This window comes from Prionailurus bengalensis, chromosome B3, assembly GCF_016509475.1.
Source record: "Prionailurus bengalensis isolate Pbe53 chromosome B3, Fcat_Pben_1.1_paternal_pri, whole genome shotgun sequence".
Taxonomy (NCBI): Eukaryota; Metazoa; Chordata; class Mammalia; order Carnivora; family Felidae; genus Prionailurus; species Prionailurus bengalensis.
Genome location: NC_057355.1, coordinates 135694508 through 135802507, shown reverse-complemented (window position 1 = coordinate 135802507; position 108000 = coordinate 135694508). Strand labels below are relative to the sequence as shown.

Genomic DNA, 108000 nt, shown 5'->3' with positions numbered 1-108000 from the left:
CCTTATCCATTCATCAGTTGATGGACATTTGGGCTTTTTCCATACTTCGGCTATTGTCGATAGTGTTGCTGTAACCATCGGGGTGCATGTGCCCCTTCAAATCAGCACTTCTGTATCCTTTGGATAAATTCCTAGTAGTGCTATTGCAGGGTCGTAGGGTATTTCTGTTTTTAATATTTTGAGGAGCCTCCATACTTTTTTCCAGAGTGGCTGCACCAGTTTGCATTCCCACCAGCGGCACAAAAGTGTTCCCCTTGTTCCGCATCCTTGCCAACATCTGTTGTTGCCTGAGTTGTTAATGGTAGCCATTCTGACAGGGGTGAGGTGGTATCTCAGTGTGGTTTTGATTTGCATTTCCCTGATGATGAGTGACGTTGAGCATCTTTTCGTGTGTCTGTTAGCCATCTGGATGTCTTCTTTGGAAAAGTGTCTATTCATGTCTTTAAGGAGCATGGCTTTTAAAGTTGAGAGATGAAGTACTGATTTTGATTGACCCTTTCTTTGCGACCTTTAACAAAATTGCCTTGGCTATGAGATTGATTTTTTTTTCATCTCTCAAATAACACCCACATAGTAAATGATCAAATGACACATTCATTCACAATATTAAATGAATACATGTACCACTTGTGGAAATGCTTTACAAAATCTATAGTTCTACACAGATGTTAGAAGTTGTGATTATTACTGCCCCAAAGTGGCTAAGAATATCAGGAGTGGGGTATTACTGAAGCCTAGGGTTGTTTCAAGAAGGTAGGGAGAGATCAAAAGTATGAAGTGCTTGCTGCACTGGGAAGATAAGTTTTAAGAATCCATTGGATTTAGGGACCTGGAAGTTGTTGGCTTTGAGTTTGAGCAGTGTTAGTGGAGTGGCAGAAAGAAAACCCATATTGTCAAGTGAGTTGAGTAGGTGATGAGCAAATGGAGATGTGTTTGTAGGCAACTCTTCGGAGAAGTCAGACTTTGAAGGGGAAAGAGGACATGAGTAGGCGAGGAGTGGGGTGGAGGGAGAGTTGTGTTAAGCTCAGAGGCTGAAGACAGTGTGGAGAGTTCCTGAGAAGGGGGAGCTGATAGAATCAGAACTCTGAGGGTTGGGAGAGAGGAAAGATGCCTTTATTGGGACAGGAGTGATGAAAGAGCAGAGGCAGATGGCAGGTGCATCAGGGTGGAGGGAAGTTGTGGGAATTAGGTGAGGTTGGCAAGGAGTTTATCTGCTGAAAATGATGGGGTGGGGAGGGTCTGAGGCATGAGAAATCCAGTCAACTGGTAGAGACAGACGCGTGTCCAGATCACTGGAGAAGTGGGAGAGTACCAAGTGCTTGGGGGCTTCACGGGCAGGCAGACAGGAGCAGGGGGAATGGTGTTTAAGCACGTGTTAGAGCAAGAGTTGAACTCTAGAAGAAAGCAAGCTGGCAAATTAAATGTCAGATAAAAGTCAAATATTTCTTCCCCTAACCAGTTCTCATGGGATATAAAATGTTACTAACCTGACCCTTGTTTTCCTGTCCTTGGGACTTAGGTCATGTGAACACGTGATATATCTGAGGGTTTTACAGCATGCCTTTGCCATAATTTAATACATCCAGTAAGTTAATAATCCATTATAATTACAACAGTATTTGTTTTGGAGATAAAGGAAAATTGAAGAATGTTAAATAAATAAAACTTAAGGCAAATATTTGAACCTTAGTTGGTTTTCAAATATTTGAACCAATAACTTGGTTATTACTGTGCATTGGTCTTTTAGCCCTCCTGGGGTTAAGAAATGGATAATTTGCTCTATCATGATATTATAACTTTGATAATTTTCGTCTGTGACTGTTTTTACAAGAGTACTCTCAGCGTTAACTATTTCCAACACTCAAAAATTAAACGTCAATTGAAAATATTGTGAACATCATGTAAGAGTTTGGTAAAGTTGCTTCCTGGATATCTTCGGTCTGTTAAAAATGTAGGTAAGCAACAACACTTTTTTCTAAAATACACGGCATTTAGGGGCGCCTGGCTGGCTCAGTTGGTGGAGTGTGCAACTCTTGATCTCAGAGTCTTGAGTTTGAGGCCCATGTTGGGTGTAGAGATGACTTAAAAAATAAAATCTTAGGGGTGCCTGGGTGGCTCAGTCGGTTAAGTGTCCGACTTCAGCTCAGGTCATGATCTCAGAGTTCATGGGCTTGAACCCTGTATCGGGCTCTGTGCTGATGGCTCAGAGCCTGGATTCCTGCTTCGGATTCTGTGTCTCCCTCTCTGACCCTCCCCCACTTGCTCTGTCTCTCTCTCTCTCTCTCTATTTCTCTTGTCTCTCAAAAATAAACATTAAAATTTTTTTTTAATATAAAACCTTAAAAAAAATTATATGGTATGTAGATGCTGGACATTATATTGTGAGACACTTTGCTCTAGCAATGGGGAATCAACCCAGGGCAAATGGAAACACTTCCTAGAGGACAAGGTCCATCCCAGGTGGTGAAGGGAAACAGCATCTCCTTTAAAGAAAAGGCTTGGAAACAACGTAACTTAAATTTGCCTCGCAGCTCCTTCCACGGAAGTGTATTTAAAGAACAGCGGTGTGATCGTGAGTTAACACGTTAATCCCTTTTATAAAAGGGATTTTCAGGCACTGGCCCTGAATAAAAAGAGGGTGATGGTGATGGAGTTCTAGACTAATGAGGTAGTTTTTTATTTTTGAAAACTTACATGGAATGTGCAGTCTTTGGAAATGTTTGGAATCATTTCAAAGTCATTTCCCTGAAGTATTTACCATACCACGTGCAGACTTAACTAGAGGTAGTCTAGATACGTGTGTTCAACCACACCACTCTCCCTGCAATTGCCCTTGCCAACTGTAGCCCCCGTGTTGAAAAATATCGATGATGGTAAAAAATCAATGCTCCACAGAGCTACTTGAGAAATGAAGACTTCTGTTTTTGGAAGTCTTTTCACTTGTATTTTTTTTCCCTTTGGACATTAGTTTTACTTGGTGAAAAATAATTTTTTACTGTCATCTTTTAGTGTGTGTGTGTGTGCCAAATATTTCAAACACTTAAGAATAGACAATAAGGATATTTAGAGACATCTGGCTATGGCAGTGTGATGAGGTCAGCCAATAATTCCTCTCTGCAAAAAAAAAAAAAAAAAAAAAGGAAACAAAAATGATCAAAAAATAACCATTTTGGGGCCCTGGTAATTGACCAAAGGCAGGCAAGAAACTGAAAATTGTTGATTTTTGAAAAACATCTAGAGCTTCAGATGAGAACCCCTGGAGTCTCTAGCCTTCCTGCCTGGGAAGGAAGGTTTGGCTCTCCAACCCCCCTCCCCCCGCTTCTCCCCAGTTTTCCCAACACCAAGCCAATCATGCAAACCAGCAGCCTTCTTGCCTGAGGGGAGGGACTCATGGTGGGAGGTGTAGGCTGTGCAAAAACTGTGACTTGGAAACTGGAGAAAACTCAGCTTTGCTAGTCTTGAGATTGCAACTCCAGATAGGGCGAGGAGCCGACCACTGGACATTTAGCAGGGAGACTCTAGAACTGAGAAAGCCGTGGAGGACCTGGTCTTAGAGCGTTTTTCACTCCACACAGGTCCGTTGGCCATGGATGGGAGCCACATGGGTTCAACGTGTTTAATGAGCGAAGTCTCTGCTGACCATTAAGCCGTGTAGGGGCAACCTCTGGAAAGCAGAGCACGGGACAGAAATAAGAATATAAAAACAGCAGAGACATCACAGCTGCACTCTCCCATGGGGGAGACAGATTTCCTCAGTTTCAATCGAATCAAGTTTTAAATATCCGAAAAAATACAAAAGAATACTGTAGTGGCTACAATACAATCCAAATTGTCCAGAGTTCAATTAAAAGAAAATGTGAGTAATACAAAGAAGAAAGCATGACCCGTGCTCAGGAAAAAAGCAGTCAGAAGAAACTGACCAACTGTTAAAAGTTCAAATGTTGGATTTAGCCCACAAAATCTTGCAAGCAGTGATTGCAAGTACAAACATTAAAGTATGGAAACAAAAAACTAAAGCATGTTCAAAGGATACAGAATAAACATTTGCATACTCATAACCCAGCCTTATCAAATCTTACCGTTATGTCATATATATATATATATATTTTTTTTTAATTTCGTTTTGAATGACGGAGCATGAGCAGGGGAGGGACAGAGAGAGAGGGAGACACAGAATCGGAAGCAGGCTCCAGGCTCTGAGCTGTCAGCACAGAGCCTGACGCAGGGCTTGAACCCAGGAACTGTGAGATCATGACCTGAGCTGAAGTCAGATGCTCAACCAACTGAGCCACCCTGGCACCCCAACATTACATCATAATATTTTCTAAGGAATTAAACTTTTTATTAGAGAAGATTTTGAACATACCCACGAAAGCAGAGGAGGCAGCAAAACGAGCCCATGTACCCAGTACCAGCTTCCATGATTATCAACTTGGGTCTGTCACTTCCGGCTTCATCTTGTGCCACTTTGTTCCTTGTTTTTATTTTGAAAGCGTTCTCGCACAGCATGTCTTAAAACTGTTACAAGTAAGGAGCCAATTTTGTTACTTTGTGTGGGACAATGGAGATGATCGAATAATGTATGCTGCTTCTGTTCCTGAATTCTCCCACAGCATGTTGTTAAAATTTGACATCCCATCTGGATACATAGGCTTGCAAAGGCTACATTTGGTGTTACAAGTCCTTTCTTTCATGCAGTATGATGACATATGTGACAGTCATGTGTGTTTTTTATTTTTTTCTGGCAAAATTCAAAGTTGACCGGTAATATCGTTCTCTCTTTGAGGGTGTTGATTTTACTGGTCTGGTAAATTGAAGAATTTGGGAACTGATAATCTTATGTGGATTATAAATAGGAAATGAGGTCATTTGAACATCATGCCATCATAAAATTATATTATGTCTGCCCCTAAACTCAAGTCACTTTAAGTGTCAGGAAACAAATAGACAAAAACGAAATAGAGATGGCAAATAGCAGATTGCCATTAGCCATTTTTCGTGAGCATGACTCTGGGACTCCGTGGCAAAGGGTGTGCCTGCCTAAAGTCTTTTTTATGGTAGATATCCCATATTTTTCACATGGTTACATGTTTAAACCATAGCCAGTTAAAATAATCCACGAGAAAAGCCCAGGTGTTTTCACAATTTGCTGAATTTCCTGAGAATCCCAAGCATGTACAGAAAATTCTGACATCCTTTAACAAGTTCATTACCTTAAAGTACAGTTAGAGACCCCATGTGATAGGAGAAGAAACCCTGAAAATCTGGGTTCCAATTTCTGTTCTGCCTCTAATGCTACGATCTTCATTAAATTAGTCTCTCTTGGGGGCGCCTGGGTGGCGCAGTCGGTTAAGCGTCTGACTTCAGCCAGGTCATGATCTCGTGGTCCGTGAGTTTGAGCCCCGCGTCGGGCTCTGGGCTGATGGCTCAGAGCCTGGAGCCTGTTTCCGATTCTGTGTCTCCCTCTCTCTCTGCCCCTCCCCCATTCATGCTCTGTCTCTCTCTGTCCCAAAAATAAATAAACGTTGAAAAAAAAAAATTTAAAAAAAATTAGTCTCTCTTGGCTTTTGTTTTTCCATTTGTAAAATTAGGGGGTTACAGTAAATGATTTATAAGTTTCAGGACTCGGTCACCCCCTCCAGGCAACGTCCTTTTTAACATTCTTAAGACTGGTGGGGACTCTTCCTCGTGCCCTCCCTTGGCCAATGCAAACTTACTTCCACTATAGAGAAATGGGGCGGGAGGGGGGGCGGGGGAGTTCCAAAACTTCTATTGAGGGCCTGCTGTGCGTTGGCACCTGCTGGGTACTTTTGAACGTATCTTCATTACAGCTACTATGTTGTGATTTTTGCCCCATTTTTTACAGCTGAAACCTGAAGGTCTCAGCAAAGTTAAAAATTTTACTTAGGGTCCTGTATTGGTCAGGGTTCTCCAGAGAAACAGAACCAATATTTTATTTTTATTTACTTGTTTTTTAAATGTTTTACTTATTTTTGAGCGAGAGAGACACGGAGCGTGAGTGGGGCAGGGGCAGAGAGAGGAAGACACAGAATCCGAAGCAGGCTCCAGGCTCTGAGCTGTCAGCACAGAGCCCGACGCGGGGCTCGAACTCACACACCGCGAGATCATGACCTGAGCCGAAGTCAGACGCCTGACTGAGCCACCCAGGCGCCCGCAGAACCAATATTTTAAAAGCTCACTATATGCTTAACATGAACATGACACAGGGCAGAAACCATGAAGGATGGCATTGAGACATCCATATTTTTTTTACATAAATATGTAAAATTTATGGGTTTAAAAAATGTCATTAGATTAGGGGCACCTGGGTGGCTCTGTTGGTTAAGCGTCCAACCCTTGATTTTGGCTCGGGTCATGATCTCACGGTTTGCAGGTTCAAGCTCTGCATCGGGTTCTGCACTGACGGCAGGGAGCCTGCTCCATTCTGTCTCTCTCTCTCTGCCCCTCCCTTGCTTGCTCTCTCACACAAAATAAACATTAAGACAACTTCATTAGATTAAAAGGCAAAAGACAAACTGAGGGAAGTATTTGTAACATAGATGACAATGGAGAACTACCTTTACTTTAGAAATAGAAATAGGCAAAGAAAGTAGAGAGAGCAAGTGATGCCCCTTAGGGTTTCTGGCAGAGGCTGCTGCTTGCCTTCTGATGTCTGTTCTCTGCTTTCACAGTGAGAGAACTCCAGATTTTTTAGGTGAATTGGTTGGTGATCTCTCAGGACACAGGCTACACCAGCCAGTGTCCCTTGTGGTTAGGTGCTTCTCTCAACTTCTATCCTGCTTCCTGAAATGTGAGTGTGATGGTGGTGTGCCATTTGGGACCCAGTAGAGGGAGGTCAACACTCTAGAGATTGCCAAGCACAAGGTAGTTGGAGCCTGAATCTCTGGTGCTTTAAAGGAATATTTTAAAGTTATTATTATTATTATTATTACCATTATTATTTTAGAGAGACACACACACAGAGTATGAGTGGGGGAAGGGCAGGGAGAGAGGGAGACACAGAATCTGAAGCAGGCTCCAGGCTCTGTGCTGACAGCTCAGAGCCTGATGTGGGGCTCAAACCCACGATCCATGAGATCATGACCTGAGCCAAAGTTGGACTCTCAACCAACTGAACCACCCAGGCACCCCCCCCACCAAGGTATTTCTATCTAAAAAAAAAAAAATCAACACAAATCCCCACCACCAACAACCCCAAACCAAAAACAACCACTAGGATGGAGTCCTTTTGACTCATTTATTTATTAGTTCACAGAGAGTGAACTAATTACCTTGATATGATGCCTGATAAGTCAGGAGAGGAAATGGTTTTGGAGAAAGAGCCCATAAGGAGTTGAACATTTGGGTCTGCAGAGCAAGAGAGATGCTAGGTTGTGAGAGGGCTTTATTCAAGAGTCATCTGCATAATGCTGACAGTTTATGGGACCTGTGTCTGAGACCAGTGACTATTCCCAGGACGGAAGTGGGAAAGAGTTGAGCAGCAGGATCTAACTTTGGGGGACTCTTTGGTTAGGGAGGAGGAGAAAGAGAGGGGGCCGGAGAAAATGCAGACTCATAGTGGGCAAGCCAGGATAACTTAAAGTCTTCAAGACAGGAGAGGAGAAGATAGGTCATTATGCTCAAATCCTTCAGAGGGTCAAAGGAACCGTCAGGAATGGAGAAAAGGTCATTGCATTTGCCATGAGATCACTGGAAAACTCAGGAAGTACCATTTTGAGTGAATGGTGGGGCATGGCGGGAAGTCGGAGGGCTAAGGTGGGACTAGGTGGTGAGGGGGCGGCTGACACACAGAGGAGGCTGAGAAAGAGAGGAGGAGGAGATCAGGACTCAGGGGCATCAGGACAATAGAAATTCCCCCTCCACCATTTGGGAAGACCTGTGCCTTCCTTGGGCACTGGTGGTTATTCTAGTTTTCTGACTGTTTGGGGCCAAGTTTGGATAATGTAAGAAGTGAGAGCCTTTACGAATGCTAAGAAAAGAAGAAAAGGTAATGATGGGAGGGACCATGGAGTTCTAAGCATTTGTGGGCAGCTAGGAGGGAAGCAGCCATGTAAGGAGCAAGTCAGAGAAAGCAAATCTCAGTAACTGGAAAGAATGAGGGCCCTGGAGCCAAATAGGCTTGGTGTGGGCTGGAATTTGGACTGCTCATTGTCTACAGGGCCCTAATCTCCCTGGGTCTTTTCTTCATCTGCATAATGCAGGGTTTCCTATTTTACAGGGTTATTAAGGGGGTCAAAGGAGAGGGTTTGTGTGGAGTCTAGACATTCAATAACATCCTCTTCCCTGTTTTGCTTTTGCTTCCAGAAAGGCATTGTGATGTGATTATTTGGGGCAGTAAAACGTTAAACAATTTAATATTAATAGTCAAAATATATCGTTAAATGTATAATTTTGTGAATTTCCCCCCTAATTTTAATATCGTCTTTTTTTTTTTTAAGAAAAATAGCCCATCTGTCTTCCAATTTATGGCACAGTGAAGATATTGACCCTCATTGGAGCCAGGAAGGTCCCACTCAGTAGATGATAAACTCTCATATGTTCACTGCAATGTACATTTTGTGAGGTTGTTTCATCGTTGCGATTGTACCTGATTTTGATGATGGCAGGAGGGGCAGATATTGGGATTTCTATGCAGCAACGAAGAAAAGGAAAACCACTTAGGGAAGTGGTGATCTCTAGGAGCCAACAAGGGTCCCAGGGACAGGTAAGCTGGTGGCCTTCCACCCGTGGAGTGGCCCCAAAATGTTGAAGAAAGAGAAGCGGGTCGGTGCCAACCTGGACAGAGCACATCACTCCAGCACCTGTCTTGGTCAATTACTTATTCATAACTCTGATAAAGTCAAGTAAGTCACAGTCAGCAGATAACATAGTTGTCAAAGCTGGGGTGATACTTAATAATTTACATAGTAAAATTCATGTTGAAAAAGATCTTGAGGGGCGCCTGGGTGGCTCAGTCGGTTAAGCATCCGACTTCGGCTCAGGTCACGATCTCGCAGTTTGTGAAGTTCGAGCCCCGCGTCGGGCTCTGTGCTGACAGCCCAGAGCCTGGAGCCTGCTTCGGAATCGGTGTCTCCCTCTCTCTCTGCCCCTCCCCTGCTCACGCTCTGTGTCTCTCTGCCTCTCAATAATGAATAAACGTTAAAAAAATTTTTTTAAAGAAAAAGATCTTGAACAGTGGATGAAAATTTAAGAGGGGCCCATGAAAAACCTTGTTCTCTGTTAAGGAGGACTGGCAGTCCAAGGACAGGATGAAAGCGAAGGTGGTAAGCAGCCTGTGTATCACGGATTGTTTCTGTTGATGTCAGTTCAGTACGAGCCAGAAGGCTGATGCAGCCACTGGAGGAGAAGCTGGAGTAGGCAGCAGCAGGGTCATGTGACCTGTGAGGAGCTGCTGAAAGAACTGGGGGGTGCTCAGCCCCCAGGAAGGGGACACCAGCACTGGCAAGAGGTGGAGCTGTTTTCATGAAAAGAAGATGGTAGAAGGTGAGTAGCCCATGTGGAGGGGAGAATTAGGACCCATGGAGGCAGTTGCATATAGGGAAGCAGATTTGAGTTCAACTCAAGACAGAACTTTCTAACAATCTGAGCTGTTCAACAGATACCTGGGCTGTTTTATGAGGTTATGATTCTCTTTGTCCGTGGAAGCTGATAATTTGCTGGTTACTAAAGATATTTTGGGGGGGATTGTATAGGGTAAGGAATTGGGCACAGTGACACTCATGAGGATAACTCACTTCTATTTTATTCTCACATCAACCCTGAGAGGTAACTGTTATCTCCATTTTGCAGATAAGGAAACCAAGATGCAGAGAGGTGAAGTGATTCACCCAAGGTCACCCAACAGGTAGGTGGCAAAACCAAGACAAAGACCCAAGCCTTTCATTGCAACCCTAACTCTCTTCCCTCTTCCAAACTTAGAGTTTTAAATGGAAACAATCTCTGGTCCAAGATGGATGCCTGGAAAGTTTTGTTTTCAAGATCCTCAATTTGCTCATGTAGACAACAGGCATATTGATTTTGTCTCCCTCCTTTTCCTTCCAGAAGGTTGATAGTATGGGCACCCGGGTGGCTCAGTCGGTTAAGCGTCTGACTCTTGGTTTTGGCTCAGGTCATGATCTCATAGTTCGTGAGTTTGAGTCCCACATCAGTCTCCTCACTGACAGTGCGGAGCCTGCTTGGGATTCTCTCTCTCTGCCTCTCTCTCTCTCCATCTCTGTCAAAATAAATAAATAAACTTAAAAAAAAAAAAGAAGGTTGATAGAATAAGTGAGGCATATGAACTAAGTCATTTAAAACTCTCCTACCCCCCAAATAGCTCTACATAAATAGAATATATGTGTATATTAAAGTAACCTCATATTTTGGATACGTAATACATGCTTGTGGTCCAAAATTCAAATTTTACCCAAAGGTGAGCAGGGGAGAGTGAATTTTCCTTTTAATTCTTTTCCCTAGCTGCCTACCAAACGTCCTTCCTAGAAGACAAAAAATGCTAACAGTTTCTCACGTTATCATTCAGGAAACGTCTTTTCTCTATATATACAAGCAAGAACTTGTGGATATATATATTTTTCTCAAATGGTGGCACGCTCTATACAGTTCTACAACTTGCTTTTCTACGTACTGCTACATTAGATGAAGCTATGTGAAATCACTAACATTCTGCCAGTTTGACTCTACTGGAAACCCTTCAATGTTAGCATGCAAGGAGCTGGTTTAGTCCTTTAAAAAAAATGGGTAACATACATAAGACCCTCCAAGTCCTAAGCGTATACTGTGTACCCAGTTACCCAGATTGATAATTCGAATGTTATCAGCAGAAATGCCCTTCCCGATCACTACCTCACTCAGAATTCTATATAAAAGGAGTCATTCAGTATGTATGCTTATTTACCTAGCTTTTATTGTCGGTTGCATAATTGTCCAGTTTGGGAAGTCCCTTACTTTATTTAACCCTGTTGGTACCCAACTGAAGGATGTTAAGGCTCTTTATAAACTTTCACAAGTGGGATCAGTGAACAACCTTGGAAATCTCTACACCCAATGTGGGGCTCAAACCCACGACCCCGAATCCAGAGTCTCGTGCTCCTCCCTCCGAGCCAGCCAGGTGGTCCAATAAAATGTATTTTTAAAAAATGTTTTATTGGGGTTCCTGGTGGCTCAGTTGGTTAAGCGTGTGACTCTTGGTTTCAGCTCAGGTAGTGATCTCACGGTTCATGAGTTCTAGCTCCGCATCGGGCTCTGTGCTAACAGTGGGGAACCTGCTTGGGGTTCTCTCTCTCTGCCTCTCTCTGTGCCCCTCCCCACTTCTCTCTCTCTCTCTCAAAATAAATAAATAAACTTAAAAAAAGAAGTAAACAATGTTTTGTCATGGGAAATTTTCAACATACACAAAGTAAATAGGAGAGCGTAATGGACACAGTTTCAAGGACTATTAGTATTCTGCTATTTGTTGTTGAATGCACTCTTACTTTTATTACTTTTTGAAGTTTTTGGCACACCTGGGTGGCTCAGTTACACGTCCAACTTCAGCTCAGGTCATGATCTTGCAGTTCCTGGGTTCGAGCCCTGCGTCGGGTCTGTGCTGACAGCTCAGAGCCTGGAGCCTGCTTTGCATTCTGTGTCTCCCCCTCTCTCTGCTCCTCCCCCACTCACGCTCTGTCTCTCTCTCTCTTTCTCTCTCTAAAAAAAACAAATAAAAACATTTAAAAAAATTAACGTTTTTATTTTTATTTAAGCAATCTCTAGACCCAACCTGGGGCCCACACTCATGACCCCCAAGTCGAGGGTAGCATGCCCTTCTGCCTGAGCCAGCCAGGCTTCCCCGAATGCATGTTTTGAGTAGGATTCCATTTATTCACTAAAAAGATTGGCCTCTGGGAAGGCTAACTATGTAGGCTTTGGAGTCTCAGCTGTCTCAGTGAATAGCCGTGTGACCATGGGGGAGTTAAGGAACCTCTCTTCATCTCACTCTACTGCAACGGAGATACTAATCCCTACCGCACGGAGTTAAGGTGAGGAGAAAGGACTTCATCAGTGCCTTCCCAGCTGTAAGTAGGGCTTTGTTGAGGGGCCCATGGGGAGATGCAGGGAGGAGAGGAGCAATCTGGACTACTGCCGATCCAACCATCCTCTTTCATAGACTAGTGTCTTTGAGAAGACTTCATTCCACAGAAAGATTCCAATGCTTAAAACCAGAAAGGAAGGAAGGAATAGTTCGCAACCACCGATACAACGAATGTAAAACACTTAACATCATGCCTCTTGTTCTTATCCATCATTCTGCTTTCCCTGTCCTTTTTTGTCTTCTCAAATCTCTATTTCACTCGTTAAAATCATTTTCGAGTCGAGGATTTTTTTTCTTTTTAATTAAAAAAATTCCCAGCTGGATTGAGATGTCACATTGAGGACGTGTAAGGTGCACGGTCTCTGGATATTTTCACTGCAGTCAGAACATGCCCCTCCAGAATCAGGGGGTGAGGGCGGGGCGGGGCGAGCGTCCTCGCGAAGGTTTGCATTTTGCACAAGCTCCTTGTCTCCCGTTAGCATCGGCCAGATCCCATCCTCCTCTTCTTCCCCACCCCGTCGTGCTCTCCACCCCTTCTTCTGGAAAACCGTGAGTCTCCTGTCGCTGCGCCCAGGCCTCCGCTTCCCTGGGTCTGGCTTCCCAATACTTGATAAGATTCTGGTCCCCGTCGCCGTGCTTGTCGTGAGTTCAAGGCATCCGTCTCCCGGAGGAGGGGCGTCCCCAGGCCACCGCCCCCAGCCCCCCACCCCCACCCGCCACCCGCCACCCGCCACCCGCCACCGCCTCGGCCTGACCGGCCCAGCCCGGCAGGGACGTCCTCGCGGGGTGGGAAGTAAAGGGTCAACAGGCCCTCCCAGCCGCCCCCGCCCCCCCCTGCACTTGCCCGCCAATCGCCTCCGGTAGAGATGCGGGGAGCCCGAGTGCGGCTGCTCCGGCGGGGCGCGGGACAGGGCTCTCCTCCCAGCGCTGGGTCCTGGCAGACGCCCCAAGATTGTTGTGAGGAGTCTAGCCAGTTGGTGAGCGCTGTAATCTGAACCAGCTGTGTCCAGACTGAGGCCCCATTTGCATTGTTTAACATACTTAGAAAATGAAGTGTTCATTTTTAAAATTCCTCCTCCAATTGGTTTAATGCTGAATTACTGAAAAGGGCTAAGCAAAACCAGGTGCTTTCTCTGTGGGCTCTCCAGTGGCTCGGAGCACCCAGGCTCTCCCCTCGTCCTCCCCACGACTGGCTCGTCCCCCTGGAATAAACACACCGGCCAGCCCCACGCTCGCTCGCTCGCTCGGGCCCAGAGGGAGCTGAAGTTCAGGGCCGGCTCCGAGGTCCGGCGCTGCCAGCTTTCTAGTTTCCCCTTTGCCGCTCCCGCTCCCGCATCTTGGACATGCCAGGATTAAAAAGGTAGGTCCCCCCCCCCCGCCCCCTCCCCGCTCAGGACTTTTTCCTCCAGGGTCTGGAAAGCTTACTGAAAAACCCGAGGGGTGGAAAATGGCTATGGCTGGGATTCAGGCTGTGTCAGGATGTTGGAAAAGGCATTAGCTAGTGATGCAATGATATTGTTAATTATAAAAAGCTGCGCCTTTGTAATTTCCATCTTGAAGCCTTCTTTCGGGGGTGGGTATTTTATAACACGGTTTCAGAAGTCCGCGACCCGGAGAGAGCTGCAGAACCCTCGGAGCCCGACTCTCCTTTCTTTTCCCAACGGGCAGCCGTTTTAGGATATAGATCTGTTTCTGAAGTTGGGGGGCCAATTGCTAGTTCGCTAGCAATTACTAGCAGTTACTTTGTCGCATTGGCTGTTGGACGAGCCGCCGGGCTAGCTGGACATCCCCAACTTGGGTTTGCTCTATGTCTGTGTGGGATTCACAAAGGGCATGCGACCCAGAAGTTTCAAGCCAATGAGAAGCGGGGACTACAGACAGAAATACATGTAAGCAAATGTTTTGCTGTTCTTTAAGGAAATTGCAATTCCGGTCAAGTAAGCCTTCAACCTTGAACAACTTTAGATTATATCTGCACAGTCTTTTATCTATGGAACTCTTGAAAATGTGGCTTGCTTTAGACACATGAACTCTGTGTGTGTGTGTGTGTGTGTGTGTGTGTGTGTGTGTGTGTGTGATGCCTGTCCTGGCCACCAGCACTTCTGTGACAGACAGCCCTGAGATACCGTTGGTCGCTCTGGCTTTCCTTGCAGTTTAGGCTGGTGCACAAAATGGGTGGACCCACCTGATGTTGAAAGTTCCGGGGACCAGTTGGGAACCTCAGAGGCTCCCCTAGAACGCCTATAGTTTTTCGAGTGTTCTGGAGTTCTTCGTGACAAGGTGTAACTATTTGAGAGACCGTGGGAGCAGAAGGGCGTGGGTTCTTTCATTTTCGGAAAACCCTCTCGATCAGCCGGGAACTGACTTGGCCCTCAGGACCTGGCGGTGGCTCTCCCAGGAGGCTGGGCTGCAGGCTGGACCTCTCAGAGGAGCCCTGTCCCAGAGCTGCCCTCCGGCCAAAGGGAACAGGCAGGCGGGAGTAGGGGGAGAAATGGGGTTAGCATGGCTTTTCCACTCGCTCTTGGAGCCCACTGCATTCAGTCAGGCTGTCCTGTCTCCAACATAAACGAGACAGGGTTTTATAACCAAGCGAAAGGAAACTTCATGTGAAGAAACAGGAAAACATTGAAATTCATAACATACAGCTTGGAAAATAAATTTGTTATTGTTCTTTCATTCCTTCCAGATATAAATCTGGCCGTCGCAAATATCAAAAAACCCTTGGATTTGGCTCTGCACTTTATAAGGTCAGAGCTGTCTCCGGCGTTCTAGAACCTGGCTCACACAGGCACTTACACGAAATGAAAGCGTGTGGACTCTCAGGGTCTTTATTCTTTGGATCAGGGACCAGAGGAAGGAAGCGGGCCTGCGTCTTCTAGCACCACATCAGGGTTTTGCTCCCTCTGGATGTCACCTCAATCCTGGGACCCTCCAAGTACCCAGTGTTGCTGATCGAGATGGGCCTTGTGTCATGGATTGAGTGAGCTTTATAATGTATCGAACATTCTTTTCATGAAGGGAGCGATTTTAAACAGGAGGTGTATATGGATAGGAGCAGGTCTTCAAGATCACCTCCTCCAGGAAGCCTTCTCTGACCTTCCTGTCTCTGCTTCGAGCCTGGCTGTTATGGTGCTCGCTGGGTGTTTCTCCCAGTGTCCTTCTATACAAAGCGTAGAGATGTTATCGAGTGCCTCTACAACCAGCTCCCCACGGCAGCAACTGAGTCATAGTTTTGGGAGCTCTTCCGTCTAGGGTCTGTGTTGGCAAGTGGTGGTTGCCCAGAGAAATCACTATTGAACTAAACGCTAATAGCACTAATAGCAATAAATAAAGCCCTTCACATACACAGATTTTTTTTTAAAAGCCATTGTAACCATTTTTAAGCATACATTCAGTAGCGTTAAGTACATTTCACGTTGTGCAGTCAATCTCTAGAACCATCTTGCAACACTGAAACTCTGTCCTCAAGAAACGCTACCTCCCCGTTCCTTCTTCTCCTCAGCCCCTGGCACCCGCCATTCTGCTCCTTGTTTATATGATTTTTAAGTTTTTTTAATGTTTATTTATTATTTTTAAGAGAGGGAGAGAGAGAGAGACATACAGAATCTGAAGCAGGCTCCAGGCTCCGAGCTGACAGCGCAGAGCCCAATGGGGGGCTAGAACTCACAAACTGGGAGATCGTGACCTGAACTGAAGTCAGAATGCTTAGCCGACTGAGCCACCCAGGTGCCCCTGTCTCTAGGATTTTGACTGTTCTACGTCAAAATGGAATCATACCGAATTTATCCTTTTGTGACTGGCTTATTTCACTTAGTATACCGCCCTCAAGGTTTATCCATGTGGCAGCAGGTGTGAGAATTTCCTTCCTTTTAAAGTCTGGATAATATCCTGATGTGCATGTTGTTTATTCATTCATCTGTCGACGGACTCGTGGGTTGTTTTCCCCTTTGGGCTGTCGTGAATTACCTGCTATGAACATGAGTGTACATATATCTCTTCAGGTCCCTACTTTCACTTCTTTTGGGTGTTTCCCCAGGAGTGGAATTGCTGGATCATATGGTAAAACCATTTCTAATATTCTGGGGCGCTGCTCCCACGGCTACAGATTGCATCATCTCCCCACCAACAGTACCCAAGGGCCCCAATTTCTTCACGTCCTTGCTAACACATGTTTTCTGCTCTTTCGATTACAGCTGTCCTGATGGATGTGAGGTGGTATCTATTTTGTATATGTTTTAAATGTTTGTTGGTTTTTGAGGCGGGGAGGGGCAGAGAGAGAGGGAGACAGAGAATCCTAAGCAGGCTCTGCGCTGACAGCAGAGAGCCCGATGCGGGGCTCGAACTCACAAACCGTGAGATCATGACCTGAGCCGGAGTCGGATGCTTCACTGACTGAGCCCCCCGGGCACCCCACTATTTTGTGTTTTGAAAGCATATTGGTGACCATGATTTTATTGGACAGAAGCTTGTGGCTGGTGAAGGGTAGAACTCGCAAGCTCAGAGAGGTTTGCTGGCTTGTGAATGGAGAGCCAGCCTGACCCGGGGCTTCCAGACTCCTCCTCCCAAGCGTTGCCTCTGTGTTCATTCTTCCCCCAGCTGCCCGGGTGCCCCAGCCCCTCTTCGCCATCGGGGCCCGTGGGACGCACGCCCTGGGATTGGGCGACTTTCGCGAGACCCCTCTCTTCCATAGAAACTCAGGTGCTTCACATTTGCAGCTTCCTTGCATCCTTTGAGGCTTGTTCTCTCTGTAACCATTTCGGAATAAAGACGTTCAAGACTCAGGCAGATCTCCTCGTGTCAGAAGTGAAGACCAGGCCGCTGGTCAGGACTTAGTGTGTGCCACAGCGGTGGGTTTTAGAGTTTTGTCTTTGAAGCAGCGAAACCTTTTACTAAAAAAAAAAAAAAAGTCATCGAACACATTATCCCAACATATGAAGCCAGTAGAAGAAGAAAGGTTCTGTCTGGGGTGCTTGGGGGCATCTGGAGTCCACTTTGACCTCTGGAGCACCATATGTAAGCCCCCGGTGGGGTCACCGTTGCAAATGCATGGGCAACATGAGACCCATGTTTATCCCCAGACCTTGATTCTGGAAGTGTCTTGGGCATTGACATACCGGCTTTTTGCTCTGCAGGATACTCACCGTTACCATTCTGGCTCTCTGTCTTCCGAGTCCCGGGAATGCACAGGTATGATTTTTATTTTGTGTATTATCTAGCAGCGTGCTAAAAATCAGGGTGAGGGTGTCCAGCCACGCATTTCAGAATCCTAGGATTGTGGGGCTGGGAGGGGCTTTGCAGTTCACCCAAGCCGAGCTCTGGGTCGTACAGAGATCAAAGCCGGGCTCAGAGAAGTTGACGCTTGCCCCAGGTCGTACTTTATAGATGGCAGGGCTGGGACCTCAGTGTCCTGATTCCCAATCCAGGACTTCTGATCGGATCTGCTGCCTTATTTGTGTCCCTTGGGTCTCGATTTATGGTAAATGTTAAAAAGTCAAAGGTGCTGTAGTCCTTGAGGGCGGTGGTGCCCACGTGAGTCTCTGTGTCTCCACAGACCCATTTCTGGCTGGAGGAGGTGGGCAGAGGACCCACCTCTGGGCGGAGCCCCCTGGCGGGAGTATGGAGGGTGGCGGAGTCAGGCCGTGGAGGGTGGCGGAGTCAGGCCCCGGAGGCCTGTAGCGCCCAGACTTTATTAAGCCACATTTGTGTCAGCCTTTGAGAATGTGGGCACATCCTTCCTGAAAACCCAGAGCAGCCTCTTTGTCTCTGGCTCAAGGCCTCACTGAGCAGGGCTGAGGGCCCACAGGCAGGTGGGGGAATGTTCTTTCCCTTCCTGTTAAGAATTTCGAAATGGATTCAGGCTATTGGGGATGGAAAGGATCTAAGGAAGAGTCACAGAGACTTAGATCTTGGGAGGACCTTGGAGTCCTCTGACCCAGCCTCATGGTGACAGGTGGTGACATTCAAGCCCAGGGAGGGTGATGGTCCCAGTACTGTGTTTACTGGGCTTTGGGCACCTGGCATACATCAACACCTCCGGTCGTTACAAACACCCCGAAGTGAGTACTGTTGCCCCCAATTTAAAGGTGAGGATGTGGAGGCATCGAAAGTTGTCTGGTGAGTGAGTAGCGGCTGGAGTAGGAAGTTGAAGCCAGGCGGGCTGGCGGAATCGAACCCCCCACTGGTGCTTAGTTGATGATCCAGAGCTGGACTTGGGTCCCCTGGTTTCCCAAGCTGGACGGCATAGCCTCCTGGCTCATTTGCTCCTTTTCTTTTGCCCCAGGGACCTAATACTCCTGAGCCCACTCCCATGAATGCCAGCCAAATCCATCATCTCCACAAACCAGCCCAGAGCTCAGAGAAGCCAAACCCCTGAAAGCTCAGGGACGGCCAGGGACGGGGTTCCTGTAGCCGGAAACATTCCTTTTCCCTGTACTCCTATAAAATGTCTGTCTCCAGGGTCTTCCCCAGAGACCTACTGACGGCCCCCGTGACACTTTCCGAAGTTCATAAAGTTGTAACTCAAGTTGCCCGTGAAAACCGCACCCTGTGGGGACTGTTGAGATCTATTTCTAGAAGCATCTTTGTGTAATTGTCTTGCTGAGATTGAAGTGGAGAGAATTCCCCAATTCTAGTTTTCGTAGAAAACTGACTGCCTCACTGTGTAGCGTTTAGGTTAGAGGATTAGGTTAGGGCATCTCACAGGGGGCAGGGCACCCACAGCGGGCCTGGAGGAGAGGAGGTCAGATGGCACCCAGAGGGAGAGAGTGATTGCCCTTAAAAGCAGTCCTATCCATTCCCAGAAAGATGCAAACACGGAATGTGGCTCATCATCAGGCAGATTAGGTGTGATTATCACTGCTCTTCATAGCTAGGGCAGGAAATGGTCCCAGATCTGCTAAAATTGGGAGTTTTGAGGCAATGGCGTGTGTGTGTTGGGGGGGTGGGGTGGCGGTTAAAGGGGAATGCTAAGTGTAAAATGATTATAAGAAAATATTCCAACGAAGAGCAGGCAAATAGGTATTATAATACAGGTGTTGGTATTATGGATGCTTTTTTTTTCTTTACTTCATTTCCTGAACTTTCTGTGATGTCCTTGTAATACTTTTATAGTTAAAAAAAAAAAAACAGCCAAGAAATTGGCCTTACCTCTTTCTCCTCTCTCCTTTCCTGCAGCAACAATGCACTAACGGTTTCGATCTGGACCGCTCGTCAGGACAGTGTTTAGGTATGAGGCCACTGAGGATCCTGTGCCGGGTGGGGCGTTCAGGGACAGACTGACTGCCGGGTTGTTTCCTACCCAGCTGTTGCTCGATGTTATCAAATCTGTACTGGCCTGGATTATGGAAGAAAACAGGGCCACAGAATGCTTGAAGTCAATAATGCCCTTTTATCCATCCTTTTCTGTGTGCCCAGCCCGGGGCTGAGGCCTGTGGGGGGCGAAGATGAGCAAGAACTGGGCCACGTCCCCGAGGGGCTCTCCATCTGTATTCGTCCGCTGTGGCTGCCGTAACAGATTGCTACAAATAGAGTGGCTTGAACCACAGAAAGTGATCTTACAGCTCATCTGTAGATCGTTATCTATATTATTTGTAGGTCAGAAGTGCTACAGGGGTAGCACTTGGTAGATCCTGCCAACATCGAGGGGCCAGGAAAGCTTTTCCCCTTTCTGGAAGCTCTAGGGGAGAATCCTTGCCTTTGTTCATGTGTGTTGTTGGCAGAATTCAGTTTCTTTCTTCCTTTTGATTTTTTTAATGTTTATTTATCTCAGAGAGAGAGAGAGAGAGAGAGAGAGAGAGAGAGCATGAGTGGGGGAGGGGCAGAGAGAGAGGGAGACACAGAATCCGAGGCAGCTCCAGGCTCTGAGCTGTCAGCACAGAGCCCGATGTAGGGCTCAAACCCATGAACCGCAAGATCATGACCTGAGCCGAAGTCGGATGCTTAAGTGACTGAGCCACCCAGGCGCCCCAGTTCCCCTTTTTTTTTTAAATTGAGATATGGTTGACACCTAACGTTGTATGAGTTTAAGGTGCACAACTTGATTTGATATGCTTCTGTATCACAATATGATTACCACCACAGCATTTGCTAACGCCTCCGTCACAGCACGTAATGACGTTTCTTTTCTTATGATGAGAACATTTAAGATCTGCTCCCTCAGCAGTTTGCAGGCATGCAGTTCAGTATTGTCCACAGTCCTCCCAGTGCTGCACGTGACTGTACGGGGGCACTTACCCATCTTCTTTGTTTGTCCCTTTCCCGGCCTTCTCCAGCCCCCAGCCCTCGTCAGCCCCCATTCTACTCACTACTTTTATGGGTTTAGCTCTGTTTGATGCCACATGTAAGTGAGATCATGCAATGTTTGTCTTTCTCTGCCTGACTTAATCTCACTTAGCATAGCGCTCTCCAGGGCCATCCACGTTGCCGGAAATGGCATGATCTCCTTCTTTCTCGTGGCTGAATAATATTCCATTGAATGTGTGTATAAATATGTGTGTGTGTGTGTGTGTGTGTGTGTGTGTGTGAAGCTATGTATCTGGTTATAAACCCACCCTTGTCCATTCATTGCTGACAGACACTTAGCTCGTTTCCAGGCCTTGGCTGTTGTGAATAGTGCTGCGGTGAGCACAGGAGTGCAGACATCTCTTTGAGATTCTGTTTTCATTTCCTTTGGATAAATACCCAGAATTGGGATTGCTGGGTCATATGGTAGTTCTGTTGCTAATTTTTTGTAATGTTTATTTATTTATTTTGAGAGAGAGAGAGAGAGCACGCACAAGCGGGGCAGAGGGGCAGAGAGAGAGAGAGGGAGAGAGAAGATCCTAAGCAGAATCCTTTGACATGGGGCTCAACCCCATGAACTGTGAGATCATGACCTGAGCCGAGATCAAGAGTCAGATGCCCAACCGACCAAGCCACCCAGGCTCCCCTATGTTTTAATTTTTTAAAATATTTTTGTAAATGTTTATTTAGTTTTGAGAGACAGGCAGATTGCAAGGGGGGGAGGGGCAGGGAGACAGGGAGAGACAGAATCGAAAGCCGGCTCCAAGCTCTGACGTGTCAGCACAGAGCCGCACGTGGAGCTCGAACCCACGAACTGTGCGCGTTCATGACCTGAGCTGAAGTCGGGCGCTTAACCGACCGAGCCGCACAGGTGCCCCTGTTTTTAATTTTCTGAGGAGCTTCCATGCTGTTTTGTGTAGTGGCCGCACCAGTTTACAGCCCCACAGAATTAAGCTTCTGGTGGTTGTGGGACTGAAGCCCCTGTGTCCTTGCTGGCCGTCAGCAGAGGACCTTTCCCGGTTTCAAGAGGCCTCCTCAGTCCCAGCCTCTCGCCCTCTTCAGAGTCACCACCGTGAGTTAAGTCCCTCACGGGCTCTAGGATCTCTTCTTTTCCCATCGTCACATCTCCACATCATCAACCCTTCTCGCCTCCTCTTCTTCCGCTTTTAAGGATTTAGGTGATTACACTGCGCTCACCCACGTAATCCCTCCGTCTGAAGGTCAGCCCAGCTGGTTAGCAGCTTTAATTCCACCTGCTGCCTCATTCGCCTTTGCCAGGTAACCTGATACAGTCACAGGTTCCGAGGATTAGGATCGACATTCGGGGGCTATCCTCCCAGTACGTCATCTAGTGGGAGAGGCAGACCCAGACGGGAGTGAACTCTGTACACGGTGGAATAAAGCCATTGCAAAGTTAAGGTGACAGCAATGGGCCCTGCAAAAGTAGGGGAGGGAGTGAGGTCTTATGTCAGGGGTCAGTAAAGAAAGCCTTCACGGAGGCCACACTTGAATTGGGCACTGACGGACGAATAGGATCCCGAGAAACCGCATTCCAGGTGAAGGAACGGCAGAAGCAAAGACCAGGGGTGGAAAGGACGTTGAGTATAGCATAGTTTGTTGTGGGTGGAGCATAGCATATGTCAAAAGATAATAAGGCAGCCCCACCTGTCCCCACCTCTGGGATGAATTTAGCTTTTTAATTACATTTGACTGAAGCCAGATCATTTGTCTTCCCTGAGCTCACATCAGCTGAGAACCGGAGGGGCGATAGATGGTTCCAAAAAATGACGAGTGGTGAGAACCCTGGAAAATCTAGGCTTGCACTTTGAGTCCAGGTGCTGGGGGACAAGGATGGGCCAAGGCGTGAGAGGGGGCAGCGGCCATTTTTTTCTGTCCCTTCAGACTTACGGAGGGTCTCAGGCCTACAGCTAGAGAATGGGGCAGCTGAGCCTCCACATTACCCTTTCCTGAGCTGAGAGTTGGGGTGCATTTCTCGGATGAGCCGGCTGGGGTGAGCCGTTGGGACCCAGGCGTCTTTCCCCCAGCCTCTGTTCCCCCATGGAACGACCTCAAGGATGGTGAGAGGGCCCAGCGTGCGGGTTCAGGCAGTGGGCTGCCCGTGCTGGAGCCAGAGGCCAGGCGTCCCCCGTGCCAGCCTAGCGTGGCTGATTTTCTAGGGAACCTACCTCCTGCTCCGGGTGGGACACCAGCCTGGGCTGGAAACAGGCCCGTCTGGTGGCCCAGTGTGAGCTGACTTCCAAGTAAGCCTCCACTTTCTTAACAAGTGACTAGCTCTCAGCCAAGCCTTGTCTTCCTTGATGCAAGGGACTCTCTCCCCTGTCCAGCTGTCACTTGGAGTTGAAGTGGGAACAATGATTAGGTCCATCGTGGTGTTTGCCGAGCGTCCTATGGGCACATGGGAGCACCAGAGATGGTTTTAGATGGTACACTCACAGATAAAACACTCTTTATTTTAGTAGTTATATATTCATTGCTACTGTCACCTTCTATTTATGTTAATTGATAGTGTTTGCTTGGGTTTTGTGGATGTGGTCCAGCTTGTGATGTGGTCTCTGGGTGACACTGGCCAACTTGATTCAATTTAGCCAACATTTGGGAATGCCTGCGGTGATGAGCCATGGTCTGCCCTCACTGTTTGGGAGCAGGTGATTTGGGAATGCCTGCGGTGATGAGCCATGGTCTGCCCTCACTGTTGGGGAGCAGGTGCTGGGGTAAAGAGTGTTTTGGGGTCCTTTGCTTCAATATGCACCATGCACGGTGTGGCCAGGGAGCCACTAACTCTCATCCTCTTCTGTGGCCCTTCCAGACATTGATGAATGCCGGACCATCCCTGAGGCCTGCCGAGGAGACATGATGTGTGTTAACCAAAATGGCGGGTATTTATGCATCCCCCGAACAAACCCAGTGTACCGAGGGCCCTACTCGAACCCCTACTCGAACCCCTACTCAGGTCCGTACCCAGCAGCGGCCCCACCGCTATCAGCTCCAAACTACCCCACGATTTCGAGGCCTCTCATATGCCGCTTTGGATACCAGATGGATGAAAGCAACCAGTGTGTGGGTGAGTATCCCAGCATCTCAGGCTCCCTGTGCCCTGTGCTCCGGTGAAGTCCTAATCTGGCAACGATGAAGTCCTAACCCATCAAACAATGACTTACCTTCTACAAAGTTCCTTCACTCTTAGTGGCCTGTGTCTCTGGGAACCCTTCCAACCCTAGTCACGTGACAGTTCTCCAGAAAGCCAATTTGTTTTTCTTTATTTTCGTCTATCATCTGTCTAAAGACCAAGCTTATGTTTTCTGTGTCCAATAGTAAATGCATCTGGTCTAATTCAGTGAATCCCAGAGAGAAGATCTAGAAAGACCATCACTTTCTCTTCAAACACCCCTCACCCTTGAATGGAATGTATGCTCTTGAAATAAAAGAAGTCTCGAAGGCCATGGCCAACTGTTCTGGAAAGAGAGTGGGTTCCTTGGGTGGGCGCCCGTGTTCTTTTGGCTAAAATGAGCCTCAGTTATGGGAACTCACAGCAAGAGTAGACCTCTGTGGGGAAGGCAACACCACATGCCAGGAGGCCCCAAGGGGGTTGGCAGGTGGTTGGACCCATGCCCTCTTTGGTGTCTGTGGCCAGTGTGGTCTTGGTGGAGGGTTACCTGGATGGTAGCTTTGATGGTTGGACCAAAACCTTTGTAACTGCTTTGTAACTGCTTCCAGCTTTGGTGGATGGTCTAGAGGGATGATGGCTCCAGCCTTTTCTGATCATGGACCCCATATATAAGATCTTTTTGAGCCTGGAGCCCCATGATATGCGTATTACATATCCTAGTATACTAATATGGTTTGAAGAGTATAAAGCATACATTAAAACAGAACATTTTAGAGGATGTGATAAAAATAGGTGTGCATTGAAGTTCTAGTACTTTCTTCCTATACCCCAAAGCCTCCGGAGACCACTGGTGTACCTAGTGAGACTTTTATTGGTCCCATTTCAGGGCTCAGAAGTATATTGAGCTGTCAGAGAAGTTGTGCTGGTTATTTGTAACGTCTTCTATACGTTCATGGAAATGAGCATCCATGTCCATCTGGATGCATGGAAATAGTATGCAAATGAGTGTCTTCAGAGCTGCAAGGGGAAATTGGATACACCTGGACCCAGACTTCTCCGTTCTTACTGGTCTCAAGGGACGTGTGTGTGTGTGTGTGTGTGTGTGTGTGTGTGTCAGAGAAAGAGAGAGGGAGGGAAGGAAAGAGAGAGAGAGATGGGGGAGAGGGAGGGGAGAGCTGGTTGATGGTCACTCTGAATATAGATGAGTGGGCAAAGGCAAAGAGTATGGGTCCCAGTCGAGCCACGGGCACGGTTTGGTGGAGGGAGTGGCACGCACTTCCTTAAAACAAGCAGAACCGTTGTAACTGGAAAGGACTTCAACAATTAACTGCAGCCTCCTCATCTTACAGGAAAGGGAACAGGGACTCCAAAAAGTTAGTAATGACACAGGTAGGCTGGGAGTCCGCTGGCCTGACTGCCAGCATACAGTTTCCTAACTTGGCCGCACGAACTCTCTGGTAGAAAAGAAATGGTTCCAAAAGGAAATGTGCAGAAGGAGAGGTTGGGGGGCGGTGCTCCTCTTCCAGGATGTCCTGTGGGGCCCGATGCGCCAAGTGCCTGGCTTTGACTTGTAGTGAGGACGGGGGCACAGTAACCCACCAAGGTGCTCCAGGATTTCGGGAGGCGGCCTCGGGTGGCTGGGATATAGGGTGCTCTGCCTGACGTCTGGGGCAGGGGGGCGGGGGGCCGTGGAGGCCCCTCTGTGGAGCAGCTGGGACTGGTGCACGGCCCCCTGAAGTGGCCCCCTCCCTCCCACGGACCTCTTTCCAGGATCCCAGTGCCCTTGAGAATAAGGACATGGCTGGGAAACCTATTCATCGCCTGGTCCCTGTGACGTCATGCAGTTTTATGGCTCCCAACCTGTCACACGGGAGATGCAGAGCCTTCATAATGGCCCTTTTGTAAAAAGAATAGAATCAAGGAGCCCTGGCGAGGACTGGCACTGGGCCCATCCATTTCCAAAAAGTTCAGCATTTATGCATTCATAAGTTCTGAGTTCTTTCTAACTTCCCCTCCCTCCACCCCACCGTTTCCTGATCTACAGAGGTCCTTCTGGGCATTGTAAGAGGTGGCGTCCCAGGGGAGAGGGCGAGAGAAGGGGTGGGGAAGGGAGGCTGCTTCCGCCCACTGTACCCTCCAGGAACAAGAATGCGAGAGGTGGGCTTGAAAACGGGCCAAGGGGAGACGCACCAAGAGGGGACATTGTCAGTAAAAGTGGAGGAAGTGAGGACACAATTCTCACCTCCTAGAAGAGGAGAATGTAGGTCTGAGCTTGTGGAGGAAGCGTCATCAGGAAGAGCTGGGAAACATTTCTGGACCTTTGGTGTCCTAGGAGGGAGGACAGCCTCTCCAAAAGAGTCTTCTCTTCCCCGTCGAGATGAAAATAATAAGAGTGATCACCGGTAGCATCAGTAGTAACAGCAAACACTTCCACCGTGCTGCATGCGCTGTGAATATTTATATGTGAATTAACACGTTTACTCCTCACCTCCACCCTGCGTGGTAGGACTGTCATCATTCCTGTCATACTGGTAAGGACCCGGAGCACAGACAGGTTAGGAAATCGGGTCAAGGCAAATGGGGATGAGCCAGGATTTGAAGCCATTCAGGCTCTGGATGAGGCTCCGCAAGGTTAAGGTTGTTTAAAGCCTCCCAGAGAGTCTATGTTGGAGCCCTGATTAAACATGAGGGCTTTCTCTTGCCTTTTTTTTTCTGTAACTAAAAGTTTTGTCTTATAAAATCCTGAACCTAGACAAAAGCACAGAGAACATAATGAACACTTACCTACTTATCACTCAGTTGCTGTAATTCTCAGCACAGACCAGCCTTGCTGGTGTTTATTCTCCCCCAGTGGATTAATTAAAGCAAATGTCAGGCATCGTATAACTCCATCCTTAAATACTTCAGAATGTATCTCTAAGAGATAAAGATTCTTTATTTTTACTTTTTTACTATTTATTTATTTATTTATTTATTTATTTTGAGAGCAAGAGAGAGAGAGAGGGAGGGGAGGGGAAGAGCAGAAAGAGAGGGAGAGAGAGAATCCCAAGCAGGCTCCACACAGTGTAGAGCCCCACACGGGGCTCGGTCTCATGACCGTGAGATCCTGCCCTGAGCCAAAGTCAAGAGTTGGATGCTCAACTGGCTGAGCCATGTAGGCACCCCTTGAGACAAAAGATTCTTAAAAAAAAAAAAAATAGCCACAAGGCCATTATCAAACCTACAAAAATCAACTTTAATTCCTGTTTATCATTAAGTATCCAGGTGGTCGGATTTCCTGGGCCGTGGCATAAATGTCTTCTTTTCTGTTGGTTTGTTTGAATCAGACCCAAGTAAGGTCTACAAATTGCATTGGGTGGGTAATAGCTCTTAATCTTTTTTGTTTGTCTTGCTGCTTAGTTGAAGAGGTGGTTTGTCCTGTAGAATTCCTTACATTTGACATTTGGCTCACCACGTTTTTATAACATGTTCCTTCATCCGTTCTATTTTTCTGTAAACTGTTAATAGATCTGGAGCCCTGATCCAGTTCAAATTAAATTTTTTTGGCAAACCACTTTATAGGCAACACTCTGATCTTTTGTCCCCTTTATGCCCTGGTTGCTCCTCATAAACTATAAGACAATCTGCTTGAAACACAAGTGGACAGTTTCACCATGGCTTCCCTTTTCCTGAGTTTTGGAGCCATTTTCAAAGAAGTGGGTTCCTCCCTTGTGCCCAGATTGGACCGTGACCTGTTTCTGCAGGCCAGACAGGGCCAGGCTCAGTGTACAGGTCTCCTGTGCCCTTGAGTTTCCTTCTTGACTTCTCTCTTTTGGGTTCTGCTTTGGAGGTGACTAGACCTTGCTTCTTCTGGAACAAACTTTGGCCGCAGATTTGAGTCCCCCAACCCCTAGCTGTGAATTTGGATCACCCGGGACACTTGTAGACTGAACGGTGACCCATGAATTGCAGCCCATGCGACAAGAAAGTGTTTTGTGTCATCCAGAAAGCTGGCATCTTGGCTTGGGGGTGCTCGGCCCTGGAGCCACCTCCACGAGGGTGGTGGGACTCATGGCTGGTTAGGATGTGTCCTCCAGATCCTGGACCCTTGGGAGATCGGTGGCCTGCTTCTCTAGCGATGGAGAGCCACATGGACATGGTTAGTCGGCCAGGAGACCCCCGTGCTGCTGCGGGGAAGTTATACCTACCTGGGTGCACCCCAGACGCGGACAAAAGGTAAAATCAAACACTAGCAACGGTTCTGAGCTGGCCAAAGGACCTCGTAGAAGCAGACTGGGATGGGGTTGACAGCGTGGGTGCCGAGGCCTTAGGAAGAGGGGAGCTGGGCTGTGGAGCCGGAGCACCCAGGATTTGAACCCTGACTCAGCAACCTTCCTATCATAGTGCACTGCCTCAGACCTTTGACCAAGGTCCCTGAATGTGGATGTCACTTGTTTATGTGTCCCCACTGGGGCTCGACGTGTCACCTCTCTGGGTGGACATTCTTGGTTCTCGCTTTGCCAGTTAACTTGGCTTAGTGGCAAATTTAGGGACTTCGTCAGTGACTTCACCATGCTCACGAAATGTTCTGCGACTGAGCTAGCAGCCTTTTCCTGGAGCCGTGCTACCCAGGGACTGCAGGAGATCTTCTGGTCATTTGTGAAATTAGGAGTAATGCCTTTATTCTCCCTCCTGGCCCCGGGGATTTCTCATTGATCAAAGCGCACGAGCAGGCAGGTAGGGACACATATGGATCCTTCTGGAAGATGGATGGTGCTAGCCTGAGGCTTTCTCTTGAAGGCCAGCCAGTTTTTATTCAGCCAGTGTTGAATGTAACCATTGTAAACAGAGCATCTATTGGTGCCAGGCTCTGGTCTGGGCACCAAGGGGACAGGGTGTCTGGGCACGGCCCTGGGGCTGTCTCCAGGGCTTACCGTCAAGGAAGAGAGATTAGACGCAAAAGAAGTGGCTGAAATACTAGGTGTCCTGTGATAGGTCTCCGAGATGTGTAAGAGAAGGCAGAGATGGGAAGGCTGTGCATTCTGGAATGGACAGGGCTGGAACTTGGACATCAGATAGGCCTTGATTCCCACCCTAGTTTGGCTGCTTCCTGGCTGTGAGACTTGGGTCTCAGTTTCCTCATCTGTAAAATGGGCATAACAAGGTCTAACTTGCAGAGAACATACAAAAATACCTTGTCCCGTGTCTGCACGGAGTATCACATGGTCCGTGTTAATCAGGAAAGATTCTAGGGTCTCGAGATGATAACCTATAGGAAGATTCACAGAGTCTGAATTCTTTAAAGAGCCTAATTCCTGAAAACCTTTAAAATGACCTAAAACCGAGCTTTGTACATATCCACCTTGCAGACCTTTCGGGACTTTGCCCGGTTCGGCCCCTTATGAGACTTCAGTCAGATTCTGCTTCGAGATGCCAGCGAATAAACCTAGTTATTTAAACTGTGAAACAAAACAATGAGAAGTCATTCCAACATGATGGTTATTACCAGCAGATAAGACAAGGACAAGAGCACACAGAAACTTCACTTAGCTCCCAATGCAGGGGCTCCTGCAGGCTATTCTTCCTATTTTTTTTAATGTTTATTTATTTATTTTGAGAGAGAGAGGGAGAGCATGAACAGGGGAGGGGCAGAGCAAGAGGGAGAGAGAGAATCCCAAGCAGGCCCTATACTGTCAGCACGGAGCCCGACACGGGGCTCCAACTCACGAACCGTGAGATCGTGACCTGAGTCAAAATCAAGTTGGACGTTTAACCGACTGAGCCACCCAGGTGCCCCATTCTTCCTCTTTTTTATATAGGCTTTTATGTAGGGCTGTAACGTGAAACCAAGTCCTCAGGGATCAAACCAGAAGGAAAATGCAGGAAGCACAGGGCACTCGGTTCTTCAGCTGCTGAGGGCACTGACATTAGGCTGGCCCGGGAAGAAGGGGGACCAGGATTGAGGCAGGGGCTCCACAGTTGGGTTTGCTCAGCCGTCCTTGTGAAGCAGGCTTCAGCAAGTTTGTTCCCCTGACTCAGGCTGTCCCTTCTCGCTTCGGGTCTTTCCCGGTCATTGGCGGGGACAGTGAGCAAGCAGCAGAGCCTCTCTGAACCTCAGTTTTTCCGTCTGTAAACAGGGGATGACAGTACCAACTTCGGTAGGATATTTGTGAGAATTAAGTGAGATACGCATATAAATGGTCTAGCGTGGAGGCTGGTGTGTGGTGAGGGCTAGTAACACTTACTACGATGATTGTTTTCATGATTTCAGATCTAATCATTCCATTATGAATTCTCCTGCTTCAAATCCCTAATCCTGTTATTCTGTTAGCGTTTGTTATTTCCCCTGGGAACTAGGTTTAATAGTGCGTGACTTTCGGAGGGTTGAGGGTTGGATTCTAGCTACTTTTTGGCATGAGAGGCCTCCGAGGAGACCTAAGCAGAGAAGGGACTCTGGGAAGTATCAGGACAGCTCTTTTCCTGGGAAATGCAGGTCTGCCGTGGGGCCTGAGGTTCCAGATTCCTCATAAGCCCTTGGGAGACGCTGCTGGTCCCAGAACCACACTTTTTTTTTTTTTTTTTTTTTTTTGCAAAGGCTTCCTTCCATCTGTCTATTCTTAGCTAGGACTGCATTTAAAGAAATCTTAAAACTTAATTTTTTCAATATAATTCCCATATTGTTTGAATTTCTGTTTAAAAACAACCCTTCCCCCCACCCCCTAAATTTTTTTAAAGCCTATAAAGACCATGTGGTAAAGGGACATTTATAAAGGACATTGATAAGAACTAAATAGGGGTGCCTGGGTGGCTCAGTCAGTTGAGCGTCCAACTCTGGTTCAGGTGATGATCTCACAGTTTGTGAGTTCAAGCCTGCGTCGGGCTCACTGCTGTCAGCATAGAGCACAGAGCTGATTCAGATCCTCTGTCCCCCACTCTCTCTGCCCCTCCCCCACTCATGCCCCCCTCTCAAAAAATAAAACATTAAAAAAAAAGAAACACGGTATTTATACATCACATCAAAGCTGTAGCAGTTATTCTGACGCGTGTTGAAATATTTGGCATATCTTGAAATTTTGTTCTCACTTATTGCTACTTCAAAATTGTACAGGGTATTAGAGCTGCTGTCCAATCTTATTCAATGCACTGATAAGGAAGCGTATATATTACTATCTTACACATCCATTTAAAAAATATTTTGATAAGCCTTTCAAGGTAATTGGTCTCTTTTGTAATCCTGTGAATTTCATTGCATGCAATTCAAAGCATTCTTCTGAGCAGGGGTCCGTGGGCTTCATCAGTCTGTAAAATGGGTTCATGAGATACACACAAAAGGCTTAAATTCCTTGGATGAGATGATCTCTCAGGGTTCCTCCAATTTGAGGATGTTCTGCTTTTCCACATCTTCCCAGTCCTTAGGAAGATAGTCTGGATTTTCCGTTAACTTGTTCTCGTCCAGATTGCTCAGTGATGTGGCCCCCTTCTCTATGTCGTGTTTCAACCAGCACACGTGCTCGATGACATCTGGCAGGACTGTGTCTCTTCTCCATTTGTGAGGGAGTCCCTCCCACCTACAGCTGTCACCGCCTTTGGGAACCGGCCCTAGTCCGCGGCGAGGTCCAGCGCACTGACCGGCCTCAGTGCTGGGTGGGCACCCACAGTGGGATACGCCCAGCCCTCGGTGCCTTCGTGTGGTAGGCACTTCCCCAGTGCCCGGCATAGCAAATTTCTCAATGACCTACAAATTTGTCTTGGCTCTCACCTTATGTTCCTTGGTCTGGTCCTATTTCTTTCAATTATGTTCCATGCTGGAATTAGCCAGTTGTGTGTGAAAAGCAAGCGGTATTGCAAGAGGATGAAGAAGTATGAACTTTCAATGGTCGGATGATTCAGCTTTGCTCTTGATGGTTCTGGCCAAGGTGGGTGCACAACCGGGTCTCCAGACAGTGCCTGCTGGAGGGCAGGAGGGCGCAGTTACCTGTCAGGGCCAGGGCTGAGCAGACCATCGAGCCGTGTGTGTTTTAAGTTAGGGGGAGGTGCGTGTTATGGTGCTGCTATAGAGGAGTGATGTGTCCAAATGTGTTGCAGTGGAAGAAGGTGATTATATCTTTTGTCATCAAGGCTAGATGTAGATTTCTTTTTTTTTTAAGGTTTATTTTGAGAGAGAGAGAGAGCGCACAAGTGGGGGAGGAACAGCAGGAGAGGGAGACAGAGAGAATCCCAAGTAGGCTCTACACTGCACACAGCCTGATTCAGGGCTCAGACTCAAGAACTGTGAGATCATGACCTGAGCTGAAATTAAGAGTCGGATGCCTAACCGACTGAGCCACCCAGGCGCCTCTAGGCTAGTTGTAGATTTCTTTTCAAATATCCTTTAAAAAAAAAAAAGTTTATTATTTTGAGAGAGAGGGAGAGGGAAAGGGAGAGGGGGAGGGGGGTTGGGTCAAAGAGAGAGGGAGAGAGAGAGAGAATCCCAAGCAGGCTCCATGCTGTCAGCGCACAGCCTAATGTGGGGCTCACACCCATGAACTGTGAGATCATGATTCAAGCCGAAATCAAGAGTCAGACGCTTAGCCAATTGAGCCACCCAGGTGCCTCTCAAATATCCTTTTGATGGAAGTGGATTGAACACCACTGGCCAACTCTAGAACAGAATCACTCGTATAGGTTCTGTATACACTGGCGGCTTCTGTTGATGTTCTTTTACCTGCTTGTGTGCATGGTGTCAAAAGGGCATCTGTGGCTCCTGTCCCTACCCCAGCATGAGGCAAGAAACAGAGTGATTTGGGAGCTCTTTGTGCTATCAGAAATGGATTAAATGACACAAAGAAACAAAAATATCATATGGATGCAAAACGTTAGTTTTATAGAGAGCATGTGCACGAGTATAATGAAACTGATTAAAACAATACGTTAGCAATCACATTTAATGTTATTGACCACAGCCTCATGTAAATATCCTCTGAAAGGCTCAAGTTGTAATATCTGCTATTGGGGAAAGAAAGGAGATGTTTAGTTTCTCGAAGGACCTGGAGGGAGAGGTTCGTTAGGCCAAAGAGCAGTGGGAGATAGTCCGATGGGGGGGCAAGAGCATAGGCTGTAGATTCAGATATTTGGGGTTCAAATCCCCTCCTTGCGCTGTTGTCCAGCTCAGGGTGTTAAACCCTTTGCATGTCCCGTCTACGAGATGGGGTAATAATACTTCCCTTGTGGGGTTGTTTTGAAGCTTATTAGCAGAGGATATGCCGAGTGTCTCATGGTCAGGTGTGCTCCCTAAACAGTCCCAGCTGTCACTGCCCGGACCCCCACCCTCCCTGTAGGAACAGCACCTCTGGGTGCTTCACATCTTACCAATCCTCGCCCAGGCACCGGGTGAGACAGCGGGCTGCTTGTCCCAGGTGGGGAAGTTTGAGGAGGGAGCATTGAGGGGGAGGGAGGAGAGGGGCTGCCTTTTAGATTATGACCACTGATACCTCCCCCCTTCTCCACCCTGACTCCACTGAACCAGGGAAGCTGCTTCCTTTTTTTTTTTTTTTTTAAGTTTATTTATTTTGAGATGGGGGAGGGGCAGAGAGAGGAAGAGAGAGAATCCCAAGCAGCCTCCGCACTGTCAGTGCAGAGCCTGATGCTGGGCTCGAACTCATGAACCGTGAGATCGTGACTGGAGCCCAAGTCAAGAGTTGGACCGAGCCTCCAGAGAGGCTGCCTTTGATCCCTTCTCTGGGGCCCTCTCAGCTCTGGAAGTGCCAAGGAGTGACATGGGTACATCTGTTCTCTGCTGTCTGGCTGCCAGCTTCTCTGGACACGTGGACATGTAGACAGAGGCGGACTCCAGACCACATGGCTGGCAGGCTGTGACCGGGGCAGTGCTGGTGGGCCGGGCTGGCCCCTCATCGGACAACCTTCCCCAGCAGGCCAGCTGCCCTCCTTCTTGGAGGCAGAATGTTCACGGGCTCCCAGCAGCCCCCAGGTGTGTGACAGAGGGCGGGCAGGTGCCTACGTGCCCTCATCGGGACGTGGGTGGGGGAGGGGATTGGGGGCAGTGGATGCAGTAACTGGGGGGGTGGTGCTGGAAGGTTTCCTCAGCTGCAGGCATCACACCAGGAGCCACTGTTTATCCACAGCATCTGGCAGGGTGGGCGCTCAACAAGTGATTGTCGAATGAATGAATGAATGAATGAGCGAAGGACGAGAGTGTGAGCACTGTTAAACCCAAGCAGTGAGAGGGGAGCCTTCACTCATTTCCTAACTCAACCTCTCATCACTCACTCGGGGCACACCCCTGAGCCTGAGGCTCCTGTTTGTCTTGGAGGCAGAGAAGCATGCCTGGGGAGGGGTCTTGGGGCCATCTCCTTGGGGGCTGGCAGGGAGAGGACATTCACAGGATTCCTTCCCTCCAGAGGGCCTCAGACATCAGACTGGATGTCAAGGACTGACCTCCCATTCCCCTCCGGCTTGTCGGAGCTGGGCCAGAGGGGAGATGGGGACAGCCAGTGCTGAGCCCTGCCCCAGGCAGCCAGCATCCACAGACTCCAGGGGACGGTGGGCGGGTCAGGGCCGGGGGGACTTGTCAGTGCCGTCTGACTTTCCTTCAAGCTCAGACATTTGCAGAACCCCAGCCAGAGTTGATTTATGAGCTTCACATATTTCACAGGTCTTAACACATCCCCCAGGAATCAATGAGGTCAGACAGAACAGACTTTGCATCCGGAATCAGTATGAACTTGGCATTGTCAACAGTTCCCATGGGAAGCAGGGGATAATAATTGGGGGGGGGGGTATATTAAGCAATGCAAAGACACAAAAACTCAGACTCTGCTTCATTCCCATTGGGGAGGAAGACAAATCATCTGTTTTCTGCATCTGAGCTGGGTGAGGGGTGGCCATCTCTGCTGTGGTCACTGTGACCACAGTGAAGCATGATAAGACAGGGCCACCAGTGCAAGTGATGAACTCAGGGTGAACTTAGCAATGACTATAGCGTCCTGTACTGTGTACCCTGGCTCATTCTCCATAACTACGATAAATAGACGTTTGTGATTATTTATTTAGCAACCCTGTATCCAGCAGGAACTTGTTGTGATTTTAGCACCTGATAAATATTTGTTGAACAAGCAGGAAAGCTTACGCGGTGAATCGTATGTGTAGGATTCAAATGAGCAAGGGAAATTGGTTATGTCTCAGTTGTCCAAATAGGTTCGCCTGTCACTCATGGACTTTATTCATTTGTCATTTATGTTCTGGGGTCTGTGCTGGGCAGCCAAAAGATCAATCAGGTACCATCACCGCCCTGGGGAGTGCACACGGTGGCCGGAAGTTGGGGTGGGATGGTTGTGGGGTAGGAAATGGGGAACCCAACACATACTAGTCAATTATCGCCTGATGTCATGGGACAGCATCCAAAGCAGGTTAGCAGTGCTGTGTTGTCCTGGCTGGTGGTCATAGAAGTCTTCCATAAGGACAGGTGCAACATAGCTGTGCATTCATTTGATTGAATGGACGCTCACTGAGCACTTCTGTGTGCCAGGCGCCAAGTGCTCAGAGGGTTTGCAAAGATGAATGAGCCTTGGTCCCTGCCCTCAGGATCTCGCAGCTGAGTGGAGGTGAGTAGGGGTTGGGGAGCGTGGCTGTACGTAAATCATCCGAGTCTTTACACGAGCCAGAGTGTGAGAAGCGGCGAAAGCAGTGTTGCCAGGTGCTGGAGGGGGAACAGGATTTCCTCTCTGGGAATGGAAGTGATGCCATTAAGAGCATCTTTGGAGGATGGAGTGGGGCTTTCGTGTGGAAGATGGGAAAGGGCTTTCTGGGTTGAGGAAACAGCACACGTGCAGACGTGGTGGCGGGAATACCACGCCACCACGCCGAGGGGCCAGCCTCGGTCATGAGCCCGTCGGTCACCTGCCCATTCTTGATACCCAGTGTGGCCGCAGCGTGGATGTGGGTTGGGGGGGGGGCAGGCATGGAGTGAGGGATAAAGCTAAGAAAGTTGGCAGGAATTAGACGTGGGGGCCTTGAATGCCTGGCCAAGGGCTTGGGCTTTATTCCGTGAACGCTGGTTTCTGAATATGTGTGTGTGTGTGACTTCTGTTTGAAGAAGCTTCCTGGTTTGGGCACCCAGTGAGCTGGGGTCTATGACCTTAGTCCTACAACAAGTTCGGTGGGTGGTGGTGGTTCCAGTCCCTTCCCTTTCTGGGCTCCACTTCCCCATCTGTACGAGAAGGCCTGGAACCCAGTCTCTAGGGCTGTCTCTGGCCCTGACCACTCAGGAAAGTGCTTACAACAACCAGGTGAAGGGTGGCTTCTGGAAGCAGGTAGATGCTGAAGATAGCATCTTTTCCATCCGAGGCAGTGATTTTTTTTTTTTTTTTTTTGTATTTCGTCCAAGCTCCAGAGACTGCTTACTGGGCCGTCTCATAATGATGTCACCTCCACATTCTCAGAGTCCTGGTTGGAGCTTTCCTGTAAGTTTGAGGCAGAGACGAGCCTTTTTCCGAGTCCCTCCAGAAAAAGGGCATCCACGGACGGCGACGAAATCAGCTTTGACCGTGATGAAAGCACGTGGCCTGGTTCCGTAAGAAATCTGGCAGTGCCTTTGTAACACCTGGGGGGAGTTTGCAAGCAGCTGGGGTCCAGCACAAGCTCCTCATGAGGCCAAGCGTCCTCTTAGACTGACCAGTGGGATGGAAATGTGAGAGTTTCACAATCAGGCCTTTCTGGGAAATCCCCCACCTCAGCCCTCCGAAACAGACCCTTTTTAGAGAATCATCTCAATCTTACTTAGCTCCGGAGAGCAGGCGTTGGCCAGGGACCAGGTGGCGCTGGCTTGTGGTCTGTTGGCTTCTCACTGTGGGAGGCTGGATTCTGAGGTTATATCCTTAATCGACTCCCTTAAATGTGATAATTCCCACTTGAACACCGCCTCTTGCTTTTCCAAACGCCTTCCCATATCCACTAACTCACTGAATCCTCCAACAGCCCGCTAGGCAGGCTCGATGTTGTTTTCCCCACTTTACAGACTACTTGGAAAGGCTCCGTGACTGTCCCAGTATCCCCCCATTTGCCCGTGGGAGAGGCTGACCGAGGGCAGGCTTGCTGACTTTCAGACCCAACTCCTCCCAGAAGATGTTCTTTGTGGGTTGTGTTTGTTTGTTTGTTTGAAGTGTGTATTTAAATTCCAGTTAGTTAACATACAGTGTGATATTAGTTTCAGGTGTATAAACAGTGATTCAGTGCTTCCATACTCACTCTCCAGGGCTCATTACAAGTGCCCTGCTTAATCCCCATCGCCATTCTCACCCCCGCCCCCCCACCTCCCTCCCTCTGGTAACCACCAGTTTATTCTCTATAGTTAAGAGTTTGTTTCTTCTCTCTTTTCCCCCCCTTTGTTCACTGGTTTCGTTTCTTAAATTCCACAAATGAGTGAAATCATATCGTATTTGTCTTTGACTGACTTACTTCACTTAGGATTATGCTTTCTAGATCCATCCATGTTGTTGCAAATGGCAAGATTTCATTCCTTTTTATGGCTAATGTTGCATTGTCCATATGTACCCCATCTCCTTTATCCATTCATCAGTTGATGGACGTTTGGATTGTTTCCGTACTTTGGCTATTGTAGATTATGCTGCTAGGAACATCAGGGTACATGTATCCCTTTGAATCAGTATTTTGGTATTCTTTGGGTAAATACCTAGTAGTGCAATTGCTGGAACATGTGCTAATTCTATTTTTAACTTTTTGAGGAACAGCCACAGTGTTTTCCAGAGTGGCTGCACCAATTTGCATTCCCACCAGCAGTGCAAGAGGGTTCCCCTTTCGGGGCGCCTGGGTGGCTCAGTCGGTTGAGCGTCCGACTTCAGCTCAGGTCATGATCTCACGGTCTCTGAGTTCGAACCCCACGTCGGGCTCTGTGCTGACAGCTCAGAGCCTGGAGCCTGCTTCGGATTCTGTGTCTCCCTCTCTCTCTGCCCCTCCCCCGCTCATGCTCTGTCTCTCTCTCTCTCTCTCTGTCAAAAATAAATAAACATTAAAAAAAATTAAAACAAAAGAGGGTTCCCCTTTCTCCACATCCTCGCCAGCACCTGTTGTTTCCTGTGTTGTTGATTTTCGCCATTCTGATAGGTGTGAGGTGATATCTCATTGTAGTTTTGATTTGTTGTGTTTCCCTGGCGATGAGTGATGTTGAGCATCTTTTCATGTGTCTGTTGGCCATCTGGAGGTCTTCTTTGGATGGGATGCTCTTTGTTATTTATAGGCTACACTGGCCTCCTTTCTCTTCTTCAGACATATCAGGCTCCTCCCTACCTCAGGGCCTGTGCATTTGCTGTTCCTTCTGTTGGAACTCTCTTCTGGCTCTTCACATTACTGTTCGTTCTCCTCTTTTAGGTCTCAGCTCAGTTTAAATGTCACCTTCTTAAAGAGCCCTTCCCCGACCGCCCGGTCCAAAGTAACTCTGCACTCACTCTCCATCACAGCCCTTATCATTATTATCTGTCACAAACCTGAGTGTGCACAGAATGATCTGCAGGACTTCTTTTTTTTTTTTTTAATTTTTTTTTTTAATGTTTATTTATTTTTGAGACAGAGAGAGACAGAGCATGAATGGGGGAGGGTCAGAGAGAGGGAGACACAGAATCTGAAACAGGCTCCAGGCTCTGAGCCGTCGGCACAGAGCCCGACGCGGGGCTCAAACTCACGGACAGCGGGATCATGACCTGAGCCGAAGTCGGCCACTTAACCGACCAAGCCACCCAGGTGCCCCAAGATCTGCAGAACTTCAACCAGATTTCTGAGTCCCACTCCTAGTGATTTAGTAGCTTTGAGTTAAGTCCTGGACTTTTAAGTGATGCTGATGCTTCCGGTCTGGGGACCACACTTGGAGCACCACTGATTGATGACCCACTTTTGATTAATTAATTAATTGATTAATTTTTATTGAGGGGTAACTGACAGACGGCATTATATGAATTTTAGGTGTGCAACATAATGATTCCCTATTTATATCGTATCCCAATAAGTCTAGTTAACATCCATCACAACAAGGTTACAGCATTTTTTTTCCCATGATAAGAATTTTTAAGATCTACTCTCTTAGCAGTTTTCAAATATGCAATATGGTAGTGAGTCTAGTCACCATGCTGTATATGACATCCCCGTGACTTACTTACTCTGTAAAACTGGAAGTTTGTACCTTGTGACCCCTTTACCCATTCTGCCCACGCCGCTCCCCTGCCAGTGGTAACCATCAATCTAATCTGTTCTCTGTATCTATGAGCTTGGGTTTGTTTCACTTGTTTGTTTTTTCAGATTCCACAGATAAGTGAGATCATGGGGTATTCATGTTTCTCTGACTCATCTCACTTGGCATGATGCCTTCATGGTCCATCCATGTTGTAAATGGCAAGATTGCTTTCTTTTTTATGGCTGAGTAATATTCCCCTGTATACACACACACATGCGTGCGTGCACACACACGTCTTCTTTGTCCATTCATCCACTGATGGGCACACATCTTGTTTCTGAGTCATGGATGTATTTATTGTTTTATTATCTGTCCCACCTCTGACTTTGTTTCTGCTGTACCCCTAGTTCCTGGCCTGTCATTGGTGCTTGACAAGTATTTGGTAAGTGAGCGTTGACTGAAGACTTTGTAGTCTCAGTAAGGGAGAAAGTCAAACACTGACAGAAACCCTGGAATTGACTTAGTCAGATGGCGTCTCCTCTGTTACCTTTTTCTTGAACTTTTTTCATGCTTGAGCTTTTTCTTTTTTCTTTTTTAAGTTTTTTAAATGTTTTATTTATTTTTGAGAGAGAGAGTGCGAGCAGGAGCAGGGAGGTACAGAGAGAGAGAGAGAGAGAGAGAGAAAGAGAGAGAACAGAAGATCCAAGGTGGGCTCCACGCTGACAGCAGCAAGCCCGGTGAGGGACTCAAACTCACAATCTGTGAGATCGTGACCTGAGCTGATGTCGGACGCTCAACCAACTGAGCCACCCAGGTGCCCCATGCTTGAGCTTTTTTTAAGGTCGATATTAATTTTAGTAAAGATTGCACGGACAATTTTCATAAATTCCCAGGTGAACGAGTTGGACTCTCTGGGTTCAAGGAGGGTTGTCAGAAATCCAGCCAAAAGCCATGGGACATCTGGCCAGGTGTGGGTCTCCAAGTCTGCCCCTCTTGGTGCTGTGCTTAAACCTTGACGCTCACCTCACCTGCCATCAGGTGGGGAAGGGCTCACGTATCCTCACTCTTCTGTCTTAAGACAAATTACAGGAGAACAAGCTGCAGTCAGGGCAAATGAGGGAGTGTGGGTTGTAACTGTGGCTCCAGGCTTTCTTCTGTGATGAGCAGATTGGCACAAAGGGAAGCAACCTTGATCTTGGGCTTGTCAGCACCATGTTCTAACAAACTAGGGGGCCCAGCCAAGGCGCCACAGCTGTGAGCCTCTTGGGAACTTTTTGAGTAAGTGAATTAAAATTTTATGACTGATTTGCACAGAACACTTCTCATAATTCCCAAATTGGTGCTTTCAGAACCCTCAAGTGTCTGAGGCCTCCTCCTACCCTTTAGTTTCAAAAGAACAAAGCTGAGGCTTTGCCAGACTGGAGTTAGGTTTTCAGGATAGCATTTGATCTTTTCTGGCATGGGGAGCTGGAGATGAGATCTGAGGTGGTTATAGACCCCCCTGAGGGTATCACTGTGACCAGAAGAGTACTGACGGTGGGTTTGGTTGACACTTCACCCTCCAGTTGGGGGCAGGGCTCTTTCGAGGACCCACAGGAAATGGGGTGTGTGTGCGTGTGTGTGTGTGTTGGGGGTAAGTTGCCAATTCTTTTTTTTTTTTAATGTTTATTTATTTTTGAAAGAGAGACAGAGTGTGAACAGGGGAGGGGCAGAGAGAGAGAGAGAGAGAGAGAGAGAGAGAGAGAGAGAGAGAGAGGGAGACACAGAATCTGAAGCAGGCTTCAGGCTCCGAGCTGTCAGCACCGAGCCCGATGTGGGACTCAAACTCATGAACCGTGAGATCATGACCTGAGCCGAGGTCGGATGCTTAACAGACTGAGCCATCTAGGTGCCCCGCAGGCTGCCAATTCTTGGGGAGACTACCGCATGGCTGCCCTGGGTACAACTAAGTCTGCCCAAGGGAGTCAAGAAAGTCTACGCACAGAAGGGACATCTGTGGTTCAGTTGGGACACCTGGAGACCAGGGATGAGATGTGATTTGCCCAGGGTCACCTCTCATTTGCAGAACTGGGATAAATCCCAAAGTCTTTGGATTCCTACTCCCAGGGAACGACACTTAGCTGTGGGAAGAGGCTGGATATGGAAACTGAGTGACTTTGGGCTTCATCCTCTTTAAGAGAAGGGCGATCTCTAAGATTAGATACTCATGTGGTGAGGTGCTATGGGTAACAAATGAATGATGCAGGATCTTAGCTCAACAATGTTGGGATCTCTGATTCTGTTGCCTGTGTTCACTTTTATATTCTAAGCAGTTTGGTCAGGCTAGTGTTTGTCAGGATAAGGTGAGTGAGGGCATGAAATGAACTATCTTTTTAAAATGAGCTCATGGCAGAGGCCTCAGCTCCCTTAACCAGAGTCTGGTTTCACAAGAATTTGCCCCCAACCAAGCCACATGGACAGGTAAGCTTAATCTTTGTAAGTTATAGAGCTTTGTTCTTTCCACATTCGCGCTCCATAAAGAGTCGTAAATAGAGCACATTTGTCTGCCAGCATTCATTTTCTCCTTCTGAAGATGGGGGGAGTAAAAAGGCAGGAAACCCTGGTACATCAGCAGGCAGGCAAGCCACAACAGGGTTAATAAAATAGAAAGTATTAAGACAACAGTAGATAGTACAACTTGGCTTTTAGCTCTCATGAGGAGGGAAGGCTTGCCAGGATCACATTCCAGTGCAGCCTACTGACCAGGAAGAGTGTATGGGGTTCTAGAATCAAGTGCAGTGAGCTGCACACACACACTGATAGGGTCTTATCAACAAGAACCCTAAGAACAGTCAAGGGAGGAGGAGGACGAGGTGGTCTGCTTCCCTTGGGGAGGCTGGGTGGCAGTCTCCGGTGTGGGAGATGTTCAGGGACAGAGGGAAGCACACAAAATGTATGAGTTTAGTTGGGCTGTCATAGTAAGTACCACAGACCTGGGGCGTTGAACAACAGACATGTATTTTCTCACAGTTCTGGAGGCTAGAAGTGCGTCAAGTCTGATCAAGGTGTCAGCAGAGTTGGATCCTCTTGAGGGCTGTGAGGGAGGGATCTGTTCCAGACTTTTGTCCTTGGCTTAGAGAAGGCTGTATTCACATCATCTGCCCTCTATGTGTATCTCTGTGTCTGGATTCCCTCTTCTAATGAGGACACCAGTCACAGTGGATTAAGACCCACCTAATGACCTCATTTTAACTTAATTACCTTTTTAAAGACCCTCTCTCCACATCCAGTCACATTCTGAGGTACGAGGGGTTATGACTTCAATATAGGAATCTTGAGGGACAAAATTGGACGTCAGCATGTGAATTTGGAAGGGATACAATTCAGCCCATAACGTATGACAGAGTCCTGTTCCTTCAGGAGGATGCTTTGAGGACAGAGACCACTGGAATGCCATTCTTTTTTCTTATCCTTGATGACCAGCCCATACATGATTTCATCTACCGCCTCATCCATCCCAAGCCCCTTGCAGTTTCCTCCCCAGCCTACCTTGCATTCCCAGAACATTTTGCTTGTACCTCTGTTGGGGTATTTATCATCATCTACCTTAGACTTAATTAGAAATGTGTCTGTGCTCCGGGTCTGAAAGCCCCATGTCTTAGATACCTTTGTATCTCTCTCCTCATCCTTTACTTCCTGTCTTGCATATAGAGCGTGTTCAATATCGTTTGTTGATCTTGTTGATGGGTCAGCTGTCCAGGAACGTTGGGTAGTAAGTGGTGGATACACAGAAAGATGCGGCTGTTAATACAACAACAACAACAACAACAACAACAACAACATGCCTTTCCTTAGATTCTGTGCACTCATCCACAAAATCAAGCTCCTGGATTTATAAAGAAAAGAAGCTCTTTCTGCCTTTCTATCTTTGTCTGACCACAATGGGTCAACAGAGGAATCTGCAGACTGGACGCTCAGCATTCTTAAACCCCCAGAGTTCAAAGAGAATGACTCCTTTGGCCAGTCTTGAAGAAACTCTTCAATCATTTCTTGAATAATGACATTCTTTGGGCCCAGCTCTATAGATACTCCTCCCTCCACCCCCAATCCGGTGACCTTCTGTCCCCTTGTTTCTTGGCTGAAAGTCTGGGTCTGCTGTAAAGAGCAAAAGCAGCTTCAGCGGAGTGAGGGGTCCTTCCCACGAACCCACAGCCACACACCCCAGAAAGCCTGACTGTGCAGAAACAGCTGGGTTTTGGCAGGCTGATTTTGAAAAACGACGCTAATAATTTAAAGGCACTTTGTTCCAGAATGGGGTATGAAGGGAGAGGAATGTACTGTCAGATAAGGCAGGTCACCTATCTTGTTAAGAGAAGACTCATTTGAGGGTTTGTTTTGAAGCGTGTTCCTCCCTTCCCACTTTGACTTTCCTGTAGTAAGACTTCCCAACTGGCACCTGGGAGATAGGTGTGCCCGGAGATTGGTCCCTTCAGCTTTGAGGATGGTTGGCAGGGATTGATGGGGCGCCTGAATCCTTGGACCAGCCACCTTTGCTCTCCTGGTTGTGCCTTACCCATTTCTAGAATGTTCCCTGTGCCTTGACATGACAGTGGTTGGGAAAAACTACTTTATTTTTTAAATTTATTTTTTATGTTAGAGATAGAGGGCATGCAAGCAGGGGAAAGGGACAGAGGGGGAGAGAGAGAGAGAGAATCTTTTTTTTTTAAGTTTATTTATTTATTTTGAGAGAGAGACAGAGAGAGAGAGGGAGAGAGAATCCCAAGCAGGCTTCACACTGTCCCCGCCGAGCCCAACTCGGGACTCAAACTCATGAACAGTGAGATCATGATCTGAGCTGAAATCAAGAGTTGGATGCTTAACCAACTGAGCCACCCAGATGCCCCAGGAAGAACTGCTTTAGACTGATGTGTTCTGCAGAGATTTTGCAGAACACAGCAGGTTTCTCGATATCTGCTTTTTAAAATAAAACACGTTAGTTATTACTCTTGGTGCTCTGGCTTTTGGCAGTGACTGCCAATATCAGGACTTTGTGGTTCAGTAAAGCTGTAGGGCAATTTGATTATACTATGTGTATTGACTGTGATCGCAAGTAACAGAGATCCAGCTTAAAGTGGTTTAAGCAAAAACAAAAAAATAATAACGTAACACATATGCATGCATGCACACACCCCCCCCCCCAACATGCCCATATACTTTATTTTTTCATAACTGAGAAGGCCGTGAGTGGAATTAGCCCCAGTCATGGTTGGATCGAAGGGTTCAAGTGATATCATGTGGACTTGGGTATTTTTCTGTCTTTATCTCCTGTCTCCAAATACAAGGGTTTCTTCATCCTCAGGGAAGGCTCTCTCACGAGGTAGCCCCTGGCAGCTGCAGGCTTTTGTTTGATCGGTTTAGTAACCCAGAGAGAATGCCTCGATCCCTAGAACTCCAGCAAAAGGATGTGGTCGGACTCTGGCAGCCAGCTTGGCTCATCGCTGTGACCGGCAACATGTGGGGCTTTGCCTGCGTCACAGATCCATCCCTGGGGCCAGCAGTGGAGCTAAAGCAACCTGGGACACATGTGCTGCAAGTGGGGAGAGGGGGCTCCTCAAAGGAAAATCAGGGTGCTGTGACCACAGGACGGGAGCTTGGATGTCGAGTGGGCAAGAGCTGTGCCTGGGAGCCGGAATCCTGGCTTCTCCATGGAAACAGAAGAAACAGACGACCGTCGATTTGTTCTGAGCCAACGGTGACAGACAAGGAAGGACGTGCTCAACAGCTGATTCAGACACGTCTGTGACACCGAGGGATGGTCACCAGTGAAGAAGGAAGGGGCCTGGGATTGTCGTCTGGGCTACCCACCTGTCCTCAGGTGTGCAGGTGCCCACGCGGCCCCTCAAAGACAACTAACTCCTCCTTCCATTAAAAATTGCTAGAGAGATAATACCACGAATCCTCTTTATAGAACTATCAGGCTTGGGGGTGTCCAGGTGGCTCAGTCGGTTTAGTGTCCAACTTTGGCTCAGGTCATGATCTCATGGTTCATGAGTTCAAGCCACGCATTGGTCTCCGCGCTGACAGCATGGAGCCTGCCTGGGATTCTCTCTTCCTCTCTCTCTGCCCCTCCCCCACTCGTGCACTTGCTCTCTCTCAAAAAAAAAATAAATTAAGAAACTTAAAAAATAATAAACTAAACTTAACTTAAAAAAAGTAAATATCAGGCTGTTCCAATGTTTTGAGTCAAGAAATGCCTAGTGCCATGCTTGAATCTTTTGTGCCGCTGTCCTCAGGAAAAACAAAGAATAAAAAACAAAGAATGATAGATTCTTACCATGTATAACCACCACCACCACCACCACCATCATCATCATTATCATCATTCCACATCAAAGCACCTGTGTGTTTCTGATCCCATTTTATTTTAATGTGGTGATACTTTCCTCTAAATGCCTATGCTCACATGTGCGTTACTATTGGTCCTTCTTTATCCCCCTGGCCTCTTATTGTAGTAAATCTTGGAAACAGCTTAGACTTTCTTGTCTGTAAGATGAAGTAATGCCTCTCTGTGAAGATTAAAAGAGAGAATGAATACAGAACATACGACGACAGAAGGTGCTCAAAAGATAGGATGCATGGCTGTATGTAGCCATATAGTCCCTGAGAAGTGTTTCATTAGACTCATTAACTTCTGCCCTTTAAAAAAAGTCCCATTGGTCACTTACAAAGTGCAGGATCGCTTCTAAGGGCTTCTGAAATTGGGATGATGGCCCAGGGATGCGCCACTGCCCATGACCGAGAAAGAAAATCTTAAGCAATTGAATAATGCTTTTCTGAAAATGGCAGGACTATAGTACTGAGAAATCAGAAATAGACTAGAATCTTCCCTGCAAGTGTTTAATGGGAGAAGCATCTACAGAAAGACCTCAGGGCCAGGGCCAGGATATTTGGGTCTGACCCTAGCCCTGCCCCTCACTAGCTGTGTGACCTTAGACAAATGTCTTAAACTCTCTGACTCTCAGTTTTCTCTTCTGTAAAATGGGAATAACAGCCCCAGCCCAGCCTATCTCACAGTATTATCAGTGATGCAGTAGAGTCTCCAGTTCTTATAAAATCTATAGGACTAGAGAGGCAAACCAAGAAACAGGCTCTTTTTTTTTTTTAAGATTTTATTTTTAAATAATCTCTACATTCAATGTGGGGCTCGAACTCACAACCCTGAAGTCAGGAGTCATGCTCCACTGACTGAGCCAGCCAGGCGCCTCCAGACTCTTCACTGTAGAGAACAAACTGATGGTTACCAGAGGGGAGGCGGAGGGGGTGGGTGAAATCGGTGATGGGGATTAAGGAGGGCACTTGTGACGAGCACTGGGTGATGTGTGGAAGTATTGAATCACTATATTGTACACCTGAAACTAATATTACACTGTATGGTGACTAACTGGAATTTAACTAAAAAAATTTAACTTAAAAAAAAAATCTACAAGACTAATTTCTTCCAGAGCATTTGAAAAAACTGCTCCATTATTTATCAGAATGTATTATAGCTGTTGTCAGTCTGTCTTAGTACACCACGAGCTGAATTGTGGAAAGGATGTATGCAATATTTGCTAGAGACACAAAAGTATGCATAACACATGCAAGTCAGAAGCTTATTAACCATGCATATGGGAGAAACCAGCAGCCAACCTAAGAACCTGTGGTCTTCTCCACCACCCCCTGCATTTCCTTCCAAGGTCTTCTGAGGATTATTTCGTTTAACGTTATGCTTCTAAGAGTCCCATCCATGTTGCTGTGTATAGCTGCAGTTTACTTTTTCCTTTGTATGTTTCTTCACTGTAAGGCTATCCTATACCACAGTGTATTGACTCACTCCTTTGTCAAAAGACATTTAGGTGGTGGTTAGTTTTTTCTTATTACAAAGAATAATGCTGTGGATATTCTTCTGGATTCCATACACCTGTGCTATAAGTTACGGGATTTCAACTTTACAAAAGAATGCTTTATTGTTCCTCAAAATAGTTATACCAGTTTACACACTAATCAGCAGTGATTAAGAGCTTCTTTTGATCTACGATATCACCAACCCTTGGTATTGACAGACATTATTTTATTTTTTGCCAATCCAGTAGTTGTAAAATGTTTTATTCCTCATGTTCTTAATTGCATTTCCTGGGCCACTTATGAGGTTAATCATCTTTTAATATACTCATTGGCCATTTGTGTTTCTTCTTTTGTGAAATTGTCCGATCATATATCTTTTGCCCATTCTTCTATTGGCTTCTCTTTCCTTTTTCTTTTCTCTTGTGATTTGTATGGACTCTTTATATATCTGGATACTAATCCATTCCCAATCGTATAGGTTGCAAATATTTTCTCCCAATTTGTGGCTTATCTTTTCAGTATCTTTATGGTGTTTTTTGAGCAACAGACATTTCCAATTTTAATGTGGTTCAATTTATTAATCTTTTCTTTTTTTTCATTTTTAAAAAATGTTTATTTATTTTTCAGAGAGAGAGAGAGACAGACAGACAGAGCATGAATGTGGGAGGGGCAGAAAGAGAGAGAGACACAGAATACAAACCAGAATGCTGAGCTATCAGCACAGAGCCTGACATGGGTCTCAAACCCATGAACCATGAGATCATGACCTGAGCCAAAGTCGGACGCCTAACTGACTGAGCCCCTTATTAACCTTTTCTTTCATAGTTAGTGTTTTTGGGAGGGCTTGTTTGAGAAATCCTCCCCTACCTTAAAATTATAAATATATTTTCATATATTGTCTTTTAAAACTTTCACATAGAAATCTTGAAGTTGTTTGGATTTTTAAAAAAATCGTTTTGGATTTTATTTGTGTATATGGTGAGAAGCCAAATCCAATTTTGCTTATCTGCATATGGAAGATGACCAGTGACCTCAACACTTTTGTTGAATAGTCCCTTCTCTCTCCATTGCTTTGTAATGGCTCCTGTTTTACCTCTCAAGTCCACACCTGTTGTATTTTTCTGTTCTCTCTGTTCTTTTCTATTGACAATTTGCGCACCACTACGACTCAGTGTTCATTATTATAGCTTTAAAATAAGTCTTATTATCTAATAAGACAGGTTCCTCCACTTTGTTTCTTCCCTTTTTACCGTCTTTAATATCTTTCAGTAGGCTCTTATAATTTTCTCCAAACAAGTCTTGCCCATATTTGTGCAAGGAACATTCATTCCTAGGAATTTTATATTATTTGTTGCTATGTTAATGATATCTTTTAAAGAATTCAGTGTTCCTTTTTGTTGTTAGTACATAGAAATGCTATTTACTTTTGAATATTGAACTTACATCCAGATGGATTGTGAAATTCTCTTATTATTTCCAATCATTTGTAGAATCTTTTGGGTTATTTTGACAATCACACTATGAATAATGGGAATTTTGTTTCTTCTCTAATTTTTATACCTTTAATATATTTTTCATGTCTTTACTGGTTGGTGCCTTTAGAATAATGCTGAATATAGGTGGTGACAGTGGGCATCCTTGTGTTTTTTCTGATGATATTAGAACTGTGTCTAATGATCCCTCATTAAGAATGAGTTTTGCTGAGTTTTATTTCTTTTTTTTTAACTATTAGTGGGTGTTGAATTTTATGAAATGCTTTTTTCCTACAACTATTGACATAATGATATGCTTAAAAATCTGCTTCTGTAGGGAATTTCATTGATAGATTTTCTTATTAAGCCACCTTTCATTCATTCCTAAGATAATCAACTTAGTCATGATAAAGTATAATTTGCTTAAAACATACTGCTGGATTTATTTGGCTAGTATTTGTTTAGGATATTTTCCTCAATGATTATATAATAAAATGGCTGTGACATTCCTTTTTAAAAATTACTTTTGCTGGGTTTGGTATCAATGTATTACCTTGACAGAGTGAGATATTCTTCCTTTTCTATTTTCTGGAAGTCTAGAATGATCTATTAATGGAAAGTTTGTTAGAATTTGCCTAAAGATCACCAGATCTCTTGTTTTTGTTGTTTGGCTTTTAATTGTTTGGGGTTTTTTATGGGAAGATTTTTAGCTTCTGATATAATTTCCTTAACAGTTATAGGACTATTGGAACTTTTTATTCCTTCTTGAGTCAGTTTTGCAAAGTTATGTTTTTGTAAGAATTTGTTTAAATTTTCAGGTTAATTTACACGAACTTTTGGGGGGGCATTCTTTGTATTACCTTGTAAATCACAACTAAATCTGTAGTTCTGTTGCTATTTTCATTCCTGGTATTGTATTCTTTTCAAAAACTATCGAAAGTCATATCCATTTTATTAGCCATTTTCAAAAAACCAACTTTTGGCTGTGTTGATCTCCTCTATTTCTTCTTTCACTTTTTGCTTTGTATTTAATTAATTCCTCCTCTTTTGTTTATTATCTTCTTCTTTCTAATTTTTTGGATTTCTTTGTTCCTTTCCAAACTTCTTAAGCTGGATGCCTAGCCCACTAATTTGAAGCTTTTCTTCTTTCCTAATGTTATTAGCATTGAAGACTAAATACTTCTCTCTGTGTCCTACAAGTTTGGATCCATAGCATTTTCATTGCCATTAAGTTCTAAGAAATTTCTGATTTATTGTGATTAGTTCTTGTGGCTCATGATTTATTTAGTGACGAGTTTTAAATTTTACACATTTGTGGGGCTTGATTTATTTTTTTGGTATTGATTTATACTTATTGCATTGTCACTAGGGAATATGATCTGCGTGATACTGATTTCTGCAAAATTTGTTTGGAACATGATTTATTCACTGTGGTATCCACAGCGCCTCACATAATGCCAAGAATGTAGAAATTGTTTGGTAAATGTGCTGATCTAATGAATGACAGATGAATGTATGTCTAGTGACCAGGCATTCAAGGAATTACCTCTTTCTGCTTAGCCAGTTTGTCCGTTCCATATTCCAAAGTAGCCTTGTAAATAAGCACCAAAAATATAATGGCCCTCCAGAATTGTCTTCTACCCTACTTGCTCCCTTCCTCCTGTGGCCTAGGAAGGAGACACTGAGTGGGTGGGTGAAAGGCTGCTTGCAGAATTGGTATCATGAGACCATCAGGGCTAGTCTTAAATGTAATAGCACTGGATACTTGGTTTTCCATTTGTGTCTCTTGTTACCTGGAGGAAAGCATTTCCTCTCTGATGGTAAGAGTCTCTAAAAATGCATGTAAAATGACATTTTCTGCAAGGAAAATTCTTATCTCATTGAATCCCTGAAAGTAATTAGGCATGATACCCCCATTTAGGAAATGGCAAAATGGATGTTAAACCTAGTTAGTGGTGAGAGTTTTTGAGTTCCTGATCTGTACTTTTTGTTCTATACACTGACCATCTCCACCTCATTAAAAAAAAATGTTTATTTATTTTTGAGAGAGAGAGAGAGAGAGCTCATCCCAAGCAGGCTCCTCACTGCCAGAGCCTAATGCTCGAACTCACAAACCATGAGATCTTATTCTGAGCCGAAATCAAGAGTTGGAAGCTTAACTGACTGAGCCACCCAGGCACTCTATATCCACCTCATTTTTATTCCTTAAAACAACAGACAGGTAACACCTTGCACTTACCTAAGAGAATATAAGTAGATAAAAACATTTGAGTGAATTCTGCTTGTAAAAGGGCGTTTGAAGACAAAGAGTGAAAAGTACATATCCATTCTACACTAGTCAATATATATTGGTTAAATGAATGAATGAATGAATGTACATTCCTTGTTTTGATGAGTACATTTTCTCCTTTTAAAAATCTTTAAAAAATTTTTTTTAAACTTAATTTTTTTCACTTTCTCCTTTTTGAATCAATACCGCTTTGGTGTATGAAGGTGAAGAGAGTGAATCATTACTTTCTCTGTCTTCCTAAGCTTTTGAGAAGCCTTTTGAAGATGCTTATTGAACAGGTCTTGAAAGAAATGTAGAGGGAAATATTAGAACATTCTTATTTTGGAGTAAATCTTAGGAAAGATGGCAATATTTATAAATTATAACAAGATTCATGTATTGCAGCAACACTCACATATGACAACTGTGTTCATATACTGTAACAATGGTTGTGCATTGTGATAACGTTTATATATTGTAATAGACACTTGACATGGGGTTGACCAGAAAGCCAGTAAGTCAGTTGTGCTCCCCATACTTTTTAAGTGGCACCAGGTGAGAGGCTCTTCCTCATTCAGGTCACCCTCTTACCTTGAGTTTTCTCCCTCCTTTGGAATAGTCTGGTCTACAAAGTCCTTGTCCTTATTTTGCATGCAGAGTCAAGTTGTGGGCATCTCCTAGCCTTGTTTATGTCTTTTCCTCTTGTGTCCTCCAGAGGGCCTCCTTAGCTCTGCATAGGTAAGAGGTGTTGACAGTGAGTGATGACCACAGGAAACTCATCTGGAGCATAGAGGATTCAGATTCATCAGCCTTTCCAGATAGAAGAGACCTCAGATCTCACTTTTCAGAGGCTGAGAAAGACTTACCTGAAGGATACCATTGAGCTATGGAAGGTTCTGGACTAGAACCTGGCTTTTGATCCTTCTTTTCCCTTCCTTTTAGGAGGTAGACTCCTTCCCCGTCTTCCCTTTCTTCCTCTTCCTACTTCTTGACACGAAGCTGTAACAGTTAACCTTGACCCAGGGCCATTCCTATGCTGGGCACTGATTTAAAGGCTTTCTTTGCATGGGATCCTCACGAAACCCCAGGAGTTGTGTGTGTACCATGGGAAAAGTCAGGAAACCAAGGCTTTTGGGGGCTAGAAACAAACAGAAAAACAAACAAAAATACTTGTTTAGAACCACACAGCCAAAAACAATGGGGCAGCAGGATTTGAAAGGGATCTAATCCTAAAGCCTGTATCCCCACCAAGCTGTGCTTTCCTTTGAACTGGGTTACTAGAGGTCTGAGATGCACAATGTAACAGTCTTGTTCCTGCTTCCCTGCCTCCCTCCTTATCTCGTCTACATTTCCATCTTTCTCACTCTAGCCCCTTTCTCGGGATTCTCTGCTCCCTTGCAGGGAGACTCAAGTCTCCATTCCATTGTGGAGAAGAGGGCTCCAGAGCAGATGTGGGCTCTTGGGGATGAGGGTTAAGCTGCTCAGGAAACTGCCATGTGCTTCTTCACTGAGATTTTATTTCACATCACAGTGGACTATGTCTTTGGGTAGAAACAACTCATAAGATTTAGAATGAAATCCAGTGAATAAATATGCTTTGATTTATAGGTATTAACTTTTTCACTGAGGCTAAAACATATAACACGAAATTTACCATCTGAAACATTTTTGAGTGTATGCTTCAAGTGGTAAGTATAATTCACCTTGTTGTGATATAGTCCCCAGAACTTTTAAATCTTGCAAAACAGAAGCTCTGTACCCATTAAAAATGAACTACCCATTACATTCCCCTCTCCTCCCAGCCAGCCTCTGGCAACCACCCTTCTATTTTCTGTTTCTGGGAGTTTGACTACTCTAGATATCTCAGAAGTGGAATCATTCAACATTTGTCTTTTTTGTAACTGGCCTTTTTTTTCACTTAGTGTAATGTCCTCAAGGTTCATCCATGTTATAGCAGGTGTTGGAATTTTCCTTTTTAAAGCTGAATAATATTCCATTGTGTATATATGCCACATTTTGCTTATCCATTCATCAGTGGACATCCGGGTTGCTTCCCCCCACCTTGGCTATTGTAAATAATGCTACTATGAACATGAGTGTGCAGACATCTCCTCATGACCTTGCTCTCAATTGTTTTGTATATATACCCAAACACGTAATTGCTGGGCCATATGTAATTCTATGTTTAATTTTTTGAGGAGCTACCATACTGCTTTCCATACTGTCTGCACCATTTTACATTCCCACTAGTAGTGCACAAGGGGCCGGATTCTCTACATCCTCACCAACACTTGCTATTTCCTTTTCCTCCCTCCTTCCCCCTTCCCTTCCTTCCCTTCCTTCCTTCCTTCCTTCCTTCCTTCCTTCCTTCCTTCCTTCCTTCCTTCCTTCTGTTTCCTTCCTTCCTTCCTTCCTTCCTTCCTTCCTTCCTTCCTTCCTTCCTTCCTTCCTTCTGTTTCCTTCCTTCCTTCCTTCCTTCCTTCCTTCCTTCCTTCCTTCCTTCCTTCCTTCCTTCCTTCCTTCCTTCTGTTTCCTTCCTTCCTTCCTGCCTTCCTGCCTTCCTTCCTTCCTTCCTTCCTTCCTTCCTTCCTTCCTTCCCAATCAGTGTAATGTGAGCAACTAGGTTTTAAATGAATATTCTGTGCCAGGCACTGTGTTTAGAGTAGGGGGCTGCAAAGTTCAATACAGTGTGGGTCCTGCTTTTGAGCCACTTGTCTTGTGTTTGAACTAGTCCGGTGTTTCTGCAAGTGTGAATACTTGTGCCAGCATCAGCTGGGATACCTGTTAAAATTACTGACTCCTGGGACTGTCTCTAGACTTCTTGAGTCAAGAGTTCTATTGACTTTTAAAAACAAGACTCACAGGTGTTCCTAATGCACACCATTGAGCTAATAGTTAATTTAGCTTCACATTAAAATCTGTCTTGGACCTCCCCAGGGGTTGTGAGTTATCTGGTCTGGGGTGGGCTTCTATAATATATTTTAAAGTTTATTTATTTATTTTGAGAGATAGTGAGAGCAAAAGAGAGAGAGAGAGAGAGAGAGAGAGAGAGAGAGAGAGAGAGAGAGAGAGAGAGAGAGAGAGAGGGAGAGGGGGAGAGAGAATCCCAAGCTGTTAGTGCACAGCCCTATGTGGGGCTTGAACTCATGACCCGTGAGATTATGACCTGAGCCAAAATCAAGATTCAGACATTTAACTGACTGAGCCACCCAGGTGCCCCTTTTCTATAATATATTTTAGAGCTTCCCAGGTGATAAAAATGTACAGTCCAGGTAGAGAAATATTGGCTTAGATGATTCCTAAATTCTTTCTAATTGTAATATTTTTAGCAGCATTTTTTGGTTCAGCCAATACTGACTTTTTTTGTCTATGCAAGCCTGAAGGTCAGCCAGGGTGTGAGGGTTGAGAGCAGTCTGGGCTCAAATACAAAGGCCCGAGTTGTGTCCTGCACTTACTATCAGGATAACCTTAGGGAAGTTCCCAGACCATGAGACGGTGGGATCATGGAAGAAAGTCTTTAAGGAAGAAGAGGGAGGTTGACTGTGCCAAATAAGGCTGAGAAGTAGCGAAGGATGAAGACTAAGCCATTGGATTTGACATTGTGGAAGTCATTGGTGACCTTGGCGAGAGAGTCCGTAGTGGGATTAAAAAGCTGGAAGTCTGATGGGAGTCTCTCTTAGAGAGAGGGTGGGAGGTGTGGAGAAGAGCAGTGATTGAAGACAACTTCTAGGAAGTCTGTGGTAGGGGGCACAGAGAAATGTGGTGGCCCCAGGGAGTTACATTAGGCCATTTATTTTTATTGTTTTTTTATTAGAGTTTCCTTCACGACTGCTACTAAGTCTAATGAAAAAAGCATTTACCAACCATTTAGAAACAGGGACCACAGTTTTTTGGGCTCACCTTATTGTGTGTGTGTGTGTGTGTGTGTGTGTGTGTGTGTGTGTTCAATACGGAAGTCAAATTGTTCTGTTTAAGCTAACTCAGAGAGCTCATCAAAACATAAAACTTAATGGGGGCGCCTGGGTGTCTCAGTCGATTAAGCGTCTGACTCTTGATTTCGGCTCAGGTCATGATCTTACAGCTCGTGATTTTGAGCCCCCTGTTGGGCTCTGTGTTGTCAGCACAGAGCCCGCTTGGGATTCTCTCTCTCTCTCTCTCTCTCTCTCTCTCTCTCTCTCTGTCCTTCCCCTGACCTCACGTGCACTTTATTTCTTTCTTTCTCTCTCTCTCTCTCTCTCAAAAAAAATTTTTTTTAATCCATAAAACTTAATGCTAAGTTTTGCAGAACTACAAGGGGGCTAGGACTTTCATAGCAGTCAATTGAGAGCCACAAGTACCCACATGTGGGAGAGGACAGCTGTGTTTTCATTCTTCCTCTCTTGTTTTTCCTTCCTCATTGTCTCTTCACTTTTTCCTTTTATTTCCCCCTTTCCGGTTCTTTCTGCTCCCATTTCTTCCTCCTCCTGCAGCATCCTTAGCATGGCATGTGACCCTTTTACAAATGGGCCCTTGTCCCTCATCCCCCTGCACTCTCTGCGCTCACCCATTTTAACTGCTCTTGGCTCCCTGAATGGGCTGTGCCTCTCGTGCCTCTGTGCCTTTGCACACGCCGTTCCTCGCTTACTTTTTTAAAGTTTTCATTGAGGTGTAATTGACATATAACATTATATTAGTTTCAGGTGTACAACGTAATGATGTTGTATTTGTGTATCCTGTGACATGATCACCACAAGTAGTCTACTTTCCCTCTGTCACAGTTACATAGTATGCAGTGCAATATTATTGACTATAGTCACCATGCCCTACATTATGTCCCCATGACTTGTATATTTTATGACTGGAAGTTTGTCCTTCTTGATCTGCTTCTCTCATTTCTCATTGTTGAATCTCCAGCCTCCCTCTCCTCTGGCACCCACTAGTCTGTTCTTTGTATCTATGTGTTTTGTATTGTTTGTTCACTTGTTTTGTTTTTTAGATTCCACATATAAGTGAAGTCATGTTTGCCTTTCTTTGTCTGACTTATTTTACCTAGCGCAATACCCTCAGAGTCCGTTCATGTTGTCACAAGTGGCAAGATTTCATTCTTTTTCATGGCTGAGTAGTATTCCTGTGTGTGTGTGTGTGTGTGTGTGTGTGTGTGTACCTTAACTTTCTTATCCATTCATCCACTGATGGATACTTGGATTGTTTCCCTATCTTGGCTATTGTAAATAATGATGCCATGAACAGAGGGTTGCAAATATCTTGTTGAATTAGTGTTTTCATTTTCTTTGGATAAATACCCAGAAGTAGACAAGGTTCATATGTTAGCTCTATTTTTAACTTTTTGAGGAGACTCCATCTTATCTTCCGCAGCGGCTGCACCAGTTTGCACTCCCACCCACAATGCACCAGGGTTCTTTTCTTTCCCACATCCTCACCAACACTTGTTATTTCTTGTCTTTTTATTAATAACCATTCTGACAGGTGATATCTCATTGTGGTTTTGATTTGCATTTCCCTGATGATTAGTGACGTTGAGCACCTTTTCATCTTCTGTATATCTTCTTTGGAAAAATGTCTATTCAGATCCTCTGCCCATTTAAAAAAAATCAGATTGTTTATTTGCTTTTTTTTATTATCAAACTGTATGAGCTCTTTATATATTTTGGGTATTAACCCCTTATTGGATATATGATTTGCAAATATCTTCTCTCATTCAGTAGATTGCTTTTTTTTAATTTTTAAAAAAATTTGTTGATGGTTTTCCTTGTTGTGCAGAAGTGTCTTTAAAAAATTTTTTTATGTTTATTATTTATTTTTGAGAGAGAGAGACAGAGTGCAAACGGGAGGAGCAGGGGAGGAGCAGAGAGAGAGACACAGAATCTGAAGCAGGCTCCAGGCTCTGAGCTGTCAGCACAGAGCCTGACAGGGGGCTTGAACTCACAAACTGCGAGATCATGACCTGAGCTGAAGTCAGATGCTTAACTGACTGAGCCACCCAGCTGCCCCAGTGCAGAAGCTTTTTTGTTTGTATAACTCATTTTTTAATTTTTGCTTTTGTTGTCATTGCCTTTAGAATCAGATCCAAAAAAAAAAAAAAATCACCAAGAGCAATGTCAAGGAGCTTACCATCTATGTTTTCTTTTAGGAGTTTATGGTTTCTGGTCTTATATTCAAGCCTTTGATTTCTTTTGAGTTAATTTTTGTGTATAGTGTCACATAGTGATCCAGTTTCTTTCTTTTCCTTTTTTCTTTTTGCATGTAACTGTCCAGTTTTCCCAATGCCATTTATGGAAGAGACTGTCCTTTCCCTGTTTTCCTCCTTTGTCATAAACTAAATGACCATGTACATATGGGGTTTTTTTCTGGGTTTTCTGTTCTGTTCCACTGATCTGCATGTCTCTTTTTATACCAGTACCTTGTCATTTTGATTACTATAACTTTGTAATGTAGTTTTAAATCAGGGAGTGTGATGCCTCCAGCTTTGTTTTTCTTTCTCAAGATTGCATTGTCTATTCAGGATCTTTTGTGGTTCCACACACATTTTAAGATTGTTTTGTTTTGTTTCTGTGAAAAATGCTATTAGGATATTGATAGGGATTACTCTGAATCTATAGGTTGCATTGGGGGATATGGAAATTTCAACTGTATTAATTCTTCAAATCAATGAGCATGGAATATCTTTTCATTTATTTGTGTCTTCTTCAATCTCTTCCATCAGTGTCATGTAGTTTTCAGTGTGCATGTCTTTTATCTCCTTGGTTAAATTTATTCCCAGTTATTTTATTCTTTGGAATGAAATTGTAAGTGGGATTGTTTTCTTAATTTCTCTTTCTGATAGTTTGTTGTTAGTGTATTAAAATACAACAGATTTGTGTATATTGATAGTGTGTTCTGAAGCTTACTGCATTTGTTTATTAGTTGTAGTAGTTTTTTCATGTGTGAAGTCTTTAGGGTTTTCTATATATAAAATCATGTTGTCTACAAATAGTGACAGTTTTGCTTTTTATTTTGCCATTTGGATGCATTTTATTTCTTTTTCTTGCCTAATTGCTTTGGCTAGGACTTCTAATGCTATGTTGAATAAAAGCAGCAAAAGTGGGCATCTTTGTCTTGTTCCTGATCTCACAAAAAAAGCATTCAGCTCTTCACCATCGAGTGTGATATTATACGTGGGTTTGTCAAAAATGGCTTTTATTATGTTTATTATGTCACATTCCCTCTATGCCTGCGCTGTTGAGAGCTTTTATCACAATGAATGTTGAATTTTGTCAAATGCTTTTTCTGCGTCTAATGATATACCATATGATTTTTGTATTTCGTTTTGTTAATGTGGCGTGTCACACTGATTAATTTGCAAATGTTGAACCATCTTTGCATCCCTTGAATAAACCCTATGTGATCATGGTGTATGATGTTTTTAATGTATTGTTGAATTCAATTTGTTAATATTTTGTTGAGAAGTTTTACACCTATGTTCATTAGGATTATTGGCCTGTAGTAATCTGTTCTGTGGTGTTCTTTTCTGGGTTTGGTATCAGGGTAATTCTGGCCTTATAAAATGAGTTTGGAAGTGTTCCCTCCTCTTCAATTTTTTGGAAGAGTTTGAGAAGGATAGGTATTAAATCTTCTTTGAGTGGTAGAATTTACCAGTGAAGTCATCCTGACTTTGTTTGTCAGGAGGTTTTGGATTACTGACTCAAACTCCTTGTTAGTATCAGTCTATCCAGATTTTCTATTTCTTCATGATTCAGTCCTGGAAGACTGCATGTTTCTAGGAATTTATCCATTTCTTCTAGTTGCCCAACTTGTTGATGTATCATTTTTTATAGTAGTTTCTTATGACCTTTTGTATTTCTTTGGTATCAGTTGTAACTTCCCCTCTTTCATTTCTGATTTTATTTACTTGAGTCCTCTCTCTCTTCTTAGTGAGTCTATCTAAAGGTTTCTCACTTTTGTTTGTCTTTTCAAAGAATCAGCTTTTAGTTTCTTTTTTTTAGTACCATTTCTTTCTGCCATGACCTTTATTATTTCCTTCATACTACTAGCTTTGGGCTTTGCCTGTTTCCCTTTTTGTAGTTCCTTTAGGTTTATTGGAGGAGGGTCACAGGGGAACTCCAGGCCAGTGTGCATCCACCCCTGGGTTTAGTGGGATGGGGCCATAACAGAGCCCACCTACTTTTTTGGGCTAATTCCTATTCATTTGTATTAGGGTACAAGCTAGGCTGCTATAACAAAAAGACCTTCAACATACTAGTCTAGATAAGAGAGAATTTACATCTTCCCACATGGTATAGTCCAGAGGCAGGTGGTTCAGGGATGGTAGGGTGTCTTGGCCAAACTCAACATGTGGTTCTCACTTCTGGATCCAATGTGGCTGCTCTAGCCCTCACTATCACACCTACATCCCAGAGGGAGGAGAGAAGTGACAAAAGGACTCCACGCTCATTATTCTAAAGCGTGACTCAGAAGTTGTTACACATATTTTTATTTGTGTTTCACTGGCCAGAGTTTAGTCACATAGTCACATTTCACTGTAAGGGAAGCTGAAAAATACAGTCTTTAGTTGGGAGAATGGGTATCGGAGGACAGTATCCAATTGTGGCAACCTCTGCTACATCATCTGTCTAGATCCACCCAAATATCTTCTGTTCCAGGAAGCCTGTTCCTGCTGGACGGGACCCCATTCATTGCTCTAACTATGAAACCGACCATACTGAATTGGAATTATCTGCTCCCGTAACTATTCCCTACTAGACTGTAAACATATGTGACCCATGTCATTTATCTTTGAATGCCTAGTACCTATAGCAGTACTGGCTCGTGGTGAATGTATGTGGCATAAACGAATCCTGTTTAGCTTTTTATTGACCCTGGGACTTGGGCACTGTGCTCTTCGTGGGGAGGTGCTAAAGTGGTCTGGCAAGTAAGTTAGTTGGTTGGCCCCACATGTAGCTCCTTCGTCTCATTGCCTTCCACACTAAAGCAATCCAGAATCTGCTAGTGGCCACAGAAGGGTGGATGTAAAAGGAGAGCCCCTATTCCATTGGCTAAGTAAACAAGCAATCCTGAAAAGTGTTCAATTAGTTCAAATATTTATTTTAGTCTCAAGTGATATAATTCAGCTCTTACCAAGGCCAAAGGGTGGTGGGAAACATGTGTGGCTACTTCAGGTCTGTGCATTTTGGGGTGGGGCCCTCCTTTCCAGACTCTCAGGATACGTGGCCCCCCTCAGCCAGGAGACAGCACCCCTAGCACACTCTCCCCTATGGTCACCTCTTCTTCTTCTTCCTGTGCCCTAAGGTTTCACTTCCTCTTGACTTGTAGCCTTAACAGTTATTCTCTGATGCGCTGGGCTTGTCTGTTAGAGATGGGGAACCAGGTGGAGGGGTGGGGGCAGGAGAGGAGACATAGTGGGTTGCTCCCAGGATGACATGTCCATATTCTTAATCACCTATTGGCCTATTGCTTGTAATTTGTTATGTTGAAGGAGCCATCTGTTACTTCCCTCCCTTGTCCTGGGGTTCCAGGAATAGATGTGTGTGAAGGAACCATTTCTCTGCATCATCGTCCAGTGTCAAGACCTGCCCTCACCTCCCAGATTTGGGACACTCCCAGTTATATGTTCTCATAGCCTTCTGCAATGCCCTCCACACATCTGTTTCTGTTCAGTGTCAGTCTTCCCCATTAGCCTGCAAGCACTAGGGGGCAGGGGTAGTGGCCCCATTTCAGAGATAAGAAAGCAAACGTCAGAAGCTGTAGCAGGGTTCCTGACCTCAGGTGTGGGGAACAAAACACATGCAGATTTCGTTATCGTGTTCTGAAAGTGACCTGGCAGGGAATGTGTGTTGCTGACGACAGACTCATTCCTTGGGGTGAGTTTGCACACCTGGGTATTCTCATAGGCAGCCAGGCTGAGGATTTTGTCCCAAGCCTGAACAATGGATAGGATTTCCTGGTTGTCCCCTACGAGCTTGGTGCCCATTTTCAGGCCAGAATGAACATGTATCTTTTCCCTTCTCTGGTGTTCCTCCTTCTTGTGATGGTTAAAAATGAACTTTGTCCTTGACCGGACATCCAGCTCTCTAAGAGGAAAGAGGAAATGTAACTTACTCCATTGGGCCAAGCGCATGGTGTGTCAAAGCCTTTAGAGGTGGAGAATGCTCTCAAATCAGCCCTGGGCAAAGACTGGGATGGGAATAAAGCCCCAGGCACTACAGGCTGAGGCCTAAGGCACTGCCGGAGTTGAAGCTGGATGCCAGATATCCTTCAACCCGTGGGAATGAGATACAAGTCACCAGAGGAATGGATGGTGGAACCGGTTTCCTCTGATGCCCTGTGGTCTAACTGACTTTCCCCTCTTGCTTTCAGGAAACTCTAAGTAAACGAAGTACCTTCACTCAAATAGAATTCATTTCCATACTTTCCATCATGCTAGGCACTGTGCTGGGAGCTTAAGATGCAGATGTGAATAAGACCCAGTTCTGACTTTCAAGAAGCTCGTGGTTTAGTGGAGGGAGCTGGGCCATACACAGCTAACTATGTAATACAATATGAAGTGCTATAAAGCTAGATGTTCTTAGCACATGTTTGAGTATGAAAGTAGGCTTCATGTGCTATGTTGCTGAGGTGCCAAAAGAAAGCTCTGACGTTTCTCAGGAGGCGATATAAAATTTTGAGGAGTATAGACACATGGTCATTTTTGTGTCTTGGATGGTTCTGGAGGTTGCATTTAGCTTGCTGTCGAGGGGGAGAGACTGGAAGCCCGCAGACTAGTAATGAAGTTATTTCGATCATTCAGAGAAAAGACAGTGAAGCCTTGAAGTGTTTGAGGTGACATAAAGAAAGAGGAGAATTTGAAAGATTTCCAGAAGGAGAATTGTGTGAGAATAGGGAGTTAGGGAAAGATTGTAGGGATGCTTGAGGTTTCTAGCCCAGGATACTAGAAAACAGTGATGCCCTTAACTGAGACAGCATTGGAAGAGGTTCAGGGACAAGGAGATCATGGACTGTGACACTGAGGGTGACAAGGAAGTCAGGATGTGGGGTAGGAGTAGGCTCAGAGGGGACAAGGAGGAGGAGACGGTGGGAGGACACAATGGAGATTTTAAGATTTAAGAGCCGTGATTCCTAGACAGTGGAAAAGGGATGGTCTGCATTGGAGGAAAGACACCGTCCTTTCTTCCTCTCCTTTTTTTTAATGTTTATTTATTTTTGAGAAAGAGAAAGAGAGAGACAGAGCATGAGTGGGGGAGGGGCAGAGAGAGAGGGAGACACAGAATCCGAAGCAGGCTCCAGGTTCCGAGCTGTCAGCACGGAGCCCCACACGGGGCTCAAACTCATGAACTGTGAGATCACGACCTGAGCGAAGTCGGGCGCTCAACCGACTGAACCACCCAGGTCCCCCACCGTCCTTTGTTCTAACTGGCATCTTTTGCACTTTTTGTCATCGCTTTAGGGGCACTATTTCTAACAACTTAGTTAATATTCAGAAAATTGAGTTTACTCCTAGGAAATCACGCACCCCCGGCAAACTGAAGCGGGGAAGAACTTTGGAAGGCGCACAGTGCTTTCGCCCAAGGCATCGCAGCAGTAGGCGCTCCAGCACTTACAGGGTGGAATTGAATCATGGATGTTTCTGTACACCAGGAAAGCATCCTGCCTGGCTTAGACTGTGCTACGAACTTGTTTAATAAGACTCTAAAAATCACAATACTATAGTAACCCGCAGGGTTGATCTTAGAGAAATATCCAGCGAGGAATTGTTGGCTTGGTATTTGAACACTTAAATTCTCTCCTAGCCTCTCTTGAACAGCCTCTTAAACTCTGAGCAGGTTGCACGGATACAGAACGAAGCATCCTGGGCCAGCAGCAGCATTGGCATTGCCTGGTTGCATGTTAGAAGTGCAGAATCTGCCAGACTGGAACCTGCATGTTAGCAAGGTCCTCGCTGACTCGTATGCACATCAAAGTATGTGAAGTGTTGGTCTGGTGTGCAAGTTCCAGACGTGGTTTTGCACTGGAATCACACAGCTTACTTTAAACAGCTTTCCAAGCCTCAACCCCAGGCATTCTGATCGAGTCAGGTGATTCTCTTGGGTAGCTACGTTTGGGAACTGCTGGCTTGTACGGGTTCAAAAGTCCTTCTCTGTTGATGGGCAAATGGCACGAATTTTAGTCTGTGGAAATCTAGTTTGAGCGCCATGTTTGTTTGGTTTACAGTCATGGTAATAACTAAAGCCTCATGCCCTTTAAAAAAAAAATACCACGTCTAGGCTGGTAGTAAGCAGTCTTGGCTCCTTACTGTCAGGACAGTTTGATGCATGGCACTCAAGAAGGAAGATATGTGTCATCCCTTCCTTGGTCCCTGCCCCCCCCAACTGCAGCGACCATTCATACGTTGGCAAAAGGTGAATGGGCTTGGCCAATTCACTGCCCATTTTGAAAGCAGCTAAAGTCAGCTGATGTTTTCCAAGCACTCTGATGAAAATAATTACCCAAGACCAAACAATGTGATCTCCATTAGTTGCATAGTTGTTTTTTGTTTTTTTTTTTTTCCTGTAGAAGGTCAGAACTAGAAGGGGCCTTCCAGAACTCTCCTCCCAGCTCTCACTTTATGGGTAGAAAAATAGAATCCACAGAGAAGTTGAAACCTGCCTTCTAGCTGGTTTCATCCAAGAGGAAAGGATTTTTTGTCGTTTAGAAAAACGGAGCACATATTTGTTGCCTAATTAGAGGCACCATATGAGCAAGCTTTGTATTCTAAGCTTAATATCAAGCATTGGGAAAAGTGCTGTAAACACAGAGAGATCTGGTTCCTAACTATTGCCCAGGACCCATAAGACACATGGAGTGCAGATGTCCTTGGATTTCAACAAGCGAGTTCTCAAACGCTGAGGTCTTTAATTAAGCAGGTGTTTGGGAAGTAGGTCCTGTGTAGCTTCCAGCCTTGGCTGGGCTTGTCTTGCTGAAAAATGGCACTGACCCAGCCCAGCAGCAGGCCTGAAACTGGCTTCAATCGGAGGCGTAGGAATGTGCCATTGTTATTTTCTTTCTTATCAAGCCCCATTAGCTTGAGCAAGGAAGGAACAAAAATGGGCTGGGAAAACATGTTGTTTCACTGGGTAAAAATTTACTACCCAGGAAATGATTTTGCCGTTTCCAAAAAAGGCCTTTGAAAAGGTGTAGTCTTCCAAACTCTTTTGGACGATTTCTCCCAGTGTCACCCAGTGAGAATGTTTCCTTTTGGCTGATGGCCGTTCTCACACAAGAACAGAGACATTCCTCTGTGGTTGTATACACAGGTTCACAAGAATGACCCATTGCTTGTCCACAGTATTGGAGAACAGAAGACATGGAAAGAAGGAAGAGTCGTAGATGGTGTAGAGATTGGTCATAGTTAGCTGTGGAATTCAGCAAGACACAAAGACCCCTAGGCTTCTGGACGTCTGCGATTATGGAGTCATAGATGGACCCACAGATGCCAAAGTGCAGAGGTGGAAGCTGAGACCCCATGAAGGAATGGACCCTACCTTTTTTCACTCTTGTCCCAATCGCCTGCCATGTGTCTACCAGGGAGGGGTCCCCGGCTGTGGCTATGGTTGAACCATTGGGCTAATCATGTCTTACTGAGCCCTAGTGCTGTCATCTTGGTGTCTTTGGTGGATCCCAGAACAAAGCCTGTGGAGGCAGGAGCCATGCTTCCCCGCTATCTTTCACAGTTGTTAGAAATAGCGCCTCACTTAGGAAACTAGAATTTCCTGGGCACCTGCTATGTGCCAGCCAGTGGTGATAGGACCTGTGCACAAATACTGTATTTAGCAGAACACCTGAGGATGTGAGAGACTAATGAACTTGCTCAGTAATACTTAGTTATCAAGTGCAGGAGCCTGGATTTACATCCAGCTCTGCCTCCCCCCGAAGTTATTTTTTTACCCATTAGCCCTTTCTGGGGAGGTCTCGGCCCTTCGGTCTTTTTTCCTCTTCGGCTTTAGTGTGGGCAGAATGGCTTAGGAAATGTTCTCCCCGTGGGCATGGATGAATCGTTGGGTTTTGTTTTGTTTTGTCTTCCAGTTTTTTAAAAGACCTTTAATTTCAGTTAGAACATGTACTATGAACACAGTTTAAGTATTTTCCCTTTAACTTTTAGGAATAAATGTGGAAATGTAATAAATATACAACAATAAATAGCTGGCATACATAGGCATATTATTTAATGTTTTTAATGTTTATTTACTTTTGAGAAAGAGTTGGGGTGGGGCAGGGAGACACAGAATCCCAAGCAGGCTCCAGGCTCTGAGCTGTCAGCACAGAGCCCGGCGTGGGGCTCGAACCCACGAACTGTGAGCTCGTGAGCTCATGGCCTGAGCTGAAGTTGGATGCTTAACTGACCGAGCCACCCAGATGCTCCCATATGCATAGTATTTGTACACAAACCGATTTATTACACAATTTATGGCAGTACATTTAGCCTGTTATGCGTGCCTTTAGATCTCTTTATATAATAACCTGTGAGTTAACACTAGGAGTTGTGGCTCCTCCTCCTGGTGTTTCTTGAGTCAGCCTGAAGGAGCACATTTCTTTTTGTCATTTGGGTCGTCTGCCAGTGGTCTTCTGATGTCTTGAGGTCAGTTCCTCCATCTGCTTCCTCGACTCTACTTGGCAGACATCCTTTATTCACACTGTCTCAGCACACCTGTCCACGTGAAGCTGTCTGTCTGTCTGGGGACGTGGGGCATAGTTGGCCATATGAAGTCCTCAGTGAGTGTCCCTAATATGCGGGCCTCTGTCCTAAGGCCTGGGAGCCCAGTGCAGCCTGCAGCCTCCTGAGAGGGGGTCAAGGGGTGACTGACTTTGGTGACTTTCCCAAGTGAGCAGTTGTTTCAGATTGAGGATGTTTTCATTGAAGGCCACTCCGGGGATGTCGGGAGGAAGAGGCGACGGCTCGGACAAAGCTGCACGGGTCAGCAGAGCTGTGCCACTCACTGCAGAGGGCAGTTGCTTCCCGGGCAGGTACAGTTCTGGGCTTCAAACTGCCGCCAGGTTCTGGAGAGGTGAGCGAGCTCTCTCCTCCAGTGGCTGGGGCACGGGCTGCCTGGACAGTGGTGGACGTTGACCCGCCTGGGGAGGGACGAGTCACGGTTGATCTGGTGGAATCCTCCTGGTGCCCAGGCAGCTGACCGGGCCACAGCTCCCAGGAGTGAGGCAGAGAGTGCACAGAGGCCTCTAAGCAGAGTCTCTTTCCGGGAACGACGGGGCTAGAGGGCTCTACTCAAGGCCGGCTCTCCCAAATAGCCTGGAGGTTTGGGAGGACACACACACACACACACACACACAGCCACAGCAGAAAAAAAGAATGAATGAGTGAATGAGTGAATAGATGGCTGAATGGACCCGGCGTTCTTTCTTAGGAGTCTCTTCCTGAATATCACACAGGAAAGGAAATAGCAGGCATGATTCGCATCCGCGGATAATGACACTTTACTCAGGTTGCTGTAACTTGTACTTTTCCACTGATGCAGAAAAGGAAGCTTTGCCAAAGAATGTCCTTGGAGTGGTTCAACGTATTTTTCCTTCTGTTATTTAAGTCAAATGTATTTAATGTAAGCAATTCAGCTGTGAGCTGGAATGTGTGATGAGTCTTTCAGCCTCGGGTGGAACCTCACAGCGAGAACATTCTAGTTTCTGCTCCACCAGGTGTGTAAACCGATGGGGGTTTTTGGTGGGGTTGATTGCTGATTGCCTTTAAAGTCCACACACCGAAATGGTCTCATTGGCCGCTGGCTGGGGAAACTTGTCGGGGCTTAAAGGCATTGATGTTCATTATTCGTGTGTTCGTTCATTCATTCACCAGATAATTACTGAACATTTACTATGGACACGGCATTACACCAGGTATGTTCTGAGCGTATAAAGACAAGACGCACCCTCCAAGAGCTCCAGGGATTTATGGGGTTCTCGAAAATACATATGTATAGACAATCCACTCAGTGAGCGAGTGAAAGTTGAAAATACAGTTTTTCGAATGTACATCAACAGAAGTGGAGCATCACGAAGTTAATTCTTTAACCCAGTAAAAGTGGTGGGGTTGCTTTTTTTTTCTTTTTCTTTTTTTTTTTCTTCTTTTTTTTTGTTAAGACAATGTGCTTTAAAGAGGTAGTTTCAGGCCAACATAGCTGCGGATGTCCGTGTGCATGCCTGCGCATGCGCGCGCCTGTGCGCGTTCAGGTGCCGTGTGCCCTTCTGAGCCGTCTGGTCCGCTGGCGACTGTTCGGCTTCTCTCTGCGGGGAGTCTGCCGGCCCATTGTGTGCGTCGCGAGCCGCACAAACACAGAGTCTTGGGAACTTGCTACCACCAAGTCTAATGGCTCTTCTCCCCTTGGGTCTCGCTCACCCTTTAATCCCCTCAAGGCAGGAAAAAGAGCGCAGAATTCCTAAGGCGATGTTGTTCCCAGGGTACAATTGCCATCCATCACTCCTCGCCAGAAAAATGTAAATATGCACTGGCCGATAGCGGCATTATTTATTATCATAGTCTTCGATGCGGATTTGAGCAGGGGTGGCTGCTCGCCAAGCATTATTCGCTGGTTTCCCTGGGAGGCTTTGCTGGGTGGGCAGAGCTGGGGGTGGAAGGGAGGCCAAGGGCAGAGGCATGAGCTCCTGCAGCCAAGAACAGCTGGGTTTTTGCCACGGAGGCTGCACATCGTCAACGTGTTGGGGTGGAGTGGAGGCGGCCACCACCTTGGAACCAGGTTCTTGGAGGCCGTGGCTTTCAGCGGCCTGTAGCCTGAATCCACGTGATGCCCAGACACCTGGCGGGCTGGGGCAGGGTGGGGATCGATTGGTGTCATTGGGGTTGACTTGTCACAGGTGGGTGGTGGATCACGGTGGTGTCGCTTGACCCCGAGAAACTGTTGCTTACCTGGCTGAAGGTTTCACCGAGTCCCTCGTGCCCCTTTCCGCGCTTGTAGCCGGCAAAGCTCTGTCCTACACAAAACCCTGTCCTCAAGGAATTCACACTTTGGGGCCCTAGGCGCCCCCCACAGTCTGCAGTCTGCAATGTCACGAGGCAGCCAGTTTTCCTCTCCCCAGCCCTTTTTCCTCTTCCGAGTCTGCCAGCTCCCTTCTGAAGCTGCCTGGGCCTGGGTAGTGTGACCGCTGCCATAGCTGCATAGAGGGATTTGGAGTCAGGTGGGAAGGGAGCTGGGCTCAGCTCTTGGCTTGGTACTTATCTGCTCTATCAGTGCAGTTTTCCCATCTGTGAGATGGGCGTCATGAGGCCCCCTCATAGGGCGATGGTGAGAATAAATACGGTAGCGTATGTGAGGTGTCATATCTGCACATAATACAATACACACTCACACGACATATACAGACTACATTTGCCTTCTACGTATGTACATGACGTACACGCATGACCCACGCCGACTACATGTGCACACGACATACGTAACATATGTATACCACATATGCACACCGCACGTGCTCGGTGAGTACCTTTTAATATTATTTCCAACCGTGCGTGGTCCCTTTGGAGGAGGCAGGGGAAGATGCGGATGAGCAAACCCCAAGTGCAGTAATAAGGGAAGCAAACGGAAGGTGCCCTGCGAAGGTACAGACAGGGAGGGGAGGTTGACCGAGGAGAGGGGTTGGTGCTGGGCCAGGCGGATCCAGGGCGCTCGGTGGATCCTGTGCCGGGAATGAACAGATGAATGTTTAGGGAAAGTGTCCTTCTCCAGATCCAAGTGAGAGTGTGGCGTCGGGAGCGCTCCCCCCTAAAGTGCAGCGCGGGGACAAAGGGCAGGAGGATTTGTTGCAGTTACGACAGTTTTGAGTGCTGAGTGTGTGCGTCGGAGCTCTTGAGGGATGTGACCGTGGATGTAGTTTGCTCTCTAGGCTCTGAAGCTCTTGATTAAGGAGAAGGGGCTGACTGCCCACTGCCAGACGGACAGCCATGGGCATGTAGCCATGCAGGGAACTCCAGTGCTGAGCCGAAGGCAGCAAGAGATCAGTCCCAGGAGCTCTGGAGCGGAGGGAAGGCCGGAAGCCTCCGTGAAGCTTCGTGAAGGTGCAGGAGCCCCAGGCCGAAGGATTTTCGTGGATAGATACAATCAAGTGGTTCTACTACTAGCTTCTTTTGACAGGAGATGTTGGTTTTTCTTCTGTTCTCAGAGGTGTTTCTCACGCAGGTACACAACAGACCCCTGTTTAACACATGCATGAATAAGCCTAAGACAAAATGTGTTTCTTTTTTCTTTATTGATTTAAAAAAAAATTTTTTTTAGTGTTTATTTTTCAGAGAGATAGAGAGAGAGACAGAGTATAAGCGGGGGAGGAGCAGAGAGAGAGGGAGACACAGAATCGGAAGCAGGCTCCAGGCTCTGAGCTGTCAGCACAGAGCCCAGCGTGGGGCTCAAACTCACATACCCTGAGTTCATGCCCTGAGCTGAAGTCAGCTGCTCAACTGACTGAGCCACCCAGGCACCCCTTTTTATTGATTTTTTTAAATGTTTTATTTATTTTTGAGAGAGTGCAAGTGGGGAGGGGTGGGGAGAGGGGGACAGAGGATCGGAAGTGGGCTCTGCACGGACAGGCTGACAGCAGCAAGCCCGATGTGGGGCTTGAAGTCACAAACGGTGAGATCATGACCTGAGCCAAAGTTGGATGCTCAATCGAATGAGCCACCCAGGTGCCCCAGACAAAATGAGTTTCCAAATCAAGTAATGGTTATTATCAAGGTGACCTGCTTTCAGAAAGTGATGGGACAGGATGTCAGAAGAGTTCCCAAGGATGTGTGGTCTCTTCTTGGCTATTTTCTTTCGTGGATTTCTGGGGAGAAGACTAGGTCTACTCCCTCCAAAAGGGTCAGTGTCTCCTAATGGTATCCATCAGGGAGGTGCATCCTTTCCTTGGATGTAACTCATGGACATTATCACTTCTTCCCAGAAGGACAAGCAAGCAGCTGGCAACACTGGTGGCTCCAGAGCTCTGGATAAACGTAGGTGACATTCTTTGGAATATGTCTGTGTTACAGATGTGGACGAGTGTGCAACGGATTCTCACCAGTGCAATCCTACTCAGATTTGCATCAACACCGAAGGAGGGTATACCTGCTCCTGCACCGATGGCTATTGGCTTCTGGAAGGCCAGTGCTTAGGTAACAGCTCTCTGGGGCTCACAGAGACTCTTGGAAGTGAATGGTTGCCAGGGGTACTGTGAAATGGGGGCCTAACTGGGTGGTCCACGGACAGTGGGATTTTCTTGGGGCGGGAGAGGTAGAAGGCTATTCAGCTCGCGTGTAGCACTGCCCGTTCAAGCCAGTTGTGATCATCATGGTCAAATGCCATTATCGGAGTTTTTGACTGTAATGTTTAAGGGCTCGTATTCATTTCACCTAGACCTGCCTCCTGCCTTCAGGAAGTTTGTGGAAGTGAGGGTTATTCTATTTTAGTTAGAGATCCTGCTAAGGGAAGGGAACACTTCTTAGTCACAGAAATGTTCCAGGTCTCAAATGTGGCTCGGTAGATTCTAACACCCCCTCCCAATACCCACCCCACGAGTTGTGGTCTTTCTACTCTTAAGGACTCAGTCGTCACCAATTGAGAATTTTGTCCCTTGCCATTGGCATCTGCTCTATGATCTCTCTGTTTATTTTTACTGGAGGGTGATTTTCTTTTCTTCCGCTCTGGTTTTTTGGTTTAGCCAAGTGAATGAATTCATAGCAATCTCTAGCTGTCACTTGAATTTCTATTTCTAGGGTGTGATTTCTATGCTGTGTTTTCTTGGAAAAGCCCTACCAGTTTAAGTTCTCTAAGACATTGTTCTGTTGCCCAAAAGTCAGTCCTGGAGGAGCTGAGAAGCAAATCCAAACAACATCATGGAAACAAAAAAAAGAAGAGGGTTCTTTTTTCCAAGACTCTCTTGATTAAGACTTGAGTGTTGGTCTGCTCTAGAGCTCTGTCTGCAGCATCTTTGGGGCCGATAAGCCAGACTGGACTTGGCTTGTTCTCTTTTCCAGCCATGCACCAAAACGCTGGCAGCACATGGCATTTGTGAATATGAGGGTCGCTGTGTGTTTTAACCAACCTCAGCTATTCTGGAAAATTTGATGCCACTGATTTGAACATAAGCAGATCAGTGTGAGTGAGTTATTTGTACAGGAACTTAATATGTCGGCTCTCAGAGCTGGAAGGGATGTTAGATATTATGTCATCCAACTTTTATAGAGTTGGAAACTGAGACTCAAAGAGGGGGAACGTTTTGAACAAGGCGAGTTGGGTCTAAAATCTGGCTCCTCTCAGGCCAGTTTTTTCCGTCACAAGGGGGCGCTGGAGAGGCCCAGGTGATGGGAACACAAGCCCCGTCCTAGAGCCCTTGGGGCCAGGTAACTGGGACATTTATCTCCTTGGGAGGGCTGTTCTCTTCCACCAGGGCCTGAAGCTTAGGGAGACATGCTCCTGGGGGCCTAACGTGGTGCCACATGTGCAACCCGCTCACACTTCACATCTGAAGTGAAGGCCTTTCCTAATTGTGGTTGACCTCATGCCTCCTCCTGGCCAAATTCTTTCTCTTTCCAAACCCAAGTTCCACAGTCATATACCACCCATCCTGTGCACCTTTGGAGACATTGCTTTTGCAGAAAAATGAGGGGCTGGGGGCTGCCTTTCCTCCAAGGTACCCCTGGGCAGAGGATGCCCTCCCCACTCCCTAACCCCCACCGCTGCCTCCCTGGCCTTGGCGGCGTGTCCCAGTGCACCCTGGGAAAGTTGGGCCCAGCAACTGCACAAGTCAGTGTGCTTTCCAAGCAGGATCTGCAGCGCTCTCCATGGGCAGTGGGGTGGGCCAGGTTAGAAGTAGCTGCAACTCAGAGATGACTCAATCACAAGGGCAGGGCACAGGCTCTGAGGTGGGCTGAACAACTGAACAATAGGTAAGATGGAGATGGGGTCCTTTCTGGCAGTAGGTGGTAGAAACCAGGTACGGAGACAGATTCTGGGCTGGTCTCCAGAGCCCTGGATGGACAATGGTTCCAAAGGAACTGGGGTCCCAGGAGAGAACATTTGGGGGAGGTGGGGGTAAGTAAGGACCAGTTACGGCTACAGTCAGATCAGCTGGTCCCAGCAGGTATTGTATAGGTGGGGACTTGGTCTCCACCTATAGGCTTCTTTCAAGGCGTCCCATCTCACAGGAGGGAATTCTCTTGCCCATCAGCCCATTAACTTGGAGTATTGGGAAGTGCTTTCCCAATGACATCAGGCTCCCCATTGACTGGTACATGTCAGCAGGGAGGGCATACTGCCCAGCTCTGCTAAAAGGATCCATTCACCCACAGAGCCGCTTGCTCAGGAAAGGCCAGCCATGGCTCGGAAGGGGCATGTTTATCCAGAGTTTTATGTCTGCTCTGGTGCAAGGAGGCGATCCAAGGCGAACTCTGGCATCCTCGTGTTACTGGATTCATAGGTCTCTAGACGGCCCTGCTGCCCTGCCTTTCCTGGCCTACACTCACTCTTGTTCCTGAGAGGGAGACAGAGTCATTGCATTTTTTTTTAAGTTTATTTATTTACTTGGCAGCGTGGGCGAGAACATGAGTAGGGGAGGGGCAGAGAGAGAGAGAATCCCAACTAGGCTCCATGCTGTCGGCTCAGAGCCCGATGTGGGGCTTGAACTCACGAACCATGAGATCGTGACCTGAGCCGCTATCAAGGGTCAGACGCTTAACTGACTGAGCCACCCAGGCACACCGAGACAGATTTATTGTTAATAGAGCTGGCAAACAGCCTATGGGAGCGAGGCTATGGATTCCTCTTACACTTGAAGCCAACTTGTCTCTTCCCAGGGCAGTGGCAGGTTGCTATAGAATCCTAGATTTGATTCTCCATGTTGGATACATTTTAGCATTGAATGTTGGAGTTGGATAAAAATCTCGGAGCTTGACTTGCCCCACATCCCAGCCTAAGCAGATATTTCTTCTATAGCTTTTCGGGTTCAGGTGTTCATGGGACTGAGATGGGGCAGGAAAGGTTAGAAAGGTAGATTGAGCCTTAGCCCCGGAGGGTATCACCACCCCCAACACTCAGCCGGTCGGTACTGTCTTCTCTTTACTTCCCCTTCCCTTCCCTTCCCTTCCCTTGGCGGTCCTGCTCCAGGAGAGATGGGCCATAATGATGCCAATGGTGATGCCGGGTGTGGCACTGGTGATTGAGGAGAGATGTCTCACCTTGCTAGCGTTTCTCCTTCCAGACATTGATGAATGTCGCTATGGCTACTGCCAGCAACTGTGTGCGAACGTTCCTGGATCCTATTCCTGCACCTGCAACCCCGGTTTTACCCTCAATGAGGATGGAAGGTCTTGCCAAGGTAAGTGATGCAGATGATAACTTGCACACGATGCAAAGCACGAGACGCTGTCTTCTTCGGAATCTGACAGTTTACGTGGTTGGCGCATATTCCTACTTGGTGTCACCGTGTGCCCCTCCTGGGTGCTTACAGAAACCTGAGATCCGAACGGAGGTTATGGGAAATATCTCAAAAAGTGCTCTGAGTATGGCTGAGATGAGAACCACGGTCATCCATCAGTTGGGGCTTGTGCTTTCACGGATTTGCTTCTCTCTGTGCGTCTACTTCCCAGAAGTTGGCCTGCCAGCTTTCCAGGCTAATCAGAAATTTTCGCGCATGTCCGGTGGCCTGAGTTCAGTTCCTGATGCGCAAGAGGGGTGGTCAGAAAGGGCATCTGACCTCCGATGCATTCCCATATAGACGCATACTCTGTGCAGGGCTTTCACGGGCAATTTTCATGCCTCTCCCTCCAATGTTGCCTACAGCCCACGCTGGGAGGGCCTGTTCCTTAGCAGAGAGTCCAGGGGGGATGATGATTTCCTCCTCCGATGCAGTGTTTCGCACAAAACCGGAATGAAACAAGGGCATTTTCTGGGTTTTATAGGATCCCTTCAAATACTGATAAGAAAAACAAGCTGCATGCCTACTGCAGTTTCTTCTGCTCAGGAAGTGACTGGGGGCCCAAGGCCCAAGGAATTAGCTCGAGTCCTGCCCGGCCCCCGGCCCCGCCCCGGCCCCCACCCAGGCCTCCGGTCCCTGGCAGCTGCCCCTCCATCCAGGGTGGAGGCGGTGCCGGGGCCTCAGAATGAGGTCTTTGTTTGGAGCCCGCCACCAGGTTTTGCAGGGCCCATGTCCTTGTCACACCATCTGAGGTCTGGCGGGCAGGCTCCTGGCCAGCTAGTCGGGGGATATCATGTTTCCATTCATTTAATCATATCTAAATCATTGAGTAAACAGGAAGGCCTCAGCGCTTAAAGGGTCTGATCCTGGATTCTTTGTAAGTCTTTCTCTCCAGAACTGGTTCTGCTAATTGTTCCAAGAAGTCTCGGCTGTGTTCCTCTTGCCAGGGGAGGTAATTTTCTCCCGACAGAGCAGGGGCCCTTCTCTCCCACCGGAGCAGGGAGCAGGCCGCCTGGCTCCCTTGCCGCTGCGACGAGTGACATAAGGCAGCCGCGGGCTTCTCCGTGCACAGACCAGGGGGTGGTAGCGCCCGCCCAGGTTTCCCCCAGAGGCTGGCAAGGTGCATCAGCATCTCGCAAGGAACAGCCGTGCTCAGCAGAGCCAAAAGGGCCTCTCAGGGACAGGCCTGTGACAAGGAGCAGATAATACACCTGGCACGTGCCAGGTGCCGTGGTGTGATAAAGCCTGGACACGGGCACCCAGCCACCGGGATATTGCATCAGCAGGGGCCACGGGTGTACAGGATGTTACCTACGCCATTGAGCTCTTGTCCTGACGCCTCACGCAAGGAAGGCTGCTGTGCGCTCTTCAAAGCAGTGACGCCTCTGTTAACCTCACTGAACCCCAGCAATAGCCTTAGGGGACAGGTTCGGCAGGTGTGTGTGGCCATGCCTTGCAGATGAGGAAGTCGAAGCTCAAAAACGTGAAGCCACTTGGCCGAAGTCACGCAGCCAGGTGGTGGCAGAGTTGAGAGACCCGAGGCTTCAGCCTTCCCGTCCAGCAAGTCAGAGTGGGGTGTGGGCTGCTCCACATGATTCACAGGGGCACTTGTGCATGTGTGGATCCTGGGGGCTGGCAGGCAAGTGCAGCCGGGGCCCAGGGGGCAGCGTCCTGTGGGCCCTGTTGCTCTGCAGAGGCAGCTGAGAGCTGCAGGAGGACAAGACCCGAGCTCACTCGTATTGGCGTGGTCAGCGAGTGGCCGGGAGCCAAGGACACCGGCCCTAATACTCGGCGGTGCCGTCCTGCCTGGACTTGACTCAAAGACTCACCGCCATGGTGTTTCCAGGCTGCCAGGGCACAGAGCCTCCAAGCTCTGTTGGGGAGAATGGTACCTTGTGGACCCTCCCTGCAGAGCCCTGTTTTTCCCCCTCTGAAAGCTCTGAGGGTACCAGGAAGCAGGCGCTGTGTGGGCATGGGATTAGCCCTCCCCGTTAAGAAAAGCTTCTCAAGCTGTTGCCGATGAAGGCTTTTCACTCTGAAAACACTCAAATCTCTATTCAGAGCCTTGAGAGGTTTACCTGGACTTTGAAGGGGATAGAAATGCTCTCAGCTGGAACTTTGGTCATTGGCATGTCGGGCTTGGGAGAGGGTGTGCTTAAATCAAGTCAGCCAGTGCCAGTGCAGAAAAGGGCTCCTTCCTGCCCCTCCCCTCACCCCGATGAGTTGTGCAGAATAGTTTGTTGATATCATGGAAAGCCCTCGGACTCAAGTTCCGGCTCCAGCTGTGCTCCTGTTAGCTTGGGAACTTGGGCGCATCTCCTAACCTTAAAACAACCTTAAAATTGTTGATGTATAATTGGTGTACAATAACCTGCACTATTAAAGGTTCGTTATTCCATTACCTTTGATGTATGTATCCCCCCATGCAGCCATCACCACGCCCAAGGTGATGAAATATTCTATTATGTAAAAGTTTCCTCCTGCTCCTTTGTGGTCCCTTCCTTAACCCCCTGAACCTGCAACATGGGGCAGTGGCCCCAAAGCTGGGTTGTTGTAGGGATTGAGTAAGTGTGAGATCTGAGGACCCCGCCTCTAGGTAACTTATTACCTCCCAAATGCCCCATCTCCAAATATAGTCACATTGGGGGTTAGGGATCCAAACTATGAATTTGGGGGAGGGACATAATAAGGTCCGTAGCAATCACAGAGTTGTTATTAGAGTTGTCATGGTTATTTACCTGTTTACTGAAAAGTTTAGAGTCAGTAGTGAGAGAAGAGGGAATCGGTGATATAATGCGGGAGATGAGAGGGCAAAGCAGATATTGCCTGGAAATTCCTGTGGGTGAGCCTTGGGGAGTAGACTGACTAGGAGGGGTGTGTGTGTACATGCATATGCATGGGTATGGTGTATGTACAAGTTGTTTCTGCCCTTCCCAACTTGTGAGCAAGGAGGGGCATGTGGATGGAGACCCTGGTCCTTCGGTGAAAGCTCTGGGGTCTGAGCTCTGAATGTGAGAGATCTTGGGTGGAGATACTTGGCCCCTGTGAATCTGGTCTCCCAGCGCCGGTAGATTTTGTTGCCGGTGCATTTTCTGCCTGGTCATTGGGGATGTTCTGTTGTGGGAATGCTCAGTGACGTGCTTTTCTTTTCCCGTAGATGTGAACGAATGTGCAACTGAGAACCCATGCGTGCAAACTTGTGTCAACACCTATGGCTCTTTCATCTGCCGCTGTGACCCAGGATATGAACTTGAGGATGACGGTGTTCATTGCAGTGGTAATGGGCTTTGGCATTTGGAGACTTCCGTCTGTATTAGGGGTCCAGGGGTGGGGGGGTTAGAGGACAAGGGCTTCCTTTACAGGTGTTTCCTCTCATTTCACAGACACATATCCAGTTTGGGGACATTTCTTAGTGTGGTGGGGTCACAACCACACAAAGCAGAGATGAGTCACTTCCTGAAAGGTGGAGTGGAGTCCCCTCCCTTGTCATTTGGCCCCTAACGCAAAATCTGACGGAGCTGCCTTTTAGGGTCTGACATGGGGTTGAAGAGGGAAAAGAGTGACCCAATGTTGTGTGTTGGTTTGAAGTATCTATCCCTACCCAGCACTGACAAGTCCTGGGGATCCCATACATCGTACTTGTAGAGTGAAGTGACTTGGAATAATAGCATATCTCCCAGGGTAGGGTTGGCAGGGGCACTGAGTGAATGAGATCATATACGTAAGTGAAAATGCTTTGCGAACTTCTAAAATCTCTACAAATAACGAATCAGTTCCTAGCTCCAGGCCTGGCACATAGCACACGTACAATCAAGAGTCCTCAAATCAATGAATGAATGATTGAATGTTGAATGAATTAATTCTTTTTTTTTTTTTCAACTTTTTAAAATTTATTTTTGGGACAGAGAGAGACAGAGCATGAACGGGGGAGGGGCAGAGAGAGAGGGAGACACAGAATCGGAAACAGGCTCCAGGCTCCGAGCCATCAGCCCAGAGCCTGACGCGGGGCTCGAACTCACGGACCGCGAGATCGTGACCTGGCTGAAGTCGGACGCTTAACCGACTGCGCCACCCAGGCGCCCCGAATGAATTAATTCTTAACAATTTGTGAGAACATAGATGTGGTGACTTCGCTGACCTTTTACAAATTCCTTCCAAGACCCAGAAGCTACGATTCTCTGCCAGGGCTTTCTTGCGGACTCCATTACAATTTTCTTACTAAAACCTTGTGACAAGAAAGTTGTAAACTCTTGCAAACTCCGTGAGAACGGGGATGACATTTTACTCCTATAAATCCATGTAGCATCCTGCACAGAGCCACGTGTGTGCTCATTCTTTCTTTCGTTTTTCCTTCTTTTTCTTCTTTCCTTGTTTTTTGGTAAATACTGGATTAAAGTAAACTCCGTTGCATCGACTTTTGGCATCATGAGCCGTTGTGAATTAGCACGGCTCAAATTAACGCTGCTTCGCCGTATTCTTCAAAATAAGCGAACCATACCCTAGGGCGTGAAAATCTTTTTGTCCCACTGAATGGAAAGTTTCCTAATCCCGGGTTTCATTGTGACAGGAACTGACCCAGGTCATGAATGGGACTTGTGTGGTAGCCTCACTGAGGTCCGGGGTGTTCTAGGGACAGAGTACTCTGAACAAACGAGCAACCTCTCCCTGGGGCCCGGAAAGCCAGAGCCGTGAGGAGGCAGTTACAGAGAGCCTCAGACGGATTAAATGTCAGTCCCAGAAACTAATAACATACCTTCAGGCATGAAAAGCTACTTTCTTCCTAGATTTCAGTTCCTCCTATGGCACTCCTTGGGGGAATCTGGGCCAAGGGACTAAGAGGGAGAAAGTTTAGCATCATGAGATGGGGTTAGTTGTTTCTGCAAAAGTCCCTGCACATCCCCAGGTGTATACTGACCATCTCTGGAGGGGGTATGGTAGAGCGACTACAGCCAGATGGAGCTGGGTTCAAATTCTAGCTCTGCTGTTCAGTGCTTTCCTTGGCCACGTCACTCATGTGGTCCTAAAGATTAAAAAAGCTGGCGTCGAGGCACCTGGGTGGCTCAGTCCATTTCAGCATCCGACTTCAGCTCAGGTCATGATCTCATGGTTTGTGAGTTCGAGCCCCACACCGGGCTCTCTGCTGTCAGCACAGAGCCTGCTTCAGATCCTCTGTCCTCCTTGCTCTCTGCCCCTCTCCCACGGGTTCTCTTTCTCTTTCTCTCTCTCTCAATATAAATACATAAACTTAAAAAAAAAAAAACGGTGTACCTAAGCATCGTTCCATATTGATTTATTTTCTCTGTCAGTGTAAGAGACTTCTGGCTTTTCAGAGAGTTTACATCCTCGGTGGTTTGGCAGGGATTTTCAGTTGACTCATTTTACCCTGAATGGCCGTCTTCTCCTCCACACTCACCATGAAGTGCCCACTTTCCTAAGACTTAGAGTGACTCCTGGCCACCTCAGGCTTTAAGGTTGGCTCGGGATAACAGTGGGACACAGGGAGTTTGTTTTCTGTCCCTTCCTACTTACCCTCTTTCTTTCTTCTTTCTTTCTTTCTTTCTTTCTTTCTTTCTTTCTTTCTTTCTTTCTTTCTTTCTTTCTTCCTTCCTTCCTTCCTTCCTTCCTTCCTTCTTCCTTCCTTCCTTCCTTCCTTCCTTCCTTCCTTCCTTCCTTCCTTCTTCTTTCTTTCTTTCTTTCTTTCTTTCTTTCTTTCTTTCTTTCTTTCTCTTTCTTTCTTTCTTTCTTTCTTTCTTTCTTTCTTTTCTTTTTTCTTCCTCCCTCCTCCCTCCATCCTTCTTCCCTCCCTCCCTCCCTCCCTCCTTCCTTCCTTCCTTCTTTCCTTCCTTCCTTCTCATTTCCCCCCAGGAACTGTGACTCCCGGTGCCGTCACAGCTAGTGTGGCCCCTCTGTACAGCACCAGCCCTTTCCTGGCTGTGTCCCTTTATCTCTTGGGGACTTGCTAAACTGAGCTAATCCTGGAAACCGTGGCGGGTTCGCACGAGTGAAAAACGGCCTCAAGGGTGCTCCTGGCCAGAAACCAGGCTTGGACTTCAGCTTTTTTGGTGGAGATTGGAGCCACAGCCCTAGTAAAGTCTGGGGATTGCAGACCCCAAGATAAACTGAGTGGGCCTATTAGGGACCCTCCCTAGCCAACAGGAGGTGAGGGCACGTGCTGCCCTCTCCATCTGCCCTGGGGCCAGTCCTGCTCAGGGGAGGCCCCGACCTTAGGACCCCTCAAATCCACTGATTTTAAGTCCTGAGTGGGATCGCTCAGGGAGACACCACAGCATGGTGTTGACCAGTGTAGGAGCCGGAGGCTGGCTGGCTGGCTAGCTTCATGTCCGAGATTTACTGCTTCCTCCTTATGTGTAAGTTGTTACCTAACTCGTTAGTCAAGTTACCTGACTTCGGTAAGCCTCCATTTTTCCTCTGTACAATGTAGCTAATAATAACACTTATAGGGCTGAGGTGAGGATTAAATAAGATGAGGCATGGGACACTGGCTGGCTCGGTCTGCGGGGCGTGCGACTCTTGATCTTTGGGTTGTGAGTTCAGATCTTTGGGTTGTGAGTTCAAGCCCTGCGTTGGGTGTAGAGATTACTTAAAAGTAAAATCTTAAAAAAAAAAATAGTAAGATGAGACATGGGAAGGATTTAAGCCAGCACTTGGTGCATAGCAAGCGCTTGACAGCTTCAGGCTTTACTCCCGCCTCTCCCAGAGGTATGAGCAGAATCTACGGTCTGTTGTGATGGGCTGGGGCCCGAGGCCTGGGACCCTATGAGGTCCCCGGGGGAGCAGGGGTGGGGTGGGCTGGGGCGGGGCGGACAGAAGCACGTCCTACCTCATGAGCGTGCTTTAACTTTCCACATGCACATCCGGTTCTGCCGGCTCCCAGCCCACTGCCCGGAGACCCCTGGGAGAGCTGGGAAGGAGTTGTTCCTCCTGCGACGTGAGAGGCTTAGGCGACACCAGGATTATCCCGAGGTGGGGAAGCCGCCTCGTTTGCCCGGACACCCTCCCTGGGTCATTCCGGCCACCGGCGGTCTGTGAGCGAGAGAGCAATCCGAGGACATGTCACATGGGGAAGCTGGTGAAAGCAAGTTTTCGGGAAACAATAAATGAAAGAAAAACATGTTTTCTTTGGCGCGCTCGACGAATGAGGCTCAGATGGGGCTCTGCTGCCAAACTCCGTGTGTGAGGAGGGCTGGCCCTTCTAAGACGCCCTCTTCTGCATCAGCTGCCCCGGCCTGCGTGTTCGATGGCTGCTCCTCCGTGTCGCCACCTCTCTGCAGCCCGGGAGTGGCCCAGCTTCAGGTTCCCACTTGCCGACCACCTCCTGAGGCAGGCGGGCCAGCCAGGGGCCATACGCTGGCCCACCCCACGCCCCTCCAGAGCTTTCTCTTTCAAGGAGGTCTTTGAACACAATGAACTTTCTCCGCAACGCGCATCCCCCGGCCTCCTGGATGTGTCCCTTTGAGTTGGGATTTTCGGAAGCATATTGCTTCTCAACTTCGGGGTGATTAGAGGGCGATCAGCGCTGGTAAGGTTGCCCTTGCAGAAGGCTGGGGGCCAGGGAATGTGGGGTTTTGGGGGCTCTGGGGGAAGAGCTCTGCCCGTAGAAAACTCCGATGGGCAAAAGAATCCCTCCTTCAGAAGTGAAAGTTACATGTGCCTGTTGGGCCAAACAAGTCGGTCGTGAGTAGATGACGCAGCTGAGCCAGAGGGAGGAGTGATGGAAGCTTGAGGGAGACAGATTTCAGCTCCCTGGGGGAAAGAATCTTCTAGCAGCTAGAGCTGTCCCGTTGTTGGTAGGCTTCCTCAGTAGGTAGTGAGCTCCCTGTCACCTGAGTGTGCGAGAAGTAAAATGGCAACCTGGTAGCCACAAAGCTGTCATATGCATCAGGAGCGTGTGGGAGTCGGAGGAGACAACCGCTGAGCCCCCACGCCCAGGTGGTCTAATTATAAACAGCAGGTGTGACTTGTCACCCCCAGACATGGACGAATGCAGCTTCTCTGAGTTCCTCTGCCAGCATGAGTGTGTGAATCAGCCCGGCACGTACTTCTGCTCCTGTCCCCCTGGTTACATTCTGTTGGATGACAACCGGAGTTGCCAGGGTAAGGCTGTCCAGGGGGGCCTGGCTGGGGGAGGTGTCAGGTGGGGCTGGCTCAAGGGGTCACCTGGAGGTCTTCACCTGGGGGAGGTGGCAGGGATGAGGGCAGGAGTAGGTTCCGGTGGCTCCCAGAGTGGCAGGCTGTGGCCAGGCTGTGTGGCCCACCCCCACCCCCAGGCAGATCTCTGCATCCCCAAGACTCCTTGTGGCCCGGCCCCCTTCACGGACCACGGTCCAGCCCTTCTCATGGGCCCTGGAGGGCAGCCCAGTTAGTGTTTCTCTACTGATTTCCTAGAAAATGGATGGCAGGGGACCTTCACACATCAGACTGCTGTGTCCCCCAAAGGGTCAGGACCCCCAGATGGTGAAGGGGTAGGTCTTACTCTTCAGATTGGCCACTTGGGCTGATTCCCAGGCTCATGGTCACCCTGTGGGGCCAATGGAGAGGCTGGTGGCTGAGCCGTTGACCCATTTCAGCTTCTTGAATCTACCTTACTGGAACACCAGGCAAGAATTCTCCATAGCCAGGGCTGGGCAATGGAAATATAAAGTCAGCTACAAAGAGGAGCCATACAGCAAGAGAAAATAGGAAAAATTACTTATAAGAATGTATTTTATTTAATGCAATACATCCACAATATTATCATTCCAACATGTACTCCATGTAAGAACTTTTGAAGAGATATCACTTTCTTTTTGGTACTGCGTTGTCAAAGCCTGTGTGTATTTTCCACTTCCAGCACATCTCAGTTCGGACTAGCCACCTTTCAAGGGCCCAGTAGCCACACGTGGCTGGTCGCTATCGTGGTGGACAGAGCGGTTCTCTAGTAAAGACCCAGGCCGCCCCACCCCCGACACCTGGCCAGGAGCCCAGCACCTTGGAAGCACTGTCCTGCTTCAGCCCCTTGTCTACCCCTCATTTCAGATATCAACGAGTGTGAGCACAGAAACCACACGTGTAACCTGCAGCAGACTTGCTACAATCTGCAAGGGGGCTTCAAGTGCATTGACCCCATCCGCTGTGAGGAGCCTTATCTTCGGATCAGCGATAAGTAAGTCATTTGGGAAATGGGAATGTGATGAGGGGTCTGGTTCAGCTGCCTGTGTGGTGGGAAAGGAGGGTGCCCCTGCCAGGGAGTCAGGATACTTAGCCTCTTGCCTGCTGGACACACACACACACACACAGACACACACACACACACACACACACACACACACACACACCCCTTCTGTCCTTCTCTCTTCCTTTTTTTTTTTTTTCCTATTTTTTTAAGAAAGAGAGACAGAGCGTGAGCAGGGGAGGGGCAGAGAGAGAGGGAGACCCAGAATCCGAAGCAGGCTCCAGGCTCCCGGCTGTCAGCACGGAGCCCGACGTGGGGCTGGAACTCACGAGCCATGAGACCGTGACCTCAGCCGACTGAGCCACCCAGATGCCCCGGGCCCTTCTCTCATTCAGTCACACAGTTTCCCCCCTGAGCAACACCCACTCCTTGCTCTGGAGACAAAGGGATGGGTCAGACACACCTGCCGTGGCCTCTAGGAATACAGCATCTAAGAGCAATTCGTGGCTTACCCGTGCGCTTCCTGCTCTGAACAAAAACTGGACGAAGAGGACGAAGCAGGGGCAGGCGGGTCCGTTACGGACAGTTCGGCTTGTTGCTCAGAGCCGTGCTTCTAGCAACCCTTTGGTGTCTGGTTCCAGGGTCCTACGTGGCGGAGCAAAGTGTCCACTCTCTCTGGTTCTCTCTGGGGTCCTCCAGGCTGCGCTTGTCTGGAGCCAGGGAGTCGACGGCTTCAATGACAGCACTGAGCTCGTGTTGCCCGTGAGGTCCCTGGCGTGCCGCTGCAAGCTGCCTGCCTCCAGGACCCATTTCGGCTGACTCCAGCCACCCCCTTCCAGCTCATTTCCTCGTTCATGGTCCTGTGCTCCTGCCAACCTGAGCAGGACTCGCCCTCACCTTTAGCCACATCCTGGAACGTCCAGCCTCCCGCCTCTCACGCACCCATTTTCTGCCATATGGAAGGCATTTCTTCCACCGCCACAGGGACAGATCCGCCCCATCTTCCAGATCTCAGCTCTAGTGCCATCTCCCCCCAGCTGTCTGTGATCCTCCTCAGCTGCCAGCCGTCACGCCCTCCTCCGGGCTTCTTAATTTAGGAGGCAGTTCTTTTCTGTGTGACACGTGACATTTTCAGGGGCCATTCGGGCACCCGGGACAGTTTGACTTGGCTATTTGGATCAGCCTTCAGAAAGCCAAACTTTACAAATGACTTTTATACACCCCTTTATCAAACGTTAGTCGAGCTCTTATCATGTGGCAAACAGTACCAGGCATGATGGTTTTGCTCTTATGCTAGTGGAGGAGAAAGGCATTCAGCCGGTTGTCGCGTAAATGAATGCATAATCGTAGATTGGGATGGGTGCTGTGAGCAGGAGGAACGGGATTTATAAAAGGAACATTAGGGCTGGAGCTGGTCTAGACTGGGGAGTCCAAAAGCTCCTCTGAGGAAACGCCATTTGGGCTGGGATGGGAAAGTGAGTTGATGTTGGCAGAGACTGGAAGAGCAGAGGGAACAGCATGTGCAAAGGCCACAAGGCAGTGGTGAACTTGACGTCTTCAGGGAACGTCTTCAGTGGCTGCAGCCTAGTGAGTGAAGTGGGCAGTGATCTGAGGGAAATTGACAGAGGCCAGACTTTGTTCAGTTTAAAAAAAATTTTTTTTTAAATGTTTATATATTTTTGAGAGAGAGAGAGAGACAGAGCACAAGCAGGGGAAGGGCAGAGAGAGAGGGAGACACAGAACCCAAAGCAGGCTCCAGGTTCTGAGCTGTCAGCACAGAGCCTGACACGGGGCTCGAACTCATGGACGGTGAAATCATGACCTGAACTGAAGTCAGACGCTTAACCGACTGAGCCACCCAGGCGCCCCAGACTTTGTTCAGTTTTTACTCAAGTTATAGGGGGTGGCCCCTGGAGGATCTTCAAGCAGGACAGAGACAGAATCTGATCTTTGTTCGAAGATGGGCACTCTGGCTGCTGTGTAATGGATTGAAGGGAGACGGATCTATTAGGAGGCCATCACAGAGGTCCAGGAGAGACATGGTGGTGGCCTGAATGACAGTTCTGTGACAGAGGAGATGGTGAAAGGTGGTTGGATCTGGACTATATTTTGGAGATCGAACCAACCAGTAAGTTTTGAAGATAGATCAGAAGTTTGGGGAGAGCAACAGAAACAAGACAAGACTGACTCCCGGTTCCGCCCAGCAAGGCACATATCTATAGACCTCCCCATTCTTCTCAGCTCTGACTCCTAGAGGGGAAGTCTCAGGGATGAGGTGAGAGATGGGGGTGGTTAGGGAGAAATCAACGGGGTGTCTACAACAGGCATTCCTTGGTAAAGAGAGTCCATGATTTCATATGATGACAACACTGTTACTAGTCTTCCAAATTAGCTGCTCTGTATTAGAGATATTTGTGCCCGTGATTTATTTCTCCTACTAGAAGGTGAACCATTTGAGGTCAGGATCGTATTTATTATTGCAGTTCCAAAATGTCTGATGTTGTGCCTTAAACATAGTGAGTTCTAACTTGTTTGTCAAATGGAAAGATTAAGTCACATTCTACCCAGACTGTGTTAAGTGCCATCGAGAAGGTACAAGGACCCCCCAAATCCTGTCAAGCTAAATGGCATTTCTCACTTTTTAAAATTTCTTCACGAGTGTGTACGTCTGGGGAAGTGAAGGGCTATGTGACCAGGGATGCATTTTGCCAAATAAATACATGACAAATATGAAGCGCATTAGAGAACGTGCCAGTGTTCTGAAAGGCAGACATCTAAGGTTTATATTCTGGAAGCCACAAGATCCGATTGGTCAGAATAGGCCATTCTCTAGGAAACAGCTCACGTACACGCCGGTGAGTTTTTACACCAGACCCAGGAGCAGAGAGGATCTCCAGTGACAGCATTCAGATGATAAAAATGGGGTGGCCTCTTTGCAACGTTTTAACGAGCATCTGGAAAGGATTTATCGCGTTCTCAAATGATTTCCCTCCCCAACAGCCGCTGTATGTGTCCTGCTGAGAATCCTGGCTGCAGAGACCAGCCCTTTACCATCTTGTACCGGGATATGGATGTGGTATCGGGACGCTCCGTTCCTGCTGACATCTTCCAAATGCAAGCAACGACCCGCTACCCTGGGGCTTATTACATTTTCCAGATCAAGTCTGGGAATGAGGGCCGAGAATTCTACATGCGGGTAAGAGGGCACCGTCACCGTCTTTAACGATGCTTGTGTTGTCTCACCGGGCACGTGCTTCTAGAAACAGTTCGGAGAGCAGCCAGGAGGGGCGGGTCTGAAGAGAGAAGAGGGGGTGGGTGGGAGTCAGGACTTCAAGGTCCAGATTCCTGTTACTCTCTAGATGGCTTTGTAAAAGCTGCTTTCCCCCCGTGGGCCTCAGGACCCTCGTCAGTGCAATGAGAAGTTAGGCCAAGATGCAGTCTTCTCTCGTTTTCCTGCCTGGAGGAGTCACTCACGTAGCCAGTTATCCATCCACTCTTCTGAAGGTATTTATTACCTACTTCGCGCTTTCAGAAACTGAGAATATAGCAGTGAGCACAGCTTCCCCAGATCTCTGCCCTCCCGGCACTTATGTTGTGGTGAATATGAAAGCGTGCCTCACGGAAGTGGGCCCCCCCCCACCTGTGTTGTGCAACTGTGGCTCTTTACATTTAAATGAAGTATGATGAAATAAGATTAAAAAGTAGCACAAGCCACATTTCAAGGGCTCAGTGGTCACCCGTGACTGCTGTATCGGCGCAGATAGAGAACCTTTCTATCATCGTAGAAAGTTTGATGGGATAGCACCGACTTATCCACATCAGGAGAAAATTTTAGAATACACATCCTAAAATGTATTTGCCCCTTCTTTTTTTAAGTTCATTATTTTGAGAGAGAGCACAAGCTCGAGCCGGGGAGGGGTAGGGAAAGCATCCCGAGCGGGCTCCACGCTGTCAACACAGAACCCAACGTGGGTCTCAAACTCACGAACTGCGAAATCATGAGCTGAGCCACAATCAAGAGTCAGACGCTCACCTGACCGAGCCACCCAGGCGCCCCTCACTTCTGTGTTATACACGTATAATCCCGCACCCCTATGTTACTGCACTCCATCTCCTGCAGCCCTGGGGTGAATGTACCTCTTTGGATACCCCCGGTTTAGAGCAATGTTTTTTACGTTTCAGTGTGAATGTGGGCACTTGTCCAAAAAGTGGATTCCAGAGCTTCCTCTCCGGAGAATCTATCTCAGAAGACCGTGGTTGAGGCCTAGGGTATCCACTTCCTGTGGTTACTATGACAAATTACTCCCAACTCGGTGGCTTAACCCAACAGAAATTTATTTTCACAGGGTTCTGGGAGCCAGAAGCCTGTAATCACGTTCACCGAGCTGAAACCAAGGTGTGACAGAGCCATCTCCCCTCCAGGGGAGAAGCCATTCCTTGCTTCCACCAGCTCCCGGCACCTGCCAGCATTTCCTGACTTGTGGCCACGTCACTTTAGTCTCTGCCTCCAGTGGTCACACTGCCTCAGGTTCTGTGGGTGTCAACCCTCCCTGTCTCGCTCTGTGTGTCACATGTGATCGGATTTAAGGCCAGCCCACATAATCCGGGATAATCTCCCCATGGCAAGATCCTTAACTTAATCTCCTCAGCAAAGGTCCCTTTTCCTTATAAGGTAACAAGTACAGGTTCCAGGGATTGGGGCCCGATACCTTTGGGAGCCTTCAGCCCACTATGCCCAGGAATCTGCATTTGAAACAAATGCAGCTTGTGGTCCTCCAGGGGCATCGTGGGGAGCTACGGGCCCATGGAAGTTTACCCACTTTGAAGGGAGCCGGTCGCAGTCCTGTGAAAGGACCCTGTATCTGAGGTCTCTACCTCCCTCTCCCTACATCCTGGCCGAACCTTCCAGTCCTTGCTTCTGGGGCTGGGACTGTCTAAAAACAGGGACGTCTCAGAAGCAGCGGTGAGAACAGTTTAGAAAAGGTTCCAGGGGCTGGTATCATGCCTGTATCCTCACTGATAGTTTTTGGCAAGACCCCAGTGGGACCGGGTCACATGTGTAACTCAGTCAACGGAGCCAGCATCTGTAGGCCAGTGCAACAGGGTCAGAGGCTTTGGAAAAAGATGGACTGAGTTGAAGGCAGAGGAACTTCTGTGAGATGAGAAAGACAGAGCTGTGTTTATGTCTGTCCTTTCTCCGCTGTCCAGCAGAAACCCATATCTGTGAGCTGCTGTGGTCTTGCTGCCCTCGGGAGCACAAGCCTAGCCCAGCGGCCTCCTGCAGTTTGGCCTCTGTCATTTGTACAGACACAGCGGGTCCCAATCCTAGGGCACAGAGATGTCCCTTTGGGGGATTTAAAATTCCATCACTGATTCCACCTGCCTCGCGTTTTCCCTTCTCCCACGCAGAAAACAAGATCCTCAGAAGGTGGCCTTGCCTGAGTGAGGTGTCGCTCACTGGAACACCACCTGCTAAAATCCCTATAGACCCAAATGTTCCCCGGGTGGCTGGCTTGTAAAAGCCAGTGATGGCGCGGGAAGAAGATTGTCCTACAGGTGGCGTGGATGGGAGGGAGGATCGTTCCTGGAGGCTTCCTCTGGGACTCAGGTTGACACAGCCCCTGGGGGACCCCTGAAACCCACAAAGCCGAGCTGTATGCTTGCGCCCTCTCAGGACATTGAGTTGGGCCCTAATTCTTTACTATTTATTCAGAAGAGGATGTCAGGACTCTGAGGCTGAAGGAACTTAGGGGCAGGGAAGTGGTTCCTGGCATCTCTCCTGGCTGCACCCGGGAAGAGAAAACAGGTTCCGTCTGGGTGCCCTGTGAAGCCACGGGCATGGGGCAGGAAGACAAGGAGAAATCTGCTGGACAAGGTGGGCCTTCCACACGTCCAGCCTCCAAGGCACGGCCCCATCATCAGGAGGCCGCACGTCGTTGTTCTCTGTGGGCTCCAGGGCCAGGCTGGTCCACTTCATTCGGGTTCTACAACTCACCAACTCACCAGCTGTGTGACCTTGGGCCCATTACCTAACCTCTCTGGGCCTCAATTTCCACATCTGTAAACAGGGGATAACAATAGTATTTACCTTGGGATTAGATGAGATCATCTGCTTAGCTCAGTGCCTGGAACACAGAATGACTGTTTTGATCAAACAGGTAGGATTTGGCAGAGGTGAAACATTCAGTAACCTTTTTCTCACCTTGCTGGCTCCAACCTGTGCACACCTGGGTGATATCTAGGTTAATCCCTCGGACTGACAGGTTCTTTGAGTTACTGTTGAATTGTCTCCTTCTCATATCAAGTCTAATAAGCTGGTTTCAGTGGAAATGTCCACCTTTCTGTCCCTCACTCAGTGTTTAATGTTTCTCCCCTTCCTCTGCTTAGGGATGGGGTGGGGGTGGCCCCTATGCCAGCTTCCTCTTCCCCTCCCCACGCTGACCGTGCTGTTTTAGGCTCCTTCTCCAGGACTGGGTGCGGGGGGTGCAGATAACGGAGGGGAGCGTTAGGGTGACGGGACCGGGGTCTTACTGGATTGTTGCCAGTAGGGCCCCTTGTTGGCTACAAGCCGCCCCAAACCTTTGCACCCTCTTTCCAGTGCTGTGTCTCACACAGACTTTCTGCGGGTGGGGAGGGGCCACTGTGGCCTCAGCGGAGCAGATGCACCAACAGGCAGGTCCCCAGCAGCTCCTTACATCACCATGGTTCAAGGTATCCGGGCTGGCTGTCGTCTCTAGACTTCTCCACTGCTCTCTGCACTCTTTCTTCTTACTGTTTGTTTATTTTTGAGAGAGGGAGAGAGGGACAGAGTGTGAGCAGAGAAAGGGCAGAGAGAGGAAGATGCAGAATCTGAAGCAGGTTCCAGGCTCTGAGCTGTCAGCACAGGGCCCGACGCGGGGCTCGAACTCACAGACCATGAGATCGTGACCTGAGCCCAAGTCGGATGTTTAACCGACTGAGCCACCCAGGCGCCCCACTCTCTCTCTCTCTGCACTCTTAAAGGACCCACATCCCTGAAGGGTTCTCTCAAACCGCCCTCTTGCTTGAGGTGGGGGCTGGTGAGTGTCTTGAATGCCCCATGATGTTGAAGGTGAGAGAAACAGGTCTGGCTGGGCCACCGCTCTGCAAATCCAATATGGCAGCTACAGGAACCACCTGGAAGGCAGCAAATCCTATACAGCGCTCGGCATGTACCAAGTGCTTTCCATATATCGCTCCCTTCATCCTTCTAACAGTCCTGTGATGCAGCGCCTACGTGACCGTCCCAATTTTATAGACGTGGGCACCGAGGCACAGAGAGGCTGAGGGACGTGCCTATGGTCTCACAGCCAGGAAGCAGCCAAGCAGGATTCGAACCTGGGCAGGCCGGTATCGAAATCCATGCATACACTTACCTTCTCTTTAGGATGTGGGGTCAGAAATTGAGATAACAGGAAAGGGCTGCTCTAACATCTAGTAATAGTAGATGGTGTTCAGGAAGGGTTAGTTACTTTGGACTGATAGCATTGTTTCTGCTGTGACGGCCGCTGTTTTCAGGACGCTGTGAGCTCCTGGGCTCTGGAGCTGGTGACAGGAGCATCATGCAGGACGTGTGGCTTGGCGGCCAGAATTCAGGTTCTTCCACGCGGAAGGTCACTGATTGTGTCGCGAGCACACAGCGGGCAAGCCACACGTGGCCCCGTGCACACACAGGCACGTGTGCTTACACACATGTGCCTTTCACAAACACAGTCGGCAGCCTGCCTCACCCTGAGCCCTGGACTGGTGACTGGCCTTGGCCAGGTGACTCGAGGACGCAATTAGGGCCGGAAGGAGGAGCATATTTACTCCATGAGACATGTGTGGATCAGGTGGCAGGTCCCCGGGCAGCTGACCTGCTGGCCGCGAGTCAGACGATGCTGTCCCACAGGCTGACTTAGAACAGACCCCGGCACGTGTCCGAGGAAGGCCAAGGAAACACACATCCGGTGGTCCGTTTGCACCCTGCCGCCGTTGCGGTCGGCTGCACGGGTGCTGGGCATTCATTCTTCTTCCGTCACCAAACATAAATTCAGCACCAGGACGTATGCAGCCTTGGGCCAGGCGCCGAGAGTTCAGGAACAAACAGGATGTGACCTCTGCCCTTGAGGAGCCCACCCTGGTGGGGAGAGGGGACAAACAACCAGGCAAACATTGACAATGCAAAGTGGCGATTCTTCCTTGGAGTAAGTACAGCGGAATGGTCCGGAAATTCAGATGTACTGAGACCTTGTCATAGGATCTAGCGGTCAGAGCAGGATTGGGGGCCAGTGTGCTAGTTTGGTGACCTGATGTAATGTATGTCACCTACTCACACTGTGGGGTATGGGGATTAAATAAGAGATGTACAAAATAGCCCAGTGCCTGCTTTCATACCCACTGCCCCTGTCATTGCTTCGTACCAATGACCACGAGCCTTGCAGGCCTCCCTCCCAAGGGCTGCCCACGGCTCAAGGTCTTCAGTCCTTGGCCTTTGTTCATGCAAACAGTGAAAGCTGGTGAGATATTCGTATACGTAAATGCCATGGGCATTTCCCTGTGTGGCTGTTCCTGTGTGGCCAGCACTGCTGGCCCAGTGCTCTCAAGTTTTGCAAGAGTTGACAAGGAAGTCTGAGCGATCCTCTGTGTAAGGACGCACCACTTGCGCTGATGCTGACGGGAACAGAGGGAGCGGATGCCAAGAGGAAATTGCATGGCTGTCAGGCTATTGATAGTCCAGGGGACAGGGGAGGTCCCGGTACCTGGCTGGCACCTGCCTGCCCGTCCCGCCCTTGTCATACTCTTGGGGATGTCAGATCTTTATGGGGAGCCCTCCCTTTATGGAGACAGATAAAATACCTGGTGTGGCTTGAACTAGGCCAAGTTGCTTGATTTTGCAAGCCTGTTGCTTTCAGTTTCTGGGCACAGCGCTGGGCTCTGCGGCTTATAGGGAGTGATTGTCCGGCCGCTCCGTGCTCTCTCACGCTACTTCCTCCCCAGGAGCCCACTCTCTGGCCACTGCACTGACCCATGAGCATCTCTCCTAAAAGATGGTTCCAGGGAGAAGAAATGAAACACACAGCAGTCTCTTCTGATAATTGTTGTGCAGTGAAAGAGGCCTGGGATTTGGGGTCAAGCCGCAGCCCTCCCCTTACCTGTCATGGGTGACCCCATGTCATGACTTAACCTCACTGGGCCTTGGTTGGCTTAGTTATAAAATGGGGAAATAATGAGACATACCTTTAGTAGGACAGGCAGGGTCCCCAGACTGGGTCCTGTGCTTTTAGATCAGCACTTCTCAAATATTTATTTATTTATTAAAACAATTTTTTTAACTTTTATTTATTTTTGAGAGAGAGAGAGAGACAGAGTGCAAGCAGGGAGGGGCAGAGAGAGAGGGAGACACAGAATCCCAAGCAGGCTCCCTCTGAGCTGTCAGCACAGAGCCCGATGAGGGGCTCAAACTCACGAACCGTGAGATCATGATCCGAGCTGAAGTCAGACAGTTAACCAACCGACTGAGCCATCAGGAGTCCCAGCCATTCTCAATTATTAATGTACCCGCAAATCACCTGGGGATTGTGTTACCATACAGATTCTGGCTCAGTAAGCCAGAGGTGGGGCTTGAGATCCTGCATTTCTAACCTGCTCCCTGGTGATGTTTGTGGTACTGGTCCAGGGACCACCCTTTGAGTAACAGAACCTTTCAGCGCGTTTATAAGGATTAAATAAGTGCATTGCTGAAAACTGTGCCTCCCACGTGGTAGATGCTCAGTGGATGTCAGTCCTCCCTCCCTAGCTGCTCAAAAGTTTTAGAGAGAGATTCAGTGGAGGGAATCGTTAGGACTACAGCAGTAGGGTCACAGAGTGCTGAAGCTGGAAGGGACTAGAGTGTCTAATGGGAGCTCCAGCACGGACTGTACATCAGAACCAGTTTCCCCAGGCTTCATCCAAGCACCCACTTGAGCAGCAAATCTTGGAATGGGTCCCTGGAATTGTTAGTTTAAGAAAAAGTGTTCTGGGTGCATTGGCAGGTGTTGACTGGAGAACTACTGATCTGGTACAAACCCTCATTTTAATTTTTTTAAATCTTTATTTATTTTTGAGAGAGACAGAGACAGACAGAGTGCAAGCGGGGGAGGGGCAGACACACACACACACACACACACACACACACACACACACTTAATCCAAAGCAGGCTCCAGGCTCTGAGCTGTTAGCAGGGGCTAGAACCCACGCGGGGCTCGAACCCACGGACTGTGAGATCATGACCTGAGCCAAAGGCAGATGCTTGACCGACAGCCACCCACGTGCCCCTACAAACCCTCATTTTAGAGGATGAGGCCCGGAGAAGCGAAGTGACAGCCCTGTGACAAGCAGTTAGTTCCATCAATTATTCCTTCTTTCATTCCAGATCTATTCACTGAGCACTGACCGTGTGCCAGGAACCGTGCCAGGTTCTGGGGACACTCAGTGGTGAAAAACCTGACCCCCGTCCTCGCTCTTACAGAGCTCGCAGTCTGGCGGGGACTCAGACAGCAGACGTAGACCAAGTAGGGTGGACGGTGATGGAAAGTAGAGTGGGTGCAGTTGGGGGAAGCAGAGAAGGCTCCTTCAGGAAGTGACATTTCGGGTGGGACCTGAAGGGTCGGCAGGAAAAAGCCGGGTGGGACGTGGGCAGAGGCCAGGGGAGAGCGTGGTGTCAGGGGATGCCAATCCGACTGCAGTGCTCTGGTGGGGGGGAGGGGAGCCCCGGTGGAGGCTGCCGCCGGACCACCCTGCCCTCTGCCCTGGTGGTCGTGTGGGGCACCCCGCCTCCCGACCGACCCACAGCTGTCGCCAACCCTCTCTGCTGTTGCTCGACAGCTTCTGGAGTCCGGCTCACCTGCCCTGTTAACGCCGGCCAGCCTTTCTCTAACCAGTATCCCCGGTTCTGTCCACAGCAAACGGGCCCCATCAGTGCCACCCTGGTGATGACACGCCCCATCAAAGGGCCGCGGGACATACAGCTGGACTTGGAAATGATCACGGTCAACACGGTCATCAACTTCAGAGGCAGCTCCGTGATCCGACTGCGGATATATGTGTCCCAGTACCCGTTCTGAGCCCCGGGCTGGGGTCTCTGACACTGCCTCTCAGCAGCACCCAGGGACAGGAGAAGAGAAGAAACGAGAGGGAGGGTGACGTGGGACAGATGTTACGCTTTTCTTGCTGACCGCCTCCCGAGGAGTCGGCCCCGAATGTCCTGACGCTGCCTGTCCCCTTGTAGACCCGTCGCTCTGAAGGACATGCTTCCCCAGTTCTTACGACGCAGTTATCGAAAAGTATTATCAGCGCCCTGACCTGAGATCGACGGTGATTTTTCAAGGCCTGTCAGTTTATTTTCATATTTTTCGAAGGAAATAGATTAGCTTCGCTGGGGTCTGAGTCCGCGTTCAAAGACTGTGAACGGCTTCCTGTCACCTCTTCCACGCCTTCTTGCTGTCTGTCGCTGATTGCTTCTTTGCCGAGGCCCGGATTGCTCACAGGGACGCGGGGTGTAGCTAGCTGCTTCTTGTATGCACAGAGAAGGCTGCGGAAAGAAACCACAGCAGGATCTAAGGGTTTTCACAGAGTCTATTTCAAAACCATGTGTGGTATTTTCAGCCACGAGAGAAGGTTTAGTTGTCCTTACATTTGTATAACTGTCTAATCCTTTCTTGTGCATTTTGAGTATTTTTTTTTTTTTAAATAAGTGGTAGAATTCCTTAAGAAGGCCTTCAGACACATGTTATGTTCTGACTTCCCAAACCCAGTCTCCTCTCCATTCTCTACCCCGGTGTTTTCTTCGAGGACCCCCTACTCATGTTTTCTTTAGAATTTTTACCCAACTGGGCTGGAAGGCAGAGGTCTCTAAACTGATTAAATATTTGAAGAGATCTTGTGTTTGGTTCATTTTGACATCGTAGATGATTCAGCGTGTGGGGCTGGCTCTTCTTTGAACCCGTTTATTGTGCACTGGTTTGAAAACTCCCTGGAGAGCTCCGTGGTCCTTTATAACTCAGGTACCTGATGGTGAGTAGGGGGCAGAGAATCGGAGGTGGGGAAGGTAAGAGGAAGCGTCAACCTGAATCCTGTTTCGTTCATTTGAGAACAGTTGTTCTTTAACTGTTCCCTCTGTCACGTAGATTATTTCCAGGTACCCTTCCAGAGCCGAAATGTAGTCACTTTACTTTATAATCAGTGGCCCTCAACCTTGGCCGTGTAGTAGGATGACTCGTGGAACTTTTAAGAGAAAAACCTGATGTCTCGGGCTTTGCCCCCAGAAATTCTGGTTTCACTGGTCTTTGGTAGGGCCCGGGCACTGACTTTTTTTTTTTTTTTAATGTTTACTTATTTATTTTGAGAGACAGAGAGCAGGGGAGGGACAGAGAGAGAGGGCAAGAGAATCCCAAGCAGGCTCCTCACAGTCAGTGCAGAGCCCAACTCAGAGCTTGAACTCACAAACCGTGAGATCAAAACCTGACCTGAGCTGAAATCAAGAGCCAGGCACTTAACCCACTGAGCCACCCAGGCGCCGCCCGGCATCGATACTTTTTAAAACTGTAGTAAACAGCCAGAGTTCAGAGTGCACTGTTATAAACCCTATAAAGAGAAGGGGACAAATATGGCCCAACCTTGGTCACCTTGCCCTCAACATCTTTTCAGCTATTTGCAGGGCTCATTGCCCATTTCCTGATCAGGGACTCTGGCTTTCCTTTCAAGAGTCAGAACCCCAGGCAGGGGACAGAGAGAGTCAACAGTGCAAGTCACGGGTTAGAGAACAGGTGGGGACAGCTGCCTTTGTGTCCCGTCCCAGGGGTTGACCTGAGGCTTCCGGAGGAGGGCATGTACTCCCTGATGAGGTTCAGTCTACAACACAGATGGACAGATATTCCCATTCTACTCGTTGGGAGCATATTTATTAAAGAACTACTGGGTGCCAGGAACTGTGCCTGTTCCTAGGATTAGCTGAAAGTTTCTTTAGCAGAGGAAATAGTATGTTTGGCTCCCTTGCCCAGAGAGCATTTCTCTCACCCATACTGCGCACCTGACTTTGCTCCCAGCTGTGTTTTTGTTTTTTAATTTCAAAGTTTATTTATTTTGAGAGAGAGAGATCCAACAGGGAAGGGGCAGAGAGGTGGGCGGTGGGGCAGAGGAGCCGAAGCAGGCTCTGTGCTGGCAGTAGAGAGCCTGATGTGGGGCTCGAACTCATGAACCATGAGCTGAAGTCGGACACTTAACCGACTGAGCGACCCAGTCGCCGCCCAGCTGTGGTTATTTTTTAATTAAAACGAACCTTCCCATTGGGCAGCCGGTTTCCAGTGACGTTAACTAACAACATCGATGCCTCGGGTGCAGAGCTCGGAAGAATCAGGACAGGTTCCTAAAGACGTGCCAGCATGCAGGCCCGGCTCAGCTCCCTGCAGAGCACAGAGCAGGAGGTGGCCCCGAGCCTGGGACTCCCCTCGTGTGGGCGGCCTAGGTGACAAGGAAAAGGTGTGTGTAGAAAGCTGACAGTTTATGTGAGCTCGGCACCGGGCAGCTCTCAATTACCCGCTTCGGCTCGACACAGCACAAGGGTAAGGTTTCCTTAATGTCAGAAAAAGAAGGCAGGAAGGCTGTCTCTTGGTGATTCGAGGACCCATTGGTGTCAAAGGTGCCACATTTGGAACCGGACCCGAGTCTCCGGGGCTCGCATTTTATTTGTCCACGTCAAAACGTGGCTTCCTGCTTCTGAGAAAAAAAAAGGCACGGAGAGACTCATAAAAGCAGGCTGAAAGAGCTTCTTGGACCTCAGATCGCTCTTTCCAAACATGGCCTGATGAGTTCAGTGTAAATGAATCAGAAACATGTGGGATCAATTTACCTTCAAATACACCGGGGCCTAAAAATTAAGGGACAAAAAAAAAAACGCCCCGGGGCAAAGTGTGTATTGACTGTAAGGCCCAACCCCAAACATTTGGGAAACCGTTCTAGAGGCTCCCAGAACCTGAAAAGCTGTCGGTTTCACCCACCCCTTGGGAAATCTTATTTTCACAAGATTGGGGATAAGCTTGCTCTTTGAATCACGGCATTGTGCTTCTCTGGAGTCTGATGGGGCTGGCTGTTCCCTCCGGCTCAGATACCTGGGCTCTCCATCGGGGTCGATCGTCAGCTTTGACCCATCCCCGAGCGGTGCTGAGAACTTGTTATATGAGCCCCGCTCCGGACCGCTCCGTCGGGTCCTGAAGGATGAAGGGTTCTGTGGTGGGAGCGGCACCGGATTAAGAGCGGAGACACCTGCACCAATCCTTGTGTTACCTCCTAATCTTCTGGGCTCGATATGGATGAAAACTTCCATTTAGCTGCCTCTAATTCTAAAGCTTGGTGATTCCTTGAAATGTACTTTGGGGATGACAGCCAGCATTTCCATTAAACTGCAATTTTAGAGTTTCATCGTGGCTTGCCAATCATAACATTTTCTAATTGGCATGGAATCCACCTACCTGTTGCCTCTAGGCCTGGGTAATGTACTTAGAAATGTTCTTAGGTAACTGTCTTGGCCCTTGGGGTGTGATTTTTCCAGATGGTGAAAACATTTAAGGAGGTCTGATTACTTCATTTGCGGTGGTTTTAGGTGTGTTTCTGTGACCTGATTGTTTACTGTAATGGGTACAAATTCTTCATCTGGGCGAGCCACCCAACTTCGGCTCCTCTAGTTTCTAGATTCAGAGAGGTGAACAAGACAGATCCGGTCCGGTCCATGGATAAGAGAGTTTCCCCAGGGTTACGCAGCCTGTGGAACAAAACTGGAATACAATGTGCTAGGTACCTTTTAGCGGTGTCAACAAAATGATTTTGATTAGAATGTAATAATTACTAAGACATATCTACTTTACACAACAAAAAGTCTTCTTTTTAAAATGAGTTAATTAGTTAATTAATTTTGAAATTTACATCCAAGTTAGCATATGGTGCAACAATGATTTCAGGAGGAGATTCCTTGGTGCCCCTGGCCCATTTAGCCCACCCCCCTCCCCCAACCCTTCCAGCAACCCTCTGTTTGTTCTCTATATTTAAGAGTCTCTTACGTTTTGTCCCCCTCCCTGTTTTTATAGTATTTTTGCTTCCCTTATGTTCATCTGTTTTGTCTCTTAAATTCCTCATATGAGTGAAGTCACGTGATATTTGTCTTTCTCTGACTAATTTCACTTAGCATAATACCCTCCAGTTCCATCCGCGTAGTTGCAAATGGCAAGGTTTCATTCTTTTTGATTACACAACAAAAGTTCTTATGAACATCTATAGATACACATTTGACATTTAGCATAAAATGCCTCTGCTTACAACTGTTACATACATGGCAAGAAAACACAGAATCAATGTTGGGTGAAAATATTCTTTCTTTTTGATACGCTTTGTACTTTGAAACACAATGTTTTCTTTTCTAGAAGAGAAAAAAAGGCAAACATTTTTTAAAGCTTTTCATTATTTTGGAATTGGCCAATGTTCATCAACCACAAACAAATACACAGATTGTTCCTTCTTACTGGTATTTTTGTTCTTGAAGTTCTTAGTGTCTTTACTTAACAAATGGCTGATATCTTCATTAGAATCCATGAGCAATTGAAGATTGAAGAAAAACAAAACAAACAAACAAAGCAAAACAGGAGGCTTTAGGACAAAGGGAGGCCATAGAGGCAAGGTTTATCACGTTGGTAGCTCTTGGGGATGACAGCCTCCAGTTAGAATGTTTCACTTGCTAATGCTTCCTCCTTATGAATCTTTGCCTCCAGTCATCAGTGAAAAAAAACCATCTGGGCAAGAAAACAGGTGTCAAGTGGGTATGGCAGTAAATTGCCATGGAAGGGAATTCCATATTCTCAGGCAGTGACTAACAGCACTGTTTTCTGAGGAGTTTGGCATATTCTTGAGCAATGGTGTAAAATGAAGGCAGAGGTAAATTGTACACAGATGCAGACATCAGGGTCATTGGGATACTAATTTGTCAAGATGAATTAATTAATCACTACGGATTTAGAGCCAGAGAGTCATGGGACAGCTTGATATCGTTTAAAAGTAGTTTTTTGTTTCAGGAGGATTGTTTTGGTTTCAACCCAGCCTTTTTTCTAATTCTTGCAATCCACCCTTCTACACAAGGTATCTGATGTTGCACAACTGACTTGTATCACAAGAGAGCAACTGTACTTAAAAACCGTGCTCTAGGGCGCCCTGGGTGGCTCAGTCGGTTGAGCATCCAACTCACGATCTCGAGGTTCATGGGTTTGAGCCCCGTGTAGTAGGGTCCACACTCATGGTGTGGAGCCTGCTTGGGATTCTCTCTCTCCCTCTCTGTCTGCCCCTCCCAGCTCACTTTCTCTGTCTCCCTCAAAATAAATAAACTTAAAAATTTTTTAGGGGCGCCTGGGTGGCGCAGTCGGTTAAGCGTCCGACTTCAGCCAGGTCACGATCTCACTGTCCGTGAGTTCGAGCCCCGCGTCGGGCTCTGGGCTGATGGCTCAGAGGCTGGAGCCTGTTTCCAATTCTGTGTCTCCCTCTCTCTCTGCCCCTCGCCCGTTCATGCTCTGTCTCTCTCTGTCCCCAAAATAAATAAATGTTGAAAAAAAAATTTTTTTTAAACTGTGCTTTAAAACAGGTACCTTGAGTTCTTCTGCGTTTTAATGTGCAAACCATTTATAATTTATCTGTCAAGAGGAGCATGGATTGCTGTTATTTTTGTGAAATATAATATACCCTGTTCTTAAGAATTTTATCAAAAAAGCCATCATGGGTGCAAGGCCAGGCTATGACATTTGCAAGTAACCTAGCTCCTTACAGAGACCTGTAGTCTTACATTTTTGTTTTGTTTTGCTTTTGTCTAGTTCCACATCGAAAAATACCCCATGGAGGTTTCCACTGTAAGCCTGGCATTTCCACACAGCCTCTTGCCAGTTTTTCTGAAAAGCAGACCTATGTATGGTCCAATAACACTGCTGAATTTTTATGTGCATGGGCACTATTGAAACTATAATCTACTTCCAGTAAAACCATGGTTAGTCAAGAGGATCTTTCCAGCTCAGAATTTATGCATAGTTGGGGAGAGCTAGACCCCCTTGCTGTCTGTTTTTTGTTTTTTGTTTTTTGCTTTTTTCCTGTTGGGACTTTGGAATGTATTATCTTCTTACGGTTCTCTGCACAGAATTAAAAAAAAAATTCTGTGACATCATTTTTGCTCCTAAAAGCCAGGGCTTTCCACAAGTAGGTGGTGAAGAGCTCTCAGGTATAATGCAAGAATTCAGGGACCATAAGGGACACTACAAAGGAGTGGATTGCCTCATTTGCAGCAACATGTCTAGATGGGGCAGGCCTGCCAAGCTCCTGAGTGAGGTCATAGGCTTGGGGAAGTTCTTTGCCCTTCCACTTTCTCTTCCCAATACTTCCCTGTCCTCTCTTCTCTCCCCTTGTCTCTTCTCTGACTTGTCCCTGCACCCCTGCCATTGAATCTCCATCCAAAGTTGGAAGGAAGTGGCCGAGACTAGGTCCTGTCCAGTGAGAGCACAGCGGGGTCTGGGGGGCAAAGCACAGCAACCCCCCAGCTCCTCTTTAAAAAAAATTTTTTTTAACGTTTATTTATTTTTGAGGCAGAGAGAGACAGAGCATGAATGGGGGAGGGTCAGAGAGAGAGGGAGACACAGAATCTGAAACAGGCTCCAGGCTCTGAGCGGTCAGCACAGAGCCCGACGCGGGGCTCGAACTCACGGACCGTGAGATCATGACCTGAGCCAAAGTCAGATGCTTAACCAGCTGAGCCACCCAGGTACCCCTCCTGCCTAGCTCCTCTTGACTTCTCTTCCCAGCACACAGAATTTCTCCCAGACTCCAGAACACCCTTTCCTGAATAGAACCGGGATCTCCTTTTCCTTCTTCTCCTCCTGTTGTCCCTGCACAAAAAAAAGGAAAGCATCTTCATCTGGTGATGTGACCCTGGGTCTTTCTTGCAGCTGTTTTTCATAAGGATTCATTTTCAGGGTTCCTTCTTGATCTCCAGTCTCTCCACTCTAGGGTCAGTCTCCTTTATTCCAACACCCCCTGTCCGGGAGCCAGGCTACCCCCCTCATTCCCATTAAAAAAAAAATCTTTCCATCTCTCTCTTGGTCCCTAGTCCATCATGGCACCTAGTAGCTGGACATAGCACCTATATTCTTCATGTAATCTGGAGCAGAGAGGCTGGGAAAGACTGGAGTCCCTTTAAATATGGGACGGTGCACAGTCTCCAGAGACCAGAGTCTCTGTGCCAATAACAACCCTTCACTTTCTTTGTAAAATGTAGTCTAGCACTCTTCACAGATTCATAGACTGCACAATCATTCACCCAGACTACTCCCAAATGGTACATAGTGTGGTTTTATGGATAGTAGCCTTTAGTCAGGTTAATATATATCCTTGCAACTATCACCCATACACCACTTTTTCACAGTGGAGTTGATATCTGGCTATGACTTAAAGAATTCCTCAAGCATAGGGAGGGAAGGGCGCTGAGGAGACCAGTGTGGTTGGAGCAGAGGGTAAAGGGGCATGTGGATGGCAGGAAGCGATGGAAGTTGAGGTCAGATTTTTTTATGTCCCTGTTCATCTAACTGAACTTGGACTTTGTTGTGGAGGCCAACACTTCACAGAACACTAGTCCACGGAGGTGCTAACCAGGACTCTAAGACAAAAGAGTTCACTTGTTTAATAAGTTGAGGAATCTGAGTCTCCTCTTTAAAGACTGGCAAATGACATTAGAAAATGAAAGGCTCTGAAAAGTTCTGCAATAAAAGGAAACATGTTTACTTTTGTATGAAAGTTAACCAAACTTATTCACAAGGGATACGTCTGCCTTCCCCCCGCCCCCCCAGCTAAAACAACCATCAACATCGCCAGGAACAATCTTCTTTAGAGTTTGAGAGTTGCTGTCTCTGCTGTGGGGAGCTATGGTAGGGTTCTTATTTGATCTTGTTTTACTTTTTAATTAAGGGAAGGGACACGGTCTAATTTGTAGGAAGATCCCTTTGGAAATGGTGTGTGGAGATGGGAGAGGCAGAAGTCAAGAAAATCATTGCAGTTGTTCACATAAGAGATCATGATCTCTAAACTGGTCTTTCTAAAGAGCGAAGCTAGCTAGTTTCTTGCTTAAAACTCTTTATCGACAGGGGCGCCTGGGTGGCGCAGTCGGTTGAGCGTCCGACTTCAGCCAGGTCACGATCTTGCGGTCCGTGAGTTCGAGCCCCGCGTCGGGCTCCGGGCTGATGGCTCGGAGCCTGGAGCCTGTTTCCGATTCTGTGTCTCCCTCTCTCTCTGCCCCTCCCCCGTTCATGCTCTGTCTCTCTCTGTCCCAAAAATAAATAAAAAACGTTGAAAAAAAATTAAAAAAAAACAAAAACAAAACTCTTTATCGACATCCGCTCTGCCCACAGGTGAAGGTTCAAACACCTGAATGTGGTTGACGAAACCTTCCTCAGCCTGGCCCCTGCCTACCTCTCCAGTTCCGTCTCCTACCTCTTGCCCCTCCTTTATAAGCCATTTCAAACGAAACAAACCTGAAAAGGCTTATGAATTCTCTCCAGCTGTTCTTGCTAGAGCTGTCCTCCTTGGCTCCTCTCTACCCACTTGGCAAATGCCTTTTGGCAACATTGCCCTCACAGGTCAGGTGCTCTGGGAGCTTTCCAGACCCATGCCCGACACTCCAACTGCACTGCCACCCCCCGTCCCCTCCCCCCCCCCCCACCCCCGTGTGGAGTAAATCACTCCTTCTGCATGACCTGTGTCTCCAGCATTGTGGTCATCCCATGGAGCTCCAAAATGCAAACTCCTTCAGGACATGGTGTGTTGCTTCTCACTATAGACTTAAGGGCTAACGCAGTGCCCGGCACAAACTGGGCGGTCAGTGTCATTTGATTGAACATGATCATGGAAACTGACAAGAAAAAATGGAGGAAAAAGGGAAAGATTCAAGAGAATTGCAGTAGATGGAATCAGTAGGTCTCCGTGATTTATTGGGTGTGGAGGCTAAGAGACCCCCTGAACCAGGCTAAAGAATACTTCAGGAAGAAGAGTTTGGGTAGTGGGGAAAGGTAAATTCCATTTTTAAAAGTAGGCTCCACACACAACGTAGGGCTGGAACTCACGCCCCTGAGATCAAGAGTCAGATGCTTTATGGACTGAGCTGGCCAGGTACCCCCTTCCCCCCAACACACATACCTTTTTTAGATGAATTCCATTTTTTTTTAAGAAAGAGAGAGAGAGAGAGACAGAGAGAGAGACAGAGTGTGTGTGTGTGTGTGTGTGTATGTGTGTGCGTGCATGCATGAGCGGGGGAGGGGCAGAGAGAGAGAGAGAGAGAGAGAGAGAGAACGAACCCCACGGAAGCTCCACACTCAGTGCGGAGCCCCGATGCAGGGCTCAATCTCACCACCATGAGATCATGACCTGAGCTAAAATCAAGAGTCAGACACCTGACTGGGCCACCTCGGTGCCCCTGATGAATTCCATTTTAAACCTGCTTCTTTAGTTCTATTTTTCGGTTGAGGTATAACTTACATACAGCGGAATAAATGCATAGGTCTCAACTACACGGATATCTTGGACAGGAAAACTATGCTGAACTTGTGATGACTGTAAGATAGCCAGCTGGAGGTATTCTGAAGATGCTCAGAAGCATGTGTGGAAAGAGAGAAATTTGGTGCTAGAGATTGGACCCTGGGGGTCCTTCTGAGAAGTGACCATGGAGATGTAGATGAGGTGGCCCCTTGGAGATGAGAAACTTGAGGATCCAGTCTTTGACCTAGATGACCAAACACACTTAGGACAGCAGTCACAGAGCCAGTCACTTCCTTGAGTGAGTGATGGGGCGCCTATCCTCATGGTCTGTACAAACCACATACGAGGAAAGAATGCTAAGATAAACCAAAGTGACTCAGAGCCGCATATGAAAATTGAAAATTGCATTAACCATGCCACCTAGTAGCTTCTTGAAGCAGCGGAGTCATTTTCCAATTAACCCATAGGCAAATAAATGTTCCTGGTTGGAGGCTAGCATTTATTTTCCCCCCAGAGTATATTGTATTTAATTAAATGTATAGGAAAAATTCTGTTGGCCTAAGGAGTTATGGCAATGTGGTAGGAAGAGCGCTAGTCTGGAAGTCTAGACATCCTTGGCTCTTTTGCCCACTCTCTCTGGGGAAAGAGAATTTTTCGAGGTTCTCTTAACCTAGGGCAAGGCACGTGACCCCCTCAGAGCCTAAGGTCTTTCTTTTGTGACCTGTGGAACATTTTAACCCTGAATCCTGTGTTGACTCAACTCCTCAATTTTTATCCAGCTGCCATCTGGCCCTGGCTCTGACCTGGTTAAGAATCCCTGCTCTCACAACTCTTTGCTCTGGCCCCTGGCCAGATAACCCTTCTCTCTCCATTCAAAAGCAGCCTGCGTTCTTTACCCCAGCAGATGGAAAAGTGAGCTGGACACCACTTGGGTTCTTCATAGGAATTTTATTCTATAAAATTCGGATCCCTGGGTGTAATTGTGTCAGCCTGGTGAGGCGGGAGGAACACTGGGATTGGAGGTGACTAGAGGTGGATTTGGGTCCTCATTCTGCCACCTAGCAGTTTGTGACCTGGAAAAGGTGCTCAGGTTTTATGAACCTCACTTTCCCCATCTGTTAAATGGAGATAATGATACCTCCTTGTTGTTTTGAGAAATAAGATGGTGCGCGTGGAAATGCTTGGTGCTTCTCTTCTGGCAAACAGCAATTGCCCCATGCCTTTTTTTGCCTCAAATATTCTGAATATCCAAGCCACGATTCACCCGAGCCATGACTCAGTTTATAAACAATTCCTGGAACTTGGAGGACCAAAGTGGCCCCATGTGCTTTAGCACACCCTCAGCAATTTCCATTTCATTTCACTTCAGACTTGAAATCTGACCCATTTCATCCTCACTTTCGACAAACTGGGGACATGGTTTCTAACAACATTTCCACTCTTCCAGTGCCCTACGGATGTACCAGGGAGGTGGTTTTAATTGCATTTTATTGATGATGCCCTGTAGAGACCATATGGATCTGAAACAATTTAGAAATTATGCTATGCAGGCCAATTACTTTGTGCACAATGAGGGATCTGAGGTGGGGCTGGGGGGTTGACTAGCTCTGGTGACCTGGTGATAGATGGGCATACAGGTCTCTTGATTGTTGGTCTTGTTCTTTTCCCCTTAGACCACAGAATGGGTCTCATCCTAAACTATTTTAACTGCTTATATCTTGAGTAATCAGAAAGCTATTTCCTTAATCCACAGGGCTCTCCTTGTTCGTTTGTGTTGAAGGACCTTCACTAATTGAGGACATTTTCGTGTCCTTTCTTGAGATTCAATAGGGTGAATTCTGGCACCATGAGGGACAGCAGAAACCACACACATAGAGGCCAGAGGTGTGTGCAGCTCCAGCTAGAGTTGAGGTAGAATACTCATCATCAGAAAAGGCAAGAGTTCACAAGCCTTGGGTGGAAAACGGACAGCTGCCTCTTCAGTCTAAGGATCTGTGATACAGAGAGAGGAGCAGAAAACATTCCCATGCGGTGCTCTGGTCTTTGGAGTTCATGGAGGATCATGAGTAGGCAACCATCCTACGGACAGCTCTGGGTGATGGTGGAGGCGATGTTTGGTGACAGTGCACGAGGACTGCCACGCACACCTCCCCTCTCTCCTCCCTCTCTCTCTTTCCCTCCCTCCCCCTCGCTTCTTTTCTTTGTTATGCAAACTTATCTTGAGTATTCTTTATATACCAGGTCTTGTGCTAGATCCTTAACCCTGACTCTAAAGAACTTACGCTTCTCTCTCCTTGATTGTCCTTCAAATACTCACCCATCTTTCTTACTCATCTCCCTACTTTTTTTTTTCTTTTGTTCTTCCTTCTTTTCCACCTTTCTGTTTTTCCTTTTCCCATGGGTCTTTGTTTCATTGGTAATCCAAAAGATAGCTGTGGTCTCCTTGGTCTACCAGGAGTTCAATATTGCCTTGAACTTCTCATTCCATGCCCTATGGAATTCCAAAGCACTCACTGATTTCTGAAAACTTCCATGGGACATGGAGAGGGCTTTTATTTTCATGGTCACCTCTGACTCCAAACACCGAACTTCTCTTGAATTTGCTTGGTTCATAGGCCGTCTCACTACCAACCCAGTCCCTTGCCAAGTTGACCCTGACACGAAACTCTGCCTCTTGCTTGATTTCCAGAAAAACAAGATGAAACAACACTTCAGTGGGTTGAACAGTGTCTGCCCCCCCCCCCACTCATGTCTCTCTGGAACATCAAAATGTGAACTTATTTGGAAATAAGGTCTTTGGATATGTAATTAATCAAGTTAAGAGGAGGTCGCATTGGAATAAGGTGAGCCCTAGATCCAATGACTGATGTTCTTTTAGGAAAAACAGAGGATGTACAAAGATACACAGAAAGATGGCTATGCGAAGATGAGGCAGAGCTGGAGTGATGTGGCCACAGATCAAAAAGAACCAAGGATTTCCAGGAGCCATCAGAAGCTAGAAGGGTCAAGGAAGGATTCTTTTCTAGAGACTTCAGAGGGAGCTTGGCCCTGCTGACACATTGGTTTTGGACTTTGAGCCTCCAGAAATGTGAGAGAATAGATTTCTATTGTTTTTAGCCAAGTTTATGGTACTTTGCTATGGCAGCCCTGGGAAACTAACACAAACACCATTTTCATTTGGGTGTGCAGTCAGCTTTACAGAGGACGTGAGAGTGCAGACAAAGCAGAGAGGAATGCACATTGTAGCTCTCTGTGCCTGCTGTTTTGCTGGCTCCCTCTTCCATGCTCAACCTGCCTCTGCATCGCCTCTCCCCATGAAGTCCCCAAATTCCAAATCCATCTTACCCTATCATGCAGAACTCTGGGTCTCAAACTCGGCTCCCAGCCCACCACTGAGGCCAAACCCTTCCCGACACTTAGCTGTATGAAAATACTTTGCAGGGACTAGCAGCCCCTCTTAGAAGGGAGATGTGGATTGAAAAAAGCCACACCTATTCCCCTTTGGGGAGACATATTTCTTTTCTACTTCCTGTTCTGCAGCCTGCCGGAGACCGTGGGTTAGGCTTCTTTACCTGCACCCATCTTTAGAATGCTCAGGGTGTGGGTTGTAGAAATCAGAGGGACTTGTCTGTCTGTCAGTCAGTGGACGCTGCCCTGGGCACTCTGGGGAGACATTCAAAGAACACAAGAGGTTATCCTGTCCTTGAGGAACATTCCAGAAGACCACCCTTAGCTTTTCTTTATTCAGAGCTTTGTTCAGCCGGTTCAGTCTCTCCCGTGTTCTGATAACAATCTCTTACCTTCTAGTTCTTCTCCCTCCCCCTCTGTATTTCCAGTTCTCCAATGTGCCTACTATTAGACAGCTTTAAAAGTTCTGTCACCCTTAGTATTCTGTTGTTTTATGGTTGTAAATTTCCAAGACCTGGGGGCAGTATTGTTTTTCTTCAATTTTTTATAGGAGATAAGGAAAACCAAGCCCAGAGATGGAGTAAATTGTCCAAGATCAGCTGTGTTTACGTGACAGAGCTTGCTATCACTTTCTGAGAGTGGTTGATAGCCTCAGCCTTTTTAGCCTGGAAAAATCTACTTAATTTAGACTAGCCATCTTCTCATTAGCATGAGAGCTCTGGATCCGTAAGCTTGATTCCACTTAGACACTCTCTGTTTTAAGAACTGATTTCTAGCCTGATTTTAAATTAAGTTTATTCAATGGTTTGAAGAACTCTGTGTTTAGACTCCGGTTTCAGAGAAATATTCTTACTAGGTTACACGAATATTTTGAAACTCAGCCCTTACTTTTTTTTTTATTCAATAAAAGTTTGCACAAACAATGCATCCCACAGGAGAAACTTATGCCAGATCCCAGATGTTTAACACGTTTGCTTCAGATATTGGAGTTCATGGCCTCTTGTGCTTGTTAAACTAAAAAATGTAAGACCATAGAAATGATTTTTAATATCTAAGAGCTCTGCAAAGCCAGGCTGGACTCTGGGCAATTGCATCATTTCAACAACCTTTTGATCACAGGTTTTTCATGTGTGTATGTGTATGTGTATGTGTGTGTGTGTGTGTGTGTGTGTGTGTGTGCATGTGTGTGTGTGTGTGTATGTGCATGCGTGCATGTGTGTGTATAATTTTTTTAAACAATCCAAGCAAACATTTCAAGGAGAGGAAGCATAAACTCTTTTTTAAATGTTTATTTATTTTTTTAAATTTACTTTGAGAGAGAGAGAGAAAGTGCAAGCAGGGGAGGGGCAGAGAGAGAGAGAGGGAGAGAGAGAGAATCCCAAGGAGGCTCCACACTCAGCACAGAGCCCAATGTGGGGCTTGATCCCATGACCAGAAGGTCACAACCTGAGACAAAATCAAAAGTTGGTTGCTTAACCTGGGCCACCCATGCACCCCAGAGCACAAACTCTTTAGTTTTGACTCATTTTAAGTTTATTTTGGTTGCTCTATGCAGAAATGTTCAAAAAGTTCCTTTTCTAATCCTGATGTTGACTCTTACTTGTAACCACACAGCTGGGTCTGCCATTTGATCACCCAACCCTGTATTGATGAGTCTCAGGGTTCAGAATGCCATCATACATGATATTATCCTGCATCTACTGGGGGCTGACTGTGCCAATCACTGTGCTGTGTCTTTGCTCGTGTTGTATCATTCAACCCTCACACCCATCACCTTCACACCTACTACTTTGGTCCCAGCCACCCTCCTGTCTTGCTTCCATTATAATTAGTTGACTATCTAGTCTTTCTGCTTCCACCGTTTCCTCCCGGCTCCCTGCCATCTCTTCTCAACCCAATAGCTGGGGTGATCCAAATAAAAGTTAAATCTTTTAATGTCATTCCTCTACCCCCAAACCGTTCAATGTCTTCTCAGCCTATTCAGAATAAAAGCAAATGTCTTTTTGATGGCCCATGCTATCTCTCTCGCCCCAAACCTTACTCTATGCTCCTCTGTCCCTAATTTCCCCTTCTCCCTCTCTTTCTCTTATTCTAGTTGCTGTGGCCCTCTTACAGCTCCTCAGATATGCCAGGCAAGTTTCTTCTGGAT

The 108000-nt window shown here is 47.2% G+C and overlaps 1 protein-coding gene across 5 annotated transcripts; it reads left to right on the top strand.

Moving 5' to 3' along the window:
• Positions 1-13058: 13058 nt before the first annotated feature.
• Positions 13059-93781, top strand: FBLN5 (fibulin 5). 5 transcript variants are annotated; one of them, XM_043556856.1, is made up of 13 exons: positions 13059-13448; positions 16282-16300; positions 17221-17275; positions 19262-19313; positions 23196-23450; positions 69272-69394; positions 72478-72594; positions 75851-75970; positions 80686-80808; positions 81730-81856; positions 84866-85061; positions 85264-85369; positions 92807-93781. In XM_043556856.1, the coding sequence occupies exons 2-13, from the start codon at positions 16290-16292 to the stop codon at positions 93076-93078; spliced, it is 1557 nt and encodes a 518-aa protein (XP_043412791.1). In that variant the 5' UTR covers positions 13059-13448; positions 16282-16289; the 3' UTR covers positions 93079-93781. The 5 variants fall into 5 exon arrangements, with proteins under 5 accessions (XP_043412791.1, XP_043412790.1, XP_043412793.1 ...); XM_043556855.1 differs by lacking the exon at positions 16282-16300 and having other exon boundaries at positions 13336-13448; XM_043556854.1 differs by lacking the exons at positions 13059-13448; positions 16282-16300 and adding an exon at positions 13713-13977.
• The last annotated feature ends 14219 nt before the right edge of the window (positions 93782-108000 follow it).

Coding starts and splice junctions, on each gene's coding strand:
- FBLN5 (XM_043556854.1), top strand. CDS start 13,922: ATGCGACCCAGAAGTTTCAAGCCAATGAGAAGCGGGGACTACAGACAG. Junction 69,395..72,477: donor TCTGGAAGGCCAGTGCTTAG/GTAACAGCTCTC, acceptor TTCTCCTTCCAG/ACATTGATGAATGTCGCTAT. Junction 72,595..75,850: donor GGATGGAAGGTCTTGCCAAG/GTAAGTGATGCA, acceptor CTTTTCCCGTAG/ATGTGAACGAATGTGCAACT.